This window comes from Copadichromis virginalis, linkage group LG15 (assembly GCF_057382275.1).
Source record: "Copadichromis virginalis isolate Kocher_CV1m ecotype Utaka linkage group LG15, C_Virginalis_male_GT1.1, whole genome shotgun sequence".
Classification (NCBI taxonomy): Eukaryota; Metazoa; Chordata; class Actinopteri; order Cichliformes; family Cichlidae; genus Copadichromis; species Copadichromis virginalis.
This window is the reverse complement of record NC_140632.1, coordinates 23,325,746-23,427,519: the sequence shown is the minus strand read 5'-3', so window position 1 is coordinate 23,427,519 and position 101,774 is coordinate 23,325,746. Positions and strand designations below refer to the sequence as shown.

The 101,774-nt window shown below is 40.7% G+C and overlaps 4 protein-coding genes, 4 non-coding genes and 1 pseudogene across 8 annotated transcripts; 3 read left to right on the top strand and 6 right to left on the bottom strand.

Annotated features, from left to right (window-relative positions):
* Window positions 1–658: 658 nt before the first annotated feature.
* Window positions 659–46,594, top strand: LOC146692467 (connector enhancer of kinase suppressor of ras 3-like). Its single transcript, XM_085432556.1, has 13 exons — window positions 659–891; window positions 21,326–21,489; window positions 27,510–27,712; window positions 28,610–28,697; window positions 31,318–31,359; window positions 33,448–33,567; window positions 33,915–33,974; window positions 34,133–34,201; window positions 35,088–35,237; window positions 38,397–38,527; window positions 38,623–38,807; window positions 40,496–40,582; window positions 41,420–46,594. The coding sequence occupies exons 1-13, from the start codon at window positions 840–842 to the stop codon at window positions 41,722–41,724; spliced, it is 1,656 nt and encodes a 551-aa protein (XP_085288682.1). The 5' UTR covers window positions 659–839; the 3' UTR covers window positions 41,725–46,594.
* A 1,925-nt stretch (window positions 46,595–48,519) lies between these two features.
* On the top strand, window positions 48,520–64,992 carry LOC146692466 (interactor protein for cytohesin exchange factors 1-like). The gene is made up of 9 exons (XM_085432557.1): window positions 48,520–48,625; window positions 54,758–54,927; window positions 56,023–56,096; window positions 56,303–56,374; window positions 57,057–57,112; window positions 58,533–58,621; window positions 60,597–60,852; window positions 60,930–61,102; window positions 62,097–64,992. Exons 2-9 carry the CDS (start codon window positions 54,769–54,771, stop codon window positions 62,295–62,297), a joined length of 1,080 nt encoding a protein of 359 aa, XP_085288683.1. The 5' UTR covers window positions 48,520–48,625; window positions 54,758–54,768; the 3' UTR covers window positions 62,298–64,992.
* A 2,632-nt stretch (window positions 64,993–67,624) lies between these two features.
* Window positions 67,625–73,839, bottom strand: rps7 (ribosomal protein S7). Its single transcript, XM_085432555.1, has 7 exons — window positions 73,760–73,839; window positions 73,161–73,246; window positions 71,801–71,872; window positions 71,029–71,172; window positions 70,413–70,477; window positions 68,465–68,615; window positions 67,625–67,736 (listed from the first exon to the last, which is right to left on the bottom strand). Exons 2-7 carry the CDS (start codon window positions 73,233–73,235, stop codon window positions 67,659–67,661), a joined length of 585 nt encoding a protein of 194 aa, XP_085288681.1. The 5' UTR covers window positions 73,236–73,246; window positions 73,760–73,839; the 3' UTR covers window positions 67,625–67,658.
* Window positions 68,018–68,235, bottom strand: LOC146692465 (small nucleolar RNA SNORA73 family). The gene has a single exon (XR_014915403.1). It is a non-coding gene; the product is annotated as a small nucleolar RNA SNORA73 family (small nucleolar RNA).
* On the bottom strand, window positions 69,447–69,664 carry LOC146692464 (small nucleolar RNA SNORA73 family). The gene has a single exon (XR_014915401.1). It is a non-coding gene; the product is annotated as a small nucleolar RNA SNORA73 family (small nucleolar RNA).
* LOC146692463 (small nucleolar RNA SNORA73 family) lies at window positions 70,641–70,858 on the bottom strand. Its single transcript, XR_014915402.1, has one exon. It is a non-coding gene; the product is annotated as a small nucleolar RNA SNORA73 family (small nucleolar RNA).
* On the bottom strand, window positions 71,420–71,637 carry LOC146692462 (small nucleolar RNA SNORA73 family). The gene has a single exon (XR_014915400.1). It is a non-coding gene; the product is annotated as a small nucleolar RNA SNORA73 family (small nucleolar RNA).
* A 30-nt stretch (window positions 73,840–73,869) lies between the features above and the next one.
* rnaseh1 (ribonuclease H1) lies at window positions 73,870–80,216 on the top strand. Its single transcript, XM_085432554.1, has 8 exons — window positions 73,870–74,374; window positions 75,330–75,454; window positions 76,696–76,890; window positions 77,055–77,154; window positions 77,296–77,350; window positions 78,055–78,139; window positions 78,254–78,378; window positions 79,889–80,216. The coding sequence occupies exons 1-8, from the start codon at window positions 74,247–74,249 to the stop codon at window positions 80,003–80,005; spliced, it is 930 nt and encodes a 309-aa protein (XP_085288680.1). The 5' UTR covers window positions 73,870–74,246; the 3' UTR covers window positions 80,006–80,216.
* A 7,125-nt stretch (window positions 80,217–87,341) lies between these two features.
* LOC146692459 (uncharacterized) lies at window positions 87,342–89,107 on the bottom strand (annotated as a pseudogene).
* Window positions 89,108–101,774: the final 12,667 nt, after the last annotated feature.

Sequence of the window (101,774 nt, the reverse complement as noted above, 5' to 3'; positions counted from 1 at the left end):
AATGATGCGCTTCACGAGCAATTTGGAAATTTAAGGATAACAGCAAAAATTATACTGAAGCATTATAATATAGGAAAGTGTTTGTGGTGGATTAGGCAGTACAGAACATTAAAAATATAAATTGGAAATGGCTAATATTTAGGGCAGCTGTGGCATATACATAACACTGGGTGGTGGTCTAATAAATTTGTTAAGTACTGTACACATTACAATAAAGCTTGATTATTTTAATTTTTTATCAGCTTTTTGTAATCCTGTTGTTGCTTTGTTGCTTAATTGTACATTTGATATATGTATTTAAACAGAAAAGAAAAGCAAACAAACACAAGAAATAAAAGAATAAAAAATTAGTTTCTTTCAAATGCTGTTAAATGCTTTAACCTTTGAGTATTCAAAAACATTCACATATATATATATATATATATATATATATATATATATATATATATATATATATATATATATATATATATATATAATCTGATCGTTTAATGTTGACATAAATGGCATTCCATACAACACTCCCCCCTTCCCCACAAAAGTTAACTACGGCCTCGCATATACTCATGCGATTGGAGGTAAAGGAATAACGGGGCGTGGTCAAAGCAATGGTAACCTGACACCTGCTCCGCGCGCTGCTAACCAGCCACCACAGAGCAGCAGGCAGGCAGTCCGTCAGTGAGTGGCGGACTGTTGGGTCGTTGTTTCACTGTGTGTCTCTGTGCTGTAACGGACCTCTTGTGTTCTTTTCTGTGATAAAATCATGTCCCATTAACGGATTCGTCTCGCTGGTTCTGGAGTTAAATTAAACCCTGGTGCTCCCAGCGCTTTGGAGAAAAATGGAAGCAGTGAGCAAGTGGAACCCGCAACAAGTGGTGGAGTGGATGAGAGGTAAGGCTGCTGAAGAGTAGGAACTAACTACATCCAGTGGGTGGGAGTGGTAGTGGGGTGGGGGCACTTTTCGGAGGGAATTAGCGGTTCTTTGGGGGGCAGAGAGGAGAGTTAATGGCTAACTGTAAAGTTCTGCTTTTCCCGGCCTTAACCTACTTGTCATGCAGGAGTTTTCTTGATCTTTATGGATCAGTGTCGGTCCCATAAACTGCAAACAGTAAAATCTACTACTTTTATGTGTGTTTTTTTTCTTTTTAAAAATTAATATTTTTAAAGACGTTTCTAGTTTATAGCTAATTGGGAAGCTTGTGTCTTGGAGGAATGTTTGCTTTTAGATTTAAGGAGTTTACAGCATGTATATATTTAGTCAGAGCTAAATTCACATACAACAGGTAAATATAATTTTTCTTAAAATATCTGAAATTGTTTGAATATTTTACTATAATCTAATAATAGGTTTTCTACTATTTCTTCCTTTTATTGATATGTTTTACTTCTGTTTGTGTTGTGTATGATGTAGTAGACCTGTACTACTGGAAGCTTGCAGTCCTGTTTGCAAAGTACCCTTAAATAACAAAAATGGGGAAAAAACTTGATTTTTACACCATGAGCTGATAAAAGTATATGTTACCTTTAAAAAAGCAAAAGTATTGTAGTAGTCAGGTAAACCTAGCTACATGGTTGAATAGTTTATAATGCATGGCTCTCATGTTTGTAGATTTGCCAATATGTAGATGATAGTGGATTGTATATTAATGTATTTCTAATTACATTTTGTTTATATTTATGAAAATAATCATTTTGTAGTATTAAAAGTTGTCTAAGTGCAGCCACAAAGGTGTTCTTAACAACACCCTCATTTACTAAGGGAAGTAGCATTAGCCCCGACAGTGGCGAACAGTGTTAGAAAGTAATATATAGTTGGCTAGATAGCAATAACTTGCCTATGCTGTGTAAATCTGGTGACGTTTAGAGACCATAAGAGAGAAAGACATGGTGCTAAAATAATCCTGAATTGATTGGATATTTGGATTTAGGCTATGGTTACCATGTAAGCCCCTGAGATTGGATATAGAAGCCAACCATATCTGCTCATATTTTACTACATGGCCACATGGCTGGGTTTTCATTTGATACCAAAAAACTAAACACCCTATATAAATAAAATTTATTTATAAAGTTTATGTAGACGATGGCTTTTTGATATTAACTTATTCTCTTTCTTGTTCTCTAACATTGAAACTTTTAAAAGCCAATGTGAAGCCAAATCAGTTTTTTTCTCTTTTTGTGGCGTTCATGTTGTTGTTTGAAGTTACTATTTAGTGGGCTACATTTCTAAGCAAAGAGAGGTACCTAAGATTCTCAGGAAGGTCTAACATTTTAATTTATTTAATTTAGTTACTCGTCATATAAACACTGGCAATAAGAAACATTTATTATGTGAAAAGCATTTCTAAAGCACATTTAAGTAAGAATGCAGAAATTCTACTTGAGAATATACTTGAAAACTTGATTATTGTTATTTTGCAATATAATTTTAGTTTGTATTTAAGAATGTGACTGAAAAATGAACACAGTCGAAACACAAATTAAAACAAACAAAAAAATCCCTTAAATCCCAAGTATAGTGCAGGTTAATTTAACTTGAACATTGTTGGCTGACAGACTGTCTGATAAGGAAACACTCTGTGGTGGTTACAGTGTTGTTTACTGACTGTGGGATTTGCACTCCCACATTCACTGACCCAAGTATTCATATTCATCACTAACAGTGTTGTTAAGCAATAAACAGGCATGACCTGTTAGCACATCTGCCATAAAACGACACTCACACTGTTTTAACCTACCGGGACGTGACTCTTAGCAGATGACTATCATTTTATTGTTTTTATTATTAATTTTATTATATTATTCAATTTTCATCATAAATGCATAAAGTACTTTATTGAAAAGCAGTTTATCGCCATGGTTTTAAAAGGCCAGTATGTAGCTTTCCTGGAAAAAACAGAAAATTCCTGTGTAAAATGACCCATTATAGGAAAATTTAGGAACAAGTTCAGGGAAACTATTTTAATTGTATTTTCGACCTTTTAACCCCTCTGAAGTTGATAAGTTTGATAACCTGGGAGTTATTAATGTATTAATAGTCTGATATCTGAGGTAAACTAAGCAGACTGGGATAATTAGCCAAGTCAGTGAGCCTCTGTTGCCTTACTGTGCATTTTCCTGTATTCCAATCCTACTCTGAAAAACTGTTTATTTAAAAACAAAACAAAAGAAACAACGCAGGACATTTTCCTGCCAGAATGTCTTTATATTCATACCATAAGTGAAAAAAGACTTGCATACCAAGGTGTAATGACATTCTTATCAAACTCTTTAAACCAATATCAAATCTCTGTAAAAGTTGTCCTATGTTTTTATTTTTAATAATAATAATAATAATAATAATAATAATAATAATAATAATAATAATAATAATAAGAAGAAGAAGAAGAAGAAGAAGATGATTTGTAATTTTACCTCCCTGGGTCATTGTGGAGCATCTCAGCCTGTGTTTGTATGCGTTTATTACACTGCTGAGAGAAAACCATTCAGTCTAGCTTTGCTTCAGTATGCACACATACAGTCATTCACATGCGCACTGGCCATTTAGCAGTAAAGACAGTGCAGAGCTAAATGCAGTAAAGTGGTGGGCCTCCTGTCATGTGCTGGGTGAAAAGGTCAACGTGATGCTGGAGGTGCTATTAAACCAAATCTGACTATGTGACTTTGTTCTGCGTGAAAATGAATGACAGACACGTGAGCGTCAGTCCCATGGTTTGATGGCAAATGACAGTGAAAAACCTCAGATTTTACATTTGAAAGGCTTCAAAGTGTTTTGTTTTGTTTTCTTAGAAAATAATGGAGTTGTTTACTTAACTGTCAAAGTGGTTATCAGGATAATTTTCCTTTATTTTCCAAAGTTAAAAAGACATGAGTTTGTAAAGTGGCAAACAGAAGCTTAGAAATGAGATGTGTTGTTGGCTCTGATCCTGCTGTAGTATTGACAGAGTGGATTGCTGCCGCTGGGTGAAGGCAGTCGGGGTGTGTATTAGGTATCTTTGCTCGACTCATGCGATCCAAGCTAGAGGTTCTTTTCATGGAAAGTACGTTCAGTCATCTTGACTGTAAAATCACAAGCAGGCTTCCAATGAATTTCTCCACCTGACCTCCAACTCAAGCCATTTTTTCAGTCACTCTGGTTTCTTATTCCTCTGCTCTTAGTTTTGCTGTCTTTTTACATAGACTGTATAGAAAAAAGGACAGCTTCCAGGCCTAAAAAGTCAAGTCATTGAGGAAGTCTCTTAAACATGGATCCCTTTCAGTGGCCACCAGGGGGCACATCCAGTTTTTTTTTTTTATCAGTGTTTCCCACAGGATTTCATTGCCTTTGTGACTGTAGTAAGGCATGTGTAGACTTGTGTCTAGGTGAATAAATGATACCATATGCATTCTCTGAAAACAAATAACAACCCAATAATCAGTCTAGAGCAGGGCAATATGACCAAAAATATTTATCACAATATACATTTGAAGATTTGTGATAACTGACGATATAATTGACACTAGACAAAATACTTTACAACTCCACAACTTTATTAGTGCAAAAAAAACCCCCCATCAATGTATTTTCACTTAAACAAGCAGCTGTTTTTTTTATGTGCATTAAAGTTATATAAAAATGTAACAGTGCAAATTCCTTGCTGACAGTTTAACCAAAAAGGCATTTCCGGTGGAAATTGGCCGACATATCCTCAGCATAACCATGTATAATATCCACAAAACTTAAAAAGAGGTTATACACACACAATACGGTAATATTATGTTGAAGCACAGTACGTATCACTCCTCGAGGCTCCTGCCTACAATAGCCGTAATGCTCCGACAATCCATCAAGCTGTGCGGGTTTGTAGTTTAGCAAAGTCGTACTAAAACATTTGACAGATTTTCGAGCACCATGTACCACATAAAATCGTTTTGAGGTCAGTAAACACAACCAGAATTCATACATAAGGCACACGGGATTATAAGGGGCGCTGACGATTTTCAGAAAAATCAAAGGATTGATTTTAAGTGTGCCGTATTTTCCAAAAAAACACGGTAATAACGACGGCCGGCTAGCACGCTCTACCAAAAATAGTGCTTTGTGTATCTGACGGACGAAAGCTAAACCAGTTCCACACCACTGAAGTTGCAGCATTTTTACAAACCAGTTCTGATTCATCCGTTTCAATCAACGATCCGCTTTCGACGCTATGCTTTTTCCGCCATGTGCATATGAAAACAAAGGCACTGCGCATGCGCGTTTTACCCACATTCTATCGCGATATTTCATTTTCCTATCGTTGCCCAACATTACACCGGTATTACCATGAATGTATGTTATGGCCCAGCCCTAAATCGGTCCATCCTCCTGTAAAATAAAAAAATCTATTACCTAACTTTCCATAGCTAGAAATGTTCCTAATGATTAAAGGTGGGTAAGAATTGTGTCATCAGGTCTCATTTATTTATTGATCATGTTGTCTCAGACAGACAGTTTAGTAGTGGGCAAACAACTTGCCCTTAATTTGAAAGTTGTGTTGCTAAGCAGGTTAAAGGGTCCTTCCCTTCTCGTGTTTCCCGACGAGGAGCCTGCTTGGATTGCTGTTACGGCGGTCCTTGATGTCAGTCCACTGTCTCGAGTATCTTGCTTGAGTGGTCAGTGGTCACAGACGCCATCTCCAACATCTTGGACCGCAGATGGTGGTTATAGTTCTTGTTCTACTCTGGAGATCGCACTCCAACTCCATCTTGTTCAGCAGTTTTCATGGTAGTCGCTGCTCGCCTCTGCAGCATAGCGTCAGCAGTTCTCCACCTGCTACAGGTTGGAATGCAAGTGTGGCCCACCAGCTCGTAGTGGAGGTCAGGCACATTTAGGGAAAAAAAATTGGGCTTAAAGACACAATTTTTATCCATCTTTAACCATCAGGAATATTTCTAGTTATTAAATGTTGGGTAGTAGATTTATAGGCTGTGTTTTCATAAATTTCATCTGAAATGCTTCTGTTTCATCTTCTAATCAAACCATTGCTTTCATGCTTTCTCTTCTATTTAAATCAACATTAAAATCTTGTAAAACTTGATGAACCTTGCAAGGACGAGAGTACTGCAAGTACAGCCTTAAAGCTCTTAGCTCATCAGTGTTTAGTCTCATGTAAATGTGAGCAGTCCTCCAACACCATGTTCCCTTGTTCTAACTGAAGAAATGTGTGACCTATAAATAAATGCTTACAATAAATACAGTGAGGGTACAATAAGAGTCTACCCCATGTTTCTGTGCAGGCTGATCAAACAGCTGTCACTCACTGGTAAACATACGTCTCAGGGAATTAACTGAACATGTTCAGACAGATCCACATACCGCCCTACTCCCGACAGGTGTAGTTACACATGACGACAGGCTGGTTAGACGGTTGGCACACTCTAAATATGAGGTCAATGACCTCTTTATGGAGAGGTGCGCGGGAAATAAAAGTCAATGAACAACAAGTAGACTGGAGGAAACTACATAGGGAATGGGTAACAGCAAGCTAACGTATTTAACGCAGTTACAGCGTTGTTTGTTTCTTGAATCACTTCTTCTCTTTTTTAAGTCAGTATTGGGCCTTGAATTCAGCATATGGTATTGATCCCCTCGCCCCCAACTGGTTGCAGCAGATGGCTGCTGGAAGTTTCTTCCTGTAAAAATTGACGTTTATTTTTTTTTCCTTCCTGCTCCCTTTGAACTTCATGCCTTGTTTTTTCTTCAGGGGGAATGGGTGGAATCAATATTTTTATTGCTTGTTCTTGAACAAAAACTCCATTATTCTGTTAAACTTCACCGCTCGCATGCTTTAACCAGGCACCAATAGTGCCTGATGAGTTTGGAAATGGAAACACAAGTCAGTATTATATACACTTATATCCTGATTTTGGCCCCAAGATATACTTCCCATCGTATAGTTAGTTGAGTGTAACTTTAAACTAAATAATTTTTCAAGCTAAAATGCCAAACATTGTCTTGTGTCCTTGCTTCTCACACATGATCGTTTCCTTCTTTTCTTTGCCTCCTTTGTTGCTGAATTGAATATATTTGAGTTTCAAGCTAATTTTTATGATTAAAGAAGACTTCTGTTGGTGTTTTCGTGGAATTGAGGAGAATTACCAGTTCATTAAAAAAATCAAAATGATAACATTTGTGTAGATTTCTTTTTTTTTTTTTGACAGGAGTCAAACATGCTTCACAGAAGTGTTCTTTGTTTGTTTTTTGTTCAACTAACAACCCCAAATACCGTAATTTAGTTTGTAATCCAAAAACACAATGGATCACTTCATGTTTTTGTTTTGGATGCTATAAAGTTACTGAGAGTTTTATTGTCAAAGTAGTTTCCAGCTGGTTATTTTACAAGCACCCAAACTTCTTTGACAAAATTAATGACGTCTTTATGAATGTATGTAACTGATAAGATTTTCCTGTTTGGGCTGTAAAACTGGTTGTAACAAACTCACTGACTTGAACAGTATTTAGTTTCAAGTTTTAAATCCGACTGGTTGGAAATGCAGAGTCTGTAAAATCAGATTGTTAACATGGACATTGACTCTTTGACCCTCCTCTTCCTCTCGATGCTTTTTGGCCAAAATAAACAATTTTATCTCTAAAAATGTCGATCAGCAGAAAGCTGCCAGAAATCAGCATCACTGTGGTTTCAGTTTGAGGAATTTTATCTAACAAAGAGCTTCCTCCCGACTCTTTAAAAAAAGCAAAACCCCCAAAAACCATCTAGATTACAGCTGTCACTCGTGAAACCCATTTTAATCAGACTTTAAAAGTGTGGGCCATGAGCAGGAGCTGGAAACATCTGTTATCTGCAATCTGGTCAGATTACATTGATCATTTTCACCACCACATGTCTTTGGTGACTCGGGGAAACTTCTTTGTTGTATTCTTGGATTCAGTTTAAAGAGAGTCGTTTTAAATGGGTCACATGACTTCCAAAGAGCATAATTATTGGTAGTTAGTACAGGAACAGACAGACCAGTGTTGGCCAATGATCATTGAGAAACCAATGCTTTAGTTGAAGGCTAAACTTAAACAGTCTATCGGAATAATAATATTATAAAATAATCAAGAACATTAAAAATGAGACATTAAAGGGGCTCTATGGAGTGTTTCCTAATTAAGGTGATCAGTGTGTTACCTTACTGTGCTGGTGCCTGTTTAGAAAAGCTGGTGATGATTTGACTTTCAGTGAAGGTCACTGTTTCTGAATAGTTATTTGAGTGGACGCTTCAGTCATGTGACCTGAGATATTAATTCATATTTGGATTAATTTATATCATGTTTCTGGACTGCTGATGTTGAGCTACATTAGTAACAGAGGCACTGACACAGCATTTAAAGCTGAAGTGTAACGGGCCAGGGAATGAACTTGATCAAAAACAAATGAAGGGGATTATGTGGCAGAAGACAAGGGACACTGCAGGTTTGTTCCACAAGCTTTGTTGTGTTTACCTGAGCTTCTGTTTGTGCAAACAGCATGTGTCTAAATAAAGATTCAGAAGTGCATAATGATCCAGTATTGTACATCATGATATGGTTAATGCCTGGAAAAAACTTGAAATAAATTGATAATTTCTACTTCACGACCAAATAAAGATTTTTGTTTGAACCTAAATGAGGATTTTGATAATTTTCCCCAATATTGTATTAATGATGTAAGTCAAAGAACAGCATACCTGTCCTAACAATATGTCAGGCAGTTTGAATGGCTACCTGCCTGTCAGTTATGAGCGCACCTGTAAATCAAACAGAATCAAGTGAATTCCCGTTACTGGATTTATAAACCAAAGAACAGTGAGGAGGTTGCTGTTGAGGTTTGTGGTGGCGCTTCAGTCTCTCACACAGCGAGTAGCAGAGAGGCTCTTGAAACCCAAACCAATTCTTCAAGCTTAAATGCAACGCAGTGTCTTTTTAGCTTCTTGTATCCACCCCTGATTTGTTTTATGCAGAGACAAAGCTACAGATTGAGGAACAAGTTGAAACAGAAGCAGACAAAGTCGGACTGTAATTTAGTTTCCCACAGACTCTGAATTTGGCAGGTTGCTCACTGAGCTGTGGTAGGTCTAGTTCACTCACAGTTTAATCAATTTTAAAAGTTAACTTCACAGTTTTTGCAACGTCTGCAAGATTGTGATTTGTGACACAAGTAAACTGCTTTAATCACAAATAAATGGATTTTGCATTGACGGGTACTTTTTTAGGATGGCCATTTATCAAATGGCATGTGAAATAAATCCAGGATTACATGGCTGAAAATGAGCTTCTGTAACGTAATCCAGTCGAAAGTGTTTTTGAGGAGCCTGTCACTGACTTTCAACACATCATCAAATTAAAAGAAAACGATCGTCTTCTTGTGTATCCAGACTCACACGAGTGAAGTTTGGCAGGTTTTCACTGTTTAAACTCAGCTGGAATGAATCCAAATAAACAACGTCTCATCCAGTAAGACGAGATAACCGAAACTTTTGTTTTCGATAAGGAGGACGCGACATCCACATCATCATGTTTGTTTAGCGGGGACGACGACCTTTAATCAGTGTAGTCCCGCGTAAAGAGCATAAGACAGTCTGGGCTGGGGGTAAAATTCTTATCAAAGATGCACTTCATTGACAAAATGAAATCTTTAATCTGCTGCGTTTGCTCTGCTTGTGTCTGGCTTTCCATCATATGGTCAGTGTAAAAATCTAATCTGCCTAAGATGTTCACATCTTAGACATTCAAAGTAAGGGTCTCTGATTTTTATTTTATTTTTTTGTTCTTTCCTTTTCCCTGACTTAGCAGTTGAAGTTTCAAAATGTGTTGAACTGGATGCTCATACCATCCATGCTGCTAGCAGAAAGCGGCACTTCAAGGCACTTTGTGTTTTGGTTACAGTGTTTTTCTCACACTTCCGATGAAGCTGATTTGATAAATCAACTTGCATGAAGTAGCTTGTTGTGAATATTGAGAAGGACATGTTGGGTTACGACCTATGATAATTCATCATATCAACCGAAATTCATGGGGAGAATAAAGAAAGAACGACAGCAAAACAGCATCAGTAACCTTTAGAAATTACTTTTAGGATCGGGTGTTCAAAGTTTGAGTGTTCTGCCTGAGAATTTATCTCGTTTATTCAACAGTTTGTCACAATTTTCTTCAGAGTATCATTAAGTCTTAAATTTATCTTACTTTAATCAATCAATTTGATTAAAGTAAGATAAATGAGCAAAAAAGAAAACTGATTGTTCTGCTATCAACAAGTGATTGATGATTCACGTAGCCAAAGATATTGATAACTCTTTTCATTCTTAGGCTACGTCCACACTAATGCGTTTTCGTTTGAAAACGCATCGTTTTCTCTCCGTTTTGACCTCCCGTCCACACTGAGGCTACGTCCACACGTACACGGGTATTTTTGAGAACGGAGATTTTCCGTTTTCGTTTTAAAAAATAATCCCATCCACACGTAAACGCAGAAATGAAGGAAAACGCTGCTAAGAACATGCCAAAGCAACAGGTGGCGATATATTCCTAACCGTGTAGAAATGTTGGCCAATCAAAAGTCTAGAAGCCTCGGTGGGAAATAGTAAACAAGGATGGGGCATAGAAGCAGAACCGAGTCATATGTGTGGAGGCACAGTAACTGTGTGTGTATATGTAAGCATTTAAACACTACAGAGAGTACAAGTAACAGTAACAGTATTGTAGAAATTCACAGTGCGCACAGTGTGCCGCACACCTTTGACGCTGCATTTTCTCTGTTCACATGTAAATGCAAAAACGGAGTTTTCGAAAATATCCACCCTGGCAGGCGTTTTTAGAAATCTCAGTTTTCAGTGACCGAAAACGCCGTTTACGTGTGGATGAAAGGTGCAAACGCATAGAAAAATCTGCGTTTTCAAAAATACCCGGGTACGTGTGGACGTAGCCTGAGACTGCGTTTTCCTCAAGGAAAAATGCAGCATTTTGAAAACGCTCCCGAAAACGCATACATTTCAAAACGCAGATGTCCTGTCGCAGTTTGGACACACGAAAATGCAGACTTTCTAAAACGATGATGTATTTTAGTCATGTGATGCAGTCATGTGACCAAATAAACAAAGGTAGGGGAGGGCATTGCAGCGGTTGCTTGGATTGCTCTCAATTTTGACAGCCCTAAAAAAAGATGAATATCAGTCTGTACATGCTCCAGATAGCTTTTCTTCAAATTCTTTAATTCTCACTTGCTTTTGCGCAGGACTGGAACGTAAGCGTTTTCATCTGTTTCAGTGTGGATGCACGACTCTGAAAAGACTGAAAACGCTAGTGTGGATGCGGAGCGTTTTCAGTTGAAAATGTCATTTTCAAATCTATCCGGGCTAGTGTGGACGGATAGATTGTAGTTTGTGGTGTTATTGGATGTTTGCAGAGAGTGCTGTTCGGTCATGAATAAATGTTACCCTGGTAATAGCACCAGCTCTAACCAGATGGATTTAAATGAGAAGTGCTGATTGTCGAGGAGTGTGATTTTGATCAAAGACTGAACCAGCTGGTGGATGTTTCTTTTTTCTTTTTTTTTCTTCTTTTTTTTCTCTTAGTTTCTTATCAGTGAAGTTGAGTTCACCCAGGGAAGAGCGGTGAATCACAGGAAGCAGCCGGAATATCTCCATTGAGGCCCTCTTCCTGCCTTTTGTCCATCTGTGAGCAACTTTTGGGTCGCTCAGTAGAGAGAGTGTCTCGAGTCACGTTAGCTATATCAGCAGGTCCAGATATCCAAATACACCGATCACGCAGCGTACTGTTTACTAGACAGGCTGCAAAACCAGAAACTGACCCCCGTAAACTTTACTTACTTTTACTTCAATTCAGCTGTTTAGCTGATATCTCTCACTAATTAAACTGAATTATTGACATTTGTCTGATTGGTTCAAAAACAGTGATACACCACTGGCAGCAGCCCTTTAGAAATTCACCCGTGAACACATTATGTTTTTAAGTGTTTTGAGATGGATTTTGCTCTATTATGAGAGGTCTCAAGTTTTCCACCTTATGTCAGGGTCAGTTGACTAATTCGAAAACTTCGAAGTGCGTTTTCCATGTGGAGTAGTTGGATGGTCAAAACAATTTATCGTATATGAAATGTCTCCTTTTTATGCATTTCACCTTTGATACCAGGCTCACCTTGTAGGTGTGATTCCTTGTTTTTCAGAATCGGTGCACAGAAGTGAGTTTTAACCCTAAATTCTTTATGTGGTTATCTCTGGGACTTCTGAAGCTTTTGACCAACATGTGTGTGTGTTGTATGAAGTAAAAGTATACATGTATAAAGGTAATGATTTCATTAAATATAATAAATATACTAAAGTTAAAGAGTCTAGGGTGGGGTCAAGTGTAGACTTTTTCTGGATGTGATTGAAATAAGTGCTAAATATAACATAACTATGCCTCATACTCCTGAATGGTTACTGTTAAAACACAATAACTTTACACCACTACTTGTAAATAATAAGATAAATATTAAAGTTTGATATAAATCACTGATACAGTAGGCCTGCTCTGCTTTTCACTCAGTCAACTGCCACAGTTCCCATTTGTTTAGTTTTTGAGGACAGATCTACACGGTGCTCAAGGAAATCCTTTTTCCTCTTGAATGGTGTTTGTTCGACAGAAGGCTGCCTCACACCCCTCAGATGAAGTGTGTGTGTGTGTGTGTGTGTGTGTGTGTGTGTGTGTGTGTGTGTGTGTGTGTGTGTGAGAGAGATAGTGCAGGGTTTGCCAGAGGCCTAGTCAAGCTATGAATAGCCTCATTGCTCTTTTACCACTTTTCCTTGCAGCCCTCCACCCTCGTCCTGTTGTTTTTGGGTGGTGGTGTAAAGATTCCTTTTGTTTCACCCAGTTGGGGAGTGTCGGGTCCGGACTCCATCTTTGCGCTTCAACGACTCAACACGTGTCATTTGTTGTAATGAAGAGGTGACTGAGACCTCGACAGGGATAAACCTTCAGTACAGAAAGTTTCTGAGGAGATATCTGACCTTTATCACCCGAGTATCACACAAGCCAACTGGACTTGTGATTTTTGACTGCAAAATTATAAAGTAATTCTCATCTTTCAGGAATCATTTCAGTTTTCTCTCTAGCCCAGAATGGTAGAGCGCATACTAAAATCTAGACACAGTGGAGTTTTTGGTCTATATAGCAGTAGCAGTGACACTCTTAAAACCTTTATTCTCTTCTTTCTGAAACTGTTTGAATTTTGCCTCTAGGACAAATTATAACAGAGTTAGGATTATTTAAAGACTGCTTGTAAAATTGGCTCACCCTGAGACAATGGTTTAAAAAAAAATAAGGGCTGAGGGTATTTTCACGTTTAACTGCCCAGTAGGTTGTTTTTACATGTATATTAAAAATGCAAACTGTAAGCCATGAAAACTACTGTTAAATCTACACATTTAACAAATTCAACATGTTATTTGTTCCATTTAAGACCTCAAACGAGACAAATGCTCAATACAGAAAGTTTTGAAAGGGTATAAACTGCATCTATAAGTAGATATTTAAACTTGTTTTAGTAGTTTAAATGGATTTTAATGGAGTTTGTTGTATTAAACATTCCAGTAATCATAATTCAACAACCCAAATTCCCAAATAGATCTTTAGTATTATATAAAAATGCAAAAATTTACCAAGCAACAGTTCTTTTCATTTCTGCTTGAATAAACATAATGGATGTCTTTAGGTTTTCGCTTCAGCGTGTTTTCTTTAAAGGTGGGAGGTATCATGGTGCTCCTCGTTTTGTTTGTTTTCATCTTTTTGATAAATGATTAACTCGGCTGTTGATGAGCAGCTGGAGTTTAACCTGCAGCTTTTTTGATATTCTCTCCCGTGCTTGAGATGGCTAGAATAACCAACTTTATTATGACCAAGTCTTATAAATACTCCTTAACAGTCAAAATTGAGTCATGTCTGACAGAGGATGTTAATCATTGGCCATATAAATCCTGCTTGTGTATTTAAGACCCTTTATTTTTTTTCTTTCATTAACATTTCATTGATTTTAAATGTCACTGAATATTTGGCACTATGGCCACTCGGCGCTACCAAGTTTACCTGATGTTAGCAGCACAACAGCTTTCTTTTCCTGCAGGTTAACGTGCATTTTGTGCTACGGCTGACTGGTTTGCCCTGAGACAGTTTACATAAAGCCACTTGTTTACTCAGTTATGGCGTCATGGGACTGAGGCTGTGTTCTGTCTAACCTTGCTTATTTACAACGCTATGCAGCTACGTACGATCCACACATAGGCGCTGCTTTAACGCTTGCTAGCCATGCCTGAGAATTCTGTGTGGAGCATCTTCTCTGTTGTCATAGCAACAACCAGTCTTAAAAATGTTTATTTGTGAGTTTGATTAATAATGAGTGTGTTAATTCCTCAAAGAAGGGAAAATGGATGTAGATGTGTTTTCACCCCTGCATGGCTGGTCAGGCCTGGTGTGAAGTGGGTGTGAACATTGCGTCATCGGGTTTTGGAGAGCTGTGGAAGCAGACACCTCCTGTCAGATGTCAGGATGCTGTGGAGGGGGGTTGAGGTCAGAAGTCTTTCACACTGAACTGTTTAAACAGTTTCTTCATAAATGTAGCCGTCTGCCAATCCAAAATGGCCTCCACAAAGTTGGGGGGGGCTTAAAAACATGGCTGTCTTATCCTTCTATTAAACTTAACATGTCTTTTACAGGAATGTTCTTGAAGTTGAAATCTTGTTCTTTTAACATAAAAGGAAAATGTATAAATGGGGATGAATGAAGCGGGGTTGCTCAGAGTTTGACACATATTAGTGAATGCTCTGTGGCTGTATAGCTTATCTCGCATCCGTCTGTGGGTGGAGAGGGTGACAAGGATAGTCAAAGTTTGTTGGATTATTTTGTTTTCATAATCTTGGAGAGCAAAATTAGTCACAAAGCCCTTAGCACTGCTGCCATCTTTTGATTGATAACAGATAAAATTGATTAAGACACATGAAGTAATGACCCATCAAATATTAACCTCCTAGTTTTCATGGATTTGAGGCTATCGTGCAGCTTTGTCATTATGGTAACAATTAAAACTTTCCCGCCCTGAGCTGCTGCTTCCTGTTGGCACACAGTTTCCCGGCAGCAGCTGAGAGACAGATATATATACCCATTTCAATTATTTATTTTTACCAGTGAAACCAATATAACATCTCCACATTCACAAATATACATTTCTGACATTCAAAAACAAAACAAAAACAAATCAGCAACCAATATAGCCACCTTTCTTTGCAAGGACACTCAAAAGCCTGCCATCCATGGATTCTGTCAGTGTTTTGATCTGTTCACCATCAACATTGCGTGCAGCAGCAACCACAGCCTCCCAGACACTGTTCAGAGAGGTGTACTGTTTTCCCTCCTTGTAAATCTCACATTTGATGATGGACCACAGGTTCTCAATGGGGTTCAGATCAGGTGAACAAGGTGGCCATGTCATTAGTTTTTCTTCTTTTATACCCTTTCTTGCCAGCCACGCTGTGGAGTACTTGGACGCGTGTGATGGAGCATTGTACTGCATGAAAATCATGTTTTTCTTGAAGGATGCAGACTTCTTCCTGTACCACTGCTTGAAGAAGGGGTCTTCCAGAAACTGGCAGTAGGACTGGGAGTTGAGCTTGACTCCATCCTCAACCCGAAAAGGCCCCACAAGCTCATCTTTGATGATACCAGCCCAAACCAGTACTCCACCTCCACCTTGCTGGCGTCTGAGTCGGACTGGAGCTCTCTGCCCTTTACCAATCCAGCCACGGGCCCATCCATCTGGCCCATCAAGACTCACTCTCATTTCATCAGTCCATAAAACCTTAGAAAAATCAGTCTTGCGATATTTCTTGGCCCAGTCTTGACGTTTCAGCTTGTGTGTCTTGTTCAGTGGTGGTCGTCTTTCAGCCTTTCTTACCTTGGCCATGTCTCTGAGTATTGCACACCTTGTGCTTTTGGGCACTCCAGTGATGTTGCAGCTCTGAAATATGGCCAAACTGGTGGCAAGTGGCATCTTGGCAGCTGCACGCTTGACTTTTCTCAGTTCATGGGCAGTTATTTTGCGCCTTGGTTTTTCCACATGCTTCTTGCGACCCTGTTGACTATTTTGAATGAAACGCTTGATTGTTCGATGATCATGCTTCAGAAGCTTTGCAATTTTGAGACTGCTGCATCCCTCTGCAAGATATCTCACTATTTTTGACTTTTATGAGCCTCTCAAGTCCTTCTTTTGACCCATTTTGCCAAAGGAAAGGACGTTGCCTAATAATTATGCACACCTGATATAGGGTGTTGATGTCATTAGACCACACCCCTTCTCATTACAGAGATGCACATCACCTAATATGCTTAATTGGTAGTAGGCTTTCGAGCCTATACAGCTTGGAGTAAGACAACATACGTGAAGAGGATGATGTGGACAAAATACTCATTTGCCTAATAATTCTGCACTCCCTGTATGGTCATCAAAAGAGCAAAATACACTAAACAAAGTGAATGTAGGAATTCAGGAATCATGTCTGTGCACTTTGCTCTCTAGTGGCCTTTCATGTCAAGCCGAATTTATTCTGTCAACAAACACGAAAGTTTCAACGGAAATACTGAGATGGTTCTCTCATTTTAACTGTGCTGTGATGGCAGTGAACTCGGAGCAGGTAAGGTTAAAAACTGAAAGTTAAAAACAGTTTTCTTTTGTTGACAGTATATTTAAAGAACACTTGCAATAACAGCATTTCTGATGATACAGACAAAAATACTAAACACTCAGTAAAACTGTGTTCATTGTATGCAGTATTTATGTCTTATCTTTTTCCGATGAAAAAGGTGAAATAAGACTGCATGGGTAAGCACAAAAGTAGCGTGGACAGTATTTTCCCTGGAAATGTTAAGTACAACATAACTGGCTTCACACTTGTTTTACAATGACTAAAATAACTTGACCTTGAAAATATTTTCTTCCTGGGATGTTCTGCAGTCGATTCTGCAGCATTAAACAAATACTGGAGGCTTCCTCTCAGACATGCCTGGGCTCTTTTTATTGTTGTGTGCACAGGGAACACAAGCTCATGGAGTTGCTATAGCAATCATACCACAATATGATATTTTATATCATTTAAAAATGAATTATCTATTATCTCAGACGATATGATGCGACACAGGTCTAGCTGACACTGGACGTATCGATGGGCATCGAGGAAATGCCCTTCGATACGTGCACTGTTTCTTCACGTCTTTTGAAAAGGTGTTCCATGGCCTCGGATGGGCTTGGAACTGTGAGTCACTGGCAGTTTGTCTATAAATGTCGGTGAATGAAGCAGCTGATCTGCTCCCAGCGTTGTTGTCCCTCCTCCTTCCTCTCACCTGTTTGGAAATCAATCCTCTGAAACAGGCTATGAATATTTCATCAGTCTGAACCTGAGCTCAGAGTACACTGTGAAACATTCACATTACAAGTCTGTACAAATTAGATGAACTAAAAACATAAGTGCAGATACAGTTGCTTTTTCCCCACCTATGCAGCTGATCATGTTAAAGCAATAATTATCAAACATTTTGTACCAAAGGTGACAACCAAGATGATCTGAATGGACCTCTGTGGTTCAGTTTTATCCCAAGAGATAACCCTACTGTTTCAGACCATATTTGCTCAATAAATGAGGGCTTCTCTCCAGCTCTTCCTAAAGTAAGTGTTTCTTGTGGTGCTATGGACAGAAAAGGTTCACACAGATACCATCTGCTGTGTTTAATTATTCGTGCTGCTTGAGAAGCATCTCACAAACCAAACAACTAAACCGCCAACACAAGGCTCTCAGCAGTGTTACAGTGTGGTAATCCAGCTCGATCCTCGGCGCCTGTCAGAGGTTTGAAACGGCTTTCCGAGAGTTTGGGCCGAGCGCCAAACCCGACAGAGCAATCATCGAGATGAGGAATGATAAAAATGACTCAGCAGCTACAGAAATTAATGAGGTTTTATGTATTGCTGGAACATTGGATCCAGACCTGAATGTTGGACTTGAGTTTTTATTCTTTTATCTACTTTATTTAACTTGTTAATCTCCCATAATTTGAGCAAACTGTCTAAGCCATTGGTTTTCAGACCTGAATCTATCGAACGTTTCCCATCTGAGCAGGATGTTTCTGCATCACAGGAAGAATCAAGTGTAGAAGCTTAGCAGAAACTCCTGTTTGCTTATGTTATGATGGTAGTTGTCTCTGCTTTTCAGGGAGACTCAGTCTTTTGTTATCATGCTTTCATTAGCAGGCGATTTGGCTCCCGTGTGACGTTTAGCCGACCCTGCTGTGCAGCTGAGAGATTATCGGCCTCCTCGGGTGACAGTAATGTGATCCAGGCTGTCACCAACACATTCCTGCTGACTGCAAACTGCTGTCCAGCTCTGACCAACAGCAGAGGGAGTTTAGTTTGAAGTGTGGAGATGCGCTACAACCTAGAAGGAGCAGGAATTGTGGATATTTACCTGAGGAAGGTTTGGGAGTATGGTCACAGTTTCAATTTGGGTGTATTGAGAAACTTTCAGGAGCAACTGAACTGGAGCAGAAACCAAAATGAATGTGTGAAGATATAGGAGTTCAAGGCTTTCACAGTAGTATCTCGTTTTCTTTTAGTTTGATGAATGGAGAATTTTTAATTAAAGTTTAATTTACATGCTTTAATGGAGGGATCTCAAACTTGTTCTTGTTTATCATGAACTGATCCATTGCTAATTACCACCTCAAATTAAACTAAATATATTTTGTGACAATAAAGAAGCAGTATCAGTATCACTGTCTTTCAGTGACTTTCTCATCCCATCCACAATCTGAAGCTGCTGTTTGGGACTCATTCAGCTCTCCACCTGCAGCAGGTTCTGGAAGCAGATCTTCAAATCAGATGCAGGACTGCTGGGTGCAGTCCAAGAAGCTGGAGTTGGAGTCTGTCATTCTGCAGGATGAGAGTGGTGACCAGATCACTCTATGAGGAAAGCTCAGTACTAAGTGCTTAACTTTCAAAATGATAGGAAGGGGATCAAAAGACAATGCATGTTTAAATCCGTTGTTTAAAGTCTGGCCCTCTGAGAATGTCCTGAAGTGTTGCCCATCCCAGATGGTCTAAATTTTACCCTGTTGGGGGATGAGCAGACGACCCGTATCCTCCTGCTGGGGCCTGATTTGGAGTGCTTCCCAGACAATTTCACCCCCTCAAACTTTGCTGAAATCCTGTGAGTCTTTATTCTGGCCTTTTATAATAAAGACCAAAATTAATCGAATCTTACCGTTGTACTATCAGTAAGCAAACAAACACGCTTTGTATTCTCGGTGCAACTCTGTGTCAGAGGCTGCTGAACTCGGAGGTGTCCCGTCAGCAGTTAGTTAAGAGGAATGTTCCTCCCTGCTGTCAGAGAGAAAGCGTGGGCCATCTGTCGTCCCGAACACAAACAGGAGTCGCAGCTTCTTTAATGACCACATGCTGGGGCAGTTGTTTTCTTCTCACCCTCCCAGACATTTTGTTGGCCAGTTGCTGCTCGGCTTCTGCATAACATCATCATCATCTGCCATTTGTTGAAAGCTTGTGTGCTAAAACTCTAACATTTATTTTTAGTATGATGCAGGATTCAAGTCTGAACTTAAATCAAGAAAAAGAACTTGTTGAAATGTTTTGAACAAAAACAATGCTGTGGAGTGAACTTTGAGATGGAGGATTTCACGCTGGCAGAACGGAGAGTTGTAGAGGCTGTTGAACTGTTAAATTGCTGTAGACAGTTCTTCTCTTTAGCGTACAATGTGTGCACGTATGCTTAATATATTTTTTTGAGTTTTTCATATTCTTCCCAACCAAACACATCCAAAAACCCTGCAGCGAACCTTTTCTGTGCTCATGTGTGTCAGACAGTAACTGGTGCGTGATTGCTCATTTTATTGATCCAGCTAAGAGAACTCTTTGAACTCGTTCACAGAGGTCAGAGGCGAATGTTGGGTGCAAAGTGGCGCCGCTGAAACGGGCGCCATCTCCCTTGAGGTCTCATGAGGTCACGGGGCTGAAAGTGGGGTGCCCAGTATGACCATACCGGGCCACCAGAGAAAGATGTCATTAAGCATGCAAACCTGCGCATTAACCACTACTGGCAGAGCTATTAAATGTTAAATGAACCAACACTTTATGGATTGATGATTTGAGTATTTCTGGCATTTTAAGTGACAGTAGCCGTAGATTTGTGATGATGGTACAGAGGATTAGTGCTACGAGTTCAATACACGTGAGCTCCCCGACGATGTTCACATGCACGCGTGTGGTTGAGTTGGCTGTCAAGGATTGATTCATGCCAGAAATTCAATTTGTTCTACACATGTGGGGGGGAAAAGGTCTCATCCTGTTCCCTCCTTTCACAGTAAAGCTCTCTTCTCGCATATTCTCTGTTGTGATAGAGTAAGTCATGCATTAATAACTACTGCTTAAATTGTCAAATGTATTTCTTCAAATCAAATTAGTTTGAGTGTTGTTCCTGCAAATGTTTCACAATAAAAGCCTCATTAAGATGTGAAGGGTTTCTGTACAGTTACAAGTGCTATAGGACTTTCAATTTGAAATATACAGGAAGTGTTGAGATTGTAAGAAACAACAAAATGAGGCGACTGTAACAGAGAGACTGAGATTTTAAAAAACTAAATGGGGCTAATTAAAATTGTCCTAGCTATCTTTAGCTACTCAGGTAAAGTTAGATAAATAAAATCAGAAAAACATTATACTTGAAACAAAGTCTAGGACTAACAAACAGACAGTAAGTTATTGAAAGAAACGTATTCCTTTATACAGGAATGTGTTTCTTGGTCTGTTATTAGGTGACGAAAATAGTTTGCTTGTTGGTTGGTTGACGGAGGTGATGGATTTAAGAAAAGGTGTGGTTTGGTGAGCTGGCAGGACGCTGCCAGGCTGTTGGCTGTCACAGTGACTGATTGAGTCAATAAGGCGATGTTGACTCAGCAGCTGTTTGCTGTAAGACCTGAATGGATCATTGAGAGATGACTTTCACTGAAACTCAGATGCTGAAGTCATGCTCTGGTTTACTTGCATGTGTGTGCCTTAAGAACTCCAGGCTGATTGGTGATCCATGATATACAACCTAGAAATGTGAGCGATCAAAAGCACTTCTGTTATAAAACACTAATTGTGTTGCATCCCTGATGAATTTGTCAGTTTACTCAAATAAATTTCAAACCTGAGTTTTGTTGAATTAAAATGGTGAATTTCATCAATAACCTGTTCTGTGAACATTAAATGTGCTTCATTGTCGTTGTCTCTCTCAGGTCTGGATGACAGCCTGCAGCAGTACATCCCATCCTTCCAACAGCTGCAGGTGGATGGGGAGAAGCTGCTCAGGATGTCCCACCAGGAGCTGCTGTCTCTGGGCGTGGCGAGGGTTGGACACCAGGAGCTGATCCTGGAGGCGGTGGATCTGCTCTGCGCTCTGGTCAGTTAGAAATCAGAAAATCCCACATTCTCTTTTTACTTCTGATAACGTTCCTGTTTAGAAATGTTCCTCTACTATATAACTGTGGATTTCAGTGTCCGCTGTCATCACTCATGAGTCAGCATGTTAAATATACCTGTTTCAAGTCCTTTGAGATATGTCTTTAGCAGTGTTGACCTCCAATTCTTGTTCAATCAAACAATTTCTAATGATGCTGATGAGAAACTGCCAAAGCTTCTCTCCGTGTGAGACTCTGCTGAGATGGTGTCTGGACCACACAAACACCTGGCTTGTGTTACAAACCATAAAAATGTTGTAGGCGAATGCATGCACTGGAGTTAACTGAGTTAGCAGTTAGTAAAGGGGATATCTCAATTTGAGCTTCCATCCATTTTTGGCCACTTGTCATGTTTTTCTGGCTTGTCCAGGGAGTCCACTCCAGGGGAGGCTCAGGACTGGAAATGCCTTGGAAAGTCTGGAGAGTCCAGGAAGGAGGGAGGTTTGGGAATCTTTGCTTAGACTCATTGGCTGATACTTATAAGTTCAGCAGCAGAGCAGAAGATGATCCTTTTCTGTCCATCACTGATGGCAGTGCTGTAAACCTTGTGTAAAAGTTTCTAGAGCAAAGATTTGTTTCTTTTAAATAAATGTTTCAGTTGCATTTAAAAACAGCACCACAGCTACCACCATGCACATTACACGCTGCCTGAGGGGGCATTAAAACAGCTCAGTGTTCATCATAACAATCATAAGACCAGTGCTGTGATCAGAATCCTACTGCGTCTGATATATTTGGACAGTTTTTCTCAGAAAGTCTGAAAACTGAGCAAGAGAGGGATTTTCTAGGAAACTACAGAGTTTATCTTCGGTTTTTTAGGTTTAATGCCACAAATGAATGAAAGTTGAGCAGTAGTTTGTGTTGTGATTCTCCTGTTGTGCCCTTTAGTGGAACTGAGTTTTGGTTTAGTCGGTCGTGGCTAAAAAGTTCAGTATTCCTGTTTTCACTCAAACAAATCAACGGCAAACATTTATATGATTTCTAAAAAAATTGTTTCGCTGTGAAACACAGAGCTGTGTGATATGTTTTTAATGCCCAGAAGGTGTCAAACGGGAGCAGAAATCTTTGTTTAAAAGCACGTCAGTTATGCATGAAAATCAGTAATGAATGAAATAACCAGTGACTTAAGCCGATGACACGTGGACATTGAAACAAAGAGACGACAGAAGGGTAAATGATCCGGTGACTCAGCATGGAGAACGTCATAAGAGGAAACTTCATCTATCATAGAGTTAATATTGGAAGGAAAACAGAAAGGGTAGTAGTGATGTTGAAATTAAATTATCCTGAAAGTCACTCCAGCTTAGGCTGGTTAACCATATCCAGACACAAAGGTGGAGTTAACTAGCAGGTAGGTTGGTTTGCAAAAGGCAGACTGGATGTGCGAATCACCTGACCCTGAAAAACTAACATTGAGGCTTCATAATAGCTGTGTAGTGGCTGCAGACTTTGGTGTGACCCGTTTAAAGTTTTGAAGCACACACAGAGCCCCTCAGTCAGCTGTTTATGGGCTCTAACGTCTGTGTGGTGGTGAAAAGGGGGATTTACAGGCTGTGCTGAGGTTTAATGTTGTGACTGGCCTGAATAGGATTCAGTGGCTTTTTTTAAATGGAGACTGACACTCTGCTGTACCCGCCAACAAATGGTGACGATAAAAGAACAAGTGACCACAACAGACACTTATCAACCGCACTAACTACAAATTACTGTGTCCACCATATCAACTTTTCTCCAGTATAGTTGTTCAGATTGTCTGACTGCTATCTGATAATATGACATTTACACGCAGACATCTGTAACTGAACTTTTCAATGTTTGTTTAAATGTGAAAAGCATTAAAACACAGAATACTTCATTGGCTGAAGAGAAGATTCCTAAAACTCCCAACATTTCAGGGAAAAGTCTTTTTTTATATATATTTTTATATATATGGCTTTTCCTCATAACAGCTGGGGCTGTGCGATATGACCAAAATCTCATATCCCGATATAAGAATTCTATCATCCGATAACGATATAAATCACAAAAATGCAACATTTTCTGTAAATTCTGTGAATCTCGGGCAGCTCGACTTGCGGGAAGTGTTTCCAGCTGCGCGTCATGTAGCTGGAGTCGAGTGTTTTAACCGATGCATGAAACTATACATTTTTAGACATAAGTTGTAACGGCCGCCGTTTTCTTTGAGTATTTATTACACGGCATGCTGCAGGGAAAAGCCTGTTCTAACGTTTGAGTCTAAGGTTTATTTTTTAGCACCTGATGGCTCTTTTTTACTTCTCATCCGTAAATAATCTGCTCTTTCACGTGATTCAGTTTATTTAGAAAAGTCTCAACTGGATCTTGAGCTTTATTGTGAAAGCTTTATGTGGACGCCCTCAGACATCGGTGCGTTGGTGGTTCTTTGTGTCTGGGGGTGGGCGTCCAGGTACACACCGGCTCACTCCTTGGCGGCCGCTTATCGGGGCCTGGAGCCTGGGGCTCGCTCGGGCCCCTTCGGGGGTGGGGTGCCCCCGGCCTCTCGGCCTGGGGCTCGGTCACTCAGGCACAGCTGGCGGCCGGCGGAGCTCACGGGCGCGTCACTGCAACTCCCCCTGGCTTCTGCTCCGCGGCTGCTGAGTGAGCCCTCATCTGGGACTCTCCTCAGCTCTTACTGGGACAGTGGCGCGGCTGCCCCTCTGTTGGTCTTCCATGGTTTCTTGTGTTCTGGGGGCCTCTGGATGTCTGGAGTTTTGATCTCCTCCATACCTGCTTCACACCCTGGAGGACGGGGCTGTGGCCCCCCCACACTCCCTAGCAGATCGTTACATGGAGAAACCTTTGGAATACAAGTGCGCTGATCCACACAGGTATGCACACGGGTGTTCACTGCTCGTAGACCCAAATTACACCTTTCTTGGCTGCTACTTCGAAGCACATCTGTCCTGCGTGCTGCACAACAACATTGAATATTTAGTATTTACTGCTGTTTACACTTAGCTAGATTAATGCGATGGTGTTGTGTTTAGTATGTTGCTTTGTTTTTTGGTTTTTTTTTTGTCTTTTTTTGCTTGTTTTCTATTCTTCTCTCAACAGGTGATCCAGGAGATTTTTTTTTTTTCTCCCCCCCTTTCTCACTGTCCCTCTCCCCTTCTGTTTTTCCTTTCCTTCCTCTTTCTTTCTCCCTTTCCTATCTCTCACTCATGTCTGTCCCGTCTGTAACATCTGAAAATAAAATATAATAAATAATAAAAACAAAGATCGACCAAATGGACCAATACGGCAATGCCACGATGATCCATTTGGCAAAGTAAATCCATTGGGTATCCTTGTTGGTCTTCAGACAACAATTCTGATGGCTAAAGAACCAAATGGGACAGGCGGAAAAAAAAAAGAAAAAAAGAAAGCTTTATGTGGAACATAAACAAGCGGACATGTGATGGCGTTACCGTCGTTGTTCCTAACCACAACGCATAAAAAAACAGGCGCTTGTCCGTCCGTAGTGTGGTTATATAAAATATAGGAGAAAGAGAAAAATTTATGAAATTAATATAGCCACTACAGTGACCATCAAAACGGTGAAAAAATATTGCCGTAAACAGTTTATTTTGCGACACCACGAAACAAACGATAGCATAAAATGAAACAATAGATGTTTTTATATCGTCATCCGATATATATCTGATCCCTCAAGCCATCCCTCAAGATTTTGTACATTAAAAGCAATGCATTGTCCGGGATTGTAACATTTAGTCCTTTACTGAATCAGTGGAATCGTTAGTACAGTCAGTGGGGGATTTGCCCAAATAAATGACAATTTATTTGCTTCTGGTTCATAACGGCTTTGTCTGTCATATGATTCAGTCTTTAGGAATGTCATAAGGAAAGGCAACTTAAAGAGTGCTAGTCAGACCCCTCCTCATACTGTATTTGTGTTTGCAATTAGCTGATCTTTATTAGATTCCTGACCCCAGGCAAGGCTGAACAACCTGACAGTAGCGTATTTCAGAGCTTTAGTCTGTATCCCACATCCTCCCTCAGCCATGTGACGGGGACAAGCGACGTGTCATTTCCTGAAATGCTTTCACTTACCTCTGGAAAAATACAGTTATGACATCACACTGAAACTAACCAATCAATGCTGCGATCAGAGCACACACAGCTCCAAAGTTTCAGGGAGCGTTTTCCTGCAGCATTCAAGCAAGGTCAAATGATGTGTTGTGGATATTTTTTGCAGCATGAGGCAGAGTTTGCTGCATTTTGGGGTGGAGCAGGAAACAGATGTGACCCTCCCACCTGTCAGAGACCCCCCCCCCCCCCCACCCTTCCCCTGACACACACATTCAAACAGTTTTCAGCATGTAGAGGAAGAGTTTTGTTCCAGCGTCTTGTCACATGATCAGTTTTCAACTGAGGCTCATTTAACAGAACAAGAGAGGCCTTTTCTCTCCCGACTTTAACCCTCAGTACATACCACAGACTTATTCTGATAATTGGAGTGACATTAGGCAGCCACAGGCTCTTAATGACCCAGATTTTGTGTAACAATCATGATGCACTCAATGTTCAGGGAGGCCTGCAGTTGGGTTCACCGCTGTTGAGGGAAAAAGATGTTTTTGTTTCAGCTCAGGTCTCCTGATTGACTGGAGGCAGCTGTCTCTGTTCCACAACAGACGTAAAAAGAAATTACAGAGATGATGCTCTGGGGATAATAATGTGGAAGAAAAGAGGAAACGAGCATTGTTTTATACTGACAGTTACAGTAAACATTTTCTATAGATTTCGATGTGTTTGGCATATTAATTTATCCAGATGTTGGCAAGATTTCTGGTTAATGTTGCATTTTATAAATGATTTTGTGTGCAGATTGTGTGAGATAGTTGTTCTCTCTCTTCTTTATGATTTTTGGCAGTTTTGCCTCTCCATATGAAAAGAGTGGAGCTGACACAATTAATCTGCTACCAGAGAAGCTTCTATTTATGTGAGATGATGAAAATTTGTTGGTTCAGTTTGTTCAAATGTGCAGATTGGGTACTTTCTCTGTTTTTGAAGACCTTATAAATTTTGTTTGATCTCTAATACTTCTAGAGATCTTTCACTTCAGTGCCGACATTTTCTGAAAGTTTTAAAATACTTGAACCTCCTAAAAACCTTCTGATAGTTATGCTCCTTGTTTCACTCCATCACAGCCCAGCATCATCCTGAGCTCTTTTCTGATTGACACCTAGGGATCACATCCTTTCTAACACGATTTGAAAGTTCTGCCTGAAACATGAGGTCAGGTGTCATGTTGTGTTATGAAGGATGTGTTTTCTGCGTTCAGTCAAGGTGGAATGTCGATTTGGCTCCAGATGTTTTGTTTGCATGACGCCTCAAACATCTGAATCGCTGCAGGCGACAAAGCGAATCAAAGGTCGTGTTCAGACCTGCAGATGTAATAACACATAAACGTAACACATCTGCACTTATTCATGAAAATAAACAAAAAGGTATCAGATTCATTAAACTGATTAATTAAACACGTGGCATTGATGAGTCATTTAGTTTGACGTTGATGTGGTGGGGAATTTTTTTTTTTTTTTTTTTTTTTTTTTTTTTAGTCGCATAATCGCTATGGCGACTGGTTTGCAGGAATGTGTGTGGGGTTTTTGTGTGTGTGTGTTTTCATTAGGGAGACAGGGTGTGTTTGTGGTCAAGGGTCGTGGGAATCTCTAAATTCCCTCCAATCATTCCTGAACATTGTTGTGTGTTCTCAAACAAAAAGTACTTTGAGGTGCAAAATACAATGTGGACTACTCAAACTGCAGCTTCGTGCAGTGTAACGTTTCCGCAGTGCCTCTTTCAGAGTTTCCTGTGGCAGCATACTTGTGCTAAGGTTAGTGAGCCAGGAAATAGTGACAGTGCTGATGGGAAGTGTAGTCTTTATGTTTAATAATTGAGTAAGAAGCAGGTTTGTTTCACTGAATCTTTCATCTTTCTTTAACAGAACTATGGCGTGGAGTCGGACAACCTGAAGACTTTGGTGGGGAAGATGAGAACAGCGCACCACAACCTGAGCAGCGCCGTGACGCAGCGCAGGAAGAACCCCGCCTACCACAGCAAAAATTCCAATCAGCCCACCAATGAATTCCTCACCGCCGTGGTCGAACTGATCGGCACCGCCAAGAATCTGCTGGCCTGGCTGGACAGGTAACCACGACGGCATTCAGAGTATCCTGGTATTAAAAACGAAACATTATTTGCTCATTAAAACAACCACGATCTCGTAAAAAGCATAAAAATAAAACTGGATACCATGATGTCACAGTTGATGTTTTCATCCAGGCTTTCTTTTGAATTTGTAAATTTAACTGTACTTGCATAATTGCTCACACAACACTTTCACTAACATGGCATTTGTTTTTATTAACGTGTCAGTCAGAAGTTCACTCATAACGTGCAGCTCAGTGCACAACTTTGTTCCTTCTAAGATAGCGGTTGTACTCTCCCCTCCGTTCTGATTATTTTAGTATCGTGTTTCCTCGCAGCGCTGCTCCAGTTTACTGCATCGCCGCTTTGACTGCTTCAGCTTTTTTGCAGCTTGTATCAGCTTGAAACACATTCCAGCTTGGCTGCAGCAGCTGGAAACAAACATGGATGCCCCATAATGCACCTGACATCTGAAGTGTGTCAGCTCGCTCACCCAGAAACACCTGGGGCCACTTTTTATTCAGTCTCCATCCAGTTATCTCATCCAAAAAATTTTCATACTCGATATGTTTGGGTTGGAACAGCTATTATGATCTGAAGTTAATGAAAACTTACAGAAAGTCAAATTTTCATTAATTTCTTTGATGTTCTGTCCTTTTTTAAAATGTGTTTTAAAGTGTTCAGCATTGCATGCTGTTTTTTTTCACTGTTTTTCACTTGCTTACCATTGGCTGTTCATGGCCGATCAGTGTGAAGCAGTAAAAGATCAGAGGTAGTGTATAAAGAGACCGAATAGTCTGTGGCCCTGCTCGTATTTTGAATCCGTTTTAAAACACAGCCCTGTTGTCTGCCAGCACTGACATGATTCTATAATTTTAGTTTCTCTCTTCTTGCTAGGACTCCTCTGTCGAGTGCCAATGACTTCACCTCAACCAAAGGCAAGATCATCCAGCTGTGTTTGGAGCTCACCTCCACCGTCCAGAAGGTCAGTGACGCTCAGACGCCGCTCTGTGTTTTCTTCAGTGTTTCTGTGCTTTCCTGAGTGATTAACAGATCCACTCTTGGAAATACAATCTCCACATGAGACCTTAAAAGAGAAACAGATCTCTGATGTTTTCTGTGTGCAGCAGCTTGTCATAAAGACACATCAGAGAGGAAGGAGGTCATGAACTAAAATGTTTATTTTCTGGATCTGTTGTTGTTGGTGGTGATGATCATGAAGAAGCTCCAGATAACTACTGTATACATGAGCACAGTCATTTTGATGGCATATCTCCTTCCGATAGCTGAGATCCTTACATGTTTCATACTTTAGAAACTTTGAGATTATTACTAAAATGTAAATGAAAGCACAAGATGTGGAACTTCAACAAAACCAGTTCATGGAGAGTGGGAAATGTCAAGTACGTGTCCTGAATACATTTTAAAAGTTTTACATTTATAATTAAGAAGCATCCCAATTCTGTGAAGACGTATATTCATGCACCATCCTAAAATGCTGCTGCCCAAAGAACATGTCATCTAAGCAGTTTTACGCTCCTTAAGCTATAGACTGTATTTAAAAGATGGACATACCCCTGATGTCAGCTTTTGAACACATTTTGAAGCCTCAGTTTTCATATTTTGGTAGTCCACTTTACTGGAGCCAGAAGTGACCATTTGGTTGAGGTAGTGGAGCTAAGTTATCAGCTAATGCTAGCTGGCTTGATTATAAAACCTGCGAATTTCTCTTAATTTCAATGTCTTTACCACACAGAGGAATAATATTTGTCAGAAAGTTGCATTAAAATGCTCTAAAAGCACTGACAGCAAAAACATAGTTGGGAAGTTTAGCTGAGGTGAAGCCTAACAAACGGAGACTGGCTACAACCACTCACGTGCTTTTCACCCGTCATTTAAAGTGACAGGCCCCTAATTATACACAAGCATAAACTATTAAGAGACTTTTTAAAAAATTCCCTCACTGTACAGTTACCATGAGGAGGGGAATTAGCGTCACAGAACAGTTTGTTTCACATCCCCTTCTCAGCTATCAGTTATCCCATAAAGAAAAGTGAAAAAAAATCAGGTTTTCTCAGCTCTGTTAATGCTAAATCCACAGCTTAAGGATCTATTCTATACAAAGTCTTGTGCAACCAAGCATAAAGTCATGAATCAGTGATGAATTGTATGTAACCCTTTACATCGTTGCAGAGTCTACCTGAGGCAGTCGTGCTGTCACACGACAAAATATGAGGGAACTAATTGTGTGAGAAGTTCAAACATGATGCATATTAATGCAGCTGAGACGTACAGACATGTTTTATGCAACGGCAGAATACTTCAGCTGCAAATCAGCCAGACGTTTCATTAGTTTAGAACTTTATAATTTCCTTTAGGGACGGCAAAAGTTTGTTTCAGAGCTTCACATTTTGCAATAAGCTGGATTTCTCTTCATTTATTGAAGTATTCAGAAGCGGATGTGCACTTGGAAGTTTTCTGCAGCGTGCCACCTCCCTGCATGTGTCTGCAGAGCCTTCTGAGGCGTCGCCCTGCTGCGCTGTCATGCAATCATCCTGTCAGCGTGTTTACGGGGAACTGTTATTTCTCCGACCGCAGCAGGAATCCTCTCGGTGTCTCTGGGAGGCGTTCACCGTCCCTGCCTCCTGGTTTCACTCTCCTGTAGGCTGTCATTTCTCAAATATTTGTTTTGCCGCTGATTCCCTTTCTCCTTTCCCGTGTTTGTTTGCCACACTCACAGTTCTGGCTTCTGAATGGAAAACCTGCCAAATTTGATATGAGCAAGTTCTCCTTTTCCCCAGATGTGAAAATGCTCCACTGCATCTGTTTTCTGAAACAAAAAACTTCTTTAACCATCAAGATGAAAATATTCTGTCTGCTGTACAGTAACACGATATTAGCCTGAAAGTTCTTTCCAAATACAGAACAACATAAAAATAAATTTACTGTCGTCATGACTTTTAATTCTCTTCCATAACTAACTGTAAAGGTATGACTGTCAAGGCGAGACCCCATACAAAACACAGCTGTAGTTGTTTGGCACCAGAATGTTGTGTGGAAAAAGTCTTATTTAGCAAATGATTAAAAAATTACAATATTAGAAAATTGATCAGAAAACAGTAAGAATAGGAGTTAAAGAAGAGGAGGTGAAGCATTGATTGATTGCCATCACTGAATGACATTGTATGGAGATTTTGTTTGATATCAGATTTTACAAATTCAGTCTTCTAACGTGAAATATTACCAAGGACATCCAGACTTCAGATCTGTGTTCATGAACTTCTCGTCCATCCTGACACCTAATTCAATTTAGTGTGAACAGTATTTGCTTTTGAAGCAATACTAAATTGGGTCACATAGTTTAATCATGTGACTCTGTTTTCCTTACCAGCATGGGTAATTTCCCAACTCCTATCAGTTGTTTTTGTGTCATACGCCACTTCAAAATAAAAGCATACAATTAAAAAAAACCAAAGGCAGGGGCTGCCTTGTTTCTCTGATATTTTTTTGTTTTTTGTTTTCTCTCACAGTGATGATAATAAAGCAGATGTTGGACAGATGTTTGTGAGATCTCTTAGTCTCTGTGTTTATGTCTGTAATTCCAGGACTGCACAGTTTATGAGATGGAGGAAAAGATTCTGGAAGTGGTGAGTGCTGCTTTTGCTTTTCTTTCCTCTGTTCGAACGTGTGTGTGTGTGTGTGTGTGTGTGTGTGTGTGTGTGTGTTCGGCTCAGGCACATCCACTTCCTGTCTTAGATAAGACTTCCTGTTGTTTCAGGATTCACACTTGGATGAAGTTCAGTCACTTTCCTTCTCATAGCCAGTTTGTCATGTGACCTCTTTTTATACAGTAGCACTGCTGTACTGTTACAGCGGTGGATGTTCATTTTACACATGCACGTTGTTTAAATTCATGTGGTCAGAGGATATTTGATATGTAAGTAATCAGAGTTTTCTTACACAGGAAAAGCGCTTTGAGTCTACTTTTTCTGTACTCGTCACATCTATAAGACGTTAACTTGGGCAAACTTGGCTTATAGTGACAAGTGGACAGAAAAGCTTCAGCTTACAGTAAACAGAACGTGGCTGGAAATGGACCTGATGTTTAATGTACACACTGTTTTAATCCTCATGGAGACAGATGGGCGAGTATAATGTGAATAAAAGTGTCTTTCATGAACTAAAGATTTAGTCCTAAAAACTGCTGAAGTATAACATTGGTTTTGCATTATTTTTTTAGTAATATTTCCAGTACTTTATGGGATAAATATCTATGAAGCAAATTTACTTTGTCTTTGTAAGGGGAGCAATAAAGTCACCATATTTGAAAAAAACAAACAGCAGGAAGCTGACCAGCTATATCCCCAGAGGAGCATGTTTTCCTGGTTTACTTGTAATTTCCTGCTGGTTTGTGTTTTCCTGGTCAGCTCTCTGCTTCCCATGAGCTCGGGCTCGGTGCTGCGCTCCAGGCCTGGGTGTCTGGTCATTTGTGATGATAATATGAGGCTGTTCTCGTTCTGCAGAGGCATCAAGCTCTTCTCCCGTACAACAAAACCAAGCACCGTCCCCACGTCCGTATTTGGAGCTTTTATTTGATGCTTTTCCAACTCCTGTTGCATCTGTTGTTTTCTTTCCCTTTTCCACTGAAAGGTCAGAGGTTTGGATCAGGCAGATTTGGTGCAGGAGGCGATTCAGCATTTCAGACTAAATTTAGAGCACTTTATAGTCATCATGAGAGATGTAAGCTAAGACCACCATGCTGCCAATGGCTTTCTGTCTTGAATCATGTTTTATTCTTTATTCGAGAGAAAACGCACGACAAAAAGTACCTGGTTTCGTTTTCAGTCCAACGATATTACACAAGCTATAAAACACTAAAATGTAACCACAAGACAAGTCATAAAATCAAATATGCAGTTGATGTCGTTTAAAATGTAACCGTGAAACTCAAGCAGTGTACAAGCTGGTGTGTAGAGTTTGATTCCAGAAGGTTAGCAGTCAGAAATGTATTATTTTATTATTTATATAATTAGACATTGTTGCATATGGTCAAAACAGTATTTGCAGTTCAAGGATCAGAAATGCCACTTAAAAAATGGTAACCAATAATTTTCTCGATTAGATCATGGAAACAAGATAATTATTGTCAAGTCTTTCAACTGTGAAATCCAAACCAGCACATTTATTCTTACATGTGCATGTTTGTTCTACAGCAGGGTAGGGTTTAACCAACAACAGCAATATGAAAAACTAGTGTTAAATAAGGCAACACAGACTTTAACTCATATTTACACAAACCAGTCAGGTGCATAGTCACCACCTCGGGCCCATTTTGAGGATGGAAAGGCCCAGGTGTATAAATCGCAAACCTACATAGATACGCACCTACATAATGAATGACACCTTTACAAAATCAATGTAAACCACGTATATGCATAATTATAAACCGCTAATTATACAAAATAACAATGTTTTCCCTGGCATTTTTTAATAACTACCAGGTGGGTGACACCTGTGGTTTCAAAAAGGCTTCCAGTTTTATAAAAGTGTATAAAATCTGAATCAGACTCTTATATCTTTTGAAATAATTTTTGGGGTTGCAGTATGGGACAGAAGAGTGAGCAGTGTAATAACACACTGTAATACAATTGTTGCCTGATAACTGGGTGAACACTTGCATGTATCCATCCATTGGACAAGCTGAACCTATTTGTATATATTTTCTTGTTTTTCAGTCCCGAGCGCTCAACAGCATCTGTGAGAAAACTGTCCAAGCGACTTCTGACCCCGCAAAAAGGGAAATGTCCTGTTTGGAGGAGGTTCACATCACCAATGTCAAGCCTGGGGAGGGACTGGTGAGGATTTTCTTTTAAAGGGCATAGAATAAAAAAAGAAAATACACAAATGGGACAGAAATGATCATTTCCCTGTTGGGCTATGTCAGCGGGACGCCGCTGTCCGATAAGTACTGACTGCTGTAAAAAGAAAAACCCACAATATGACCCCACTTCCCCTCAGAATCATTAACAGGTATTTTAGTGCTATGCCATGAACCACAACCAGCGTTGAATCAAAAACCGAAACAGATGTAGGTCCAGAAAGGAAAACCCCATCGCCACCGCTGCAGCGAGGAATTACAGAGGAACTGTGGGAGGTGTATTTATGCAGAAGATCCATGTTTAAGTTCTGTTTTATCTTTCAGGGGATTTACATCAAATCCACCTACGACGGGCTTCACGTCATCACGGGAACAACAGAGAACGTGAGTGAGCCTCTGGGTCTTCTTCGCCGCTCATGTGCCATTTATAGACTTAAAAAATCTCTCCTGAAAGTCTTCATCACTACCAGAGATCATGGAAACATGCAGTCAATGAAATGTTAGTCTGTTAAACTCTGCGCTTCTCTTTGTGTGCTGTTCAGTCTCCGGCAGATAAAACCCAGAGGATTCACGCTGGAGATGAAGTCATTCAGGTCAACAAACAGACAGTGGTGAGTCGAATAGCCACAAGTTTCTCATCATTTTGGGAAATGGCCTTAGTCATTTTCTTAGATGGAGAGATCCCACACACGTCTGCGAGGCAGGACGTAGCTTCAACACTTGACTGTAGTGTCAAGTACCTGAGGATTCTCAGGTATTAGTTGTATAACAATCTTCTTGGATGACACGTGAAACATGTTCACAAACTTCACAAAGTCCAGCTGTCTCTTTTTTTTTTTTTTTTTCAAGCGACAAGTTGTATCTTCTTTATTTTGTCTTATGTATAAACTGAAGTGTTGCGACTTTTCAGTATGCAGGACTTTTTCCTTTCTGTCATATATTTAGTGCTACAACAGTGAACACTAATGTTAAACGTGGCCTTGTGAAATAAAAGGTCAGACTTCAGACTGCTCTGAACCATTTCAGATAGGCGAAGAAAACACAAGCTCCACCCACCTACAGTTCAGATATGCTTATTTTTAGCAGGAGCAGCCAATCAGAAGGAAGTTGGCTTTAACATGTTTTTCACTAATGAAGATATCACAATATTTATTAAATGTACATACTCCAAATAATTATTAGTGAGATTTATAGATTTTACAATCATGCAAATGCATTGATCTTAATAAAATATTTATTATCATGTAAGTGTAAATGTGATGTGAATTACATGAAACTGACTGTAAGCCAATAAACAGCTTGTTTCAGACAGTACTAAACCAAGGCCAAGTATAAGAGTTGGATCCGTTTCCGCAGGTTTCATAACAGTTCACAGCTCACAGTACGTGAAATGCTTCATTAAACGCTGACGTTCAGGGTTGTGAAGTTTAAGGTCTTTCCTCATGCTAGCGCTCTCTAGAGGCTGCAATTCTCTGACTTTTGCTCTGGTTGGTCCAGGTGGGCTGGCAGCTAAAGCACCTGGTGGGGAAGTTGAGGGCGGAGTCTGGAGGTGTTGTCTTGATGCTGAAGAAGAGGCCCTCTGGACCATCTGCCAGCTTCGCACCGGCTCCACTGAAAAACCTGCGCTGGAGGCCGCCGCTTGTGCAGGTGAGCCGCCGCTTGTATTGTGCTGAAGTGCTTCTCAGCAAAATAAACGACTAACACCAGGGACTGTCTCCTCCTTTTCATCCTTCCTGATGGAGGCCCTCTGTGGTGGCAGATTGTTCTCCTGTCGTGGAGAGGTCAAATGATGTGGGAAATCCCAAGCTGGAGTAGAAATGGACAAGTACTTGTGTTGCAGTTTTTCTACCTTTTTTATCCACAAGTTCCACATAATTTGATGAAACCAAAAACATGATGACTGCACAATAAAAATGAGGAATTCAGGCCTAAAGTTCTGTGTAAAATGCAACGCTTGAACATGATCTGGAGTCTTTTTGTTTTCTAATGTATTCTCGCTTCTCTTTTTCGCTGTAACATGAGCTCAGTATTCGGACTTCCCAAAATGAATCTGAAATGCAGATTAACAGTCCTAACAGCCCCCGTCTCAGGAGCGTTTATTTGTGTGCTTGTATGGACGAAAAGAGAATTTTCATCAGTGAAAAACTTCGCAGCAGAATTGAGCAGGTAGTCTGTATATCCTGAAATCTCAAATTCGCTACATTACCTGTGTTTTTTCTTACACACAAACATTTTTGTGAACTCAGTCACTGAGAAACTGAAGGTTTTATTTCCCCATCCACAGATAAATCAGTGTTTGGCGTAACACGTACTCAAACCTGTTTGCTTCTCTCTTGCTTTCCTGATGCACAACAGAATTTTAAAACATCAAAATTCACAATGAAGCTTTTATGATTCACTTTCCTGTTTTTGTCGTCAGGATTGAAACAGTGACACAAATTCACCCAATAAAACTGACTGATTATAATCCAGCCTTTACTTGTTAACACACTTCTCTTCACTGTAAAACAAAGAAGTCGTCCTTGTTAAGATTTTTTTTTTTTGTTCTTCTGATATTAAAACATGCAAACATGTTCTTGTAAACCTCTAAAATTAAACAATGAGCTTGTAAAGGGCAAATCTTAAAGATACAACATTTTCTGAACATTTGACCTTGAAGAAGAGCTCAACATAACGTGATATTTAGAATCACCATATCATTTCTTACATCTTTATATGTTGTCAATACAAACAATGGCATTAAGAAACATAGTTTGAAATAGCTCTACATAACTTTATTGACACTTTGGCCTTCAGGTTCATCTACTGGCCCTGAAAAAGAAGTGAGGAGAGGTTCTTTTTCCTGGTTCAAACTGGACATTTGGGAGTGATTGTGTTTTCGATTTTAGAGAAGTCAAAGTTTTTCCTGTGGGGGGAAAAAAGAAAGAAAGAAAAAGCACGAGTGTACAAAGTTCTGGTTAATAACGGTAAATGTGGAAGGATAATGGATTCTTTCTGCAGAATTTCCAGGTGAGGCGTAGTTGACGCAGGTCCTGAACCTGCAGCAGCTGTAGTGTTGTGACAGACGTCACTGCATGAAAGTGAAGCAGACTGTGTCGGTAAGAAAATCAAGCTGCACGTGGTGGTTTTCAGTCTTTCGAGCAGAAAACGCAGCAGCCGCTCAGTCTACAGCTCCTCTGAGATGAGCGGGTGAAACAATGGAGCCCTTCTTCCCTTTTCCTGAAAAAAAGGAAGATAGGAAAAACTCTGCGTTGATGTCAGATCTGCGGTGGCTGACTCACACTTTAGTTCACAATGTGACAATCCTGCATTCACCAAACCACCTTCAGGGGTTTTGTGCTGACAGGGGTCCAGGATGTGTGTGTTTAGGGGAGATAGGAATCCAGAAAGGCGCTGGGTAGCTCAGCTGATGAGCTCAGGCTCTAATCTCAGTCTTTCAAAACAGATCTGAGATCTCTTATCTCATCGTCACTCCCACCATTCACTTCAAAGGTTACGCCACCTGCACTTACATTTGTTTATCTTTTGTTTTGTGAAGTGGGAACAATGACAAGCCTGAAACTATTAGAATGAGTAATAATAAGTTAGCTCAGTCAGCTTGGTGTTAAAAACAGATGACTGAATCAAGTAGCAAAGACCGGGGTCACTAATGGAACCTCTTATTCTTATTTCGTGAGACAAGAGCTCCACCACTGGAGCCACACCCACCCAGGTGAACTCATCTGTCAGTGTTGGGGAATTAAGGTCATAAACTGAGTTGACATGACAAACAAGTTGTCCCAAAAACTGCATTGCTGTGTTTTAAACGTCCGTGTTTTATGCAAGAAAGTGAGAAACTGCAGCAGGACGTCAGCTGTTTGCTTGTTTATGAAACAACTTTGTCTGTTTTATTTTTTTCTTTGTGTCTTAATGACTTTAAACACTGAATTAATAAATCTGCTGTTTAAATAAGGAAAAAAGTAAACTTTTGCTAGTTTTAGCTGTACATGAGTTCTAGGGTTAAACGGCATCATAAACACTTTGTGTTTATGATGCTGTTTTTTGTTTGATCAAAGGGCTTTAGAAAAATGTCTTGCTCCTTATTTAAACACTCCTAGGCATTTAAATGTTGGCAGTTATATTGAAGCATCTTACTGGGTCTTTACATATTTCAAAACTGATTCGTAAACATCAGGTATACTGCAGCAATCCTGAGGTTGACTGAATAAGATAAGACAAGATAAAGATAAGACTTTATTGATCCCACAACGGGGAAATTTTTGCATCACCTCAGCTCAGGTACAGATATCAGAAGGAAATACAAATAGTACAATCAATGAAATGAACTTAACGATGAAATGAGCCCTTTTAAGGGAAGTGTATGTGTGTGTAAATGGGTGTAAAAGTGGTAATGAAACCACTCAGTTTCTGCTTGTTTTGGTCTTTCGTTGGATTTTTCACAATTGGGAGCATTCACAGTATCGCCAGACTGGATTAAGTCTGGCATGGTTAAAAGTGGCTGCATTGAAACGTCCTTTAAACGTGTTTTTCAAAGTGCAGGTGAAACAGAAAACGAGCTGAATGAAGTTCCTGTGTTTGTGAGAACTTGAAAGTGAGGAAGGAAACAGAAAAGCCTCCTCTGAGCTGGAACGACTTTCGCTTTTGTTTGACGATAAACGCAGTTCACAAAGTCATCGTCTGTTGTGTGCTGAGACACAGAAGCAACCAAAAACACAGATTAGAAGAGACAAACCAAACGTGTTAGTTACATGTGATTCTTTTGTTTCCTTTATTAAAGGGCTTAAATTTGTCTTTTTTCTTTATTAGACCTCTCAGGGAGCGCCAAGTCTCTATAAATCACGAGAGTCAGAAACCTCAGATGCTCCTGGAAAGAGAGGGAAGACGACCATCTTGGATTTGTATATCCCTCCTCCCCCAGAAGCGCCATATGTCCCGCTGTAAGTACCTCACTCAAGCTTCAGTATTTCAGAATCATCTTTATTTATTTTCTTTTTTATGCCTGTAATGCTGAGTTTCCTGCTCCTTGTGGCAGAGATGGGAACACAAGCGTATTTGCAGGTGTGAAAATGCGTCCCAAGTCTCCAAACTCGCATCTGGATGCAGACGTGCGGCAGCGGCGCTACACTGTAGCAGAGGAAAACCGGACGTCTGTCGTCCCTCCACCTGAATCCAGTCATCCTATCCCAGTTCGCCTCAGGCAGCGCTCCTCCTCACGCTGTAAGGACACAAAGGCTCTTAACCTTACTCTAGAGCAGGGGTGGGCAACTCCAGGCCTCGAGGGCCGGTGTCCTGCAGGTTTTGTATAATGTGTATGTGTTAGTCCCCATAGGGAAATAGTTCCTCTGCATTTAACCCATTCACCCAGTGAAGCAGTGCAGCGCCCGGGGAGCAGTGTGTGGGGACGGTACCTTGCTCAGGGGTACCTCAGGGTAGCCGTTCAGTGGAGTCGAACCCCCGACCTTCCGATCATGGGGTCACCACTCTACCTACTGAGCTATCCCTGCCCTTTTAGATCTCACCCTGGGTAAACACACCTGAATCAAATGATTAGTTAATTACCAGGCCTCCAGAGAACTACGAGACATGTTGTAGAGGTAATTTAGCCATTTGAATAAGCTGTGTTGGATCAAGGACACATCTAAAACCTGCAGGACACCAGCCCTCAAGGCCTTGAGTTGCCCACCACTGCTCTAGAGCTTAGTCTAACAATGAAAACAAAGCTCAAACTATACTTTGAATAAGAAGGAAAAAGTTTAGTCCTGTCCCAGTGTTTTATATCCAGACTAAGTTTATAGGCTGAGTGATTCCATGCCCAAGGGTCAAAATATGAAGCGACAGCCAGCAGCCAGTCATCACAGCACAAAGACAAAATAAGAGCACCACAATGAGGGGAAAAACATGTGGGTTATGATGAGTTATACAACACTTACAGTACCACAGGAAATGAAAGCACATAAAACCACAATCAACTGTTTTTTTTAGTTGTTGTTTTTGTTTTTTTTGCTTGATGCATAGACTGTTCTCACACATGCACAGCAGCCCTGAACTTTTGTCAGAGGCTCACTTTAACCTCACAATCCTTTAACCTCCTGAGACCCAAACTCTTTCATGGCATGCGTTTTTAATTTGTCTTTGCTATTTGGGCTGATTGGGACCTGACGAACGTAAAAACAAAGAATTCCCTAAAAAGTTTTTTGTTTTTTTTTTTTTTTTTTACCTGATTTTTGTTTCTGAGAAAATGAGATCCACATAAGAGGACAATCATTTTACATTTTGATAGAACAGTGGCAGTATAAGAGACTAGACTAAAATATAATGTCCACACATGAGGTTAACCTGACAGTTCTGTAGTTCAGTCCCTGTGATTTCATGTGAGAGAATAGCAGATCAGATGATGTCATGTGTCTGGACCAATCTAGCCCCATCAAACCAAACAAAGCGTTTCTACTAATAAGACTGTGTATCCTCAGAGAGCTTCTGTTGACTTTAAGGCTTGATTTCATGAACAGTAATTCCTCCCTGCTGAGTTTGGAGCCGTTTTGTTCTGGTTTTGGTTGGAAACACTGGGATATAGTGCCACCTTTGTCTCTGGAGTCACCACAAAGCAACCTGAATGCATTGTATTATATTTTGAAGCTTTACTGGGTCATAGTAATCAAGGACACCTTAAGCCAGGAGTGGTTCTTTGGGGATTTAAAGATGAATCATTGATTTAGAAAACAGCCTGATTCTCCCAAGAAGAAAAACCCCCAAAAACATTTCTGTTAGACTGACTGCAGCTAGCTGTTTATGGGCCATATTGGTTTGTGCTCTAATATCTGGCTAAGTGTCAGCCTGAGGTGGAAGTAGAGGAGTAGTGTCTCTGAGATGGAGCTGATGTTTTGCTCTTTCTGGACTCTTCGCAGGTAAACCCAGACCCATCTCCATGCCTGTGGAGGCATTTTCAGGCGTGTCTGACCGGCTCTCCAGGCCCAGTACTCAGGGAAGGAAAGGTAAGTCCCACCTGTCCAGCTGGACCAGACGCAGTGAGCGCCAGTAATCTGACAGTTATCAGTAATAGCCATCTGTCCAACTCATTAAAAGGCAAGGACAGACTGTAGCAGGGATGGGCTGCGTGCTTTGAATTTTTACCTGGTTAATCATTAACCCCGAAAGCTGCCACTGCATCTGCGCGACTCATTTCATACTCTGCTCAGTCTGAGCGTTAGAGCACTTCACCTTGACGAGCACGGTGCATGTTGGCAGTTTGTCCAAGATAACAGGCAGTTAATGAACGGTTAAATAAAGACACGTGAAGAAGTGGACTGTTTTCCACTGACGGCAAACACGAGGCCGACAAAAGAGCGAAGTTTACACACTGCTGCATGAACCTGTGAGGTTTAAAGTGGAGTCATCCTTAGAAGTTCAGCGTCGAATTTATTTCTAAAAATATTCTTTTTTTTTTTTTCTTTTTTTGCTTTGTTTGCATTATTACTTTTCTTTTAAATGAACAATTGAAACATGAAACGTCATGTCCAGATTTATCTCAACTGTTTCTTTAAAAAGACTTGCTTACTTGCTTTGACCTGCAACTTAACAAGTCAACTGTTACTTTTAGCTGTTTTGTACGATTCAACAGGGAGGATGGAAGGATAGAAGCTCGTTTAGGGAGGAGGACTTGCTTATTATGTCTTTTCACTCACATGTAAATCCAGTATGTAGGACTACCTCCTTTCTTCTTCGGTACAAGGTTGTCGTAATTAGGAACATGAAAGCCGTCATTTAAAGGTCTCGCAGCTAAAATGAAACAAGCCGAATAATTAAATAATTAACCTGTTGTCTTCTAACAGGTAAGGACGTCCTGCACATGTATCGGAGTAATGAGGGCATTAGCACTATCACGGAGGAGGAGCCGTGTTTCCCTCTGCCGTACCGAGGTCACCCATCTGTACGTGGCGTCGACCATATCAGGGGCAGCCAGTGCTACATTAACGCCAACCTGCACAACACAGCCACCATACCTTACCAGGAAGTGGGGTCCAAAAAGGCTTCTGCCTCCACTTCTGCCGCTGTCTCTCCCACTAAGGGTGTAAACAAACAGTCCACGTCGCTGCTCGGCGGCTGGCTGGCTCGACTCAAACTGCTCAGTCACTGAGGAGGAAAAGCTCAGTTTGAATTTTATTAGATGAGACAATTATTCTCACCTGGTTTCTGGAAGAGTTTTTAATATTCTGCTTTTAAATATCCATTTAAGTTTCACGGTCCTGATAAAAGGCAATGCAGTACATCATTTTATAGTTCTGGATAAAAACAGCAGATCGTGGACTGTTGGAGTTAACCGAACATGTTAAGATGGTGAGGAATTCATCTCAAAATCTAGCACCACAGCAAGGAAAAAAACTAATCCGGCATAGTGCTTTCCACTTAATGAACCTGATACTGGAATCTACTGATCGCTCATTTTCTGTTTGATTTATCAGTCATGGAAAATTTGAAGATTTTAAAGTCGTCAAGGAACCTTTGACAACACCAAGCTGAAAACAAGCCCCACCCGGGGGGAAAAAAACACTGCAACTGTTACAGTTTTTATATATATATTTTTAATCATAAAGGAAAGTTACATCTCAGAGTTAGTTTTAAAATTGCTGCTATCATTTAGCAGAATTATCTGCAGATGTATGGATGCTTGAAGGATTGGTTTGCTGCAACATTCCAGCTTCCATGTTTTCCCTTTGGCCTGTAGTGCTGTAAATTCATCCAGATACCTATATATATATTTTTGCCTTCTGGTCTATGTTACAGACCTAAATGTCACCTGTGTTGTGGCCCAGTTACTCTAAAAAGACCTCTGCAAACCTCGTTACGGAACTGTTTTCCTACCACTGTTTACACCTGACAGCTAAACGAAGAGCGCAGCAAGCTAAATGTAGCTCAGCCAAGGTGATTCAATTAATGTTTGATTCTGTTGTTCAACTTCATCACAGGTAGATGGAGCCTGTGTATTGCAGGGTGAAGAAAGAGTTGTGATACAGGGTGTAGTTTGGTAAAGAGAAAATTGTTATTTCTCAGAACTGCTTTTGGAATAACTATGTCAGGATTTCTGGAAATAGACTTCTCTGCTGTAGTTTTTGGCACTTTTAACAGCACAAAAAAATCTCACTTGGACAACTCAAACCAAAGCAGTCTGTAGACGGATACAGAGGACTACATGCGAGAGGTCAAATATAGAGATTTGAATTTGTGGTGAACTGTCCCTTTAAAGTTTTAATTTTATAACCTGATCTTCCTCACCTACCCATATTGAATGTTTCACATGTAAGGAGGAAAGGGTTTTCTAAAGATTATTTAAAAAATGCTTCATGACAGAAACTTCAAATATAAAAAAATATTTTGAAGGCGTTCCTCAGGGAACCATCTCGGAGCTCTTCAAGTTTTTTTTTACCCAGTTTCTAGGTCATGAATATTTGGTGCCTTTTTTACTAATGAAACATTATGCAAAAGCTCCTAAGCTGCTAGGGTGACTCTTACTACAGAAACTGGGCAATATGGCTACAAGTGTTGTTTTGTTTTCATTTTAATCTTCTTTTTCTTTGGATTTTTTTTAATCGTAATACTTTGGGTGGCAACAGCTAACAATGAAAATAGCTCAAATGTTACTCTGAGTTGACCAACAGAAGTCAGTTTCCATCTTCCAGTTAGTTTTATGTCAAAGTTGAAGCTGTGATTCTAATGTGGAAGATTTTATTTTCTGTCACAGTGTACAATAATAACCTCTTCAAGCTTTTAGGAGAAGATAATTTAGCCGCTCATATCATATATAATATACAGATTTTAAATACAGCTTAACTGTTATATTTAAAGAGGACCTTTTATTAATTTCCTGTCATATTTACTGTTTAAACAGTGGTTGCTCATAATTAAAAATGGCCAATTTGTGGGTTGATTTGGATGCTTTGACTTGTGGTTCTTCTACATATTCTACCCACTGAATTTGAAAAGAGGCAGGCTTTAAAGGGGGAGGAGCTTAAAAGGCTTGTTTTAGGAGGATGAATGAATTCATCTGTAAGGCCCAGGATCACATAAATAAGGATTCTTTTGAACTGCCAGTCATGGAAATGGACACTACTAGAGTCCAAGAATGAAATTATGATGGAAATAAATAGATCTGGTTTTTGATCTGTTTAGTGTTGAATTAAAACATCTCTCAGCATTGCTTCTTTTTTTTAACATTGAAAATAAAGGTTTCACGTGTTGACCATCCAGATTTAAGGCAAAACTTCTATTTTGGGGCTTTGATCTGAAATAACAGATTATAGCATGCTGAATCTGCTGAAGATGAAGCTGGTTTTTGTTTTCAGTAGACTTCTTGTTTTGTTTTTTATTTTTTTTTAATTTTCAAAACTTATCAGTGGATTATCAGAGCCTTAGCGTTTATGATTGTTGAAGTATTTTTCTAGTAAAAACACCATTTGTAATTAAGGAGCCATTAGTGCCTCTTTAGATATTTTGGTTTGTATGCATAATATGGTTTCTAAAAATGTTTTTATCTTTTGTTCTTTTCTCAAAGAACTTAAGATTTGTATACATTTCTAACGTTATCAGGGACATGAAAGTGTTAAAAAGAAGAAAAAAATGCACATTTCTTTTTAACAGAGGGAACACGGCAAATAAAAACAGTGAAATGATTAACCAGTGTTTTAGTACAAGGATTATGATTTTATGATTTCAGAAAGCAGTTCAAAAGCTACTCTACCTGAAAATATGCTGCATCCTTTTGTAATAGCTCAGAATGTAAACACTTTGATTTATTCTTTGTGCTAAAAACACAAAGTAAAGAGAAAAACTTGAACCCTGACACAGAGTAGACTTGGTAAATATATTATGGGGTGGAACAATTCTGAATCCGAAACTGAAATCGGGATAGAAGCATCCCCAGTATTGCATTATGGTTCCAACTTGTCGTACTGTGGAAGCTGTGATGTTTAAACATTGAGGTAATAAATGAACTGGAAGCATAGCACATTTAGTGTAATTCATTTCATCTCATGATCCAGTCATGATCGAGTGATCAGGCCACTGTAGCTAATTGTGGTTTCAGTCAAATCTATTTTACACCCCCTAAAATAGATTTAGAATTAACTTTGATAACAGATTTAATGGATTTAAATACATTTGAAGTATCTAATATAAGGTTTAATTATCTTTGTCATTTGGCAGATTTGTCTGCAGGAAGCTGACAGAAATTTTAGGTATACTTAAAAAAATTTTTTTTAAAAATGATTACTTTCTCATCTCAAGTATTTGTTTTTCTTTTTATTAATGGACTCAAGAAAATGTATATTCTCTTAAGAAATTCTTTGCAGGTTTAAGGTTTCTATAATGAAAAATTTCCTGAGGGCGTTCCTCAGGGAACCTTTCTGGATCCACTGATATTCAAGAACTGTGGACTTAAATGTTGTTGTTTTTTTTGTTTTTTGTTAAGTCTTAACTTTTCTAAAGGGTTTTTCTAATTCACATTATTTGCTTTTATACAAACGAAACCTTATGCAAGCATTATAAAAGATTCTCAGCGTGTATAGAAAAATTTTAAATGTGTTTGTGAGAAAATCTATAATGTGTCATTTTAAAAGTGAACATAAATCTCTTTACTTTAAAAAAAAATAAAGTTTAAATGAACACACAATAGAAAACAAAGTTGCTTCATTGTGAATGCTTTTGGAGGGAGTTTGTGTTACAGCTTTACTTTTTTTGGTAAGTGGCCTGTATTTGTATAGTGCTTTACTAGTCCCTAAGGACCCCAAAGCGCTTTACACATCCAGTCATCCACCCATTCACACACAGGTGATGGCAAGCTACATTGTAGCCACAGCCACCCTGGGGCGCACTGACAGAGGCGAGGCTGCCGGACACTGGCGCCACCGGGCCCTCTGACCACCACCAGTAGGCAACGGGTGAAGTGTCTCGCCCAAGGACACAACGACAGAGACTGTCCAAGCCGGGGCTCGAACCGGCAACCTTCCGATTACAAGATGAAGTCCCAACTCTTGAAAGAGGACCCGCTTCTCTTTTCCTTTTCTTCCAAGTCTTCTGTTCCAATTGTGGATGTTTATATTATGTATACTGAGAGGTGATAACACGAACATGGTCATGTTAGGCTCAGAACCACACCCGCCACCATAAACTGAAACTCGGTGAATTAAATATAAACTCCAAATCAAATCACAAACACATAACAAAAACTAAGAACCCAGAAAATCCAGAAAAAATCTGATACATAAAGATTACAAAGATTACAAAACTCAACCAACACCATAACATCAGAATCCAAACTTGACTAGAAATGAACCAAAACTATAAAAAAGAAGAGTCCAAATATCAATACAAAGTAAAAGCTCAGGCACAAAACCCAGAGTCCATGACATAAGTAAAAAATGTAGGGCGTAGTTGAGTGAGGTAAATGAGTTTTGTAGAGAAAATAGAAGTTTGACACCATCCTTTATTTTTGCAGAAAAATTAATAGGATTTTTTTTCATGCTTCTGTAAATATATAAATAAGTTGTAGAGCACGTGAGGTGCCAACTGTAATGCTGTGTTTGAAGTGGGGTGTTGCAGAATTGATCTAAATGTATAGTAGCCATAAAGACGGAGGAGTTAAAATGCCTTGTTTCAGAGGGAGGATGAGGTGCAGGAAGGCCCAGTGGTGAAAAATGAAAACCTGGAAGTGGAAATGGGCGGAACTGATCCCTTTTAAATCAGCTGAAGTGAATAAGGGGTATACATTTATTTATTTTCCTCTAATGGCCACTTTTGGCAACAGCTGTTTAGCAAAGTTAAAGTGTTGAAGTTCACTTGTTTCTTGATGATCTAAAGTGAAGCTGGTTTGTAAAGTTGTCCTTTTGTCAAACTTCATGCATCATAATCTGATTTTGCTCTGTCTGATTAAGCACAAACGGTCCCTCTTCAGAGCTCTGTGTTTTGTTGCCTCTGTAATGCTTTGGAAAAATAAAGTGCAATTTATTTTGAAACTTTGCGTTCAATATTTTTATTTTTTGGAAGTTATAGCAAAGCTTATAATTTATATATTTTTTAATGTTAAATTAGCAGCTGGATTATAATGATAAGTATTAAGCTACAAAAACATAAAAAAATGAATTTGAGTGCAGAGGGTCAGTAGGGTCCTTGGTTCTCAAAAATGTGAGGAGCACTGATATTCTATTAGTACCTGACAGTCATATGAGATAAAACATTTGAATATATATTTTAGAAGAAGCATTTTAATTTGGTGACTGCAGATAATTTAAATACTAACAAATGACAAAACCATTTAACCCATGCTGTTTATGTCCTGTCCTAGATTCTGTTTAATATTGATGATATAGAAGTTTCATAAACTCCCCAAACCTCATGTATCAGTTATGATACCCCTGCTGTTACAGGGTTAACCTGCATTTCTGCAGGCGTTCCTGAGCCCATGCACCAATTTCCATGACAGATTTGTATTTTTTTAATGCAGTGATGCCTGAGGGCATGAAGGTCACTGGCATCCAATAGTTACTTTCATCCTTGTTCTTTGCACACGGAAATTTCTCCAGATTCTCTGAATCTTTTCATGATATCATGTAGTGTAGATTATGAGAAGGTCAGTTTTTCATTGAGGAACCTTATTCTGAAATTAAAGATGCATCTTTTTTGCAGCTCGTAGTTTTCATGGAATATGATAATGTATTTGTCAGGCTCCGGGGGAGGCTGGAGCCTGTTCCAGCTACCAGTGAGCAAGAGGCGGGGCATACTCTGGACAGTTGCCAGTCTCTCACAGGGCTAACAGGATATTATTTAAATATTTGATAGATTTTTATGTTCCACTGGGAACAAAATATTGGCTCATGAGATTTGAAAAATCATTGCATTTTGTTTTTTATTTACATTTAACACAATGTTGTAGCTTTTTGGAGTTGTGTTATAGCTGCAGATAAACCTTCATAATAAAAAATTAGGTTACCATGTTAGGAATATCTCCTCCCACTGACTCAAGAAAAAAACTGTCTGACACCCATCTGAGCTCACAGAAAACTTGCACATTCACTGATTTATTTATTTTGTCCGATTTTAATATGAACATCCACCATTTTAAGAGTAGATATATGACAGAAAACAAGAAAAGGCAATAACAGGTCCACTTTAATCTGTTTAAATGCTAAATCAAACTTTAGCTTTTCTGGTGTTTTTTATTTTATTTTTTATAAATAATTAGTGAATTCTGTTGTTTGAATCGGGCTTTGCTGTGTTACAACATCAGTGTCAATGAAGCAAAGTGTAAGCTGTTCATTATCTGGTTCTAAATGAGCTAGTCCCTCAGGTAATAATCTTAAAGGGCACATATGAAGCTGTCAAAGACTAACAGCTCCATCTCGTGGACCCTGTGGTGAACTGCAGTTTGAACTTATGCCTACTATTAAACTCTCATTCAGCTCTGCAGCTGTGTAATAGACAGACTCAGGTGTATCTTTAGAATAGTCCACATTTTCTTCTGTAATATTTGAGTGGATGCTCAGGAAATTTGTAGCAAACAAATGTTTAGAGCTAAAATATGCAGACTGGTGCATGAACACATTTCACCCCACTATAGTTGGCAATAAGGCGGCCTTGAAGTTTTATTTTCTGCTACAAGAAGGCTGAATGTCAATGACATGTGTCTCTTTGATTTGACTGTAAGAGGGAAATGGTGTGAGATACTGAAGTCGGATGTCTCCACTGTAACTAAACAGCACTGCATAAATTTGCTTAATTTCCTGAAAATAAGTTTTATTTTCTACAGAGCAAACGGGAAGTTTCTGAGAAACAGACGAGGGCATAAAGATCACGAAGAGCACCGAAACAGGAAGGACGCTGTGGAGTCTGAGTGGTGCGTTTATGTAGAGCGTGAGTGTGATTTTGTGACTTTGTGGTCTGCTGATGTGTTAACATAACTTCTCACAAGCGGAGCACACTTCAGTTCCTCCTGTGCTGCGCGTCTGTCTGCAGGAAACGCATTACACTGCCGGACACCCAGACTGCAGGTAAGGGCGCTTGTTTCGGCAAAGTTTCTTGCTTCAGTCCCCCCTCTGTTTCATTTGGCGCGTGTACAGAAACCTTAGCTAGACAGAGACATGTAAAGTTAAGACTAACGAGACCACAAACATCTGCCCAGTCTCATACAATTAGCGGTGAGTCTGTAGAGGGTTTTTTGTTTTTTTTTGGTGACCGAGGTAAACTGGTTTTAGAGTACACAGGAAAAACAAAAAAAGGAACCGCTAACAGATGAAATATGCAGCATCATGCAATATCTCTAATACTGTAAACCTCTAAAGTGCAAGGTAAAGTGTTAAAAAACAGACAAAGAAATCAAATTTCATTATATCATATATTATTTTTAGCTGTTTTGGACCTCACAATTACACCACGTGATCTTTACAGGTATGCGTTCATACATTTTCCTACCAGAAACTTGTGATTCAGTGCAGTTGCATTTATACAGCATACCATGAAACTCTTTTATATTGTAAGGTAAAGTAAGGTAAGCACTTGGTGATGGTGGGGAAGAAGAGACCTCCAACAGAATCAGGCTCAGGAATGGGCGGCCATGCTGTGACTGGTTGCAAAACGATGGGAAAAAAGACCAAAAAACAGGATAAATAATTCAATGTAAATATTAATACATGTTCAGCTATAAATGCATGTGGAGTGGAAAAGAAGTGCACAGTGCATCATGGGAAGTCCCCCAGCAGCCTGAGCGTATAGCACACATGTATACCACCTACTAAACAGTGGAACATGACACCCACAGAGATGTTGTATACTCAACTTTGGTATCAACATATTCATGATCAGCATGTCCAGGATATCTTTGCCTTATCTTCACAGAGATGAAACGCAGTGTAAAGGCTGAGGACAAGTGAAGTTTAAATATCAAAACAGAACTCGGACCAGGAAGTCCGCTTAGCCTACTTGCAAAGTCAGCAATTATAAAATGTCTTGCTGTAGCAACCATGATTTAAGGCATGCTTAACACAAAAAATCTTTTTAATCTTACAGGAAACACACACACGCACACAGAAAATCAGTGTTTCCTGTAAATTATGCTTGCTAATTAAGGAAAGGCAAAGACTTCAAAGACATCAGACTGTCTCTAAAACCTACAGACTCTCCTATACCTGCACACTAACAACTGAATTTACATAATTTACACAGAAGTGACTGGACAGTACATGGAGACTTCTGCATACTACTATGACGCATAAATTACCACCCCCGTTAGAAGTGAAAGGTTAAACCTGAAGTTTCCCCAATAACTTATACAGAACAGTGCAGAACTGTGATGCCCCTCCCTGCCCTATCCTATTTGTGTGAATGTGTTAATATTCATTAAACCAACTTCCACACTGTGATATAAATGAATACATAACTTCATTTCCTCTTCCTTTCTGTTTGTGTGAGTGTATCTGACATCAGACAGCTGACATGAGAATGTTGTCAGCTGCTGCAGGTCTCTCTTCCATCCTGTCTGGCAGCAGTCTTCTTTGCTGTTTGTGTTTTGCTAGTTTTGGGTAAATACCTAATTTTGTACTTAAGCAAAGCTTCTTGCCACATACCGTGCGCACATTTATGATGAATGGGGGATCATCCCGGATATTCACACCATGTTAGTGTTTGGGCCATTGTTGAAACCACCTTTCCTTGTCGTTGCTAAATGCTAAATTAGGTAGAATGGCTTTCTTGGGTCAGGCTTAACATTTTGTTTAGATGCGTTACTTGACTCTTGAGTTAAGCTGCTCTTTTACCACAACTTAACTTAAGTTCCTATTTTTGTTCCTATTTTTGTTTGGTACATATACTCATCTGTTCTCTTCTATAACCACATAAGTTCATGAGTCATGTATTCCTTTAGTAGGTTTACTTGAAGTGAGCTTTTAATGCTGGTAAAACTGGTGTGTAAATACCCGTCATGCATATCTGTCCGGAATCAAGGTTTGGGATTAGTGTGGGTGGATTACCTGGGACTTGTTGTTTTTGTTTGTTTGTTTGTTTTTCATTTTACATTGAATATATGGTTACCCTATTCAAGAAAAAAAAAACTATTTAATGCTCACGTTCATGGTCTTCATGCCTTTATTACTCCAGCATAGCTCTCCTCTCTTACCTGTCTCACCTACCTGTCACTTCCTCTGTAGCCTGGCTGTGGCTGTGTCCCAATTCAGGGTCTGCACGCTTGAAGTATGCACACTACACATACGTACGTACGGTGCGTACTATAAGTACGAGCAGTGCGGAAGTGAAGCAACCATGATACTAACTGCGAGAAACGTTACATACAGCTTTGTTTGACAGAAATGAAGGAGAAAAAATGTTTTGTTGGTCATTCATTTTTGTCATGACATCACTTTGATTAGTTGAGTATCTGATAAAACATGATTGTTGGGCTTCATTCCTGTACTGAACAGTCATTTCAAGATTACTTAGTAAATAGTACTTGTTTACTTAGTAAATAACAATTAGCTAATGTTGTTCATGAGACTAAAGTCATCTCACTGTGGTAATGTAAATATATATATATATATATATATATCCTTCAAGCTCGGGTCCTCTACCAGAGGCCTGGGAGCTTGAGGGTCCTGCGCAGTATCTTAGCTGTTCCCAGGACTGCGCTCTTCTGGACAGAGATCTCCGATGTTGTTCCCGGGATCTGCTGGAGCCACTCGCCTAGCTTGGGAGTCACCGCACCTAGTGCTCCGATTACCACGGGGACCACTGTTACCTTCATCCTCCACATCCTCTCGAGCTCTTCTCTGAGCCCTTGGTATTTCTCCAGCTTCTCGTGTTCCTTCTTCCTGATATTGCTGTCATTCGGAACCGCTACATCGATCACTACGGCCGTCTTCTTCTGTTTATCTACCACCACTATGTCCGGTTGGTTAGCCACCACCATTTTGTCCGTCTGTATCTGGAAGTCCCACAGGATCGTAGCTCGGTCATTCTCCACCACCCTTGGGGGCATCTCCCATTTTGACCTCGGGACTTCCAGGTTACACTCGGCACAGATGTTCCTGTACACTATGCCGGCCACTTGGTTATGGCGTTCCATGTATGCCTTGCCTGCTAGCATCTTGCACCCTGCTGTTATGTGATGGATTGTCTCTGGGGCATCTTTACACAGCCTGCACCTGGGGTCTTGCCTGGTGTGATAGACCCCAGCCTCTATGGATCTTGTACTCGGAGCTTGTTCTTGTGCTGCCATGATTAGTGCCTCTGTGCTGTCTTTCAGTTCAGCTTTGTCCAGCCACTGGTAGGATTTCTGGATATCAGCCACCTCCTCTATCTGCCGGTGGTACATACCGTGCAGGGGCCTGTCCTTCCATGATGGTTCCTCGTCTCCCTCCTCTTTCTTGGGTTTCTGCTGCCATGCCATGCATGGTAAGGAGCTTTCTTGTCTTTATGTCAGTAGCTTCTATCTCCTCCTTTGGCCAACTTATTATACCAGCTGGGTACCTGATCACGGGCAGGGCGTGGGTGTTGATAGCCTGGATCTTGTTCTTACTGTTCAGCTGACTCCTCAGGACTTGCCTGACCCTCTGCAGGTACTTGGTGGTTGCAGCTTTCCTAGCAGGCTCTTCATGGTTCCCATTCGCCTGCGGGATCTATGTCTGCAATGTTGCCTTCTGGTAGCTCGATCCCCTCAGTTCTGACTTCCCTCTCTTTGTTATCATCCGACTACACTTCTCCAGCCCGAATGTCATTGCTGTATATCCTGGTAGTGTGGATCAGTGAATCGATGTCTCGTTCACTCTTGGCATACAGCTTGATGTCATCCATGTACAGGAGGTGGCTGACAACTGCTCCATTCCGTAGTCGGTATCTCACTGGTTCAGGCCTATGCAGAACAGCAGTGGGGACAGAGCATCTCCTTGGTAGATCCCGCACTTGATGGTGACTTATGCTATGGGCTTGGAGTTGGCCTCTAGTGTTGTACACCACATACCCATTGAGTTCCTGATGAAGGCTCTTAGGGTCCTGTTGATCTTGTACAATTCTAAGCATTCCTGTATCCATTAACATCATATAGCAGACCTTCTGAGGGTACTTCACTTAATCTTGGTAACTGGCTACGGGGGATCCAGGTCTCAAGCTTGGCCAGTTCCTCTCGCACTCAACGATCCTTCTCCTATTGCACTTGGGGCTTACTTGCATAGTAGCATTCCAACAACGCCCTGTTTTCGTCTCTTGCCCACTGATGCCTTCTTGTTCCAGTAGCCCACTTCTCGTCAGGGTGCCCTGGTTCCTCAACACCTGACCTTGTTGAACCGGGCGACGTCCGAGCTTATCCCAGGGTTAGGGATAATACTGATGAAGACTTACACCTGGTAGTGACATAAATTTTGGATAGAAAAGAGAGAGAATTTATTCAAAACATAGACAAAATTGAAAACCTTTGCCCACTGGGGCAACAGGGGCCAAACTTCACTTTGAGTGAAGTTTGGCTCATGTGAGAAGAGAGCAGCATTAGTTCCTATTTTTGTTTGGTTCATATGTTTTTTTGTTCTCTATTGTAACCACATAAGCGTATGAGTCGTGCATTTCTTTGGTAGGTTGACTTTGGGTGTTAACTTTCTGTGCTGATAGAATTGCAGAGCATTAATGTTAGTAATATGAGAGTTAAGATTATATCACAGATGTTACAGAGTAAAATGTCGCAGTTGGGAAACTTGCCATGCAGATAATGCAGCATATGAAACACACTAAATACCCCACTCTGTCAGTATAAATATACAAAAAGGGTCAGACAAACACAGAAAAATGACTCTATTAGTGCCACCTTTGAGCGGGTTAAACAAGCAAACCCCAAGGATGGTAAGGGTCCACAATGGCACTCTGCACCTTTGAGATGGTCCAAATTTCAGATATACTGAAGGTTATCATGGTGGCACCTCTGATCGCATTGCACAGGTCGACTTTTTTTCTAGTTTGTTTTGAAACCAACAAATAAAAAAATGAAAGTTTACAAAAACAAAAAAGGAAGAAAACGTTGCTCTCATGGCTTTTGTGACAGATGCTCTTCAGTGGGGTGGGTAGAAGTCCAACAACAAAACCCAAACCTTGCAAGCATAACAGCTCAAGCATTGTGTCTACAGGTAAAACTATGTTTTGAGATGATTCTTCAAGCAGTTTGGCAGAAAACTATCAACATGCATCAATTCTAAGTCATCACTGATCCTAATAAAAGTAAAAAAAGTTTTATCTTATGACAGAGTGCCTTGCTTGTTCTCTATTGTTATTAGAATACCACAAATTATCTGTCAAGACTTCCTGAAACTTGTTTTTATAGAAAATGAAAGGGCAGACTCAACAAAGAAAGAATGAAACAGTCTCATCTGTATGAGTTGATCAAAAGAGACAGAAAAGCAGCTCAATGATGTTGTTTATTCTAAAATTAGTGCCAAAACCGAACATCAGAGTGTGCAGATAAACTGGTAAACAGTGGAATTAGGACAGCATGATTTAAAAACATTTGCACTACCCAGGCCTTTGTATTTTTAGAACACACTGAGGTCTACAGAGAAGATCAGGAGTCTGTTTGAAAACTCATAAATACCAAATCAGGAAACCAAAAGTGGCTGAACATAGGATGACCACTGCACCGAGGCTCTGTGGGTTTCAGCCTGCTGCTCACAGCTGCAGGCAGCGTGGGGCATTTGACAAACGTGACACAAATGTACAAATTTACTTAACTGCTTGTTAAGTAAAACTAAAATAAGTTTCAATCAATAAAATAATGTTAAAAGTAAATTAAAAATGGAAATACAGGAAGATAAACTGCAAGAAGAACAGACAATGAAAATCTGTCTAAAAAGATAAATGTATAATTTAATAAGGAGCTGAATAAATAAAAATGGATATACAATAAAATAAAAGTCAACAATAGAGGTAAAATAAATACAGGTGAATAAGTTAAATATTGTACATTAAAGTGTCTCAGGTCTTATAGCTGAAGAAATAACTCAATAAATCCAATAAAGTAAGCAGGTCTGAAATTAGTAAAAATAGTTGTCCAGTTGTCTGAGTACATGTGAGGCCCCTAAGGAGCATCATTGTTGGATGGCTCCTCCCGCTGATCTGAAGATCTGAACCTGTAACCTGCCTTCCTCCTTCTCCTGCAGAGTCTGCAGCCATGAGTCGGCGTCGGGTTTCGGTCAAAGACCTGGGAGCGGTGGACTGTCAGGGATGGCTGCACCGGAAGAAGGAGAGCCGTAGCTTCCTGGGAAGCAGATGGAAGAAATACTGGTTTGTCCTGCAGAGGAGCTCTCTGTACTGGTACAGTAACGAGATGGTGAGCCACAGTTATCTCACAGTTAAGCCCTACAGCTCAAACAACGTGCAGTAGAATTCAGGTCTGACATGTGCGATTAGCATCAGAAAATCTGTTCCCGGTTTGCGGAGACTTTGCAAAACTTGAATGAGCACTGTATTCTTAATCTTGGACTCTATTAGAGTGTTTTTGCATGATTCATAGTTCAAAATAATCCTTCTTTATCTTATACTCCTCATTTGATCCTCTATCCTTATTTGAGCTGCCCACCCTACCTTGAAGCTAGCTTGATTCTGATTGGTTGCCCCTCTTAAAAGTTTAAATAGAAGTTGGGTGGGGCTTTTGGTGTCTGAGTTGACCATATTATGGGTACCTAACTCTGTGACATCACGCAGAGATAAAAAGTAGACCTAAATATCTGAGTGCTGAAGCTCACAATGTTTACCTGTACACACAGTGACCTCGTGAAACTTTCGGATATGATGTGTCAGACAATTGCATGAAAGTTGCTCCTAAAGCCACGAACATGCCCAAGATATCTAGTTTAAAGTGGAGGGGAGCTCTAAATAGATTTTAAGTGGCTGAGTTATACATGAAAATAACCTTTGCAGTTGAAGTCCAAACTGTTGTTGAAGCAGGTTTTAACATGGGAGTCTGTGGGGCCTGACTCACTGTTGAAGTGAGCCTTAGAAGAAGTGCTGCCTGTGTGTGACACACATGACATCTTTTAGAAAAATAAATAACTAAATTACGTGGTTTTGAAATTTTTTAAGTTTCTACTTTGATACAAATACATTAATATTCCATATAAATGTGTTTAAATAGAAACATCTCTTATATGTTAAGAATCATATGTAAATCCCTTTATCTCTGTGAAGCTGTAAATTTAAATAAGCATATAGTCAAACCACACTAAGACACGAAGTAGGTCAAACTGCAACCAAACAGACAGATAGAGCACAGTCCACAGCGATGTGCATCCTCTGGCTCTGACCACTGACACTTTGCTGAGATCACACAGGAACCTGAGATACAGACACATTGTTTTCTGCAGACTTCACTGCATTAAAGTGTTTCTCATCAGGTTTTCTGAGCTCTTTTTGCTCCTCTCTGCAGGCTGAGAAAGCTGATGGATTCATCAACCTGTCAGGCTTTACCATCGAACAGGCCAAAACCTCCAGGAAGAAATAGTATGACATGTTTTGTTTTTTTAAATTTCCCCCTCTTAAACCACAAGACTTACTCGGCTGTTTGTACACTCTCTGTTGCTAAAGCATCTTAAAAAATGTCTCAGTGGTGAGAGATCCGCTGCAAGGCATTTGTTTTCCACATCTTCACCAACTGCTTTATATAGTGCATTGAATTTACCATTACTTTGCTCTGTGTTGTGTTTCAGTGTCATAACAGCCAGTCATCCTAATGTAGTGACTATTACTATTGGTGCTGAGAGCTACATAGAAATGAATAAGTGAGTACTTTTAACCCATTGTTATTATTTTATCATATGTCATTGAGTTGACTGATACTGCTTCTCTTTATTTCCTGTCATTGACTGCGTACACTTACAGGAATGAATTCTTCTATAAAATATGACTTTTGACAGTTTTTATACACTTGGTGCTGAATGATGTTATAGAGATTTGGATAGAGATGCCCCTCCCATCTACTGTTTAAACCTTACACATGGAGCAGCCAATCAGAGGTTGGCTTAAAGGGGGTCAGTTCAGTCTAGTAATGCATGTGATGCTGGAAATCAGCATCTTAGGCCCACTTTGAGGGTTTATACCAGCAGAAAAATGTCATTATAACTTTTCAAACTGATCCACATAAGGCAGAAACTGTTGAGATTTTGCAGACATGCTTGTCTCAGAATGTCCTCTCCTGACTTTAGTGGCTTAGTCTTATAGAAAAGAGTGAAGCCTAGAATTAGTGACATTTGCACTTCAGCCAGTGGTGGCTGAGAAACTTTGCTCTGAACTAATAAGTATCACTATTCTGTGTCAGAAAGTACAGTCATTTCCTCCTCCCATCCTTTTAATGTCATGTTTCTTTTTATTGATTCATTGCAGTACACCGTGTAGTATGTTGCATGTTGTGTGTCATTTGTAGAGTTTAATGCAGTGTGTGTGTGTGTGTGTGTGTGTGTCCAGGTGGATCAGTAAACTGACAGAAGCAGCTGAACTAGATGAGGCAATCAACAGTGAAGGTGAGAGGATTAAAAATAAGAATCTACCAAAATGATGATGGTGACACAGCTGCAGTCTGAAGTTTCACACACTCATGAGCATGACTGTCAGGGTAACTCTGGCTTTTAATAATTTCTTTGAACTCTTTAAATCAAACGTAACATTATGACCACTGACAGGCGACATGAATAACACTGATCATCATGGTGGCAACTGTTAGTGGGTGAGGCACATTAGGGTGAACATTTTGTTCTCAGAAACTGGCAAACATAAAGATTTGAACAACACGGGCCAAACTGTCATAGCCAGACGTCTGGGACAGAGCATCTACAAACCTGCAGCACTTGTGTGGTGCTTCTAGTCTGCAGGGGTCAGTATCTGTCAAAAGGGTTCCAAGGAGGGAACGGTGGTGGACCAGTGACAGGGTCACGGGGGACCAAGGCTAACTGATGCACGTAGGCAGCAAAGGCTGGCCTGTGTGGCCAATCCAGCAAACAAGACGTTGTAGCTTAAATTCCTGAAAAAGTTTATGCTGGTTCTGATAGAAAGGTGTCAGAACACGCATGGTCTGCATAGTTACAGACCAGTCAGGGTGCCCATGCTGACCCCTGTCAACCACAAAAAGTAAAGAAGAAGGACTACCTGCAAATTCTTCAACATTGCCTCAACTCTACATTTGAAACTTGTTGAAACTGACACATTTGGGTTCTCCTGTGGGACAATGATCCCAAAAACATTAAAACTGATTAAATCAAATTAACATTAAGCTTTTAGAATGGCCTTCCCGAAGGCCTGACCTCAGCCCTAATGAAAATATGTGGATACACTCAAAAGCTCAAAAGTCCAGTTTTTTCAGAGTCATTAGAGATGTGTGCTGTGCAATCCTTCCACTGTGGATGAAGAACTGTGCAGAGAAATCATTAATGCCAAAAAATACCATGACATACTCACGATGAGTGTCTGTAAACGTCTGACCACAGTTACTTCCCACTAATGTATCTCTCTTACAACTAACATTTCACACACTGCACCCTCTTCTTTTCTTTGATTATCCCAGCTTTCCTTTCCATCTTCACAAATTTGGTTTTCTAAAATTTCTTTGCTCATTCCTGTCCCTTTAAAGGAAGGTGGTATTTTTCCCTTTTTCATATATTTTTTCCTTGACACACTTCCTCTCCCTTTCCCATTGCTACATCTTCCTTTCCAGTTTTCATTCCTTTTTTCCCATTTACCCTTTCTCAGTTTTTCCTTCTTTTTTGTTTTTTCTATCATTCTTTCACTCTGATTTTCATCACATCTTCACATGTGTCTTCCCATTTCTTGTCTCATGTTATCTCTTTCACTGATCTGTTGGTCCTCTAGTTTCCTTCACACATCATCTATTTATTTTCTGCTTTGCTGCTTTCTTTACATTGTCTCTATTTATGCATGTGTGTGCAGAGCGCTACAGTGAGGGGAGTGATCAGGATGAAGAAGACTTGTCGTTTTCTTCTCTTGACTCTCAGCTGGATTCAGTGGCCACCCAAAATGTAAGTAAATGCATGAAGTCCATAGAAGAGAGCTTAATGTAAAAGTAAAATAGGCACTAGCCATACTGTAGATGGGGTAATACATTTGGGAACAAATGGTCTTTGGGCTGCAGCATTTTTAGCTGCAGTACCACAAATGACCACTGACGAAAACTCTGGCAAAGTTTGTTCAGGCTGTTGTATTGATTTTGATTGATCGATTTGAAACCATAGTTGGTAACACCAGTTTCTGAAATACCTTGGCATTAGTTTGGGGTGTCATCACGATGCCCATCTTTATCTACACTGATCAATAACATTAATACAAGCTGCACTCTGTGCATGATGAGGCCAAAGAAGCTATAACCTGTGATGTCACGTCCGCCGGCACAAGCTGTTGTTTTGGTGTTGTTTCAGCCAGTGGTGCATTTCTCAATTTTGTGTGAGACTGTGTCGGTTTTCTAACCCCAACCCTTTCTGAAAACAAAAAACCTCAAACTCTGTGATTAGTTTGCGTTCAGTTTTTACTTCCTGTAACAGCGCTGATGTGAAACTTTTGACTGAATGGGAAAACCTATTGTTCAGAAAGACACTGTGGTGGGTACGCACGCTGTAAATGCTGGTTTAAATGGTACGTAGCTGTGGCTATAGCACCATCAGTATTTGAAGCAACCTGTGCTGGTGGGTGTATTGGGGCACTAAAAGCTGAGTACCCAGCTCCTAGGCCTTGTTCCAGATTCAGATCTTCATCTGGAATTCCCCCTCAATTTGGATTTCCTATTCACAAAGTTGGAGCAGCCCAATTAACTCAAAGTTAACAGTGGCAGCAGTGAATGATACATGATTGGCTCTACCTCTCTAAGAACCAAAACAAGTCCTTCTTCACCAACCTTGCATTCATTGTAATTCTCTTCCTTTAATAATTCCTCCAACCCTCACAGAATCCCAGCTCGAACTTCACTTAATTATTCCAGCACACTGATTTCAGATAATCTCAGGATCTTGGCAAGAAAAGTGACTTCTTTGAGTTTTTTTTAAGTCTTTACTGTACATCTTTGCTGATTTGATGAAAGCTGGCATAACCTTTACATTTGTGTGCTCCTTTTGTTTCCCTGATGCCTTGGAGGGAACAGTTTCTGCCCGCTGTTGGAGGGTCCTGATTACTCTAAGTTTCTTCCAGATGGTAGTGTCAGCATAGGATTATTTAATGGTCTGTGTGCATGGGCCTCCGGTAAACTTCAATGTTGAGGTTTCCATTCTCCTCAATGTGCACAGCACAGTCCAGAAACAGCAAATTATTATTATCCTTTGTTATATCACTGAGTTGACCTGAACAATGATTCACGTGAACAATTGGTGTCATCCACGTATCTGTACCAGAGGCTAGGTGATGTTCCTTTCCTGTTCCACCTAGCCACTTCCACTTCCTCCATACAAAGGTTGGCTAGAATGGGTAACACTGGGGAGGTCATGGCGCACACATGTCCTGATAAAGACCCACATCCTTTTTCATACCTTGGCACATGATCATTAGTAGGTCAACGAAACTCATGAGCATCATGAAACCAAAAATACAACAGGGAAGATCCAGAGTTGCTGAGCAGCTAGAGTCCTCTGTGAGACTATTTTGACATGTTTTCCTGCCAGAACATTTGAAAAGAAGATTCAAAAAGAGATAAAAAGAGATATCATATTTTTATTTAAAATGGTACACTTGCTCAGTTTAAACATTTGATAGGTATGTTCTCCTGATTCCTGAGTGGGTTTTTTCCAGTTTCCTACCATATTCCAAAGACGTGTATGGGGTCAGGTTGATTGGTTGTTCTAGCATGCCTGTGAGTGTGAACTGTTTTTTCCCCTCTGTGTTAGTCCTGTGACAGACTGACAACTTGTCCAGGTTGTATCTCTCACTGGGATAGGGGTTAATCAAGGGTTAATCTTAAATTTAAAATGACTGAAAACACATATTCTGAAACACTTTCTGCCCTTTTCACAGGGAAACCGTCTTCAGCCACCCTGGGAGTCTTTATCCTGCACCTCACTCCCCACCGTCTCATCAATAATCACTGAAAGCAGAAGCAGAACCAGCTCGGCTGGAAGCTCTATGAGCAAAAACCGAAGACAAAGACCAGTTTCTGAGGGCAGCGGTCGTCTGTCCTGGCTGGACCTCCCCAAGCAGGATGAAACCAGCGGAACACAGACTCCTCCTCTAATTCATGTTAGAGAGGAAAAAGAGGAGGACACAGTCCAGGGTAAACACCTGCAGCTACACGTGGTTATCATGTCGTCTCCTGCTACTTAACCTTACTGATTTTTTTCCTGTTTCCAGAAAAAACGCCAGATGAGATGGAGAGCCTCTACAACCATCTGAAAGCAGCCAGCGTCAATCCAACTGGACAGACATTTCAGAGGGACTTCAGGGCCTCATTTATCCGGCGATGTAAGAATGAAAAAGTCAACGAAAAGGTTCACCTGGTCCGGATACTCAAAAGCACATTAAAGGTGAGTCTGAACTTTTGTCTTTAACTAAATGCCAAAAAAAAATGAAAGGGTTAGGGTACTCAGTTACACGTGCTGTTATCAAGCAGCAGACCCTGGGGCTGAAATGTCAAAGGGCCATCATTCATCAGCTGATGGAGGAATCCAAACAGCGTGTTGATTCCTCTAATGGCTGCTTCAGCCTGGCTCCAAAAGTGAGTCAATCCTAAAAGACGTGTTAAAGTGTCCAATTTTACAGTCGAAATTATCATGTTTACAGCCAGTATAAGAAGCTAAACCACATACTTAGATAATATCAAACAATAAATTCTTTATTTATCCCAAAATTTGGAAAAAATTACTGTGTAACACCAGTTAATTACATAGAAATACACATATACACATACGAATATGATACAGTAAGGAGCTATTCTTGAAAATGAATCCAGGTATCATGGTGGTAAGGATTGTCTGCACCTGTCCTTGAAGCAGCAGAGCTGTAACAGATGTTAGTCTTCGGCTACATGTGTGGTAAGTGGTGCAGAGGGTGTTCAAGATCCTTTATTGTTAACTTAGTTTGGTTGGTGATCAATAATTAATGGTACTCGTGGCCATTGATCAGTGGTCTTTGATCAATGGCCAACTGCAATGTTGAATTGCTAAGCTATCAGCTAATGCTAGCTGTCCTGCATAATACAGGGTCAATCGATGTTGATATGCAGACTGACTATCTAATAAATCCCTAGATTTTTATTTAAGGAGACTACTTCTGTGACTGCCTCTGACTTTATTAACAATAATATCTCCAAACTATCGCTCCCGACCTGAGCTGTTTTCTTGTAGCAGGTCTTTTCTTCTGTAAAACTGGACATTTTAATAAGGGAGTTAATGGGAACTGACCCGCTTTTGGGGACACCCTACACTAAACATTAGAGTAATCTACACCCTGTTTGGATTCCTCCATGAGCTGATGCCTGATGGAGGATCACTGCATGTTTCTAACACTCGTGTTTTTCAGGCTAAAGAGTCCGAGCTGCTGGCTTTGGAGAAGATCCTGAATGAACCAAATCTCACAGCGCTCATGTACAGGGAGTGGAGACTCTCCAACACCATCCTGCTGCAAGATATCCTTCAGCACAACCAGGAAGCGGAGGGTGCCACAAGCCCAGACGGGATAGTGTCTGAGATTTTAGAGCTGCCCAACACTGCTGTACAGTAACGTTATGAAGTCTGAAAGACACTGAAAGACAAAAATGTCTAAACCCCACCATCATCCTGTGATGAGAGGAAGTTGGTTCCTACTCTGGATTGAATAACGATGCTACAAGTTTACTCGAGGTTAACCTTTAAATGCTTTTCACCTCACTTCTTTTCATGCAGCAGATTGGGATGTTTGTAGGTCTTTAAAGCTCAGGAAACACTGTTTTTAATTTCAAGCCAAAACTTTAATTTGTATTTGATTAATGTTTTTTTGTTTTTTTTTTGATGATTTGCTTTATTTTGTGGATGTATTTTTTTAATATATAATTTCTGTTTATTTTATTTAAAAAGAGATGACCTCCACCAAGTAGCTTGTGTGACTTTTTTCAGTTTCTTTAGCAGGAATACTCCAAAGGAAATGATGGATCTGCATGATGGTTTTATGTGAAGTGGGGATCATTCCAGCTTAGAAGTGACTAAAGTGTTGGATTCAGCAACTTTTGGAAGGATTCTTTGAAATTGGAAAAAAATTGACATGTTGAGTCACAGCTTCACAAATACTTCCATCCATCCATCATCATTCCCGCTGCTTCACACTCGGCTGCGAACCGTTCCAGTGGGAGCTGGAGGCCATCACTCAATGAAGCCAACAGAACCACATCATCCGCAAAAAGCAGAGATGAGATTCTGAGGCCATCGAAGTGAAAGCCCTCCGCCACATGGCTGCGCCTTGAAATCCCGTCCATAAAAATTATGAACAGAATCGGAGCCCACCCATATGGAAAAGATATATATAAATCTTATAAAGTTTGTATCTGTCTTGTGTGAAACTTGTATGAAAAGCATACAAGAGTGAAAACAGATATAAGATCCCTTGAAAAATTATATAAATGAAACTTGTATGTTTTGGATACTTACTAAAATAATATCTGAAGGTGGCCACTTTCATGAGTAAATCATATAAGCCTTATATGATTCACTATATGAAGTAGGCCACATCTTATGCAAGTCTTTTATAAGTTTTTTTCTATTTCTTTTCCATATGGGCATCATCCGCCCAGGAACGAGTCCGACTTATTGCCAGCAATGTGAACCAAGCTCTTGCAACGGTTGTACAGGGATCGAATGGCCCGTAGCAATGAGCCAGACACCCCATACTCCCGCAGCACCTCCCACAGGACACCCCGAGGGACACGGTCGAATGCCTTCTCCAAGTCCAAAAAACACATGTAGACTGGTTGGGCAAACTCCCATGCACCCTCAAGTATCCTTGAAAGGATGAAGAGCTGGTCCAGTGTTCCGCGACTGGGACGAAAACCGCATTGTTCCTCCTGTATCTGAGGTTCGACTAGCAGACGAACTCTCCTTTCCAGCACCCTGGCATAGACTTTCCCAGGGAGGCTGAGGAGTGTGATCCCCCTTCTTAAAGATGGGGACCACCACCCCAGTCTGCCAGTCCAGTAGTACTGCCCCTGATCTCCACGCAACATTGTAGAGGCGTGTCAACCAGGACAGCCCTATAATGTCCAGAGCCTTCAGGAACTCAGGGCGGACCTCATCCACACAAGGGGCTCTGCCACCAAGGAGTTGTTTAACTGCCTCAGTGACCTCGCCCCCAGAAATTGGCGGGTCATCCCCGTCATTCCCAGACCCTGCTTCCTCCTCGGAAGACGTGTCAGTGGGATCAAGGAGGTCTTCGAAGTACTCCTTCCACCGCCCGACAAATACTTTTCATGTTTAAATTTAAAAAATCTGGTAGACATTAACTCGGTATATGGGCTGGTTCTTATTCAATGCTTTTTTTATCTACTCTTCCTGAGCACTCAAAGCGCTTTATTCAACACGTTCACACATATCCACATCCACCTTTTTCTATGTCTAAGTGCTTTCTATCTAACATTAACACTGATGGATGCAGGAGCAACTCGGCGTTCAGGATCTTGCCCAAGGCCTCGTTGACATGCAGACCGGAGCAGCCAGGAGTCGAACCTTCTATGCCTTAACTTATTGTTGTAAATAAAATATTACAACTAATCTGGATTCAGGAGCCGAGTTCATGCCAGGTGTCCCTTCCAGTTATGAGCAGTGTTAAAGTTTACTCAAAGTAAAAGCAAATATTGATGTTTGCAAAGATTTAAATGAATTTTCAGTGAAAGAAGAGGCGGGATCTGTATATATTTGTTGATACTTTTGTTGTGTGAACAAGTCTGAAGCAATGATTTTACGACAGCTTGTTTTCTACCTCTGAACTCGTTCACTGCAGTGTCGTCTTGAGGATGTCTCACATTTTTATCATCCAACACAAAAATCCCATTCAAGCTGGGGCTGCGGTCGAATGCTCAGTTTGAATCTGCTCATCATCAAGCTGATGCCTTGATTTAACATTTACAATAATTCAGTTTGCGTTTTTACATTCAGGTATAAGATACTTTATCATAGGTGTGTTTTGTTTGTCTTTGAGCAGAATGAAATAACACAATAAGAACATGTTGTATTCAGTCTTCTGACTGCAATACATCTAGAAACTCTAGAAATGCTGTGAAAATATTCTGCTATCAAACTGGTGGAAATGTAGGAACGGGTTCCCAAAAGGCACCGAAAGTAGAACTGGGTCTAAACTGGTGCTGCACCGGTGAAAGACAGGTTTTAAAGTCTGTTAATATTTTGCTTTTTGCTGTATTTATTGTACATTTGCAGTAAAATGTTTGAAGTTTCTCATTTTGTTGAGTCATTGTTTTACGGCACACTGTAGGAACCCAGTACTGACATTTCTCCACATTCAGATTTCAAGTTTGAAAAAGCGATTTTAACAAACTAGTGTTAGGAGGTTGAGGCTCCAACAACACGCGTTATTAAAACTCCTGGATTTGGCCTCTAGATGTCATCAGATTAAAAACAACCAATGTTGGAATCCTGTTTATGATTGAGGGCCACAGGTAAAATGCATGCAGGGGCAACATCAGTATTTATAAAGTGTGTGTATGATGTGTATAAGTTCTTTTCATTAAAAAAGAAAAGAAAAAAAAAGGTTTTCCTTTTAAACAGTAAGGTGGCATTTCTTGATAGCAGAAAAAAAGCTGCTGCTGACAACCCACCTCTGGCGCTGGTGCCCTACCCTCAGTTTTAAATGGATATAGACACTGAGGGTTTTCGGGAGGAGCCTGGGTCTAGGTGCGGCTTGCCGCTCTGGGGCGGGGGTACCTGGACCTGGGATATAGAGTATGTTTGGGGAGAGCGACTGTCTGGGCAGTGTCTATTTGTGTCTGTCTACACGTTGGGTGAGTGTCGAGTATTTGGTTGTGTATATGGGGGTGGGAATGCACGTTTGTGTCCGCGTGTGCCTGTTTGTCTGTGTCTATATGTCAGGTTGGGTCTTAGACTCAACCTCTCTGGGTACATCTATGGCCCTCCAAAGTATGGAGGCCTATCTCCCCTCACCACACTCCCTGCCGGTGGCTGATGCCCTCAGACGTTGGTGTTTTGGTGGTTCTTGTCGACCTGGGCTGGGTGCTCATGTATGTACCGGCTCACTCCTGGTGGCCGATTGGCGGGGCCTGGCGCCTGTTGGGCCCCTTCCGGGGGGTGGGGTGCCCTCAGGCCTCTGGGCCTGAAGTTCGGTCCTCTCTGGCACAGCTGGCTGCCGGCAGGCACGCCACTGCAACCCCCTCTGGCTTCTGCTCCGTAGTTGCTGGGTGACCTCTTGTTTGGGGCTCTACTCAGCTCTTCCCAGGAGGGTGGCACGGTTCCCCCCCTTTAGTGGTCCTCCTTGGGTCCTCGTACTCTGGGGCCTCTGGATGTCTGGGGCCTGGATCTCCTCCATACCTGCTTCATGCCCTGGGGGACGGGGCTATGGCTCCCCACACTCCCTAGCAGATCGTTACATGGAGAAACCTTTGGAATACAAGCATGCTGATCCACACAGGTGTACACACGGGTGTTCACAGACGTGAACTACACCTTTCTTGGCTGCTGCCTCAAAGCACATTGTGCGCTGTCTATCGTGCGTGCTGTACAATATCGTTTTAGTATCTACTGTTATCTACTGCTAGCTAGTTTATTGTGATGGTGCTGTATTTATGATGTTGCTATTTTGTTTTTCTCTTGTTTTTTTTTTCTCCATACAGGTGATCCAGGTGTTTTGTTTTTCTTTCTTTCTTCCCCCCCTTCTCACCGTCTCTTCTCCCCTCCGTTTTTCTTTCTCTCCCTCTTTCTCCCTGTCCTATCCCCCAGTCATGTCTGTCCCGTTTGTAGCAACCGAAAATAAAATAAATACATAATTATAATAAAGGTCAATCAAATGGACCAATATGGCAAGGCCATGATGATCCACTTGGTAAAATAAATCCGCTTGGCATCTTTCTTGGTCTTAAGACAACAATTCTGATGGCTAAAGATCCAAACGGGACAACAAAGAGGGGGGGGGAAAAAAGCTGCTGTGACAAAGAAAAATCTGTCAGCATGAAATCTTTGGACTATAATTACACAAAATAAATGCATAAAATTACAGAAAAAGTTCTGAAAGCTCATTGTCCACACGTTTTGCTTTGTTTAAATTTAATGAAAAAAAAATTCTGTCATTTAATTACTTTGCAGTATGAACGGAGGGAGGTTTTAATCTGTAGGAAAAGCTGTAAAGCTGAAAATACTAAACTCCAAAACCTCTTGTGGTGAGCAACAGATCAAATGGCTTCAAGTGCACATTCAGGCCTGTACGACTCATTTAGACATTGAGCCAAGGCTCTGTAAACATGCACACATGTCTGCCATTCAAATACACTTTTTTGAATATAAAACTATATACAAACTAAACTGTAAATGTAATTCAAAGAAACTATTTGTATTTAGTTTTCATAAAAAGCCTTAGTTTAAGTCATTTACGACTACTTGGGAGAACTCAAAGTGTAAGACCTGGACAAGTTTGAAATCTCCTGTCCTCCACAATGAAAAATGGATCAACATAAAAATGGGTGTCATTATTCTTAAATAATAATGAAATGCAGCCAGATGATGCAGATTTTATGTTTTCGCCCGTTCCCCCTCCCGGACAGGCTAGCATTTAAATCTGGGCTCCGATCTGTGTACCTGGCCTGTATCACTACATTCACCGTCTTCGGTCAGCCACCCACCCTTCTTTCCAGTAATGGTATGATCTGAGCTTTTGCGAAAAGTGTGCCAATCAAAATAAAATCCTGCTTGCATGGATTTTCAACAGGGCTGAAGATTTTGCTCCCACATACTGACAGGTTATTAATAATTGACATATCGTTTGAAAAGCTTAATAGTGCTCCGCTGGTCTCCAACGTGCCCTCTGAGAAGGAAATCAAAGACCACAACCTGCAACAGTAGTGACAGTAAACAAATTTTATTTTGTCATCTGCATTTACAGCTGGAATTCTGGGAATTCAAACACGACGTCTTTGCCTGTGAGCTTCTTGTAGACACCAGAGAAGGTCTCCACCTGAATCAGGAAAGAATAAAATCAACGTTAGTTTAACTTAACCTGCCTCTTATTTACCATCACCACTTTTTCTTTACATGATATAAAAAAAACAAAACAGCAACAACCAAGGCTGCAGGACAAACTCCTGTCTGCAGCTGAAGGATTTAAACAGGTCTATTTTTTATGCCAGTATGTTGTACTTAATACAACCCTTGGATTTTGAATTGGACTTTGATCTGTGCATAAAACTCAAAGTAAAGGACAAGTTAAGCCATAAATTCAATTTCTGTTTATGATCAGTCTGTGCACTGCATGGTTTAGCTCCCCAGTAATGGCCCCAAAGGACTCTGGGAAGATGTAGGAATATGCAGGACGCTCGTCCTCACCGGCCAGCAGCCGGGGACAGAGCTTTCTGTCCGACATTGTGGAACGGGACTGTACGTCTCAGCTCAGAGCTACGCTCCCATACGCCACCAGGACAGAGCCAGGAGAGCAACTCTCTGGATGTCCACGTCGGAACAAAAAGGTTTCAGACTTAAAACATCTCCAGAAATTTAACCGAGGGACACGTGCTCCGTCTTATCCTTGTAATAAATCCCGTTTTTGGGAGGTGTTTGGTGTGACAATGTGACTTTTTCCACACCAAACAATCCTTCCACTGATTAATACGTTAAAGACTGACACTTGAAAGCATCGTTATTCGTGTTTCCTGAACATGCAGACGCCTCCGCTGCTTTAAAACTCACTTTGTGTTCGACGTTGTTCTGCTGAGCCTTGTCCAGGTGGACCTTGATGAGCCTGCTGCTGTCCAGTTTCACTCTGATCCTCTTACCCACGATCTCACTGGGGAACACCAGGTCCTCCAAGATGGCGTCATGGACCGCGGTCAGAGTGCGGCTGTAGAATTGGGGGAAAGAAAAAAGGTCATCAATGCTTCATTTCCAACTCCGTTTAGTTTCAGTGTGTGTCCACAGCGAGTTTCCGTGCTTCAGTTCAGTTTGGTTCTTATTGGTTGAAAGCTTTAGGTTCTACTTGAGCTTTTATTACTTCTCTACCCTGGTGGGGTATTTATCGTGGGCAGAAACACTTAATCATGCTGACATCCTGCTCGTGTTAATAACTTCGAGCAACAAGACATTTCTTCCTCCTCAAGTCCGGTTTTTATTTCATTTCATTAAAGTAAAACATTTTCCCTGATAACAGTTTTATGTTACAGCAATAATCTTGGGAGTGAGGCCCTGAAGGTCAACACCTGAGGCTTGGTGTTGATTACAAAGCTTGTCTCCCAAGGGCAGCCATGGGTCCCTGCAGGCCTGCCTCCACTGCACTATGTGTGGCTGCAGACCTGCACGACAACCACAGGCCGATCAACAGGATGCCAGCCTAGACAGCCGCCACCTCAAGCAGACTGGAGGGGTGGCAGACTATGACTTACAGAAGCAACGGGCACCGCTATAGTACCCTAATGAGTTTCACTTCCTCTAAATAAATCTTACTGAGAGTTTTAGTCAGCCTGGTCCGAGCTGAACTTCGGATTACTGTGTTTTACCAAACGGTTGAAAGATTTAGCTCGGATAAACCGGGGACCAATAATCACATCAGTAAAGTTTTCCTTCCAAAGCACCTGCAGCGCCCTTTCAAACATCCAACTTTCAGCAAAAACCGGGACTCTCTTCACAGAAAATAAAAACATTCAGTCACACCTTCTTTGGTTTCTATTAATGATCAGTCTGTGCACTGCATGGTTTAGCTCCCCAGTAATGGCCCCAAAGGACTCTGGGAAGATGTAGGAATATGCAGGACGCTCGTCCTCACCGGCCAGCAGCCGGGGACAGAGCTTTCTCTCCAACGTTGTGGAACGGGACTGTACGTCTCAGCTCAGAGCTACGCTCCCATACGCCACCAGGACAGAGCCAGGAGAGAAACTCTCTGGATGTCCACGTCGGATTAGATTTACAAATGGGTTTATAGCATCATTCTGTCCAGTTAATAAACCTTTCTCCCGTTTTTTTAGAAACACATTTGTAGATTTAAGTTTACAGTTATCCTCACAATCTCTTTTATTTTGAAGGACAGAAATAAATCTTAAGGGTGTTACCTGAAAAAAGATGCTTCAACACAGTATTAACATACATCTTTTAAAAATCATTTATACACAAAGCAATTTCTAAAGCTTAAAGAGAGCACTGCAGATGCATTAACGTCATGTGATGAAAATTAATATCACAAGAACTATTAATTTTCATCACATGCATCTGGTAGCATGCATTGCAACAGTACCTCCACAAGGTGGTGGTAGATCGCAAGTAACCACCACCAGGCTACCCGACGCTGGACTGATAAAAGGGGTCTGAGAAGGTGACAGAAGATCGAACACTTTACAAACCGAGAGAACACTGAAGTTCAGAAAAATGAAAGTAAACTAAGCACAGTGTAAATGTTGCCAGCTAAAGTTCATTATAGTGTTTTTGTATGAGCTCAAAAAAAAAAAAAAAAAAAAAAAAGGCTCAAGAGTATTAGTGGAAATGCTCATCACTGCACCATCTTCCCTCCGTTCTTTCACTTGAATCATTGTCAGAGCTGGAAAGTTTCTAACATTAAAGACTCCAGATCCACTTTAACACATTGACCCACTCTTGCGAGTCAGCCGCAGAAATCTGTGATCAGATTTTAAAGCCAACTCTCGGCACTCACCTCCTGGGACGCTTCTGCTTATTCTTCGTGCGGCTTTTCCTGGTGGGTTTGGGCAGAATTCTCCTCTGAAAGTCAGAAATTGTTCAATTAATCTCCAACGAGGAATTGGGCAAACAAAAGCAACTACAGAGCAGCATGAAGGTAACAATCAGGTTCAGGCTGATATTCTTGCTTACATAAAGAGGTTTTATTTCATTATCAGCCTATAAGTTGAACCCTGATTTGAAAAGATGTGCACTGCATGGTTTAGCTCCCCAGTAATGGCCCCAAAGGACTCTGGGAAGATGTAGGAATATGCAGGACGCTCGTCCTCACCGGCCGGCAGCCGGGGACAGAGCTTTCTGTCCGACATTGTGGAACGGGACTGTACGTCTCAGCTCAGAGCTACGCTCCCATACGCCACCAGGACAGAGCCAGGAGAGCAACTCTCTGGATGTCCATGTCGGATAAAAGAATCACCACAACACACGGACACATACCTGAGCTCACGCCTGTTCTTAACAGGGTTATGCATTTTAAGTAATGTTTTCCAGGCATCCAGCTTGAAAGCAAAACGTAATATTTCTGGATATCAAGTAAGTCGTCAAACTGACAGTCACAGCGATGGTATCCTCACCTGTGCAATGAAGACCACGTGCTTTCCACTGAACTTCTTCTCCAGCTCCCTCACCAGGCGCACCTGAATCTTCTGGAAGGACTTCAGCTGAGGGACAGGAACGAAGATGATGATGGCTTTCCTGTTTCCACCAACCTCGATTTCCTGAAAAGAATAAAGCAGCAGTCATTTAAGAGCACAGGGGCTCTGAAGTGTGATGTGACGCCACCTGGGCAGGGCAGGAGCTCTCCACGAGGTGCCCAAATCCCAGCTTTGGATCCTTGAAGGAAATTGTCTTAATGTTTCGTAAATCTGTGGCTGTTAAAACTCAGAGGAACATGCATTGAACTCTAGGTTAGTACGAAAGAATTTTAGTAAAACACGACGACTTATAACACCAGTACGTATCAAAAAGTGTGCACTGCATGGTTTAGCTCCCCAGTAATGGCCCTAAAGGACTCTGGGAAGATGTAGGAATATGCAGGACGCTCGTCCTCACCGGCCAGCAGCCGGGGACAGAGCTTTCTCTCCAACGTTGTGGAACGGGACTGTACGTCTCAGCTCAGAGCTACGCTCCCATACGCCACCAGGACAGAGCCAGGAGAGCAACTCTCTGGATGTCCACGTCGGATTAGATTTAAAACGTAGCATAAAGATAAATTAAAGCTTGATTTTGAGTCAGTGAAAAGCAGCAAACACAGCAACAGGCTTGTTAAAACAAAATCTATGTATCAGTTATGTAAATAATTCAATGACACGAAGCTCATGCACACAGGTTCATGTGAACTCTCACCTTTGCTGCAGTGATGTTCAGTTCTCTCAGCTGAGCCTTCAGGTCAGAGTTCATCTCCAGCTCGAGCAGAGCCTGTGGAAAGACCAGTCAAATGAGTAAAGCAAGCACAACCACATCACTCATCCTGACTAGCTCAAACGTTTTCTATTAGCTTCATATTTCTGCTTCTCTCTAAAGGAGAGCCCAATCCCACTGGTGGCAGATTTTCCATGTGGTCATTAAAAGAAACAAAACCATCCCTTTTTAAAATACATTATAAAAAAACTGAAAGTTATTTTGGGAGACTCAATTATCAGCTGCTGCACCAGTAGGTTCTTCATCCTGAAGACAGACTAACAACTCCACCATCTTGGACTCCAACTGGTGACGGTTATGCTCTTGAGCCTCAGTGAGCTTCAGCTGCTGAAGGTTCAGGATTACATCACCTTCCAAGTTACAGGATCTCTCCACAGCAAGGGGAAAGACTTCCATCACCAGCTGCTGTCCAAGACAGCAGAGTTAGAATCTGAGACAGCTGACTGATCGCCATGAGAGCAACCAGGTAAGCTTTAGGGAACACTAGATGAGAAATACCACAGCCGCCTGGTGAGCAGGGTTAAAACATCACTTCAGTTATTGTTAAACTAATCAGTTAAGCCAGGGGTACAGCTTTCTGTCCGACAGTGTGGAACAGAACTATGTTGAGCTTCAGCTGCTGAAGCTCAACATAGCACTCACAGGTGCATTATTTTACTTGCCTTTTCTTTTTTTGAAAGAGAAAACATGACCTGGGTTACTTTTTTTGCTTACTGAACTTAAAATGTATCACCACTATTGCACTGCAATGCTGGTGCTGCTGGTACTTTATTCACCAGACACTTCAAGAAATATGATATAATTTTAAGGCCGCATCACCCCATCAGTCCACCAACCAGTAAGCGGACAAAACCACCAAACAGGGCTGTCCTAATGAAACACTCAGCCTTACAGGATTGAGAAGAACCAGCAGCTGAGACTTTAATGTCAGTCATAATTAAATCACATTAAAGACTCAATCACACACAGCCTTACATTCCTCCAACAGTACAATTCTTGTTTAAATAGTCACTTGGAGACAAAAAAGTTCTGATACTGTACATGAACCCCTGTACACAAAAAAAAAATCAGTACCTTTTTTAAAAATGTAATCTGACATAAAATTGGCCTCATATTAACAGATAGTGCAGTTATGTAATGGCTGACCAATAAATCATATAGTTCTCTTACACCATATTTATTCATGATTCCCTTTACAGTTTTCTCCCCAACGGCCCCCACAGTTACTCATTCAGCTGGACTGAAGCTTCAATAATACATGGATCTGTGATGCCGACTTTCTTACCTGAGAGATCCCAGACTCAAACTCGTCTGGCTTCTCGCCATTAGGCTTCACTATTTTGGCGCTGGTACTGAACATGGCCTTTGTCTCTGCACGGAGAAATAAAAACATTTAGGTTAGACCCACCGGCATCCGAACATATTTAATATCCACCCTTTATTGAAAGCCCAGAGCACCGCTAACCTCCAGGCGTAACACCTCTGAGCTAACCGGGCTACACCACAATAGCACAGGAGATTGATATAACAGCCCAATGGACATAAAACGGCACATACATATTAACTACTTGAGTCACAATTAAAAGAGCTGAACATCCGACCCTGAAAATTAACTTAAGCTCTTTTTCCTTCGGTTTTGTGACGGCTAACTGAACACATGCACGGCCTGTTGCTAGCCGCTACTCGCTTGCCGAACTCATTGAGCAGAGCCCCTCTACTATGTCTTATTTAGACATTAAGATGAGCCATCCGATACTGCAAATCACATAATCTAAGCTATCACAGGATTCACTTGCCCTACTGTGTGTAAACCTTGCCATTAAATACATTTAAAGTACATTTTAAAACAGAAAAGCTAGTCCAGAGTAAAATGGCACGACTAACCTCTGTCAACGACGGCCAAGGAAGAGGCCGGAACATCGCGAGAGTTGGATTAATCCAATCGGGAGCGACCTTTTTTTCTATCGCGAGAATTGTAGAAACGCTTGAAGTGATAAGAACTATCGCGTGAGTGTAGTAGAAAACAGTCGGGGAAACTGCAGGCAGATTATTGCTGTGCGTTTAGACTGATTTTTGTTCGAGTTTGTTTACTGCAACATTTTCAGATAGGGATATACGGCCAATGAAGAAACTAAGATGACTGCAAGACTTATTAGACTGGTGTTAAATATATATGGAATACTTTTTTGGGCTTTTTCGGGTTTAGCTTTCCCGGACATCTGTACACCTGGCTGCTAATTTGGTCCCATATTTCAAGATTTTATGTCAAACCACGCCTTCCCTACTCAAATCTATTGATATTTGAATGTATCCGAGTTAATATCACGATGCTAGCCACCTTTGTCCCCGTGCAGTGTGTTGGCAGACAGTGATGTTTAGGCTGACTGGTCTTTTCAGAGTTGCATGCAGGACCTTTTGTAGCGCTGCTGACGACATGGCGAAAGGGAAGTTTTTCTACGCAGTTAGGAAAGGACACAAAACGGGAGTCTACACTTCATGGTGAGGCCGGACACAACTCAATGCCTGCACATTTGTTTTTAAGAAAATCAATGTTATTGGCTATTCAAAGTGCATGTTCTTTCAGTGAGAGTGAGTGGATGCCAGCTTCCGTTCAGATGCACGAAGATTTCTTTTTCTCCTTGAGCTACAGTAAAACAACCCAGCGGGTTTAAGATCATATCAATGTTTCCCTGTCAGTACATCCCACACTTTAATTCGGCATGGAAGCATAACATACACGGCTTCGTTTTCTCCGTTTTTCAGGTGGTTAGCCTTCAAACTGTTAAATGTATTTCCGCCATTAATGTGGCTCATTTGTGAGTAGGAGGGCCTAAAATTGATTTATTCTTACATAATGTAGTATGTCTTTGGTTTGTTTATATTACAAATAAATACATATAAAATAAACAACACGCCAGTACCAGACCAGTGAAACTCCACCTTCTGTTAGTGCACAGAAGTTTAACTACACATTTAATCTTTGAGAAAATAAACTTTGGACCTATTGTTACAAGAAGGGAACATTTTTGTTATTGTTTTTCTGTTACTTAATTAGTTTAATGTACCGTAAATGATAGGAAACAGTCAAAAGTTAAAACACAGTTAAAGTCATCCTCCACAGCTGCCCACTGGGCCGGATTGGAGTCTGTCCTAGATATTTTCTCTCATTTCATTTTCATGCTGGAAATTCAGAAATCACTAGTTTCTGAAATATTCAGGCCAGTGTGTCTGCCACCAACAATCACTGCCATGTTCAGTGCCACTTAAATTCTCTTTCTTCCTCACTCCAGTGGCTCAGTTTGAACGTCAGTGGGTCATCTTGACCATGTCTGTGCCTGAATGGATTGAGTTGCAGTTGAAAAGGTGTATCATTAAAGTGTCCGGAGGGGAGAATGAAGACATCTCAAGGTTTTTATTCTCCTGATTTTTTACTTTTTATTTTTTTGTCATTTAGGGACGAGTGTAAGAGCCAAGTGGACAAATTTCCGTCCGCCTCCTTTAAGAAGTTTGCCTCAGAGCGAGATGCCTGGGCATTCGTCAGAGGGATCGAGCCTTCTGCAGTTCCAGACGTGAAGAAAGGTGAATATTTTCTAATTTTATACTCTTCAAATACACACGAGAAACTATAATTACTTGGAGCTGGGATTGAGGCTGAACTCGGAGCATCTTGGTTTGGAAGTGGCCGTCAGTTTGGAATCCAAGAATATGTTAAAACCCTCTACTGCATGACTTTTTATTTTTTGGGGAAAAAAATATTTCTGGGGGAGCTTTAGGGTCCCTTATAATATATCAATCATAAAATTTGACCCCCCCCCCCCCCCCCCAAAAAAAAAACAAAAAAACAACAAAACAAAACAAAAAAAACAGATATTGGTTTGTTATTTCAAGGCAACACTGTGCGATAAGGGTAGTCAAATAACAAGTTATTCTATAATACGTTTTATTAGTACAACCAGGATGAACAAATAAATAAACAACAATAAAAAAACTATGTAAACATTTCACAGAACAATAAAACACCAAAATACATCCAACATTTGACCCTAACCCCATGCGTGTACACACACACACACACACACACACACACACACACACACACACACACACACACGTTGTGTTTCCATCACTTTTAGGGATATTACATTAACTTGCATTCATTTCCTGGAGACTTATCCTGACCCTACCCATCACAAGTCCCTGCCTGAACCTAACTCTAACCCCGACTCAAGCCTTCACCCTAAAATTGAATGATTTACCTTGCAATTGTCCCCATAAAGTAGGCTAGACCTCACAATATGAGTGTAAACAAATTTGTGTTCCCACAACAGTAAGACAGACACACACACATACACACACACACACAGTTACTTTACCAACTGACCCCTGAGCTCCTAAGTGTCCCTCAAACCTGATTCAGGGATCCACTCCTCTACTTCACTGTCACTCCCTGAAAGCTCACTGTCCTCACTTTCTGAGGACAGAAAGTGCACATCCCCTTGGTTTCCTTCCATAAAAGGTTTTTACATCCATGTCCTGTAATTGAAAAGTAGAACAAACAATCAAATATGCTTCTTAACATATTCATGCACATGCAAGTTTTTCTTTTATATACATTTATTTGTGTGAGGCATGAAAATGTGGTTTGTTGCCTCAGGGCAACGCTATGCAGTAGAGGGTTAACCCAGCCACTGTGTCTGTTTGAGGTGGTAATACAGCATGCAGGTCTGGATTCACACAAAGCTCACAGGTGATTTTAAGTGGAGAATCAGGTACTTGCTGCACACTGTTCTTGATGAACTTCTTGTGTTTGTGGCTTTCAGTAACTCAGAGCGTGGAGTCTGATGTCACTCTGCTTCCTAAACGAGGCCCGGAGCCGCTCGAGTACATCCCTCTTGGCAAAAAGAGATGTCACTCGGAGGAGGAGGCGGGGCACCAGCCCAAACGAGTTAAGCCATCAGAAAGCTCGACATCACAAAACTCGTCATCAGAGAGCTCGGACGGATTCACGTACATGGGTGAGATGTGCAAGATTTAATATTAGAGCTCAACTCCATTCAACATGTTATGGGGACAAAATCATGTCATTTACTACATACAGAAATATTTAAATATAAAATGTAGAAAATGGAAGCAATAAAACTTGAACTCCAGTCTGAACTGTTCTGCGTTCTCCGTACAGGTGACGCTGTGGTCGTTTACACCGATGGCTGCTGCTCAAGAAACGGACAGAGCGGCGCACGGGGGGGCATCGGGGTGTACTGGGGATGCAACAACCCACTGTGAGAATATGTGCACGTGCTACAACGAGCATGTTTTAAACAGTTCCTAAAATCTGCTCAGTCTAAACCTCCATAGTGAAAGTCTTAATTGCATAAATGGATGCATCGGTTTCTCACATTTTGTTGCCTCTGGCTTTATAGAAATGTTGCAGAGAGGCTGCAGGGAAGGCAGACCAACCAGCGCGCAGAGATACAAGTAAGATTTACATCTCAGCATGAGAGTTTCTGTCTTAAAAGTCCAGTTTAATGCTCAGTGTTAACTCTGCAGGGCTGCACTTAAACAGTACTTTTTAAATTTTTAACACTAACATGGGGTGATTTTCATTCTGTTGCTTTAGAATCTTTTTAAAGGGACCACCATGACACCCTTTTTTCCTTTTGTGAGATGTTGTGTAGAGAGAAATAAAAGAAGAGCACTTCAATTTGCCACTTATTGTTGTGCTTTAATATATTTTAATGGGAAGTATGTTTTTTTTGTTTTTTTGTTTTTTTGTTTTTTTTTTGGGTGTCGGGTAAAATCTACCTGACATTAGTGATAGTGTTATAAAACTGCATGTTAGTGTGCTAGGGTTAAAGAGAGGAGAGGCTGAGGCAATTTTAACCAGTTTAAACTACTGAGGGCCAGCATGTAAAGAGGCTTATTAAATGTACAGCAAATACAAAGAAGCGCCACCTGATGGTCATAGAGGGAACAAAACTAAAAATGGCACCATGAGAATGAAGGTTTTAAACTCAACTTCTGAAAAGTTTCCTGAGGGAGCAGATATGTAAATGTACCTATTTATTGGAAAGAATAGCAAGACGCAGGCCTGTAAATGCCTGTTTGTTATTTTATGCTTGGATTTTTCTCTACAAGCTTTAAAGCATAACTAACTGTCGTCTCTGCTCTCGCTGCACCAGGCGGCCTGCAGAGCGCTGGAACAGGCCAAACAGAATAACATCAAGAAACTCGTTTTATACACTGACAGCAAGTTTACGATAAACGGTGAGTCACAAACTCGAGTCATGCTGCAGTCATGTTGCATTACCACTCAGATTTCAGCTTTTGAATTTCCCACTGAATGGGTAAAGGTTTTTCTTTTCTTTTTCCTTCATGCAGGTGTGACCAGCTGGGTGAAGAACTGGAAGCTGAACGGCTGGAGGTTGAAATCTGGAGGTCAGATTACCAACAAAGACGACTTTGTGAAACTGGACAGGCTGAATGGACAGGTGGAGGTGGTCTGGGTAAGTATCAGTGTTTCTTTGCGGACGGGGTCTTTAGATTCATGCAGGTCAGAAGTAAACAATGTTTTTACATTTACCGCAGGAGTCTTTTTGCAGTCAACCGCCCCCTGCTGGGGAGGTGATAAATCTGTCCATGGCCTGAAAAATGGCCACAAGGGGGCACGGAGGGCTCAGTACAGTCAGACAGAGCAAGCAGCCGAACAGCTTTCCTCAGAGGCTAAAACTGTATATATCAAAGGGACAGTTTCAGTGGATTACTTGGATTAAGATGATTATGTTTTGTTTTTTGTTTTCTGAAATCTTATGCTTTTGATAAGCAGATGAAGTGTTACATATCCAAATAATTTTGCTATTTCAAACGTCTTCAAAAAAGAAAAATCTGAGCATTCGGCTGAAGACAGGTTCAGCGTTCCTGTTTCATTTTGTTTGCACATTAGAGTCTTAATTCAGAAAAATATCGTAAATTTTTATTCTTTTAATCAGCTCTGAATGATAAAAATGTTAAATGATAGAAACTCCCTGGTTTGTTAATAAGACTAAGTGTTCGACAAGTACACATTTGATACTAAAATATGCTAATGTTTCTTTCATTAGTACTAATTAAATGTGCTAATTTGCATAAATGTTGAATAAACAACAACATTTTATTCAGACTAGTCTCACAAATGTGTAAAAGGTTCCTGCACTGCGTCACCTTTCTGTTCTTTGGTTAAAAAAAAAAGTAATTTTATTCCTCTTGCTGCGGGATCATCTGTGTTTTTATTTTAATTGTACGAAGTCAGGCTGGCACAAGGTTGATTGTCACTTAATTTCTGATTCAATTATTCGAATGCTTAAAAATGTAAAATATACGTTAAAATAAGGGTCCACAAATAAATCGTGAATGCCAGAAAGATATTACGAAAGGGTTCAGATTATCGTGAGGGAAGAATTAAACCCCCTCAGTCCAAATTAGGCCCAAAAAAGGTGAATATTCAGATTTTTGAAGGTGAAGCCAGAGAAATTCAGCATTTTCTGCTTGGAAAATTTAACTTAAAATGATGAGCTCATTATTACATTGTTCTCTTCACTTCTGGTGGATTGTTTTGATGTGCAGAAAGTAGTCTGATCTGGAAACGGTGTGACAGGTTCAATTTAAAAGTAACAGTCAGAGAAAAGCATCAGCAGTATTGTTAATGCCTTATCTGATGGATGAACCGGTAATGGTAAAAACCGCCTGTTTGAAGGTCGTACGTATCAGGATGTAATGAAAAATCTTCTGGTCATTTGCAGGTCTTAATGATTTAAATGCAACCCGTGATGAGCACCCCATGATTTGGCAGCAATAATTTGAAGTGATCATTTTACTGTGACTGCATTACAGGCCGCAGTAGTAAACAGTCTTAGTGCTGCATAGTACAGCCATATCCAATCATTTGTTTAATGCTCAGTAAGCGTCCAAGTGATTGATTATTAGTTGTTATTTTCATGTTTTTATACTTACTTGTCTGCCCTTCTGGTCCTCCTCCAGATGCACATTCCAGGTCACGCCGGCTACAGAGGCAACGAGGAGGCCGACAGGCTGTCAAGAGAAGGAGCGGCGAAGCCTCTGCAACCAGAGCACAAAGAAAAAGACGAGCACCTTTAAAGAAATCTGCTGCAGGACTGTTTAATGCTCTTTTTCTGGTTCTTTAGCTTTGAAACAAACCTTTGAGAGGTTTGTTTCTTGTCCGTGTCAGTTGTGACTGTACCGAAGCTTGAAGGTTGCAGAGAGTCTGCACGCTCATCCTTTTTCTTTTTTTTTGTGTTGAATGTAAATTTCGATTTGTTTTGGGTCTGAATAAAGATTTTAAGTTTCACCTGTTGTTTCCTGTGAAGTAGCAAGAAGTGAGAAGACAGTTCTTGAGTCTAAGAAGTTGAGGAAATCAGGTGAGCTCAAAAAGGTCAAGGAGATGGAGACATGTTGATGAGAAACTTGGACGATGTTTTTAGTTTATTCTGTCTCGTTGTAATCCCCGCAGCCTTCCAGCAGGAGGCGCTCCAGGTTATCATTCGAACACAGACAAAGGGCTCCTGAGGATTTGGGGTTTATTTAAGGATCTCCTCGCGAGCTGATTGACACATTTTGATGAACATCGTCCCAAACACGCCAGTGCTTGGGGAATATTGTTTTCAAATCACATGTAAGTAAAGTTTATTACAGTGAAACTGAAATGAGAACGAAGGGGTTTGAGATCAGCGTCTGAATCCTGAAAATCCTGTTTCTCTGTCACAAAATTAAACTGGGAGATGTCTACTCCCAGTCTGACAAACCAGTAATCATTATCACATTATACAGTATTAACTCTCCTTATGGGCAGCTTATCAGAGTAATCCTTGTTTCCTGGACTGAAGATGTACATTTATTTTAGTTTTCTAAAATAAAGTTTTATTGTGAAAAACACCTTCACTACATTAGCAGCAGGTAAATTCCCCTCAGAGGAAACTCTGACATACTGCTGAGGGCAAACACGAAACCTCCTAGAGACTGAAAGGGACACTGTGCATTAAGAAGTTTTTTTTATTTAAAAAAGGACATGTTAATTAAATTGAACGCTTAGTCATGCAGGCTCAGTTTAATATGCAGGTTGGTGGCATTTATAAAGGGTAAAAGAAAAGCAAAGATGAAGAAGACAAAAGAACATCATTGATAGAAGCATAATAACATTAAAGGCCACTTGTAAAGCTCACAAGCACAAAAACACACGAACCTGATTAAAAACAGTATTTATCTTTAAAGACTTGGACACTGCAGAGACAGACATCACCTTTCAAAACAATTGAGCCATTATTGTAAAAGAAACCGGAATCCTAAATAGGAGCATAAATAATGAAAGGAAGACATCTGTAGAACTAACAGCTGACAAGGAGGAAGGGCAGCACTGTCTCCCTTTATTGCTTAAAATGTACATTCTCAGTTAATCTCCTCACATCTTAGCCTTCCTGTGGTCCACCAGAGAGGAGCAGAGGAGTAAAGCAACAGGCATTTAACTTAATGAGGCATCCTTCTTTCAGAGCCTCATTTTAAACCAGCTAAGTAGCCCAACTAAATCTTTGTCTCAGATGGAGCAACAGCTTTTTGGAAGGGACAAATATAAGCTAAATAATCAAAAATCTCCAAGGCACTCTCTTTTTATGTGAAATTATATTTCCTTAAGCTCATGGCATCATTATACTCAACCTAAAACTCTGACTTGTTTAGACACACACACACACACACACACACACACACACACACACACACACACACACACACACCTGGAAGAAAACGGACTCCATGAACACACCGACTATTTTCCAGTTGGTGCTCTACCAGTAGGAAACTTCCATTTAGGTGAGAGCGGAAAATTCCACCAGGAACACTCCACCAATAGGAGGAGTCTTCAATATCCTAGAATTAACCAAAATGAATCAGATTCAATCCAAATCAGATGAGAAAAACAAAACACAGATAACATAAATGTTATAACAAAGTAATAAAATCTTAGTCCTCATTTACTGTAAGTTGGGGTATTCAGTAGTTTCCTTTTGGTTAAGATGCCTTTTTCTTCAAGATGTGGTCAATTCCAAGTGTTTATATTATAAAAGTCCAGGTAGTGCTTGGAGGTAATGTTACATGTGCCTATAGGATATTTTATATTCCCAAATAAAACAGTGATTTAACGAAACGTGTGCTGCTTAAAGAGTCCTGTATTTTCCAGCCATGCTGTGGCATATTTATATACTTAAAGGTGACCTCCCCCTCTGAGGATACACTTGTGCCTCCTTGATTATATCTCCTCCGTCCTCCAGATGCTTTTTAACAATTGAGACGCACTGAGACTGATTTACGTGTCATAAGCAGGAAATCAGAGCGACGAAGACAGGAAGTCAAGCCGCATATTATCCAGTCAATTACAAATGTTTGACTGTGAATTTAGTACATAGGTCTTTTTATATTTTTATTACTTAACCTGGCAGGAGTTACATATGGTCATATTAACCAATTATAAAGTGCTAATCTGAGGCTGCACCTGCTGAAATTTCAGTTTCCAGTATTTCCATTCCAGCGTGCAGTCTCTTTAATATGCTGCGTTGTTGTATGCATCGCTGCTGATAGGTTAACTCTTCATACATGCTCACAAGAATGAGATTAAACTAAAACTACTATGTTGTTACCACAGTGAAAAGTTGTTCACTTGTGTCCCTTAAATTGATCTAGTCCTTTCGATATTTGGCGTAAGCACCCTTTAAACTCTTGACATCGATGATGGCCGCTAACCCTGCAAGTAAACCCAGAGCTCCGCAGAAGTTTGAATCACAAAAGAAGCACCTCCGAATCGAAGGATTTAGCAATGCTCCCAGTCTTTTATTTTGAAAAAACCAGCTTCTCTGTGTAAGTCCTGTGTCAGGCTTCCTGACCTCCTCATCTGGTCTGTGCAGCCCAGCAAGCCTAAAAAATAGACACAGCTATATTTTAAGTGAAGCTCAGTGAATCAGATGCTTAAAATATTCCTGGTGGAATGACAAACATTGTCTTGAGGAGGTGACAGCATTGGAGCTGGAACGCGGTCCAGCATGTGGGATGTTCTCGTGATAACCCTTTGCAATCAGAACATGGAATTTATTATTTATTTAAATTGTGCTTCCAAATATTAGGAATCAGTGGGCAAAAAATTGACATTTTAACTGACACACCTCAAAAAAATAATGAAATTCTTTCCAAATGAGTCCTGTTTCATTTTCTTTAAGACATGGGCTTGGGTTTGTGACCTCACAGGGTTCAAAATGACACTTGGTTGCAGTTGGCAGAATTGTTGTTTTGAACATTTTGGAAAACCCATCTGAATGTCTTCTTCTCCATGAGGCCTAAACCTTCTGCTGCAGGACTTGTTCTTCTCGTGGCTGAAGTTAGTTCCTCATCTGCAGCTGCTTCAGAAGGAATTCAGAGCCAATCAGACGCCTCCCTGATATTATTGGATAATAAATGGAAACATCTTGTAGGCCCAAAACTTCGGCACACACTGAGAAAAGCTTTGTTTCTCCAACACGGAGAAAGAGGAATTAGACTCATTTGTCCTTCCTCCTCCTCCTCCTCCATTCTCCTGCAGCCTTTCGATTGGTCGGTGTCGATGTTGGAAAAAGGACGGAGGCTCTGGGTTTCTCGCTCTGACCTCGACCGCTGCCTTCCGGCAAGCGTGGGGCACGGCGACCCCGCCAGAGGCAGCCCAGTCTGAAAGAGAGTGCCTCTGAGGGTCAAAGGTCACCCCGCAGCAGCTTCACCTCCTCGTTGGCTGAGACTCGTTAGCACTCCTCCTCAACACATACATGCCTCCTTAGCAGAATGAGCTCTGGCATCGTTCCGCCGCTGCCCTGCTGGAGGGGAGGAAGACCAAACAAACTGCAAAGAAACTTAACTAACCAGACATTAGAAACATCCTGCTCACACTTCAGCTGGAGGTTTTGTCAATTTTTAGATCATCTGCTCTAAAATAAACCACAATGTTCTGCCGGGGTTGCAGAACTCTCTGACACCGCAGACCGTCTGACACTGAGCGGGGGATGTTCGCTGAAGTGCTCGCAGTGCTGACGGGGAGAAAAGAAAACTTCACGCAGGCGTTCAGCCGCTTGACAGGAAATCAACCCGGTCTACGCCGCTGCGTTAGCCAAGTCGCTCCATTCCAAGTAAAGTCTCACGAAGTTTGAGGCTTCGGAGTTAAGGTCCTGCTTTCGGTCGTGTGCAGGTTGACGAGGCTGCACCAAAGTTAGAGCTAAAGTGTCTCACATGGTGCTACTCAGAGCTTTGCACACACACATCTAAATGTTATAGCTCTACTCTGTCAGCAGGGCCAGTGTTGAGAATATTTATAATAACTGGCAATGTGGGCTGCTCGTGTCCATCTTGGTCCTGCCTCTGGTCCTTCGGCCACAAGCGGGGCGCAGCTGACTTCTTTCCACTGAAATGAAACACAGTGTTGGAAACAAGTGAAACTCTACTGCAGCAGCTGTCTGTGCTCCTCATGCAAGGTTTTTTGATCTTTTATGTAGCACCTTTTCCTCTTCGTGGAGAGCAGTGTTGGTCAAGTTACTTGAAAAAAGTAATCAGTAACTAATTACTGATTACTTCCCCAAAAAAGTAATCCCGTTACTTTACTAATTACTTATTTTCAAAAGTAATTAATTACTTAGTTACTTAGTTACTTTTTAAAAACACGATTTACAACCTGAAGAGGTGATAAAGCGATAGATCTTTCAGCCCAATTCTACTTTTTCTACATAATCCATCATACAAAATGTAATCAAATGGAAAAGTCTCTTTTTTTTAACTTGTTTTATCAGTTTTAATCTTTTAACTTTATGCATCAAGCAAAAATGTAATTATATGCAACATTCTCTGCGTTGAATAAATTAGTTTAACATTTAAACCTATTTTCTGCACATTCCAGCACATAAAATAAAATATTTTTTGTGTTTACACTCACTCTTTCAAATAGATGCAAGTAAAACACAGCAGAAAGTAAATAAAGTCAAAGACTCAGCGGTCCTGTTGCTCTATTTTCACCTATTAAGCAGCACTGCGGTAGGCGCAGGTTTACCCTGGTGCAGGTGTGCCGCGGTCAGTTGAAGAATCCGCGACTTTCTCTGCGAGTTTCCCATTATGTGGTAGCGCACTCGGTGCTTGCTTGGAAGTTTAGGGGTTTTTTTCACTGTAAAAAGAAGTTTTCTTCCCACGCACAACGGACGCTAATGTTTTTGTCACTTTTTATGGAATCAAACTCAAAGTAAGGTCAGTACTTTAAACGCTGCATGCTCATACTCTCTCCCACAATCGATATATGATCCATTGTTGATCTGCACACAGCTGTTGTCACTAACGGCGCACTCGCTTACGTCACTGTCGTGAGACATTCTCGCAAAAAAATCACGGTTTTAGTAACGCAGTAACGCAGTGTTCCTACGGGAAAGTAACGGTAATCTAATTACCGTTTTTGCAATAGTAATCCCTTACTTTACTCGTTACTCGAAAAGAGTAATCAGATTACAGTAACGCGTAACGCGTTACTGCCCATCTCTGGTGGAGAGCTCCGATGTGGTTCTTCTTCCCTGTTCAAGTAAACCTTTTAACCAGTCAGCAGTCTACCAATGCAGAGCTACATGCTGTTGGCTTTTTGGGCTCTGTGCTCGCTGAATTCCCATAATCCTTCCCTTCATGTAGCTGCAGAGCTACGAAAAATGGACATTAGTGCAGGACCAATAATTGCAAAGTTTATCCTTAAGTCACTAAAGTCATGTCTAAATGTTTGAGTCCATAAACACTGGGGTATTTTCATATGTGAGCATCTGTGCTGCTGCTTAGCATTGGATACTTAATGGGCGTGTTGCAGTATGTGCTCTCCCTCTGCTACCACTGTGCAAACAACTGGCCATGTCTCAATATGCGTACTTGTGTGTACTTGCGATCTCGTGGACTTATGATACATCATCAGCCGCAGATCAAGTACTGTTCCAATTTAAAGTATGCTCAAAATTCCCAGATGTGTTCTCGCTCCTCCTGTTTTGTTGAGCATGCATCAGTGGACTTGGTGCAGCCAAATATCCCAGAATGCATGAGCTGCCGTACCGCCCGCTCTTTTCTAGAATCGGACGCATGCCTGGATACATAGACAGTGAATGGGAGATATGCACATTATGCTGTGGCTCATTTACAAACTGGTTTATGACATTAGTGAGACGGGGCTGGCAGTCCCAACTCGTCATTTTCAGCATGCAGGGTTTGTGTTCTGGAAGGTAAGTCAATCTTGGTGCGTCAGCCTGAGCACTTATAGACTGAGTCAAGTCAAAGTTTATTTCTATAGCACATTTAAAATAACCTCAGCTGACCAAATTTTACTCATGCTATAAAATCACTAAATCAACAATAGAAATGCAGTAAAACACACAATAGAACATACATTTAAATGATAATTTTCTATTATATTCTGCTAATCTAGAAACGAATGCCATCAAGACTAAATACGTTTTTGGAAGTGTTTTGAAAATCACTGAGTGTCTGGGCAGCTCTTCTATGAAAAATTAGGGATGGACCCAGGAACATCCAAGAGCAGTTGGTTCATAGGTCCAAACAGTAAGCAAACTGCAGGATGAGAGCATGCCGTGGGCCTCATATCTGAGTTAGTGAAGCCGTGGTAAGTCTGAGCTCATGTCAGGTGTAGCTGCTGTCATCCTCTGAGGTATTGTCAGAAATATCTGGGGTCATATCACTGGTTCCGGGTCTGATCACGGCTGAGCTCATGAGCCAGGCTCCTGCTCTGAAATGATTTCTTCCCCATCTCTCCAGTCACTGGTGCTTCCTTTTTCATCAGACATGAGGCAGAAGTGTAGCTCAGTACGGTGTCATCGGCGATCAGGGCACAGAAGGAGTCACAATCAAAGATGGTGAGATGTGAAGTGGCATCTGTTTCCATGACAGTTGCCTGTGTCCAGCTCCCTCCACAGGAAGAAAATCCAATCCAGGGTAATTTTGAGGTGACTGGGGAATAGTTCTCGAGGTTAACTGAGCTCCGTGTGTGTGTTTTTGTTACCGTCAGTGATAACATACCACCCCCACATACCATATATACATACAATATATATTTTCCCCTTAAAAGGGAGGTTTTCACTACTTCACTGAGGGATCAGACCCACCGCACATCCTGATCCCTATAATTCAAATCTTGTGGTCAAGATTTTTGTGCTTTTAATTGACTCTTCTGGTTTCCTAAGAGGAAGGCATTGGCCAAAATCTCTCTCTGATTTGTTAAATAATTTGCTCCCATCGGGATCTGATTTTTTTCATTTATTTTTTCGCTTTAACAAATCAAGCAAAGAGGCAGCTGCTCAGATTTTCCTCTCTGGGTAAATTTGTGCTAATCAATGAAATCAGAAAATACTCGAGGTCAAAACCCCGCCAGCTCTCAGCTCATTAACCCTCTGATGCATGAATTATGAAAGCCTTGGTCAAGATTTTTTTCTTAAGTGCTTTTATTCTTCTCAGGACATGAAAAAAAATGTTTAACTCTTTTTTTTTTCAAAAATATGTTTTTTTATAAAGTTATAAACTTGTCCACTCCAGTGGACTACATGCGCCTGAGCACTTAGCATGAAATACTGTGAATTTACTGTAAAAATTAATTACCTTGTGTTCTATTGTAAATATACAAACACTTGTTTGCTTGTATCCTTTGAAAAACATCTCAGCAATTTTTTTGGAACTTTCAACTCATAAGGCCCCAATGTTTAGACGTAAATAACAAAACCAATCAACAGTCCTAGCTATGAATCCTACACCTGAATATGGCAAACTATCTCCAACAAGAGAAACATTTTTGAGTCTACACAGTTCTATAACGATGCAGGACAGTATTACCAAGCCCTTAGTAGCATGCTGGAAGAAAACACAAACTGACATCTTAGTCTCTGCATCTCCAAACAGTTCTATGTTCATCACACCTAGGCTGTGCGAAAGTTTGCAACGCATCCAGGGCACAATGGCACACAGCATTGCATGCAGATGTATTTGGTCTTCCGTGTGCACACAACATCATGGCACCTGTTTGCATTTTTCACCTCGGTCAGTTGGGGCCAGTGATATCCTGTGGCAAACCTGACCTCACAGGCTACTTTGGTGACTGCTCTCCACTTCACGGGTTGTGGGGTCCCACTGGGTCTTCCTCTTTTGCATTGCTGGAGGGAGAATCTCTTCTCTTGTTACTGACAGTTCTTTCCCATACAAGTTGGTGTTGTATGTTATATTATCAATTAGATCTGCTGGAAACAGATGTCTGAAGAAATCTATGGGATCCTTCCCCTCCACATTCAATTTCCACTCTCCTAGAAAAGGAGGCAAGTCTCCAACCAAGTCATTGTCTTGGACTTTCCAAATATTTTTGCGGGCTTGAGTATGGTCAGGTGCCATGTACCCATCTCCCACAGCTCCCTGATCATACTGACCTTCCTCTTCATCCTGCCCCTCATCGTTCTCACTTTCTGCATCCTGACTGTCTGTGTCTTCATCATCCGTAGTTCCTATGTCTCTGTTCTGCTCTGGCAGCCACTCTCATCATCACTGGACTTATCACTGAACTCCTCATCACTGCACTCATCAATGAAATCATCATCACTGGAGCTGGATGGAATTTCCTGGACTATTCTGTACGCTGCCTTATTCTTTGCTGCATTTGAAGTCTACAAAATATGATAAAATAATTATTATAGTAACTCAAACTACAGCTGATCTGCACAGAAATATATATTTTAAATGAGTAGCTTATAAATGTAACAATTATATGCTTAATTATAACCAAAACAGTCCCAAAAAACAGTGAGACAATTTATGACTTATGTTAAAAAAATATAGTGGGTAATGCATGATGTCCACTACAGTGGACACATGGTTAATTGTAGTTTTCTACATATTAGACATAACAATTTCTTATTCCAAACAGATAATATCCTTCCCTAGATGTTACTGCATATCATCATATTTTTTTTACCTGTTGGGCTCTTTTAGCATAGAAGGATTGACAGGATATGCCAGCAGTGGTCGGCAGGGGTGACAGTTTGTCTGCCATCTTTGATTCAGAGGAAATTTACTTGCAGTTGCACTAACTGAACACTGAATTGACCTCAATGGAGCATGGCAGCAGAGAGCACTCTAGAGGCTAATATGCAGTTCCACCATAGAAACCAATGCATTAAAAAGATATGTACGTTTTAGTAGCTGTCCACTCCAGTGACCACTATATCCCAGAATGCATGAGCTGCCGTACCGCCCGCTCTTTTCTAGAATCGGACGCATGCCTGGATACATAGACAGTGAATGGGAGATATGCACATTATGCTGTGGCTCATTTACAAACTGGTTTATGACATTAGTGAGACGGGGCTGGCAGTCCCAACTCGTCATTTTCAGCATGCAGGGTTTGTGTTCTGGAAGGTAAGTCAATCTTGGTGCGTCAGCCTGAGCACTTATAGACTGAGTCAAGTCAAAGTTTATTTCTATAGCACATTTAAAATAACCTCAGCTGACCAAATTTTACTCATGCTATAAAATCACTAAATCAACAATAGAAATGCAGTAAAACACACAATAGAACATACATTTAAATGATAATTTTCTATTATATTCTGCTAATCTAGAAACGAATGCCATCAAGACTAAATACGTTTTTGGAAGTGTTTTGAAAATCACTGAGTGTCTGGGCAGCTCTTCTATGAAAAATTAGGGATGGACCCAGGAACATCCAAGAGCAGTTGGTTCATAGGTCCAAACAGTAAGCAAACTGCAGGATGAGAGCATGCCGTGGGCCTCATATCTGAGTTAGTGAAGCCGTGGTAAGTCTGAGCTCATGTCAGGTGTAGCTGCTGTCATCCTCTGAGGTATTGTCAGAAATATCTGGGGTCATATCACTGGTTCCGGGTCTGATCACGGCTGAGCTCATGAGCCAGTCTCCTGCTCTGAAATGATTTCTTCCCCATCTCTCCAGTCACTGGTGCTTCCTTTTTCATCAGACATGAGGCAGAAGTGTAGCTCAGCACGGTGTCATCGGCGATCAGGGCACAGAAGGAGTCACAATCAAAGATGGTGAGATGTGAAGTGGCATCTGTTTCCATGACAGTTGCCTGTGTCCAGCTCCCTCCACAGGAAGAAAATCCAATCCAGGGTAATTTTGAGGTGACTGGGGAATAGTTCTCGAGGTTAACTGAGCTCCGTGTGTGTGTTTTTGTTACCGTCAGTGATAACATACCACCCCCACATACCATATATACATACAATATATATTTTCCCCTTAAAAGGGAGGTTTTCACTACTTCACTGAGGGATCAGACCCACCGCACATCCTGATCCCTATAATTCAAATCTTGTGGTCAAGATTTTTGTGCTTTTAATTGACTCTTCTGGTTTCCTAAGAGGAAGGCATTGGCCAAAATCTCTCTCTGATTTGTTAAATAATTTGCTCCCATCGGGATCTGATTTTTTTCATTTATTTTTTCGCTTTAACAAATCAAGCAAAGAGGCAGCTGCTCAGATTTTCCTCTCTGAGTAAATTTGTGCTAATCAATGAAATCAGAAAATACTCGAGGTCAAAACCCCGCCAGCTCTCAGCTCATTAAGAAGCTAACACATTTATCTTTAAAAATAAAATCTCAATTTGTTCCGTTGTGCTGATGTCAATCAGTCATGCTGACATCAGCTTAATTCCAACTCTGGGCTCACAAATTTGAAGCATAGTATGTAAATATATGTAGTCTGACCCTTTAGTCGTTGTGGCCATATGACCATGTGATGGTATTTCCTGGCAACAAAGGATACAAAGACTGCATTTCTCTGCTTTTAACACTCGGATGGATGAATCTGTTGGTCAGCCAGGTCACTGAACGCACCGACGGCCTCAGTCGGACTCTCTGTCTGATCAATTTTTCCTTCATACCCACCAATCAGTGGATCAGCTATTTGCAGTTTGGCAGGTTCCTGTCATCCGGGGCTTCATTATCTCGTCTCCCTGCTGATTTGCATCGTGGACAGAAACGTATGAATCAATCTGTGCCCTCGTGGAAAGTTTGGCAGGCTCAGCGCCCCTGCAGCCTTCTCGGCGTTTGTAAAGTTTCACTCCAAAATGAGATTTCAAGCATTTCAAAATTATGACGCCCACTCTGATTAAAAAAAGAAAAGAAAAGAAGAAGAACCCAGATTCTGCCATGAAAGTAAAACTCATTATGGAAATACATTGAACTTATTGACTATTCATGGGATTTGCCTGCAAACGACGGGAAGTTTCCAGAAGGGTATCTGTGGTTTTTCAGATCCACAGAGGTAAATTTGTCATAAGTGATTATTTGTTTGGTGAGTGTATTACAGTCTGTGTTATTCCAGGAAAAAAATATAGAGGGTAAAGTTACAGTAAATATCAGACTCTAATTTACCTGTAAATGTCCTCTTCTGCATTTTTCTAATGCAACACAATTATAGCAATTAAAGGAAATCTTTATTTTGTATTGATCTGTGGCACAGGTGAGTGGTGGTTGACTCTCTTTTGCCTGTTCAGCAGGTGCGAATGTGAACATGTCTGTGTGTGTGTGTGTCAGACTGGTACCCTGACCGGAAAGATTTGTTAAGAAGATGGATGAATGGGTTATTTTGCATGGATAAAACAATAATGAGCGCATTATGATGACCTCGAGGTTTTAAAAAAGCAGAACAAAAAGAAAAGAACAAGTTTTGGAAAAAACATTGCAGAGAACACAAACAAAATTGTGTAGAACAAAGTAACCAAACCTAAAATACTAATTTCTTATGGATGTTTTATATTTGAATTAATGTAATCAGTTGCATCAAGGTGCTTTGCATGCTTTATATTGGAGCTGTGGTAAAGATCCCACAGTAATGCGGATAAATCATCGTGTTTCTCTCAATGTTCCCGAGTTTTTTCTGCAGTTTTGGAGGAAGTATTGCACCACTGAGGGAGGCTGCTGCCATCTGGATGTGCTGTTGCCATGAAGGTCTTACATGCACATGAAAGCCAGGATCCAAGGCTGACCAGCAAAACCATGTATTGTAATGAGATGGTCAGTGTTAATCGCTTCACCTGCCAGCGGTTTCAATCAATCGGCTGTACATTTGTGTGTTTTTTAAGGTTTCACATCCCTCAAAATGAAATAATATGCATGTAGCTGAGAACCACAGTCTGAATAAAGAAATCAGACAGTATGAAGAGACGGACTATTGTGAAGGAGACTCCACTTTAATATAAAATAATCCCTCAAGAAGTGAATAAGGACAAAATGCTCTTTTTAATATCTTTTACATGCACCAACAAAACTGCTTGTAAACGATTCAGTGAATACTGCAAGTCATCTCTGAGGGTACTACAACTTCTCCAATCTCTAATAATGATCAGGCTGTGTGCATGTGGCTGAGGTCCAGCACTTATTCCCTACTCACTCGAGGGTCCCTTAACAGACTCATCATTCTTGCCTGCACACATGAACACTATCAGAGCCTCACAATCAATCAACACCATTAACATCATTAGGTTGCCATGACCTGGCCATGATAATATCTCTACCAGAACTTTCCTAACTCTTCTGATTATGAGATCTTACAATTGGACATTTTAACAGGTCAAAGTAGGAAACTCACTGGTGTAAATAATGAAATTAATGATGATTGATTTGTATTTAATGTGCTGAACTGCTGGTCCAGTGTCAAACTTCAGGCTCCAGACTGTAAAACTTCAAAAAACATATGCAAAATAAACTTAGGCAGGTAATCAGTGATAATAATGCTCACTGATTCAGTTCCTCTCTTGTTTATGTTTATGCTATGTCCTCCAGAGCACAGTCAGGATAACTCCTGAAGGACTCAACTGGATTTTCGTCTTTGCTGGAATCCTCCAGATTTGGTTTTGCACAGTTTACTTTCATCTTTGGATTTAATTCTTTTCTTTTTGTTTCCCCACACAGTGGCATGACTTAACTTTTGGCAACCATCAAACTGTGATCTTCTCACCTTTTTAGACTTTTAGACGCCATTAGGTCATTTCAAGAGCCATCTTTGAAACTCTATCACTGTGCAGCACAAGACTGCTGTTTCAGAGCTGCGACCAAACACATCACCGCTATTCTTTCACGCTGGTCATCTTTTATCTTGGACATACAAAAATTGCACACTATACACCGGACATCATGCAATCCTAATTTCCAAACACACTCCAGTGTATGTTCAGCACACTGTGCGCTTGCAGGGCTGCCAGGCCTGTGTGACTAAACCAGCCAAATACTCAGAATTGTTTTCGGGCCGGAGCATTTCAGCATATTGTGTGTGCTTAGCCATGTTAGTGTGTGCGCTGATGTGGAATTGCTTTGGTAGAATTTGAGTATACGTGATATAACGTATAACATGCTAAATTGATTCAACTTGCAGCCAATTTCCATGGGAAAAACTGTGCACATACCCAGGCAAAATTACAATATTTGACTGTTTCTGTGGCTCTTTGCTCAATGACGCTGGTGATGGTTTCATTCAGCAACATGAGATCACATGCTGAACACCTCTAAGAGCTAATTTAAGCTAGTGGTCTGTTAGTTCAGTCCCATTACACCCTCAAACATCTTTTTCTTTGCACTCTTTACTTTCACCCTTTGTTGTACATGATGAAAATTTAGCTAAGCTTATAATCTTGCTGGTTTTGGCTTTAGTATGACCCCTTGTTATCCAGTTTTCTTTAAAAAAAAAAAAAAAAAAAAAGCTAAAGCATTTACTGCAGGAAGCTGATTTAGATGTGAGCACAAATAAATAGTTTGAATCCTTAATCAAGAAAAGTCCTTTTTTACAATACGTTACTTAATCACTTGCTAGAAAAAGTAATTTGTTACGCAATCCGTTGTATGACGTCTGTGTTACTCTGTAAAATGACCTGAAATGCATTGTCACATAATTGCCAGTCAACTATAAAAACCAAACACAAATCCCCGAGGACAGAAACAATCTCTCTTTTAGTTTTTAAGCACGAACAATACACTGACAACACAAAGCAAAGATCAAAACCAGCCACAAGAGACTTCAGTGTTCACCTCGGTGATTCTCTTTTACCATTTTCGTCCACCTGTGCAAGGGAAGAAAAAAGGAAACGTTCTGCTGCCCTTCCTGCAGATAACTAAAGACCTGCTGTAACAGCATTATTGTAACTGTAACATAAGTGCTGAATTTTGTGCAGTGACACATTAAATGTATCTATTTTCCTGTAATGAGTGCATTTATTTGACAGAAACAACAAACCAAAAATCATTAGCATGAAAAAAACTGTTAGCCTCTGCTCAAGCTAACGACACCTGTGTAATGTGAACGCCGACTGCTCCCCCTGGTGGTGGCATGTTTTACAGCCCAAATAACACAACCTCATCGGCTTAGCTTGGCTGATAGCAACACAACAAACTGCTTAATTCTGCGTCCAGATCATAGCTGGTATAAATCGACATAGTGACTGTGATGTCACGATGTATGAAGCTATGAAGCCTCGAGCTTGGCAATGTTCACTTTGGTGTTTTGAAACCAAAGAGCACACCATAATCATCGTCTGAATCTGAGAATGACCAGCATTTATGAAACTGAGTTAATGCACAATATGACCTGAAAGCAGACGGGGAAAAAAGGCAGAGGCGTCTCTTTTCAAATGTGGAAGCTACATCCATCTTTTACCCTGCTTTTATTTGCTCCAACAGAAGCAGTTTAACTGGCGTGAACAGCCTTCTCTGTTCAAGGCTGTGGCTCTTCATCTTCTTAAAAGCATATATTCATGTTTAAGTTAGCTCTGCATGGGGGAGATACATGTTTGTACTGGATTTCTCAGCACAGTATATGAACTGAGCAGTCATTGTTAATACTCGTGCCTTTCTTACTGCAGCACGTCTAAACGTCTGCCGTGAGACGCTGCTGGAGGTGGCTGCTTGTTTTTGGTCTGCATAAAGGAGGAAAGTAAGGGTCGTTTTCAGGCCCATGCAGGCCTCAGCACGGCTGAGGTGAGGCCAAGGTCGTCAGGGTGGAGGTGCTGCAGTGCCATCCATCAGCTGCCAAGGCTCCAATTATGCAGCAGAGTCCTAACCAAGCGTGAGATGTCATTACACAGATGGAGCTCTAGAGGAGAGAGAGTGAGTCTGCATCTGTTTGTCTGTCAGGCTGCATCAGTGTTTATCTGTGTGTGTGTGTGTGTGTGTGTGTGTGTGTGTGTGTGTGTGTGTGTGTGTGTGTGTGTGTGTGTGTGTACACATTTATTATCTGAGGCAGGATAGCTAGAAACAGTCTTGTCTATAGTATTCTTTATGTGTGAACAGATGCTTCCAGCTGTGGGCTGGCATATGATAATCTGTGTTGCTTTTTAATGTCACCTGTGAATTCTTAACATGATAGATGAATCTACCTCTGCATTACTTACCGCGCAGTAAAGACGTGCTCCACCAGGCTGTGTGCGCACAGTGTGTGGGCAGCTGTTGTCAACATTCAAACAGTGACAAGAGTTTGGTGTTTGGCAAACGTAAATCTCTGTGGACTTTCCGAGTCAGGCGTGAGCAACAGCAAAGTTAAAGCAACGCCAACAATTAGCTTGCTGACAATGACGTTTTACTCTGACACGAGTAAAGTTAAATTAAAAACAATGCTCCCCGACCTTCATGGCTAAAATAAAGTGTTTGTCTGTGATCTGTAGTGACCAGGTGAAGTAAATTCACCTAAGTAAAATTATAGTTACTTTAATATTTGTAATAAATTTTCCTTTTCCTCTTTTGATAGTGTCACTATATTAAACATTTTAAACTCTATATTTATGCATTACTTAATTATTTTACTTGTACAGCAGTAATATATATATAATTATACATGTTTTTTTTAAACATGGCGCCTTTTAAAAAGTAGAATTTAACTGCCCAACTGCAAAGCAGTGTCATTACGGTCATATTATTTATTTACTTATCAGTGTTTCTATGGAACAGGGGTGGAGGAACTCCAGGCCACAAAGATCGTGTCCTGCAGGCTTTAGATCCAACACAGCTGATTTAAATGGCTAAATTACCTCCTCAACATGTCTTGAAGTTCTCGTGAGGTCTGGTAATGAACTAATCATTTGACCCATGGTGATATCTAAAACCTCCAGGACACCAGCCCTTATGGCCTCGAGTTTCCGGCGCCTGCTATAGACCTTTATGCACAGTAAAGTATATGTAGATGTATATGATGGTATAAGACCTTTATGTACGCCAAAAATCAAGGTGCCAGTTCCTCTAGTGGCCACTTGAGGATGAGAAGATGGAAATAGCTTTGAAGCCTCAGGGTGAGTGTTTTCAGCATCATCATCATATTGGTTTCCAAAAAATGGATGTGACGATGTCATGAGATTCTCATTAGCTGAAGAAGATACGAAGGATAACCTCCATCTCGAACCACAGCATAACCAAGTGTTACTAAACAGATTTAATTTTGAATACATGACTTTTATATATAATAGGATCCAGAATGAGGGACTGAGCCCATAAACAGGTAAATGTCTACAGAGGTCATATCAGAAAGCTGTTTTCCCATAAACTTCTACAGGACCAGAAGCCTTTTTAAAACCTCAACTATTGCCATCTGGTGGCCTTCAGACCAAACAGTGAGTGGAAGTGAAACTTAAAAATCCACGATGGGGCTCAAACTCCAGTGTGCTGGTCAAAATTTGTGTTTCTGGCTCGCACCAGTTGTTTCAGAGGGCAGGAACAAACAAACGATGTCACTGTTTGGTTACAGGACTTATTAGGGGAAAGGGAACAGTAATTGTGGAGGAACATAAAAATAGTCCAGCGGAAAATTCCCCACTGTGACTCTCAGGAGGCTCTGAGGCGACCAAACGCTGAAACAGAAACACAAGATCAGAATTATCATGAAAAAGACTCGAAAAGGTTTTTACATCAGAGGAAAACACTCAGCTGTCTCCAGCATCAAGCACCAAACTCCCACTTTCACCTCCTCACCAAAACTGACTCATAAACTTCTTCTAATTGCTGCTTTCAGCGTTTGAACTCGGCACCGTGAGCGCCCAGCGTCCTCATTATGAGAAGAGGTGAATTGTGGGTAGGATCTGCGGGTGGTTTGACAGCCCGCTGTGAGCGCTGATGTTTCAAAATGCGGGAAACAGGAGGAGGGAGACGAAAGAGAGGACGGATGAGATGGAACAAAAAAAAGAGATTAGAATTGGGGGAAAAAAGCTGGCGAGGGCGAGGAGCGAAGAAAAAAAGACGTGGGAAAGGAAGGAGATGACAGCGAGGGAATGGGGAGAGATTTGAGGAAACATACGGCAACGATAGAAACAAAGAGAGGAGAAGGAGGGGGGAGAGGAACTTTGGGAGGACGAGGTGGATAAAACTGAGAAGAAAACCAGGTGGAAAAATAGAGTGGTTGAAGAGAGTGGAGACAAAGTAAAGAAAAGTACAGGCAGGTGAGGAAATCAGAAAAAAGAGTAAATACGGGGTCACTTAGAAATTGCCCTGCGTGGTTTTCCAGTGATCATGTGTCTGGGAAGTTCTTATTTTGAAGAATAAGTTAACTTTCATCTCAATAGTCACCAGGACATGAAAACTGCTTGTCTGGAATCTTCCTCTTTCAGGTGCTCCCTTGCCACAGCAGATCATCTGCCTCCGTCTCACCCAGTCACCAGCATCCTCTTCTTTTACACCAACCTCTGCATGAATCTTCTCTGTGGTCTCCCTCTTCTCTTCCTGCCCAGGTGCTCTTCCGTCTTCAACATCCTTTGTCCGATATACCCACCATGCCTCCTCTGCACAAATCTGCATGCATGGAATAACAAGTCATATCTGATAAAACAACAAGAATTAGCCGACTTTGACCCCTCCAAACATGATGTTTTAAAAAGCTTTTTTCCTCCCCGATAATCCAAGTACCATGTCTCTCTTCTATAATATCAGATAAAATGATGAGGTGATGACATTTATATCCAAAAAAAGTGAAAGGTTGCTTTTACCGTGACATCCAAATGTTCAGCAAAAAGACTTTTCTGGACATTCTGCAGAAATTCTTCCATGACTCAGTGACAAAAGGGGATACTGTGACCATAGTTCATATTTGGTCAGATACTGACTTGGTGACACTAATCTTTATACTTTTGTGACTGCACAGCTCTTCTGTGCTGCTGGGTTGAAAATGTGTTAGAATTTGTAGCTTTGAAGCAGATTTGAAGCTGTCTGTGTTTGTTTCCACTGGCCCAGCTTTGATTAAATATTTGGATTGTTTTTAGATTTTTCTATTAGCCTCTTGTGTACTCTGCATTGTCTCTCCACTGCAAAATTGCTTTAATACTAAAGCAGAAGAGCCTGAAATGTCATTTTTTTAATGGCCAGCAGAGGGCGGCTCCATGGTTTGTAAAAACAAATGTGATTTGTATTGAAATCTACCAGAAAATCAATCTTTTGTATCCTTGGTCTGTGACTTCAGGAAACACTTTAGCTATTGGTTTATGGTCTCAATCAATAGTCTCAAGTCTTTTTGAGTAAAGCATGACACTCATTTGTAAAACATGATCCCAATTAGAGTAAAAAAGCAGGATAATGTAGAATATTTTTAAGGGCAGGCCTATCTTATAATCGATGGACTGCCACTGCACAGAGTGTCCCTCGACTTGTCATTCAACTCTGCTCTGCCCTTTTGATTCCTAGGTTAAGACAAAAAGAGGGTGATGGGAGAAAGACTCATGGGTGAGGTGCCTATGGCTTTGTCCATCTTGTGCACACAGTGGGTGAGGAGGAGGGCACAAATCAGCCGGAAGTTAAGTATTTCTTTAAATATACAACTCTCTGCAGTGACAAATGACAAGTCACCTGTTTGGATGTACGTCATTACTCTCCAGCTCTGCTCTCAGCTCTGCATGGGTTAGAAGTGGGACTGTGCGGGTACTGCAAGCTGCCTGGTGGCTGTTAAAATGCTGCTCAGGTCTGCAGCAGGCTGAGATCCAGTGAGACAGCCGGCAGCAAAAAGGCAGACAGCCTGAATCCCAAGCACACATCCTGCCTGCCTCAACGGAAAACATCTTCATCCACACAGCTCAGCTGGCAGCAGGAATTTTGCAATCAGACTTTTTAGTTGGAGGCAAAATTATTGGAGGAAAGACAGGACTGATGGGAAATGTGGTCTTAATTTAACCAAACACAACCAGCAACAATGCAGAGCTGCTCTTCGTCTGCTTCCGTAAAGGCCTGTGGTGTCTGCCACAGGCCTGCATATTTCTGCATAAATTAACTGATTTTTGGCTCATTTCTCCACTCGGCATCAAGTGTTTCACATAACTTGCTTGAGGGGGACCAGATCTTCCCAGTCATATGCAGTCATATGAAGAATTATTATTTCGTAGGCGTATTGTAATTGAATAAGAGGGAAAATATCTCCGGCACTGTGTGAATTTTAGCTTCTTCTCCATCTGAAAGTGCCGTTAAAATGCAAAAGGTGAAATATGGGGGTTTCAGACTCCACCAGTGAGACATAACAATAAATAAACAGTCTCCTTTTGAAGTTACACTCTGTTTTGAGTTTGATTTCGACTAATCGATGACAGAGTCATTTCCTGAGGTTGCTCTTTTACTCATCCAGTTGGCAAATCCCAAATAAGATGTGCTCTTAAAGCTGCTTCAGTCTGCCCAAAGTCGACTCTTTGAGTACAACCCATGGCAGTCTTACTTTTGACAGCAGACTTTCATTTATAGTCATAGTCTTTTGACTAAAACATCATAATTTAGGCATCCACATTTTTTAGTTTTAGTCACACTATTTACAAAGCATCTCATTTTTGTTGGCATCAAATGCAAAATGTGTCCATATGTGTGCTGTTCTCTTCCTCCGAAACGCCAGCATTTTGTCGCGTTTTCATGAAAAACAGGGAGCGTGGAAGTTAGATTTCCAGTGGCGGATCACTCTTACTACACAGGAGATTACTTCTGCTTGGTACTCGTCTCGCCTTTCTACACAAGTTCTGATTGGGTCTCATCTCTTCAGAATATTTTCGCAGTTATCATCTTGTTTTCGTCAGAAAAAATCATAGTTGTGCGTTGGTCCTACAAAGACCCTACAGAGTGTTGTCCACATGCTGCAGCTGTTTTCCACCATCAGCGGCTACTGAGACAAGCAACCGGTCTGTGGGCTACTCTTGGGTTTTCTCTTGAGAGAAACTGAAGTTCTAACAGAGTAAAAAGTGAAAATCAATTGTTTAAAGCAATGAAATGTTTCTGTTATGCAAATAACTGAAAAACGTGTATGACTCAGGAGTGTAGTCTGTAACTGTAACTGTAATGTGTGTGTGATGTGAGTGAAGCTCCTCCTTATCATGCCGTTTCTCACTCCGTGCCATATCTGTTGTCCCTGATGGCTGATCTGTCCCTGTGCTGGAGTCTTGCTGTTAATCTCCTCATGTCTAGCTTTCCATGTACACATGTGGAACGTCGAGGAGGTCTCAGAGCACAGCCATGCCACCAAATATAAATTACAGCAGATGGAAATGCTGATCTTATTTTGACTCACAGCCCTTGCTGATATTTATGGGCGTGAGGAAGTGAGCCAAATATTTCTAAATGATTCTTTTTCTTTCTTTGCATATTTCCACTGACTGAGACCTCAGCATATGTGGAAATCATCTGCAGACTGTGCAGCAATTTTTATGTGTTAACAAAGAAAACAGACATTTACAGATGCTTCAGAGTCTGTTTGTTTGGATTTTTTGTGTGTTGCTTTGATTTTGTGCTTTGTTGAAATCCTTTATAGGGACTGAAATGAAAGGCATTAAGAAAACATCAAGCAAGGCTGTGAGTTTGGTTTCAGATCCAGTTACAACTGCTGTGTAAATCACTGCAGAAACCCAGCTAATAAATTATTGTAATTTAGTGTAGTCATGACTATAAAAAGGTATGTCCCCTGCACTTCATGTCTTTGGAGAAGAGTAAGTGAAAATAAATCACTTTTAGTCAGAATTCTTTTTATCTTAAAAACAAAAACTTGAGTGGAGTCTGTTTCTCAGGCTTCACACAGCCCAGACAAGCTCTTTAAATAATCCAGTGTGCTCGGGAGAATATGGCTGTAAGCATCCATAAAATGAGGCAGGGCAGCCTGCAGATTGCCTGAGAGCCAGAACCCAGGGCAACAAGAAAAGTTATACACTGAAGTTTCCATGCAAATTAAATTCTGATAGAAGTTTCAGAAAATCCTCAAAAGAAAGTGATAATTCATGTAAATACTGTTGGTGAATTTAGATTACTTACGTCACGTCATTATTGTTCTAACAGTTAAGGGGGCTTTCAGTCTGTGCTGACAGACTGAAGCAGGACTAGGGAAAAATGAGTATTCCCTAACCAGCTGATGAGAGGCTGCCGGAAGTTTTTGGTTGTTGCTGAGTGAAATCGGTTGAAAACAGACCGCTGCACCAAAAACCAATTTGTGATTGCTTTGGTCACTGGAAGATTGATGGGGTTGCCTGTAGTTTGCATCAAAGATGCCAACATTTCTGCAAACACTCGCTAACTAACCACCAAGCAGTAGTGAAACTTAGTGTGATGCAAATTGGAAATGGACACTGTCTGCCTTCAAAGTAAAAGTTGTGCGTTACTGCTGAATCCTACATGTTTCAAACAGCATAAATGACCTTCTTCATTGTTTCACACATGCTTAGCGAGTAGTTCACAAGCATTTACACAAAAGTCTTCCATTAAAACTATGGGTAACCGCACCAATCTTCTAGTGACCAGTAATCACAAGGAGTTTTTCTATGAAGCACCGTATACCACTGTGGTACCATTTTGCCTTGGTATAAGCTAGCAACCACTTTCCAACTGCTTAGAGA

What these genes read in the sequence shown, in the direction of transcription:
- LOC146692467 (XM_085432556.1), top strand. Translation starts at nt 840, where the DNA reads ATGGAAGCAGTGAGCAAGTGGAACCCGCAACAAGTGGTGGAGTGGATG. An exon ending in GGAGGCCGCCGCTTGTGCAG is followed by an intron (nt 35,238 to 38,396) that starts GTGAGCCGCCGC and finishes TTTCTTTATTAG; the next exon opens with ACCTCTCAGGGAGCGCCAAG. An exon ending in GAAGCGCCATATGTCCCGCT is followed by an intron (nt 38,528 to 38,622) that starts GTAAGTACCTCA and finishes TCCTTGTGGCAG; the next exon opens with AGATGGGAACACAAGCGTAT.
- LOC146692466 (XM_085432557.1), top strand. Translation starts at nt 54,769, where the DNA reads ATGAGTCGGCGTCGGGTTTCGGTCAAAGACCTGGGAGCGGTGGACTGT. An exon ending in ACTGGTACAGTAACGAGATG is followed by an intron (nt 54,928 to 56,022) that starts GTGAGCCACAGT and finishes TCCTCTCTGCAG; the next exon opens with GCTGAGAAAGCTGATGGATT. An exon ending in TGAGGCAATCAACAGTGAAG is followed by an intron (nt 57,113 to 58,532) that starts GTGAGAGGATTA and finishes ATGTGTGTGCAG; the next exon opens with AGCGCTACAGTGAGGGGAGT.
- rps7 (XM_085432555.1), bottom strand. Translation starts at nt 73,235, where the DNA reads ATGTTCAGTACCAGCGCCAAAATAGTGAAGCCTAATGGCGAGAAGCCA. An exon ending in ACGTGGTCTTCATTGCACAG is followed by an intron (nt 70,478 to 71,028) that starts GTGAGGATACCA and finishes TCTGACTTTCAG; the next exon opens with AGGAGAATTCTGCCCAAACC. An exon ending in AGAACAACGTCGAACACAAA is followed by an intron (nt 67,737 to 68,464) that starts GTGAGTTTTAAA and finishes TTCCTGATTCAG; the next exon opens with GTGGAGACCTTCTCTGGTGT.
- rnaseh1 (XM_085432554.1), top strand. Translation starts at nt 74,247, where the DNA reads ATGTTTAGGCTGACTGGTCTTTTCAGAGTTGCATGCAGGACCTTTTGT. An exon ending in TGGGGATGCAACAACCCACT is followed by an intron (nt 77,155 to 77,295) that starts GTGAGAATATGT and finishes CTGGCTTTATAG; the next exon opens with AAATGTTGCAGAGAGGCTGC. An exon ending in CAGCAAGTTTACGATAAACG is followed by an intron (nt 78,140 to 78,253) that starts GTGAGTCACAAA and finishes TCCTTCATGCAG; the next exon opens with GTGTGACCAGCTGGGTGAAG.